The 141,228-nt window shown below is 49.9% G+C and overlaps 2 protein-coding genes across 2 annotated transcripts; both read left to right on the top strand.

Moving 5' to 3' along the window:
- The first annotated feature begins 58,022 nt into the window (after positions 1-58,022).
- On the top strand, positions 58,023-82,667 carry LAPTM5 (lysosomal protein transmembrane 5). Its single transcript, XM_009910618.2, has 8 exons — positions 58,023-58,239; positions 66,619-66,712; positions 72,521-72,597; positions 73,491-73,619; positions 74,135-74,260; positions 75,710-75,805; positions 80,559-80,651; positions 82,070-82,667. The coding sequence occupies exons 1-8, from the start codon at positions 58,153-58,155 to the stop codon at positions 82,142-82,144; spliced, it is 777 nt and encodes a 258-aa protein (XP_009908920.1). The 5' UTR covers positions 58,023-58,152; the 3' UTR covers positions 82,145-82,667.
- A 13,254-nt stretch (positions 82,668-95,921) lies between these two features.
- MATN1 (matrilin 1) lies at positions 95,922-123,757 on the top strand. The gene is made up of 8 exons (XM_054170901.1): positions 95,922-96,024; positions 101,790-102,136; positions 112,966-113,188; positions 116,179-116,304; positions 116,525-116,938; positions 119,225-119,377; positions 122,635-122,733; positions 123,720-123,757. Exons 1-8 carry the CDS (start codon positions 95,937-95,939, stop codon positions 123,755-123,757), a joined length of 1,488 nt encoding a protein of 495 aa, XP_054026876.1. The 5' UTR covers positions 95,922-95,936.
- Positions 123,758-141,228: the final 17,471 nt, after the last annotated feature.

The raw sequence follows: 141,228 nt of genomic DNA, 5'->3' as shown, positions 1-141,228 counted from the left end.
GCGAGCACACAAAGAGAGGAACAGCTTTAGCTGATCAGCTTCAGGTTGAATGTTTGACAACAGAATCAGAAACCTGAAGCTGTAGCCCTGGAAACTGCCTTTGACGTAGGACTTTGGGGTGGTTTGCCTTGGAGTCCAGGAAAGATTACATTGGGGTTTATTTTTTCCTGCCAGGATTTTCCCCCCACAAGGAGAAAAATCTCTCATCCTCTGCTCCATTAACCTCCTTAGTCAATAATTTATTTCTTCTTCTTCTTCTTTTCTTGCCATGACATTTGAGGGAAACATATGCAGCACTTCTCACAGGATGCATGTGCAGCCATGAGCTATTTAGCCTTGATCTAACTCAGCAGATGCAGCCCCATGCTCTCCTCACTGTGCAAATTGCACCTCCAGAAACATTTTCAAGGGTTTTTTTCTCTCTCTCCCTCTCTCCAGCTCTGAGATCTCAAGCGTGATGCTCGTGGAGGCAAGTCTCGGGAGACCAGATGCTGCAAAGTTTATAATTGGAAATAGAGAGAGCCTGCCATGGCCCTCAGGTTGCAGGGGTGGGGGGAGCCGAGCCCACAAAAAGCTGTGAGGCTGTAGAAAGGACTTCAGAGTGCTGCCTGGAGGCATTTCCTTCCTCCCCAAAGGTCTTAGGGAAGGGGAGACTGGAATCCGGCTCCTCGGCTAGAAAGCTGTTGCCGTGGGGGCAGAGATTGAAGGGCACAAGAAAATGTCCATCTAGAGAGGGGGGTGAAGAGAATCAGCTTACCACATGGGACTCATTTGCTTGACAAGATTGATCTGGGGATTAAGGTGATTTAATGTGCACGGCTCCATATGTGCTGCCTGCCCGGCTTCCCAGCAGGGTCAATGGAGATCCTGGGCACAATTCAATTACTTAAGCATTTGTTTCACTTGGAACCCCCTGAGGGCACCCAAGACACGTTACAGTGGCCTGGAAAATGTGACAGCATCTCAGGAGAAGAGTTGTCTTCCAGAGGGACATTAGGAGGCCATGTGAGGGCAATTAAGTTGCACCAGATGCCCATACATGAGCAACCCCACGCTGAGCTTCTCACCAGCGGAGGTCTGGAGACTTTCCTGGTCGCTAAAGTGTACCCTGGGACTTTGCTTTGCCTGTGACCTGGACATGAGCTTGAGTGCAAAACACTGGATCTGAGAGTGGAGGTGAGCTTGGATGTGGTCTTGGAGACAGACCGGATCAAAGCAGGAGTGTCCTGCGGAGCAGCAGCAGCAGCAGCAGCAGCAGCAGCAGGGCTTGCGGGCTGGCCACCTCGCCAGACCGGTCCTAACGACGGCCGCTGGGTGGCTCCTGCTCTTTGCGCAGAGGAGCGCAGTGCCCTCGGGATGCATCTCGCAGGGCTTGCCTGGCCGGACCACCTGCAGCACACAGCAGCCTGCTGAGTCACAGAACCACAGAATGCTTGCAGTTGGAAGGGACCTGAAGAGATCATCTAGTTCTGACCCCCTGCCATGGACAGGGACACTTTCCACTAGAGCAGGCTACCCAAAGCCTGACCTTCAACGTTTTCAGGGATGGGGCATCCACAGCTTCTCTGGGCAAGCTCTTCCAGTGTTTCAGCACCATCACAGTGAAGAATTTCTTCTTAATATCTGGTCTAAGTCTCTCCTCTTTCTGTTTGAACATTACCCCTCAGCCTGTTACTACACTCCCTGATAAAAGTCCCTCTCCAGCTTCCTGGTGGGGCCCTTGAAGCACTGAAAGCCTTCTGGCTTCCTGAAGCCTTTTCTTCTCCAGGCTGAACAAACCCGACTCAGCCTGGTCTCACAGCAGAGGGCTTCCAGGCCTCCCATCACTGTTGTGGCCTCCTCTGGCCCTGCTCCAACAGGTCCCTGTCAGTGCTTGGAACTCCAGAGCTGCCCCAGCACTGCAGAGCACAGCAGAGGGGCAGAATCTCCTCCCTGCCCCTGCTCCCCATACTGCTGGGGATCAGCCTGGGACAGGCTGGCTCTGGGCTGGGCAGTGCTCAGTGCTGGCTCCTGTCTGACTTTGCACCCCCCAGCACCCCCAAGTCCTTCTCCACAGGGCTGCTCTCAATATACACCACTGTGATTTCCAGCTTAACTCTTTCTTTCTCCTCTCTCATATTTTCCACAACATGAAGCCATGTTTCCAGCAGAGCTCCTGAGAGCATGGCACAGAAAGGACCACCTTTCTCTCTCTGCCACCAGACATGTTATCCCTTAGGAAACTCTCTCCTTTTCCCTGCCTTTCTCATGCTGCTGCTGCCTCCTACTTCCCACCATACAGTGCAGAACACTTCTAACCCAGAGCCCCCGGGAATTCTCACAGATCAGTGCCTCTCCAGCCCACCTCTGGAGCTACCCCTGCTGGGCTGAGCCAGTTCAATGATGCAAACATCTCGAGCAGCAAAACGATTTGCAGCTTCCCAGGGCAGTGCTGCTCACCAGATGCTGCTCTGGGCTGCAGCTTGCTTCAGCCCCAGGCCAGTTGCTGGTCAATAAGGTCTGCAAAGCTGGAGCTTGAACTATGTGCAAAACAAGCTCTTTGTGTCTTTGGAGAGGAGGAAGCTGTCTGAAGACAATTCTTGAGTTTTGGGGCTCTCTCTGGTTTTCAGCAGCAGAGCAGACATCCTTCCAGCATTTCCAGAAAGCTTTAGGAGCAGCTGCAGTTATTGGTTGCAAATAGGAAGTTGTTGTTTTTTTCACTCATCCTTATCTGAGGGTCTCAGTGGATCTCAAATATCTTCCAGCCTAGGTGTCAGGGCACTCTTTAGGCTTTATGAAGATTTGGAGTTCTTCTCAGTGCAAAACCATAGCAGAATGAACTCCTTAACCCATATGAGAAGCTCAACAGCTGCTTGTGACCAGCTTGGAGTCATTTATCCAGTGTCAGATAAGGAACCTTTCCTCCAAAAGATGTGGAGATTGAAATCAGACATAACTCCTTCTGAAGTGACAAACCACAGCACCACCTACCTCCTGCATCTTCTCAGACCATTGCACTGTGCCACAGGAAATAAAATCACAGCATCATTTTGGCTGGAAGAGACCTTTAAGTGCATCCAGTCCAGCCATTACCCCAGCACTGCCAGGTCACCACCAAACCGTAGCCCTCAGCACTACATCTCCACAGCTTAGAGACCCCTCCAGGGCTGGGGACTCAGCCACTGCCAGGGCTTGATAACCCACAAGGGGAAGAAATTGTTCCTCATGTCCAACTTAAACTTCCCCTGGCACAACCAGAACCTGTTTCACCTCATCCTGTCACTTGTTGCTTGGGAGATACTAGGAAAGGGACAAGCTCTCCAAGAATGAGATGAGAGAGGGGGCCTGGGATGGGGGCCTGGGATGGGGTGTCATGTCCAAGCTAAACCTGGCATGAGTACACTTGGGGCCATTTCCATGTGTCTTGTCACTTGCTACTTAGGAGACCAACTCTCACCTCAGTCCAGCCTCCTTTCAGAGAGCTGTAGAGAGGCAGAAGGTCTCTCCTCAGGCTCCTTCTCTCCAGGTTGAACAACCCCAGTTCCTTTGCTCTAGATTTGTGCTCTAGACCCTTCCACTGCCCTGCTTTCGAAATGCTCCAGCACAGCCCCAAACCTGAGAGGAGTTTGGCTTTTCATAATCCAGACACAGCTGGAACCAAAACCCCCAGCCTGGGTGCAGCACAGAGAGAACAAGAGAGGCTTTCTTTCAAGGGTGACCTTTGCATTCCTTACCTCACAGGGATGCTTCATTTAGGACTTTGGGGTTTTTCACTCTGTGATGGCAAGACAAGACGTGTCCCACAACTGTCACACATCTCCACCTTCCCCCTCCACCAAGCCTCATGAAAGCACAGACTTTGGGGCTTTGGGGGGGGGGTGGTGGGATGGGGGCCTGCCAGTGCTCTTCCTCCTGAAGATGTTGCTTCAGTCATGGAAAAAAAACCACAACCAAAACAAAACCCAAACCCACACTGGAAATCAAAATCCCAGAGACAGTTTGTTCTCCTGAGCAGGATCCAGGTGCCATATTTACATTTTGTCTGAAATTAATTCAGTCAGATCTTTCAAATGCAAATATAGCCAGGAAAGAAATAACCCTGGATTTTGGGGGTTTTTGGAGGGAAAGTGTGTATATATATATGTGTGTGTGTGTGTATTTATTTATTTCATTTACTTTTGTCCTCTTAATGAAATAATTCAGGCAATTGCTTGTGACAGAGAGCAGCTGCTTCTCACCTGTGGAAAAGTTGACATTCCCAGGGATGAGGGATGGAGAAATGTTCTTCCTTCTCATCTTTAATGAATATTGACATCAAAAAACCCTAATAAAAATGAGACATTCACCAAACTCACTAATTCTGCTATCAGAAGCAGGTGCTCACTCTCAGCTCTGTTTTTCTTCTTTAGGTTCTCATTAAATAAGAGTAAATAAACAGGCCCAGGGCAGAATTAATCAGACAGCGGCGGCGGGTTTGCAAACCGTGCCCCCAAACAAGGCAGAAATCTGCTTGTTGGTGCTTTAAACCCAGCCCTGCGAGTCAGCACTTGGCTGTGCTTGGCTCTCCCTCTCGAAGCTCACCTGGGATCACGGAATCACAGAATGGGAGAGGTTGGAAGGGATCTCTGAAGATCATTGAGCCTGACCCTCCCTGCCAAAGCAGCCTCACCCAGGGCAGGAACACATCCAGGCAGGACTGGAAAGTCTCCAGAGAAGAAGACTCCACAACCACTCTGGGCAGCCTGCTCCAAAGCTCTGCTACCTCCCTCAAAGTAAAGAAGATCCTTCTCACGTTCAGATGGAACTTCTTATGCTCAAGTTTATGCAGGTACCTCTTGTCCTGTCACTGGAGACCACTGGGAAGAGCCTGGTCCCATCTTCCTGACACTCACCCTTCAGATAGCTGTAAGCATTGATAAAATCCTCCCTCAGCCTCCTCTTCTCCAAGCTAAACACCACCAAGGATACTTGGAGGCACAACAGGATCTTTCCTTTTCACTTGGATGTGGTGTTCTCTGATAGCCACACATCCACCCAGAGCTCTGGGAAGGAAACCATCAGCGTTTTGTGGGAACTGAGGAAGAAGAAAGGGAAATGACCTGCTGCTGGTGTGAGGTTGGGAAGCATCACTGCTGGTGGCTCTCCTGCCCTCTGCCTCCTGCTGCCTCTTTCCAGAAGGATCATTTTTGTGCCATCAATCCCCTCAGAGGTCCAGGAGCACAGCAAGCTGTTTCTGCCTGGATGTGCTTTGCTAAGCAGATGCCTTTTAACCCACCACACCTGCAGTCTTTGGCAACCAAACCAGCCCCATGTTCCTCAGCCTAGCTGGCTCATTAGTGGGGACAGGTGCCTTGTACCTGGCTGCTTTGGGGACATTTCAGGTCATGTAAAGTTCCTTGTACTTGGGAATATGTGGTTCATTTGGCAGAGAAACAAACATATCCCACCTTGTGATGACAGGGAAATGTGGCAGCCAGCAGTGTTCTGCTGCCTGGAGATGGCATCAGAGGGGAAAAGTGGTGAAAATACAGTGGGTTTGGCTCCTGGATTGCCTCAGATGTTCACAGGGCTGCAAAGCAGCAACCAACAGTATTGGTATGGTGGCATCAGAGCTTAGCATAGCAGCCTGCCAGTACCTGCAGGGAGCCTACAAGAAAGGCTGAGGAGGGACTTTTCACAAGGGCTTCTAGTAACAGGGTGAGGGGCAATGGATTGAAGCCTGAGGAGGGAAGACTGAGGCTGGAGATTAGGAAGAAATTCTTTCCAGTGAGGGTGGGGAGACACTGGAACAGGTTGCCCAGGGAGGTTGTGGATGTCCCCTCCCTGGAGGTGCTCAAGGCCAGGTTGGATGAGGCCTGGGCTGGTGGGAGGTGTCCCAGCCCATGGCAGGGGAGTTGGAACTGAGTGATCTTCAAGGTCTTTTCCAACCCAAACCATTCTGTGAAGTTATGGATTGAATTTCTCTCCCATTTGTCTATTCTGACCTGAGCTGTTTGCTGAATGCAGCTCAAGCTGGCAAATGTTTCCTGTCAGCCAATAGGCCATTTTCAGTAGCAAATAAATTCATTACAGGAGCTAATTTGCCAGATCATGGAATGGGGTGGGTTGGAAAGGTCTTTTAAAGCCCATCTACTCCAACCTCCCTGCAGTCATCAGCAGCTAGAGCAGGTTGCTCAGAGCTCCAACCAACCTGACCTGGAATGGTTCCAGGGATGGGGCAGCTCCCACCTCTCTGGGCAGCCTGTGGCAGGCTCTCACCACCCTCAGTATTAAAAATCTCTTCTGCCCTGCTGGCTAGTAGCAGCCATGTGCTTGTGCCCTCAGTCCCAGGGAAGAGGCCAGAGGTTTTTAACATCACCACAGCTTAAGGCGTAACCAATGCAGTTCATTTTTCTTGGAACAGGGCTGGAAAGGAAAGGGAAAACTCTGAATCCCGCCAGGGACTTTGTGCCTCTGTGCCAGCACGGACCTGAATTCCTCAGAGTGTCACTCACCAGGCAACCCTCATCATTAATAGCTGGGGCTGGTCCCAGGAGGGCAGGATTATTCTCCTAAATTAAGGTTTCTGTGGAGGAGGTTGGCAAACGCAGAGCATTGGCTGCCTCAGTCCTGCAGGTTCACGGAGGTGCTGGGGGAGTGAGGCTGGCCAAACAGATGGACTTTAAGCAAGGTATTAAAACTAACTAACTAAATAAGTTGAGTGAGTTTAGTTGGTAGACAAGAAATAACCACTTTGGCGTGGCCAGAGGCTCAGTGATGTCCCTATCAGATCTGCCCTAGACTGGGAATCTTTGAGGGGGATGGGATCTTCCTCCACAGCACATTAGCAGTAATTTGATACTTGCCTTTGTTTTCAGATGAAGAACATAGAATCAGAGAATTGTTAGGGCTGGAAGGGAACTTAAGGAGCATCCAGTTCCAACCCCCCTGCCATGGGCAGGGACACCTCACACTACAGCAGGTTGCTCACAGCCACCTCCAGCCTGGCTGCAAACACCTCCAGGCATGAGGCTTCCACCACTTCCCTGGGCAACCTGTGCCAGGCTCTCACCACCCTCATAGGGAAGAACTTCTTCCTAACATCCAATCTGAATCTACCCACTTCTAGTTTTATTCCTTTCCCATGATGCCCCCTTCCATTCCTCCACATGAAGGGTTGTGTCTTCTCTCACCCAGGAAGCCCTCAGGACGTCAGTGACTTTCTTTGTGTTAGCAGAGAGACAAAACCACCCCAAAGCCTTTCCTTGGAAGGGGGTGGGAGACACTCTACAGATTCCAGCCTGCTAAAAACCAGTGGATATTGTACAACCTCTAAGTTGATTAGAAGAGGTGAGGAGAAAGGTCTTCACAGAGAGAGTTGTTAGGCATTGGAATGGGCTGCCCAGGGAGGTAGTGGAGTCACCATCCCTGGAGGTGTTCAAGAGGGGATTGGATGTGGCAGTTGGTGCCATGGTTTAGTAGTCATGAGGTGCTGGGTGACAGGTTGGACTTGATGATCTTTGAGGTCTTTTCCAACCTTATGGATTCTATGATTCTAAATGCCTCACAGAGCAGACCAATGGCCCATGAGGGCCAGGGCTGTCTGATGGTGGCAGCAGGACATTCACCCACTTGAAGCCATGCAAAAGGAGGCAATGTTTAGAGTGGATGTTAGAAAGAATTTCTTTCCTGCAAGGGTTCTCAGGCATTGGAACAGGCTGCCCAGGGAGGTGGTGGAGTCACCACCCCTGGAGGTAGTTAAGAGTTGTGTAGATGTAACCCTGAAGGACATGGTTTAGAGGAGGACTTGTCAGTGTTAGGTTGATGACCAGCCTGACAGATATTAAAGGTCTTCTCCCATCTAGGCAATTCTGTCCCTTTCTCTGCTGAGCGCTGCTTTCCTCTGCAACTCCTTCAAAAGACTTTGGGCTGCAGGAGTGGTTCTTCCTCCTCCACCCCAAGGACACAGGTTCCCAAACACTTCAGCTGCTCACAGGGTGAGCTGAGGTGAAGAATGCTTGAGCTGAGCTGACCCTGGCATGAGTGATTTGACCAACACAAAGAAATAGAACTCAGTCTAGCGGTGGGAAGGAAAAAAAAGTGCTGGGAGAGGAGCCAGGAGCTTTTTACTGCAGAGGGATCACTGAGAACAGGCTTTCTTCTTGTGCTGTTGTGTGTAACACCTGCCCTTGGAACCTGAGCACCAGAATGTTGAATAATATTATTTTTTCTGCTGCAAGGAGGACAGGCAGTGCCATTTCTCTTCCAAGGCCTTTTGCTGGGTTATGATGCATGCCAAAAAGCTTCTGAGCGGCTTGTAAAACTCCTAGGCTCTGCTCTGCTTTGTGGTGTTGGTGTAGAAGTCTGAAACCAGTGCCTTACCACTGGGCTCGCAGTGGTGTGAATGGGAGAAGTAGTTTTTAGTGAGTTAGGCTCAAATCTTTTGCAGGAAGGTTGCTGTTCTGCGTGTCCAGGATGTGACACCTGCCTTAGAGCAAGCACCAAACTTTTAGACAGGTGAAATTGTGGATGCCTCCTCCCTGGAGGTGCTCAAAGCCAGGTTGGATGAAGCCTTGAGTAACCCTGGGCTAGTTGAGAGGCATCCTTGACCATGGCAGGGAGATTGAAGTAGAGGATCTCAGAGGTCCCTCCCAGCCTGAGCTGTTCTGTGATTCTGTGAAATAAGGTGAGATGAATCCTGTCCCTGATGTTTCTTAATGGGATACTTTGGGATCAAGACAGGAGACTTTCTGATCTCATTAAGGCTGTTACTCCCTTTCCAGTATCATTTTGGTGTCTTTGACTTCTGCCAGCAGTTTGTGCCTGCAAAAATCTTCTCATTCCTGGATCATTTTATAGATATTGGGAGTGTGTGGCCCCACGCCATGTCTCAACCTTTACAGCAAGATATACTTCACTGACTTCAAAGGAAAATCAAGCACCCTGCTAATTTCCTAATGACTGTGAGATAGCTGAGTGGTGTAGGGCCCTTTCTGCTGTCAGGGCTAATTAGGAAGGGACTGGACTGTGTCAGGTCTGCAATTGCAGTGAAAAGCTTGAGGTTTCCTAACCTGAGCTATGTTGCAATATTCAGTGTAATCATCTAAATTTAACCAGTGCTGAGGCTCTTGCACAGACAGAAGAGGCAGCTTGAAACCTAAAAATGCTAAAATCACAGAATTCCAGAATGGTGATGGTTGGGAAGGACCTCTGGAAATCATCCAGTCCAACCTCCTTGCTAAAGCAGGACACACACAGCAGCTTACCCAGGATCACAGTGGCCATGGGAGGTTGGAATCTCTGCAGAGAAGGAAACTCCACAACCTCTCTGGGCAGCCTGCCCCAGGCCTCCAGCACCCTCACACCAAACAAGTTTCTCCTTTTGTTCAGATGAAGCCTTCTGGGTTCCAATTTGTGCCCATTGCCCCTTGTGCTCTCTCTGGGCACCACTGACAAGAGTCTGGCCTCATCCTCTTGCCCCCCACCCTTTAGCTCTTGCTGAGCATTGCTCAGATCCCCTCTGGAGCTGCTTTTCTCTGGGCTCTACACTCCAGGGCTCTCCACACAAAGGTGCTTTACAGCCCTACTATGTAATCCAGGAATTTCAAGTTAATTTGATATGGTGCTGATGTAAGTCTGGTTCTTTGCAAAATAACCAGAAAGGAAAAAGAAAATAAAAGGGAAAAAAAAAAGGAAAAGAAAAAAAAAAAAAGAAGGAAAAGAAAAGGACAAAGGAAAAGATAAAGGAAAAGGATAAGAAAAGAAAAAGAAAAAGAAAAGAAAAAGAAAAAGATACAGAAGAAAAAGAAAATAAAGATAAAAAAGAAGAAAAAATAAATAAAAATAAAAAAGAAAAAGGAAAAGAGAAAAGGAAAAAGAAAAATAAGAAAAAAAAAGGAAAAAAAACAGAAACAGAAAAAGAAAATAAAGATAAAAAAGAAGAAGAAAAACTAAGTAAAAAGAAAAGAATAAGAGAAAAGGAAAAAAAAGGAAAAAAGAAGAAAAGAAAAAGAAACAAGCAGAAGCAAAAGAAAAGGAAAAAGAAAAGGAAAAAGAAAAGGAAAAAGAAAAGGAAAAAGAAAAAGAAGAAAAAGAAAAAGAAAAAGAAAAAGAAAAAGAAAAAGAAAAAGAAAAAGAAAAAGAAAAAGAAAAAGAAAAAGAAAAAGAAAAAGAAAAAGAAAAAGAAAATAAAGCTAAAAAATAAAAAAAGAAGAAAAAATAAGTAAAAAGAAAAAGAAAAGAAAAAAGAAAAAAAAAATAAAATAAAGATTTAAAAAAGAAGAAAAAATATGTAAAAGAAAAAGAGAAAAGGAAAAATAAAAATAAGGAAAAAAGAAAAAAGAAAAAGAAAAAGAAAATAAAAAGAAAAAAGAAAGAAAAAGAAAGAAAAGAAAGAAAAAGAAAATAAAGAAGAAGAAGGAAAACCAAATAAAAATAAAAAAAGAAAAAGAAAAAAGGGAAAAGAGAAAGCAAAACCCCAAGCACGTTCAGACACTGTCTGGCAGCTTCAGACTGGATCTTCAGCACCCTTCCCACATTTGGGGTTGGGTCTGATCTTCAAAGCTTGCTCTGCCCCCAGGGGAGCTGCCTGCACTCCTCACCTTGGTCTAAAGCAGACCCTGATGGCCTTGCTGTGGTAGTCAGCTGCACGGAGGGTGCTTGGATTTGTTTCAGCATTCAGTTCCAAACTGTGATGTGAGGAGGAGGCTGCAGCTGAAGCAGACCCAAGCACGTACCAAAATATTCCTGTAAACTCGGGGGAAAAGAAACCACCAAGTTGCTCTTCTTCTGAGGACAGAGCTAAAACACAGCAGAGTGCTTAAAATACCTCTGTGCCTGCTCTGTGTCTTGTTCCTTCTCTCCAGTCAAGTCCATTAAAGGGAAATGCAGCAAAAAGAGCCTCTGTCTGAGGACAGCTCAAGGGAAGAGCTCCAGATGTGCCCTGAACTTCTCTCTGCTGTGGTAATCAAGGCAAATTTCATGTAGGTTGAAGGCTTTGTGCACAGTCATCATAGGAATTTCAGCCCCCTGCTTGGATCCTGTCTTTGCACTACAGGACTTGATCCTTACAGTTCATTAAGTCTCCAAGGACAATTTAATAGGGGAAGGACTTCCTCTGACCAAGAAATGGGCATCTCCAGGGGTACTGAGGAGCTCCACTGGAGAAAGAGTGACAGGTACCTTGGGATGCATTGTCATGCAATTAAACTATTGCTCATTATGTCCTGTTGGCTACCTGCAGGCTTCTTCTGTGGTGTCTCCTGCTCCATCACCACTATCTGACTCCTTTAGCAGCCATCCAGTGGATGTGTGTAGAGGAGAACAGAAAATCAGATGTAGGAGAGCAGGAAGTGGTTGCCCATGGAGGTTGTGGGTGCCCCCTCCCTGGAGGTGTTCAAGGCCAGGTTGGATGAGGCCTTGAGCAACCTGGGGTAGTGGAAGGTGTCCCTGCCCAGTGCAGGGGGTTGGAACTGGATGAGCTTTCAGGTCCCTTCCAACCCAACCTGTTCTATGTGCCTGTGAATCTCTGGCTCCCACTTTGGATTAAGCACTGAATGATCAACTCTTGTACAGCTTCTCCTTGCACCTCATGGATCCTTCCTGGACATCACAATCATAGAATCACAAAGGTTGGAAATGACCTTTAAGATCATTGAGTCCAACCATAGAGCCCAGCTACCATGACCACTAAACCACCTCCTGAAGTACCACATCTACAGCTGCTTGAACACCTCTAGGGATGGCAACTCCACCACCTCCAGTTGTGTTTGAGCTGCCCCTGATGTAAAAGAGGTGTCTGATGCGTGCCAGTGATGTGTCTGGGCAATGCCAGACAGTTCTGTGAGGTTTTAGGGATCATCATGGATTCAGAGAGAATCAGGGTTTGCAGAGCCCCTGAGACTTCATATAATAGATTCAGCTGTGGCCAGAGCAGCAAGACTGTGTTCCTCTGACATGCAGGCAGGTGTGAGGAGGTGTTAATTCTTTCTGTAAACAGGTCTGTTATGGTAACAAGATGTCCAAAAGGCCCTTCCAAGCATGCACAGAGACTGCTACAAATTCCCCTTTGTATGGCTGGGGGTTGCTCTGCAAAAACATCTTCCCCCGTGCACACCAGGTGACCATGGCCCCAGGAGATGTGTGTTCCTGGACCTAGGTTTGCAGTTCTAGGGAGGCTTTTTTTCCTAGCCCCACAAATCCCTCCGGGGGGCACAGATGGGATCTGTTGGGATCCACACAGCCTAGAGTGTGAGAGGCACCAGTCCTAGGGAGGCACAACCAAACGGCCCCTCTCTGAGGTTTCATTCATCCTGCTCCAAGCTGCTGTGAATGTGCAGGAAGGGCTGGGGAAGGGCTCTTGTGTTCCTCTGAGGGAGCCCAGCGAGGCTGTTGATAAACATTGGCAGCTTCTCCCCAGCTCTGAGCCAGCAAACAGTTTGTACCTATGGTCAAGATGCATCCAGCCTTTGGGATTTGAAGGCAAAGGCTTACAGGAGAGCACAGCCAGCATTTCTCAGGTGCCTGACATGCCAGGGTGACCACCAAACTCTGCTCACTCTCATGCAGCACCAAAAAGCCTGGGAGGTGTTAGGGCTCAGCCTCTTGGTGCTTTGGGTTTGCATCACTGTAAGAGTCTAAACTCCTGGTGTGACTCAACAAAGATAAAATCACTTGCTGCTTGCCCAGACAGTACCAATCCTGGATGCAAATCACCTTGCGATTGCTTCCTGATAACACTGGACTGCAGCTGGCCTATAACAATGACCCAAGGACCCAGCCATCACGCCTTCAAGACAGCTATCAGATACCCCCAGGAAGGGAGGGTGATGAGTCAGTGGACTCTCCACCTGTCTCCTGATGTGTGATAAGTGGGTAGGCAGGGAGATGGAGAGGAAGGAGGCGGAGGCCCCCCCCCACTCCATCCAGACCACTGTCCAAACTCACATGAATACACAGAAAGACTTCCTGGGGAACGATATCTGGATACTTATGATTTCCTGGCTCCTGAATTCCTGAGGGACAATGCTCGGACACATACCTAAGGACTAAAAACTGTATAAAAGACTTGACCACTACTGGCTCAGTTGGAAAGAAAACCACAGAGGAAGAAAACCGCAATGAAGGGAAGAAAAACGCAGAGAGAAAAACGCTGAAGGAGGACCATGCCGCTGAGAAGGAAGGAAGCAGACTGAACCCTCTCTCCGTGTCCTCTACTCATGGAGCTGACCCATGCTGCCCAGAGGGACCTCATCTGTTCTCCAGCCAAAGCCTCAGCACCCTTTCTCTACAGACCCAGGCTGCCCAGAGGGATCACATCACATCTCCAGCCAAAGCCTCAGCATAAACCCAGCACCTCATGCAGCACCTTTCCTCCACAGACTCAAACTGTCTTGGGGTGGGTGAGGGGTGTGGTAATATAACTCCTTTCCTCTTCTCTCTCTCTCTCTTCTCTCTCTCCCTTTCTATCTTCTCCCTCTCCCCTTCTTATTTCCATTTTATTTATGTAATAAATAGTCTAGCTGTTGATATTTTGGCCTCGTTTGTGCCGATTAATTTCACAGCACGGGAATATTCAAAAGAACTAGTCTCCTTCCCTCTCCGGACCGAGACATTTAATTGGCGTAGTCGGCAGGATTCCCGTGCAGTGAAAGTATCACAGCAAAACTCCTGTATTTCTGAGAACCCCGAGATGTGTGTGTGTGTCTGAGACGTACTCTGAGTACGAAGTGAGTGCGGAGTCCAGATTCGCGTTTTCACTCTCCCGCGAGGGAAGTGGCCGGAGAAGGACGAAGCGAAATTTTCAGAGAGACTGTGTGGGAGTTCTCAAAAGCTTTCTATGTGTGTGCTTTCTCGAGGAAGATTATCTGGGGTACAAATGTTGAATTTATAGTGTGACCTCCTTGAGAATCCTCTGTACCCTGCTTTACATGTGTGTGCTTTCCCGGGGAAGATTAACTGGGGTACAATCGTTGATTTTATAGTGTGGCCTCCCCGAGGATTCTCAGTACCCTGTTTTGGGAAACCCAGTTTTGGTGATATTTGTAAAGTGTGTGTTCTCTCAGGGAAACAGAGTGACTCTTCCCTGAGAAACATAGGGTTTCTTGTCCCGGTGTAACAGAAAATTTGAGGTACAAAAGCCGAGAAGCTTTTGCAAGTGTGGGTTCTCTCAGGGAAATCGTGTTACCTCCTTGAGAAGCCCAGATTGGTTGTTTTTTCTTGTGTGTGACCTCTCCTGAAAAATCTATTGTGCATTTTTCCTGGAGAAGATTAGTTTGGAGTAAGCTTTTTAAAAGTGTACGTTTTCCAGGGAAGATTTTGTTGGTACAAACAGTGTTTTGATCCGACTCCCTGTGAAACTTAGTGCCCTATTAAGAAATGCCTTGTGAAACAAAAGAGATGGCCCGGAGTGAGAGGCTTTTTAACCTTTTAGAAGCTCACGGTGCCCGCCCATCTGTACAGGTACTTGACTGGGCCCGTGAAAATTGGCATAATTTCCAGAGTGTGGCTGATAGAATTGTGGCCCTGCAGAAAGATGCAAGAGCAAAAGCCGGAAAAGGCAAAGGTTTTATTTGTGCGGTTTTAGGCGCCTGTTTAGCTGCTTCAGTGAAGGAGAAAGAGGAATGGCATGAGCGAGACAATACAACTATTTCCTCTTTGCAGGACTTAGTTTCGTCACTACAAAGCCATGTTGCCACTTTGAAAGACGTAGTGGCAGACCTTAAAATTCGATTGGAAAAGGAGAGGAGGCAAAATTCGTATTTGGACTCAAAACAGGGTGTGAATTACCTGGAGTCTGCCCCTGTGTACCCTCGGGCAGAATTGGCAACTGCTAAGGAAGCTGCTGTGCATGTGAGACCTCTCATTAAAACTGAAGTATTATATGAGGATGGGGAAACTACCCCCACTGTCACAACTAAAGATGCACCTTTCTCCTACACTGTGCTGGCCAAAATTCGTAAAGAATTTGCACGCTCTGCTGTGGAATCTGAGGTGGAATATGTGTGGCGAGTTTCACAAACTGGAGGTGATCAGATTATGTTAACAGAAGCTGAAGCCATGGGCTATTGGGGTGATAATGTTTTTCTAACCACGAAAAACAGGAGTGGACCCTGGAGCCTTACCCAGCGAGCTGCCTATTGGGCAGGGGGGTTTGATCCAAAGGAGAGAGGAGAACCTGTAGTTCTGCAGGGAGGGATGAATCAGATAATGGAAAATGTGCAAAAGGCTGCATGCCTGCAAATGATCTATGAAAGAGAACTAAAACATCATTTTGAATCCCCCCTTTCTCTTCTGGTGGATGCAAACAGAATGACTCCTTTGATCAGGGGTCTCCCTGACTCGCTTAAAATAAGAGGTATCGAGCTCCAAAAGGAAATAGCTAATACCCCACTTTCTTCCAGGACATGGGAAGATTTGGGAAGGGAGTTATTAGATTATGCCAGGCAGTATGATATTCCTGAGGAAAGTAAAAAACCTCAAACTAGAGGCTTGAGACATGTGAAAATGATTCACCCACCAAGCCCCCAGGGCCAGTCGCGCCGTATTCCTAGTAGGCACCTGGCCAGGGGCAGGGAACACTTGAATACCCGGCAATATTGGTGGGGGGTGGGTCAGACGAAAGGTATTCCAAAAGAAGTGGTTGATGGGGTACCCACGAGGCAATTAGAAATCATTGTGAAATGCTGGCCTGAGCCTAAAAAGAGGGCTGAGGCCACTGCTCCTCTCTTTGTGAAACCATTTGGTGAGGGGAGGGGTATGCCCCTCAGGGCAACTAAGGGCTTCACTTCTCAGTGGTGAGTGGGGGGTGAAGCATGAGTCAGAAGATCACCAAATGAAAATTGTACGTGGCTCGGGACAAAGCTTTTGTTTGTGTTTTTGTTTGTGTTTAACTTGGCTTTGAGAGAACCTGAAACAATCAACGATACTTCCAGGCCCATTCAAAGTAATTAAGCAAACTCTTTCAAGGGACATCACCTGAGAGGGTGACTGTATGGGAACCTGGAAATACCAGTTTTGTATGTTTTAAGGTTGAGTTTCTTATTTAAGTCTAATGCTAAAATTACCTGTTGATTAAGTTATAATGCTGAATTCTACTTGATGTATTGTCAGAAGGACTTATTACAATATAGAAGACCTCTCAAGTTTTGCATCGCAGAAGACATCTCTTCAAGGACTGTACTTTCCATAGCCCCGTAGACATTCAGATCTGGATGGAAGCTCTCACTTCAATTCCAAACTGAAGGACTGACGGGGTGGGGGGGGTATGGGTTTGTTCTCTTGGCTTCCAGGAGGAACAAGGATGCTTTCACCTTGTGTAATTACCTGTTTTGTCCTATTTTGCTAGTATTGTTAATCTTTCACCTTGTGTAGTGTCCAATATGCAATTTGTGTCTAATGATGGTGTACAACAGATTTGTGCCATTAGCCAACCAAAACTTATGTCTATTGAAAAAATTGTTTAAAACTTCTTTCCTTTCCTTTCTTTTCTTTCTTTCTTTCTTGCTTTTATCTTTGATTGACGGGGTGGTGTAAGAGTCTAAACTCCTGGTGTGACTCAACAAAGATAAAATCACTTGCTGCTTGCCCAGACAGTACCAATCCTGGATGCAAATCACCTTGCGATTGCTTCCTGATAACACTGGACTGCAGCTGGCCTATAACAATGACCCAAGGACCCAGCCATCACGCCTTCAAGACAGCTATCAGATACCCCCAGGAAGGGAGGGTGATGAGTCAGTGGACTCTCCACCTGTCTCCTGATGTGTGATAAGTGGGTAGGCAGGGAGATGGAGAGGAAGGAGGCGGAGGCCCCCCCCCACTCCATCCAGACCACTGTCCAAACTCACATGAATACACAGAAAGACTTCCTGGGGAACGATATCTGGATACTTATGATTTCCTGGCTCCTGAATTCCTGAGGGACAATGCTCGGACACATACCTAAGGACTAAAAACTGTATAAAAGACTTGACCACTACTGGCTCAGTTGGAAAGAAAACCACAGAGGAAGAAAACCGCAATGAAGGGAAGAAAAACGCAGAGAGAAAAACGCTGAAGGAGGACCATGCCGCTGAGAAGGAAGGAAGCAGACTGAACCCTCTCTCCGTGTCCTCTACTCATGGAGCTGACCCATGCTGCCCAGAGGGACCTCATCTGTTCTCCAGCCAAAGCCTCAGCACCCTTTCTCTACAGACCCAGGCTGCCCAGAGGGATCACATCACATCTCCAGCCAAAGCCTCAGCATAAACCCAGCACCTCATGCAGCACCTTTCCTCCACAGACTCAAACTGTCTTGGGGTGGGTGAGGGGTGTGGTAATATAACTCCTTTCCTCTTCTCTCTCTCTCTCTTCTCTCTCTCCCTTTCTATCTTCTCCCTCTCCCCTTCTTATTTCCATTTTATTTATGTAATAAATAGTCTAGCTGTTGATATTTTGGCCTCGTTTGTGCCGATTAATTTCACAGCACGGGAATATTCAAAAGAACTAGTCTCCTTCCCTCTCCGGACCGAGACAATCACACAATGTACTTCAATGCAAGGAGCAGACAGGGAAAAACGTGGCATGTCTAATGAGCTTGTAGGAGTCTGGGCTCCTCAGTTCAGGAAGGACAGGGAACTACTGGAGAGAGTCCAGTGGAGAGCCACTAAGATGCTGAAGGGCCTGGAGCATTTCTATGAGGAGGAAAGGCTGAGAGCCCTGGGGCTGTTGAGCCTGGAGAAGAGCAGCCCCAGAGGGGATCTGAGCAATGCTCAGCAAGAATGAAAGGCTGGGGGACAAGAGGATGGGGCCTGACTCTTGTCAGTGAAGCCCAGAGACAGGACAAAGGGCAATGGGCACAAACTGGAGCCCAGGAAGTTCCACATAAACATAAAGAAAATCTTTACTTGAGAGTGCCAGAGCCCTGCTGGAACAGGCTGCCCAGAGAGATTGAGGAGTGTCCTCGTCTGGAGTCATTCAAAGCCTGCCTGGATGTGTTTCTGTGTGATTTACTCCAGGTGGTCCTGCTCTAGCAGAGGGGTTGGACTCGATGATCCTCAGAGGTCCCTTCCAACCCCTAGCATGCTGTGATTCTGTGAGTAGAGTTATTTAGCCCATGTATGGTTACACAAAACCTGTGGAGACGTTGGAGCAGTTTAAGATGGTCCTACCTTGATAGTTGCTGCTGACACCTCCTCTCCTGAGGGTCACCACTTCCATGGATGAAGTGGTGGAAGTGGCTGTGTCATTGCCCCCCAATCATTGTGCTACAAAGTCATCTGTGGTGGCTTTTGAAGATACTTTAAGCCACGTGGGCAGTCTCTGCCTTGAGGCAGTTAATGAACCTCTGCAAGATCCTCCCAGCGGGGTTGATTTCATTTTCATCTCCAAATGCTTCGGTGCCCAGGACAGCACAGTGTAGGGTCAGGCACACCAAGCCTCTTTGATCTGACCTGGCAACAATCATCTCAAAATCAGTGGGAAAAAGGTCCCCTAAGACAAGAATAGGCATGTCCAGGAGGAAAAGAACAGAAACCTTCTACCCAGCTTTGGAGCTCTGGGGCAGGAAGTTATTTTTCCTCATGTTGGCTCTTTTGCCTTGGACTTCTGATCTTGGCCAGCCATTTGCTGTCAGAGGAGATGCTGCTGGAGACAGATACATCTCAATATTTACTCAGAGCTACCAAACCTGTATTCAGGACACCTGCCTGGAGTTATTTTCAGCACATAACCCAGGAAGTCCTTGAAGAATGAATGATTGTGGGAGCTCAGTCCCTCGCTTGAGCTCATCTACCACATTTTCTTGATTGTAGGTGATCTGCAGCTGCTGACACTCTGCAGTTTATGCTGACTCTTTCTCCTTAATGAAAAGAGTCAAGACATAAGACCTGGTGTCACTTCATGGATATTGGCTGCTAAAACACAGCAATTTCTAAGCCATAAAGTCAAACATTAATGCAGAAAGACAGCTGAGAAAATGTGTTCGTTGTCACACTGATCTAGGTGGTTGGAGAACAAGTCTGGAGAGGAGCAGTTGAGGGAGCTGGGGTTTAGCCTGGAGAAAAGGGGGATGGAGAGAGGCCTCATTGCTCTCTACAACGCCCTGAAAGGAGGTTACAGGGAGGTGGGGGTTGGGCTCTTCTCCTTAGTGATAGAAGGAGAGGAAAAGGCCTGAAATTGTGCCAGGGGAGGGTTAGGTTGGCAAGTAAGAAAGATCCTGCAAGAATGGTCAGGCACTGGAACAGGCTGCCCAGGGAGGTGGTGGAGTCTCCATCTCTGGAGGTGCTTAAGAAATGGCACTTTGCAACCTGTATGAACTGACATGGTGGTGGTGGGTGGATGGTTGGACTGGATGATCTTGTAGGGCTTCTTCCAATCCAAACAATTCTATGATTGCACCTGGAGAATAATAGCTATCAAAATTCTATCTAATTATTGTAACTAAAGTCTTTGCAGGCTCTGATTTCTTATTTCAACACACCAAAAGGAAGAGTCCAGGCAGCTGAAAAGGAAGACAAAAGTGCAGTTTCTAGTGCTCCATAAGAAAACCTCTAAATGCAGCATGAAGCAGGAGGAGAGAATTTCTGTGCTCAGTGGTGTGTGCATAGCCTGGAGGAATCATCCTGAGCCTAACAACCTAGGCTCTAAACCTAACAAAAATGATGATTCTACACCTACAAAACCATTCAGAAGAACACACCAGAGCCTAAACACTGATTGGTGAGGCAGAAGTCTTCATTAGCAACATCCATGATGTGTACAATAATTGAGAGCCATGTCCTACCTTACAGGGGCATGACACAGTGAAGGGAGGAAGGAGTCTCTGAGGTGTTTCTGGTTTCAAAGTGGGTTAAAGAGCACTTGAAAAGCTGTCTGTCCCTTCTGGTGTCTTCTACAAAGAGTGGAGCTGGTGTAGACTGGCCAGGTCCTTTCTCCTTGCAAGTCTGCTTGGTGGAGCTCAGGCTGTGCCATGTAACTTCTCTTTCATGCAGGTACTGAATCATAGAATTGTCAGGGTTGGGTGGGACCTCAAGGATCAGCCAGCTCCAACCCCCTGCCATGGCCAGGGACACCTCACACTACAGCAGGTTGCTCACAGCCACATCCAGCCTGGCTGCAAAAACCTCCAGGCATGAGGCTTCCACCACCTCCCTGGGCAGCCTGTGCCAGTCTCTCACCACCCTCAGGGGGAACAACTTCTTCCTAACATCCAATCTCAATCTCCCCATTTCTAGTTTTGCTCCATCCCCCCCAGTCCTATCACTCCCTGACACCCTCAAAAGTCCCTCCCCAGCTTTCTTGTAGCCCCTTTCAGATACTGGAAGGCCACAATTAGGTCTCCTTGGAGTCTTCTCCAGACTGCACAACCCCAACTCCCTCAGTCTGTCCTCATAGCAGAGCTGCTCTAGCCTTATGCTCATCATTGTGGCCCTTCTCTGGACACCTTCCAGCACCTCCAGATCCTTCCTGTAACACAGGCTCCAGAACTGGACACAGTGCTCCAGGTGGGGTCTCACCGGAGCAGAGCAGAGAGAGAAAATCACCTCCCTTGACCTGCTGGCTATGCTTCTTTTGATGCAGCCCAGGATGTGATTGGCTTTCTGGGCTGCAAGTGCTGAATGACCTTCATAAATGTGCTGCCCATGGGGCTAGCAACCAAGCTTTGTGCATTGCCTGAAGCATTTGAGTTGAAGCCTTTAGTCTCTTTGGGGATTCACTGAAGTGCATGAGCAGGTCTCCATCTCTTCAAACTGGCACTAAAAGCATAAATAATTAACAGGCTGGCAGAAAGGCACAGCCTGCACAGAGACAAAAGTGGGCAACAGAAGTGGAAAACAAAATGAATCAGAGAATGTTAGGGGCTGGAAGGGACCTCAAAAGCTCATCTGGTTCAACCCCTCCGCCAGAGCAGGATCACCTAGAGCAGGTCACACTGGAATGCATCCAGGCTGGTCTTGAACATCTCCAGAGAGGATGAGATATGAAAGCCCTTTTGCTTTACAGCAGCTAATCCATGTTCATTTATTTTAAGGAAGCTTAAATATCTCCCTGATAAACACATTTGCTGGCTGAGGTGCCTGGTGACATCATAGAATTGTGTCAGCTGGAAAAGACCTTTAAGGTCAAGTCCAACGACCAACCCAACACCACCATGGCCATTAAACCATGCCCTTAAGTGCCATGGCCACATGGTTCTTGAACACCTCTAGGGATGGGGACTCCACCACCTCCCTGGGTGGAGCCTGTGCCAATCCCTGACCACTCTTGCAAGAAAATCCAACCTAAGCCTCCCCTGGCACAATTTCAGGCCATTTCCCCTCCTTCTGTCACCTGACACTTGGGAGAGTCTATGGTTGCTTTATCTGTGTCATTGTGATACCTGATAGTCTCCACTGCACTCACAGGTTGTCATTCTGTCTGGCACCAAGCTCAATCACTCTGACATGCTTAATGAAAAAGCTGATGCATCACAGCTCTATGTAATTTACAGCCTGACCACACCTTTGATTTGAGGACAATTCCTGACTCCTTGCCTCATGCTTCCAGCTTTCTCTGGAACACTTTTGCTTCTCTAATCCATTCTACTTGGTCACCTTACAGCCTAGCTCTCTAGTATGTCCCTATGTTATTCTCCTCTGTATTTGATGCTCAGGAGAGGAAAGAATTAAAGAAGAAAATTCAGTCCCCCCCCCAACTATTTCCATCCCTATTACACAGTAAAATTATATCCTGTGAGAGAACTCAATTCACAGATAGGTTTTCTTTTAAATCCTAGTGGGCTTGAAAACAAACCTATGAGGACAGGGGACAATGGTTTGAATTAGAGAAGAGAAGATTTGGATTGCATGTGAGGAACAAGTTCTGCACTAGGAAGGTGCTGGAACGCTGGAACAGGTTGCCCAGGGTGGTGGTTGAGGCCCCATCCCTGGAGGTATTCAAGGGCAGGCTTGACAGGGCTCTGGGCAACCTGATCTAGTGGAGGGTGTCCCTGCTGACCTTTGGAGGTCCCTTCCAACCCAACCCATTCTGTGATGCTGTGATTCTATGTAAGCCAATTCAAGTTTATTCCAAAGGCCCAAACAAACCTTGAAGTCTTTCTGGATAGGATAGGATAGGATAGGATAGGATAGGATAGGATAGGATAGGATAGGATAGGGTAGGATAGGATAGCGTAGCATAGCATAGCATAGCATAGAATAGCATAGCATAGAATAGCATAGCATAGGATAGCATAGGATACCACAGAATACAAATAATGGAATGGAATGGAATGGAATGGAATGGAATGGAATGGAATGGAATGGAATGGAATAGAATAGAATAGAATAGAATAGAATAGAATAGAATAGAATAGAATAGAATAGAATAGAATAGAATAGAATAGACCAGACCAGGCTGGGGAAGACCTTCGAAGTACAGAAACATCCTTTTGTGGCCACAGATGGTGTTTCAGGGGCTCAAGAAAAGCAAAGAAAGAAACTCTGGTTCAGAATCCATCTGGAAGCCATCATATTTGAAACATGCATGAGTGGCCTGGGCATGAATCAATAATCTCTGCTTTGCATCACAGGAGATGGTAGAACTTGTAACAGCCCGTAGCTTGCCAGAAGCTACAGGCCCCTCCTGGAAGGACTGTTGGGAATGTGGCTGTTGAAGCCAGTGGGATTGCTCCAGCACAAATAACATCTGAATATTTCCATGCCAGCCTAACATGTTATTTGCACAGAGCCCTGTTTGGATCAGTGGTGTTAGTGTTAGTGGAATGAATCACAGTTGTAGAATCATTTTGGCTGGAAGAGACCTTTAAGAGCACCAAGGGAAATCATGAAGCCGGCGCTGCCAGGTCACCACCAGCCCATCGCCCTTGGTACCACATCTACATGGGTCTGAAACCCCTCCAGGGATGGGGACTCCACCACTACTCTGGGCAGCTTGTTCCAGGTCTTGACTATCCTTTTGGGGAAGAAATTGTTCCTCATGTCCAACCTAAACCTCCCCTGGTGCAACTTGAGGCTGTTTCTTCTCATCCTGTTGCTTTTTCCTTGGGAGAATGTGGCTCCAACTTCATTGTAGAGAGCTGTAAAGAGCAACGAGGTCTCCCTTCAGCCTCCTTTTCTCCAGGAGAACAACCCCAGCTCCCTTAGCTGCTCCTCACATGACTTGTGCTCTAGAATCACAAAGTAAGCCAAAGTGAGTGAGATTGGAATTGAAAAGCAAGGCAAACACACATACTGAGACCTTCTTGTGGCCTTCCAGTATCTGAAGGGGGCTACAGGAAAGCTGGGGAGGGACTTCTGAGGGTGTCAGGGAGTGATAGGACTGGGGAGGATGGAGCAAAACTAGAAATGGGTAGATTGAGATTGGATGTTAGGAAGAAGTTGTTCCCCATGAGGGTGGTGAGAGACTGGCACAGGGAGGTGGTGGAAGCCTCATCCCAGGCTGGATGCGGCTCTGAGCAACCTGCTGTAGTGTGAGGTGTCCCTGCCCTCTGCAGGAGGGTTGGGGCTGGCTGATCCTTGAGGTCCCTTCCAACCCTGACAATTCTATGATTCTATGACTGAGGACCTTCAGCCTCATTTCTGATGGTGTTCAGCCCCCAGACCACAGCAAGATGGTTGTTCAGTCAGTGATGTCTCTGTGCACACAGAGTTAGCTCTCAGGTTTTCATCTCTTTGTTGCAGTCTGGGAATAGGAGATGGATTTTCAGCTAGAGATGCAGCAGTAATAAAAGCTGTGAGAATTCAAGGAAAGGCCAAGAGCTAATTTCAGAGCCTCATTACTTCAACTCCTGTCAGTCACTCAGCAGAGCCTGCAGCCAGGGTTCTCACCTCACCTACTTGCAAAACATAATTTAGGCAGGAAAATTAGATGGCTTTTGGTGAAATGTCTAAGAGTGTTCTGTAAACCTGCAACCTGCACTGCAAATTAAGTGCTTTGCTGCTCTCTCTCTTGTGCATTTATCAGAGGCTTTTCCCAGCATGGGGGTGTTGGATGCCCATGGGATGCCAAGTCACAAGAACACGGGAGGAGTGAGGGAAGGGAAGGTGAGGGGGAGACTCACAGCAATGGGCATTTTACTGTGCTGGTTGCTCTCTCCCATCCTGGGACCTCAGAAACCCAGAATCCCAGCATGATGAGGGTTTGAAGGGACCTCTGGAGATCATCCATTCCAACCCCACTGCTGAGGCAGCTTGCCCAGGATCACAATGGCCAGGGGGGGTTGGAATCTCTGCAGAGGAGACACCACAACCTCTCTGCACAGGTCTCCAGTACCCTCACAACAAAGAATTTTCCCCTCCTGTTCAGGTGGAACCTCCTGAGTTCCAGTTTATGCCCATTGCTCCTCATCCTGTCACTGGGCATCACTGACAAGAGTCTGGCCACAGCCTACTTCCCCTTACAGGTCCTTTAGCTCTTGGTGAGCATTGCTCAGATCCCTTCTGGGGCTGCTCTTCTCCAGGCTCTACAGATGTCAAATGCAGCTGGTGAGCAACCTGAAAACTTGGGCCTGCCATGTTTAGATGTTTAACTGGAGCTGCATTTGGAAACAGACCATGGAAAGAATGGACCAAAAGCTTCATTTGCTGCCGGACCCCTGTCCTGGGAGCCAGCCCCTGAATTGCTCTAAGTCAGTTTCTGACTCCAGTGAGACACAGATGAAGTAAAGAAGTGCTGGTTAAACCAAGGAGGACATGGACTTAGCAGCCCTGAAAAATGGAAGGAGACAACAGCCTGGAAATGGATGAGGAAGGAGCCCTTGGGAGCAATGTCTATAGAGCTTTAATCTCTGCATGAATAAATGGGGAAAGCTTTTAACTAGCCTCAGAAAATGGAAGGAAGGAGAAAAACTGGCCACAGTTGGTGACAGCTGTACCAAAGATGTGAAAAGCAATGGAAAGAATGGAGATCACTGAACTGTAGAATGGTTTGGGTTGGAAGGCACCTTGAAGATCATCCAGTTCCAATCCCCCTACCATGGGCAGGGGCACCTCCCACTAGCCCAGGTTGCTCAAGACCTCATCCAGCCTGACCTTGAACACCTTCAGGGAGGGGACAATGACACAGAGATGCCATCACTTAGGCATGACAATGACACAACATAGGTTCTGGCATCACTGATTGATAGCCAGGGAGAAGTGACAAAGGGATCTGGAGACCTTACCAGATCTGCTCTCATATCATCTCTGCTTCTGTCCACAGGTGGAACAACACTCTGGACTTCTACTGTATTATTTCCAAGACTGAGAACCTGAAGAAACCCAGACAATGCCCCCTAAACTAGGGCAAAACAGACACAAAGGTCACATTATTGGACCCAATGATCTCTGGAGGTCCCTTCCAACCTCTAATGTTCTGTGATTATTCCTACTGCTTCACACTCTGGTGTGATCCTACACCTGAGTTCCAGCAGGAACTTGACATGTTACCCAGCTGAAAGAATTTCGGACTGGTTTATGAGTAGCTTTGAGGAGTCTGACAAACCCATCCCAAATGGATCCAAATCTGGGGTGCCTGAATGCCTTGAAGTTGCCAACTTCCTCCAAATCACCACACCAGGCCACTGTCCTGCATCAGTCCTGGTTTCCATGCCTGGCTCCTCTAAAGTGGTGACCTTGGAAGTTTGCTTTCAGTGCATTGCCCTCCTAAAATCTCATTAAACTCTCTCCATGCCTTCCTCTGCCAAAAATGCTTCACCTGCCTTGCTGTACATGAGCTCCCATTTGTGAATCCTGTTCTCTCTAATTAAATCAAAACTTACTAGGGTGATTTCCACCCCCCCTCAACCCCCCCTCATCTGTCCCTCATCCTTGTTCCCTTGAATCTTCCCCTTTGGCAATGTCAATCTTTACAGGCCCGTGGTTGTGCTCTGCAGTTCCCTACAGCATTTTCCTCTGGCAGCTGTTGAGCTCCCATCACTTCTGTCCACTGGTCACTTTTCATTTGCCAAAGAAGTTCTGTTTGCTGCACCATCTCTCTAGTTGCAGTCTCCCTTAGCTCCTTTGCCACTTTGCTTGGAGTTTGGAGGTTTGCCCATCTGGTCTCTTTTGATCCCAAATTCTGACTGCTCGCTGCTCTCGACCAGCTCTGGGGCACAGATTTCTGCCTTTAGAAATTTGTGTCACCATTTTTGTGTTTCCTTTTCCTTTTCTGCTCCCTTCTCTTCATCTTCATGGGAAATTTCTGTCACTTCAGACTGACAGTACCCTGGTGTGGGAGGTTTGAGAAGAGACAGTGCTGTGGGGAAGAGACAGCACTCTGGGGAAGAGAGACAGCACTGTGGGGAAGAGACTGCAGTGTGGGTCAGACACAGTCCAGGTTTCAGTATGAATTTGGTGAGAGTCTGAAGATGAGGAAGAAACTCTTTCCAGTGAGGGTGGGGAGACACTGGAACAGGTTGCCCAAGGAGGCTGTGGATGTCTTCTCGCTGGAGGTGTTCAAGGCCAGGTTGGATGAGCCCTTGAGCAACCTGGGCTGGCTGAGAGGTGTCCCTGCCCGTGGCAGGGAGGTTGGAGTAGATGATCTCTGAGGTCCCTTCCAACCTAAGCCCTTCTCTGATTCTATTCTTTTCCTGGCCCTTTAGAACTAACCAGTCCTGATGTAGGCTATCCCTAAGGATAAAATGATGATTTAGTTGGAGGTGTCCCTGCTCATTGCAGGGGGGGTTGGATGAGATGAGCTTTGAGGGTCCCTTCCATCCTGATGTGAATCTATGGTAATTATACTCATGGACTTGAAACAATCTTTAATGTTTTAACTGACCTTGATACCACCCAAATAAAAGTTTTAGGTGGACTGTAACTGTTATCACACCACAATATTCACAGGCCCCATTATCACCTGACAGCTCATTTGGCTTGTTCAGCCCTGGAGAAGAGAAGGCTCCAAAGAGCCCTTCTGGTGTCCTTTCAGTGCTTGAAGGGGCTGAGCAGACAGCTGGGGACAGACCTCAGCTTGCCTCATGCATGTTGTAATAGGTTTGTTCCTGACTCTTTGGAACACATCTGATCCTGTACACCACTTCTGATGAAGTGAAGCAGCAGAAGACAACTTAACCACAGCTACAAAAGTAGACAACCTGCCTTTGCAGTGTTTGTTTTGATTCCATGAAGCATTTGCCAAAGTCATCATAGGTGGCTGGCTTTGAAGAGGGAGCTGGGCAGGATCAAGCATCTGTTAGTTGTCCTCATCTCAACTGGTTGAGATTCTGAACACATAAATATGTAAACACCAGAGAGGAGAGAGCTGGCTGGTCCCATGCTAGCTCAAACACTATTTGTTGGGTTTGATGCATTTCTGCTCTCTTCCCTCCACCCTCCTCAGCCACAGCAAAACATCGCTAAACAAATATTGACACTCGCAGGAAGGTGTTCAGGGAATACAGAACTGGGACACCTGATCAGAGAGATGTTTTCTTACTCTGAAACTTTATTCTTACAAGGCCAGAACTTTGGTGACCTTGAGGTACAGATCTGAATCCTGCTTCTTTAAAGTGGCTGCTGACAAAGCAGCTTGGAATCATAGAATCAGCTGGGTTGGAAAAGATCTTTGAGATCATGGAGTTCAACCATTCTCCAGCTCCACCAAGGCTGGGGCTAAACCATGGCACCCAGCACCATGTCTCTGCCTCTTTTAAACACCTCCAGGGGTGAGGATTCAGTCACCTCCATGGGGATCCTCTTCTAGTCTTTCAGTGAAGAAGTTTCTTCTGATGCTCAACCTAAATCTCCCCTGCAGTAAGCGAGGCCATTTCCTTTCATCCCATCACTTGTTACTAGAGGGAACAGACCAGTCCCCACCTGGCTCCAGTCTTCTTTCAGGGAGATGTCAAGAGCAATGAGGTCTCCTCTCAGCCTCCTGTTCTCCAGGCTGAACACCCCCAGTTCCCTCAGCTGCTTCTCCCCAGCCCTGCTCTCCAGATGTTTCCCCAGCTTAGTTGTCCTTCTCAGGACCTTCTCCAACCCCTCAATGTCCTTCTTGGAGTGAGAAGCTATGGCCCAAGCACAGAGAGCCCCTACACCCAGCTACTGGCTGTGCTGGCATTATCAGAACCACCACCTTTTTCATAGAATCACAGAACTGTCAGGGTTGGAAGGCACCTCAAGGATCAGCCAGTTCCAACCCCCCTGCCATGGGCAGGGACACCGCACACTAGATCAGGCTGCTCAGAGCCACATCATATTTTAATGTGCCTCCCTCACTGACTAATCTCTACTCCAGAAGGCATGTGTCATTATAAAACCCATTGATCTGGAGAAAAGCCTTGTTTCCAAGCACCAGGTTCTGCAGTTTGTGATTTGGCATTCCAAGAGAGGACATTTTGTTAGGTGCTTGGCAGAGAGGGGATGAGAAGCAGCTCTAATCTCCAGGCATGTCTGATTCAGAGGCAGTGAATGATGAGTAGTCACTGAAGGAAGCAGGGAGGGAATCCACCCTCCCAGTGCTGAGATGCAGACAGACAGCCCTGAAACTCAGCTCATCTCTTCCAAAATCTGATATTGTCATAGGTTGGATTGCCAGGAGGTATCTGTTCCTCTCCACTGCTGATGAAGAGAGACAACAGTAATCAGCTCAGACTTTTACATTTAACTCACAGCCACCTCAATGTTTGACTCCACAGCAAGACACCTGAATAGAGGTGTCTGCACATAGCCTAGGGTTTGAAGGCCTTTTTAGAGCTGGTGAGGAACCAGGGCTTCATTCAGTGGGTGGCAAAGAGTTGTTTGCCACAAATTCAGATGCCCCGAGGCATCCAAGGCATCTACATGGGACTGACAGTTTGGTTTCAGGGCCGATGGGGGATGTGGCTTTTCTGAAGCAGCAGTTGGAGAGCAAATGTGATTTCCTCAGGAGTGACAGGGTAGCTATGCCAATGGGGAGCTGCATAGGAGCAGCTCCATCAAGCCCAGCAGAGAAACCTACAGTTTGTGTAAGGGAAGAGGCTCAGGGGAGACCTTCTGGCTCTCTACAGCTCCCTGAAAAGAGGTTGCAGTGAGGCAGGGGTTGGTATCTTCTCCCCAGTATCAGGTGATAGAAGGAGAGGAAATGGCCTGACATTGTGCCAGGGGAGGGTTAGGTTCAAGATGAGGAAAAACTTCTTTGCTGCAAGAGTGGTCAGGGATTGGCACAGGCTGCCCAGGGAGGTGATGGAGTCCCCATCCCTGGAGGTGTTCAAGAAACCTGTGGCTATGGCACTTTGTGACATGGTTTAGTGGCCATGGTGGGGTTGGCTTGTCAGTTGGATGACCTTAGAGGTCTTTTCCAACTGAAACAAGTCTGTGATTCTGTGCTGAGGGACATGGTTTAGTGGCTTAGAAGTAGTGGTGGGATAGTGAGCTCTAGGCAAGCAGTTGGAGTTGATGATCACAGTATCACCAAGGCTGGAAGAGACCACAAAGATCACCAAGTCCAACCTGTCACCATAGACCTCATGACTAGACCATGGCACATGGCACATGGCACATCCAATCCCCTCCTGAACCCCTCCAGGGACGGTGACTCCACCACCTCCCTGGGCAGCACATTCCAATGGCTAACAACTCTCTCAGTGAAGAACTTTCTCCTCACCTCCAGCCTAAACCTCCCCTGGTGATCTCAAAGGTTTCTTCCAACCTCAACAGCTCTATGGTTTTATATGGTTTTATACCTTTCATTCTAACTCCTGCAGCCTCATCTCAAGAGCAGGCTCTTTGCAGCATCTTCTCAGCCACTGCAGCACCGAACACAGCCCCAAGGGCTGCAGACTGGCAGCGTTATGGGGCTGCTATTTGTGGCGTAGGTGCAGTTTGGCTCTCTGAGCAGATAAAAGCCCTTTTGTGCCCCTGCTGACGGTTCTGGGTCCGTGATCCAGAGAGCAAAAGCTTCTGTAGGGTATTTTCAATGCTGGTTCCTTTAGACAAGCGGATACCCACATGGTGGGGTGTGAAGGTTTAAGTGATTAGAATCTCCTGAATAGTCATGAAAGCTATATCCAGCCCCAGCAGCTCCTCAGAGTGCAAATTGCATGAATATAGATGAAGTGACTTATTTAAAGCCACTCTCCTTCAGTGCCACGTCTTTCACTTTGCTTTGCACAGAAATAGAAGTGGGTTTAAGCTGGAGGAAAAGAAAAAAAAACCCATCCATCCCCTTTCTGCACTGCCATAAATCAAGGTAGGCAATTCATGAAACAAAAAGCAACCAATGCCAAAGCCAGGCCCTTGGGGTTGTGACTCACCTGCTGCAAAGCAGGAAAGGAAGAGGGAGAACAAAAGGAGGGGGAAAAGCAAAGAGGCAGGACCTTGGGATTTAAGAATCAGGTGGTTCTGCTCCATGGGAAAATGCAACCAGAGAGCTCCATTTGCAGCAGGAGTTGGGCAATGTGGAAGGGCAGAAGCTCCACCTCTGGAGATGGGGAGAGAGAGGCAGATTAGCCTGGATATTCTCTCTGACAGGAGAGTTTACTTTTCCCCTCCTCCAGACATGCACCAGTATAGATTAGGGGCTGACCTGCTGGAAAGCAGCTCCATGGAGAAGGACCTTGGAGTCCTGGTATCCATGGGCCAACAATGTGCCCTTGTGGCCAAGAGGGACAACGGTGTCCTGGGGTGCATTAGGAAAAGTGTGGCCAGCAGGTCCAAGGAGATTCTCCTCCCCCTCTACTGTGCTCTGGTGAGGCCACATCTGGGGGATTGTGTCCAGTTCTGGGCTGTCCCCAGTTCAAGAGAGGCAGGGAACTACTGCAGAGCATAACAGAGGCAACATCTGTGTGATGGGGCTGGTTAGTCTGGAGAAGAGGAGTCTGAGAGGGGACCTTATCAATGTCTGTCAGTATCTGAAGAGTGGATGTCAAGCAGAAGGGACCAGGCTCTCATCAGTGGTGTCCTGTGTCAAGGACACTTCACGACCTCTCTGGGCAGCTCGCTCCAGGGCTCCAGCACCCACACACCAAACAAGTGTTTATCTCCTTCCTGTCCTGCCATCACCCCGTGCATAGATAACTATGTGAAGGCACTGTGGGATGTACAAACAGCTGCCTGGGATCCTGCCCAAACCACCAAACACATTTTCTAGCTGGAGCTTCAGCAAGGTATGAAATCTGCTCCCTGAGAGGGGAAATGGGAGCATGGACCAAGCTGCCTTCTTGCCACAGTCAGTTGGAAAATGTTTCATGGGTATTATTCTTTCCAGCAGAGAAATTACCATGCTTGCTGTGGTGGGAATCTATAGACATAGACACACACATGTATGTGTTTAGGTAGATTTAAGTTAACATCCTTAAAGAGCACCTGGAACAGGAGTAGAATAAGGGCTTGAGAAAGGAGGGCTTGAGAAAGGAGAGACAGCCTGGAGAATCACAGAGTCATAGAATCAATAAGGTTGGAAAAGACCTCAGAGATCATCAGGTCCAACCTATGACCCAGCACCTCATGACTAACTAAACCATGGCTTCAAGTGCCATGTCCAATCAATGCTCAGCAAGAGAGCTACTGGTAAGAGTCCAGCAGAGCCTATGAGGATGCTGAGGGGCCTGGAGCATCTCTGTGAGGAACAAAGGCTGAAAGCCCTGGGGGTGTTGAGCCTGGAGAAGAGCAGCTCCAGAGGGGATCTGAGCAATGCTCAGCAAGAGATAAAGTTTTGGGGACAAGAGGCTGGGACCAGACTCTCCTTGGTAGTGCCTAGGGACAGCACAAGGAGCAATGGGCACAAACTGGAACCCAGGAGGTTCCATCTGAACAAAAGGAGAAAGTTCTTTGTTGTGAGGGTGCTGGAGGCCTGGAGCAGGCTGCCCAGAGAGGTTGTGGAGTCTCCTTGTCTGCAGAGACTCCAAACCCAGCTTGCACCTTGTAGAAGATCCATGCCTGGCAAAGACCTCTGCAAAGAAAAGAAAGACTGAAATTGAGAAAGGGAGGTACAGAGGGAACTGGACACTCCTCACTCATCAGAGACCTGAGAAATCAATCAGGATTTGAGGTAGACCTTCACAACCTGTCCATCACAGGGGGTGGGGGGTGCTGAATCAGATGATCTTCAAGCTCCCTTCCAGCCTAAACCATTCCTAGCCCAGGGCAGAAGTCCCATGGTGCTTCTGGATGATCTCTGCTCCAGGAGTAGAATCAGAATAAATCATCACCAGTAAGATTTTCTGTATTAGTCTCATTCTCAAAACTTTTCTCTTCCTTTCCCTGGCTAGAGAAGAATTATCCAGTCATTGATCTAGCAGGGAAGGGGTGGGGGGTGGGGTGGGGGGAAGGCAAAAAAATGAATGAAAAGCCTTGAGATGCAGGCAGAGCACAAACAGGCCTTATAAGGGAGTCTTTGTAAGTGGATGGAGTAAGGGAGTTGGAATTACTTTCTGAGGATGAAGATTTCCCTGGAGAGTCTGCTGTGAAGGCTCATGATGGTCCCCAGCACAAGGTCTGAGTCTATCCTGCCCAGCCCCTGGGAGCCCCTCAGAAAACCTCATCTGTTTTCAATGAGGTGTGGGGTGGGATTTCTGGCATTCCAGCAGCTATGCCACAGAAAATGTGCACATTTAATGGGATTAAAAGAAATAGTGGGAATTAGTCTGTTGAAGAGGAGGAGAAGGAGGAGGAGATAAAGGCTTTAAAATGATCAAAAAGCTGGGAGAAAAGGAATGTAAAATGCCAGGAAAAAATAGTACCCTTTGCATTAGCCTACAGCTTGTTACACATCACAGAGTGGTTTGGAATGGAAGGGACCTCCAAAGGGCATTCAGTCCAACCCCTCTGCAGTCAGCAGGGACATCCCCAGCTAGATCAGGTTGCTTAGAGCCTTCTTGAGCCTCACCTTGACTATCTCCAGGGATGAGGCCTCAACCACATCTCTGGACAAACTGTTCCAGTGTTCCACCACCCTCATGGTGCAGAGCTTGTTCCTAACACCCAGTCTAAATCTGCTTTTCTCTCATTTCCCTTTGTCCTGTGGGAACAATCCCTCTGCAGCCTTCTTGTAGCCCCCTTCAGGTACTGGAAGGTCTCCTGGAATCCTTCTCTTCTCCAGGCTGAACAGCCCTGATTATCTCATCCTGCCCCATAGGGGAGGTGCTGCAGCCCTCTGATCATCTTTGTGGCCTCCTCTGGACCCACTCCATCAGGTCCTTGTCTTACCTGTGTTGAGGGCTCCAGAGCTGGACACAGTGCTGCAGGTAGGGTCTCACCAGAGCAGAGTAGAGGGGCAGAATCCCCTCCTGGCCACACTGCTTTGGATGCAGCCCAGGTGGCTCTTTGGGCTGTCAGCACACATTGCCAGCTTGTGTTAAGTGCCTCATCAACCAGCATCCCCAAGTCCTTCTCTACAGGGCTGCTCTTCCCTCTCCTTTCATTGCATCCTCACTATGACCAACCACTCCTTCTCTCCACATTGCCACCAAGCCCAGGTGAGGTCTTAGCAGAGCAAAGTGGCAGAACAGATTCACAGAATGGCTTTTGGTTCTCCACCACATCTCTGGCAATGGCCTGCTCCAAAGTGTAATCCAAGGCACAGCCCAGTGAAGAGGTGTGCAGCAGAACAGTGGTGGCATTCTCCAAGCCCAGGATTTAGACCTTGCATCACAGAATCACAGAATCACTGAGGCTGGAAGAGACCTCAAAGATCATCAAGTCCAACCTGTCATCACAGACCTCATGACTAAACCATGGCACCAAGTGTCACATCCAATCCCCTCTTGAACACCTCCAGGGATGGGGACTCCACCACCTCCCTGGGCAGCACAGCCCAATGGCTAACAACTCTCTCTGGGAAGAACTTTCTCCTCACCTCCAGCCTAAACCTCCCCTGGTGCAGCTTGAGACTGTGTCCTCTTGTTCTGGTGCTGGTTGCCTGGGAGAAGAGACCAACTCCCACCTGGCTACAACCTCCCTTCAGGTAGTTGTAGAGAGCAAGAAGGTCTCCCCTGAGCCTCCTCTTCTCCAGGCTAAGCAACCCCAGCTCCCTCAGCCTCTCCTCACAGGGCTGTGCTCCAGACCCCTCCCCAGCCTCCTTGCCCTTCTCTGGACACATTCAAGAGTCTCAATGCCCTTCTTAAACTGAGGGGCCCAGCATCACCCCCACTTCTCACCAAAACAGGTAAAAACCAGAAGAACTTCTTTATCTCTGCAAACAATGAAGTTTTGCAGGTGTGTGGTTTTTTTTTTCCTATGTGTTAGGAACAAGTAAATAAATAAATCCTGATGAGTAGGCTGGGGACATCCAGGCCAAGCTTCCAACAGTTCTGTAGCACAGCTGATAAAGTTCTTGCTCATGCAGTTATAATTTTGGCTTCGAGAGAAACGTGCCCACCCCCCACCCTGACCTCCATCCCACCACTTCATCTGCATACCCCCCCACCCCCCCACCCCGTTATTTAGTGGTACCTGAGACACTTTGATCAATTCCTTCTGCTTTCATCTTGGTTTTTAATTCTCAGGGGCACCCTGTGCTGGGAGCAGACCAGCTCTGAGCTGTTCCCTGCTTTCCTCCCCAGTGGCTCCTTTCCAAACACAGGTGGGATGAAGGAGGCTCAGCAGACCTGTGGGGAGGGTTGCCAGGACCAGCCCTAGCAGGATGGCTGAAAGCTTTACTGAGCTGGACTGATTTTTGAGCGTGGTTAGAGATAAATTAGAGCAAATGAGAGAGCAGGACCATGAGGTGATTCTCTCTTTTTTTCAGTCAGATCCTTGATTTCCTCAGTCTCCAAAGCAAAGAATCTCTTCTCACCCACACGTGGCAGCTTGCTCACCCACACAGTGTCTGTCTCCAGGGCCTGACTGAGGTACATGTAAAGGGGCTGGCAGCTTGGCAGTGCCTCCAGGCAGGAGACAATGAAGTTAATGGAAATCAGCACCCCTCAAATACTCTGATTTTCATTTGCACTGCAAAGATTGTGCACATCACCCTGCAGAAACTCAGGGTCCCTCCATGGAAGTAAATGTGCAAAGCCAGAAGCAACACCTACTGCTCAGTGCCCTCCTTCATCCATTGCTGGATGTATTGGATCAAGCATTGGCACAGAGTTTCTCTCCAGCAATGCTGATCTACAACCAGGTGCAGCATCCCTGCTGCTACAGCTCCTCATTCACAGATTCACAGAATGGGTTGGGTTGGAAGGGACCTTAAAGATCAGACAGTTCCAACCCCTTGCCATGGGCAGGGACCCCTCTCACCAGCCCAGGTTGCTCAGGGCCTCATCCAGCCTGGCCTTGAACACGTCCAAGGAGGAGGCATCCACAACCTTCCTGGGCAATCTGTTCCAGTTCTTCATTCTAAAGAATTTCTTCCTCATCTTCAGCCTAAATCTCACCTTCTCCAGCTTGAATCCATCCCCTCTTGTCCTATCACATTCCTAACTCCCCCCATGGAATCAGAGTACTGCAGTCAGCTCAGAAGTATTTACTGAGTGGGACAATGCACAGGTTGGAGGAGAGGTTGCTTGGGCTTATGCTGCTGGGTTCAGTGTGTCCAGCTCATCCATCCCGAGCAGCACCATGACCACTGGGGCTGCAGATCCAAGTTCAGAGCTGAAAATTGGCACCAGGACACAGGAATGACAGTGATTCTCACCTTTGCTTGGTGGAGACCTGAAAATGAGTACAAGAGCAGGAGGGATGAAACAGATTGAGAGATGAAACAGATTGAGAGATGGTGGGGAGCAGAGGGGGAGGAAAGAGCTGTTGGGCAGCTGGCTGCCTCCTACCTTTACAGTTAAAGGAACTTTGAGTTAAAGCTCTACACCTTTCCTCTGGGACCTGGATTTTGGGCAGCAGACTCTGCCTGGAGTCACAGTGGTGTTTATGGGACATATCCCCAAAGACAGCAGAATCATGATTCACAGAATCAAAGAATCCTTTTGGTTGGAAAAGCCCTTGAAGATCAGTGAGCTCAGCCACATTCTAACTCAACCAATTCTGCTGCTAAACCATGGCCCTCAGCACCAAAGCTCTGTGGCTATGAAACACCTCCAGGGATGGAGATTCAACCACTTCCCTGGGCAGCCTGGGCCAGTCTTTGAGAACACTTTCAGTGAAGAAGCTTCTAACACTCAGCCTAAATCTCCCCTGGTGCAGCTTGAGGCCATTTCTTCTTGTCCTGTCACTCCTTGGTACAAGAGACCAATCCCTGCCTGGCTCCAATCTCCTTTGAGAGAGATGTAGAGAGCCAGGAGGTCTCCCCTCAGCCTCCTTTTCTCCAGGCTGAACACCCCCGGGTCCCTCAGCTGCTCCTCACCAGCCCTCTTCTCCAGACTCTTCCCCAGCTTTGCACATTCTGGGCTAGCCATTAAACATGGAAAATCTTCAGTGACCTCCCCAGGCCATTAACTGAATTCCTTAGGAGATGGTGCACTGTACATAGAATAGAAATTAGTGTTTCATGTTTACTGTAACAGAAAAAAAACACCCAAACCAACCCTGAATACAGTGGAGTAATGAAAGCAATTAATCTTGTATTATACCAGCTAGGAAATGTAGAGGGTGCAGAAAGGAGATAATACCCAATTTTAGCACCAAGTGTCCTTCTGAGACGTGAGTGAAGGGAGGCTGGGATGAACCAAGCCCTTAGTGAACCTGTTTGGGGATTCTGAAAGCGATGCCCTGGGTGGGCTGAACGCTGCTGGCAAGGTCGATGGGATACCAGCACAATCTTCAGCAGGAGAATGAGGTCTCACTGAGTGTGTTGTGCAGGATGCAAGACTGCATAGGTAATAAATTAGTATGCAAATGGGGGGAGCTGGAGGAGCTAAAAGGGCACATTCCAGGGGTGTACTCAGGGAGCTGTTCTCCCAAGATAAGGTCACCGACATCCGCCACGGTCCTTTGGCTGTCAAATCAGCCTGCAACAGAAGTTACCAAAGGTTTTGCTCTGTTTGCATACTCATGTGCTCCAGAGTACAGCAGGGACTGCTCTTCTGCCCTGCCTGCACTTCTTTGATTGCTTTTATTCTGATAGCTCTGGTAATTCCATGGGGCTGTTGAGGTACATGTGGTGTTTACCTGGCCTGTGGCTTCTGTCAGCCGCCAAGGAGCAGGTTGCACTGCAGAACTGCTGCATGGTCAAGGATTCAGGGATTTTCATAGAACCACAGGATTTGAGGGGTTGGAAAAAAGGCATCTAATATTTTTGAGTCCAGCCATCAACCCAACACCACCAGAGCCACTGAACTATGTCCCAAAGTGCCATGGCCACAGGTTTCTTGCACAGCTCCAGGGATGGAGACTCCACCACCTCCCTGGGCAACCTGTGCCAGGCTCTCACCTCCCTCATGGGGAAGATCTTCTTCCCAACATCCAATCTCAATCTACCCATTTCTAGTTTTGCTCCCTTCCCTCCAGTCCTATCACTCCCTGACACCCTCAAAAGTCCCTCCCCAGCTTTCTTGGAGCCCCCTTCAGATACTGGAAGCCACAAGAAGGTCTCCTGGGAGCCTTCTCTTCTCCAGATTGAACATCCCCAATTCCCTCAGTCTGTCCTCATAGGAGAGGAGCTCCATCCCTCTGCTCATGCTTGTGGCCCTTCTCTGGACACATTCCAGCACCTCCAGATCCTTCCTGTAACACAGGCTCCAGAACTGGACACAGTGCTCCAGGTGTGGTCTCACCAGAGTGGAGCAGAGTAGAGGGGGAGAATCCCCTCCCTCGACTTGCTGGCTATGCTGGCTATGATGAGATTTCCATCTCTGGGCAGTCAAGGGGAACAGATCTCATTTGCAGGCTGTCAGTTAGAAAGCCCAAATCTCTTTAAGGCTTCACAGCAGTGCTAACAAGTGGAGGAGGCCAGACCAGGGAAGCCAGAGTTTTCTTGTGGAAAAGGATTCCCAGATACCTGCCTATATAAAGCAACTTGGGCCAAAGCTCCCAGGGCAGGGAACCTATTTAGGACCTCTCCCCAAAGCATTTCTTCTTGCCTTTGATCATTTCTGTGCCTAGCTATATGTAGAAAGTGCTACTAATATAGAAGCAAGAGAAAGATGAAAATTAATCACTAAAGAAGCTAAGGAAAGTCAGGGAGGGGTGGTAGCAATTAGATCTTTTTCCATCTTCCTTGAGGTCTAAACTATGGCACTTAACCTCATCCCTGGTAAAAAGGGAGCTCTGTGCTGCTGGGAACAGAGCACATCCTGGCAACACCTCCACCCCTTCTCTGCCTTTCCCTAGTGCTTAGGTGGCTGCCAGTTCTGAGCTAGTTAGGACAGGTGAGTGGCATTCTCTGCATCTGTTCTTGATCTTCCACATCTTCTGGATCTTCTGATCTTCTACATCTTCTAGATCTTCTGATCTTCTTCCACATCTTCTAGTCTTCTAGATCTTCTTCCACCTCTTCTACATCTTCTGATCTTCCACATGTTCTAATCTCCTAGATATTCTTCTAGATCTTCCAATCTTCTTCTACTTCTTCTCATCTTCTACATCCTCTCATCCTCTTCCACATCTTCTGAACTCCTAGATATTCTTCTAGATCTTCTAATCTTCTACATCTTCTGATCTTCTAGACATTCTGATCTACTTCTAGACCTTTTCACCTCCTAAATTCACATCTAGATTTTCTCACCCTCTGTACCTTCTGATCCTCTTCTTCATCATCTGATCTTCTAGACATTCTTTTGGATATTCTATTCTATTCTATTCTATTCTATTCTATTCTATTCTATTCTATTCTATTCTATTCTATTCTATTCTATTCTATTCTATTCTGTTCTGTTCTGTTCTTCTAGCTCTTCTGATCTTCATCTAGATCTTACCATCTTTTCAATCTTCTTCTTGGCCTTCTCATCTTCTTCTACACCTTCTGACCATCCTCTAGATCTTCTAGAATCTCAAACCATCTTTACATGGTAATATTGCATTCATTAACTGTTGGGGGGTTTCCCCACCCCCACCACATCTGCTACATGAGGAAAGGGAAACACCAGCAATTCTGCAAGCCACCAAGGATTTAGCACAGCAAAATGACTCTTTATGGCTTCATTATGGGATTTTCTGTTCAGAGCTCTACCTGCAGCCAAGAAGCCTGCCTGGAAACAAATCCTGTTTCATTTTGCTTTACATGGGCAAATGAGCCAAATTTATTTCCCAACTTTGTAACAGGCTAATTCAGTTTTGGAGCCAGTTCAGGCTGTTCCTTTATGTTATTCTAAGGAAGAGAGCCAGTCTTTTAATTTCTTCATTCTGAAATCTACCACCAGGTTGCCAATATCATTGCTACCCTGGTGTAGGTTTCTCTGTTATTCCCCACAGCTGCAAGAAAACATTATAGATATGAAATTGTTCTGGGCAGGAGCAGGGGAAGGAAAGCTGGCCAGGAATATAAATGACTTTTTTACACACCCCCCTTTCATTCATGTTGAGTTTGCAGTTACTCTGGCATAAAACTAGAGTGAAACCGCTCTAGTAGGGGATTTGCACCCCTGAGTTAAGGGAGGTTGCTTCATGTTCACAGTTCTGGATTCAGCTGAGACAGAAGAACATCAATAAAGCACCAGGAGGACACCAATATAACAAAAATAAGCAGAATCTCTCCCCTCAGAAGCATCTTTTGGACAAGTTGGAACCCTAAGTCATGGCTCTGTGCAGCAAACAAGGTAAACCTGAGGCCGGCAAGGAGAGCAGAAGCAGTTGTGTCTTCCTTGGTAGGAGCTACTGCTTATGGGCCTGTGATGGTGGGAAACCACTGCTCCAGGTGAGGCCAAGGCTTCTTTCTGAATGCATGTAATGTGGTTTTCTAACCCTCCCTCTGAGGTGTCAGTGGAGACTTTCCAGGAGTGTCCTCTTTGGGGGTTTTGGAGAACAGCTTCTAGATGGGTGGTCCCTTGAGGAGGAAGAGGTCAAGGCTTCTGCAGTGACTCTGACTTGGCAGAGGTAGCTGAGCTGATGCTCCTGACTCACACAGGTGTAATAAGGCTCTCCTCCAAAGAAAGTAGCACATCACACCTACCAGCCTTGCTGGAGCTGGTGGAGTCGCTGCTGATCCACACTGGGGAAATTTGGCTCCATGACCCCAGCCACTGGACCACACAGCTCCCTCCCTTCCCCTCGCCACAACTCATACACAGTACCACACTTGTAAGGATGATAGATGCTTTCAACAGAGCTTCTCCACACTGGTATGGTGAATACACATCCAAGGTATTGCACTACACAACCAGTGCCAGCAGAGAAATGGTCTGGTGGGTTCAGATCTCCAGGGGGTTGATCCATGCAAGCAGCAAAAAGCCCTTCCCCAGGCGTTGTCCCAAAACAGATGGCTGCAGGAGAACAATTTTAGGGAGTTTCCTCTCAAGTCTAATACTGTTAAACATGCAAAAATAAAAATGAAGGCTGTCCATTAGCCATGGCACAGCTGGTTCAGAGGAAAGAAAGATTTTTCCTCACCAGACCTTTTACCCAAAATTTGAAGAGGAATTTGCCAAACTTTGCTTTCCACATCAATCAGCACATCCAGCAGGGAAGGGAGCAGAGGTAAAGGCTGGATTGTGATGCCAAGTGGTTAAATCCAGACACTTCCCATCTCCAAAGGGCACTGTATTGCCAGAAGGTCAAGGGAGGTGATTCTCCCTCTCTACTCTGCTCTGCTGAGACCCCACCTGGAACACTGTGTCCAGTTCTGGAGCCTGTGTTACAGGAAGGATCTGGAAAGTGTCCAGAGAAGGGCCACGAGGATTAGCAGAGGGCTGGAGCTGCTCTGCTATGAGGACAGACTGAGGGAGTTGGGGCTGTTCAGTCTGGAGAAAAGAAGACTCCCAGGAGACCTCATTGGGGCCTTCCAGTATCTGAAGGGGGCTACAAAAAAGCTGGGGAGGGACTTTTGAGGGTGTCAGGGAGTGATAGGACTGGGGGGGGATGGAGCAAAACTAGAAATGGGTAGATTCAGATTGGATGTGAGGAAGAAGTTGTTCCCCATGAGGGTGGTGAGAGCCTGGCACAGGCTGCCCAGGGAGGTGGTGGAAGCCTCCTGCCTGGAGGTTTTTGCAGCCAGGCTGGATGTGGCTGTGAGCAACCTGCTGTAGTGTGAGGTGTCCCTGGCCATGGCAGGGGTGTTGGAGCTGGCTGATCCTTGAGGTCCCTTTCAATCCCGTGATTCTCTGATTCAAAGAGGATGCATTGCCAGAACACAACTCTGCTGAGACTCCTGGGCTGAATTGCAAAGGCACAGAAGGAAAAGTAGGAAAGAAATGGAACCATTTAGATAGCTACCAGGATCAAAAGCAACTCCCAGCTGATTGGGTTCCTCTGTATCTGCTATTAAACACACCTAGCTGCTACCCACATAGAGCCTTTAAAATCCATGGGAAGAGCAAATGGCTATGTGAAGAATGTCTCTTTGTGTGTGTGGTGGCAATTTCCCATTGAAGCCTGTCACTAGGCCATCCCAACTGTATCCCTATAAAACAGATGAATTTCATGGAATTTCTGCTCTTTTTCTCCTCCTGGGCTATATAAAACTCTGCTTAGATCATTTGGTTTGGAGTGTAGAAAGGAGAGGAAGTGGCTGCTTTGTATTTTGTTCTGTTCCTCGGCTGTGTTGCTAGAGAAGAATGATGCAGTAATTGCTGAATGTTTTCAGCTCTTTTACCCATTTCCTTCACTGAGATCTTGAAAAATATCCAATCAACCCCATAGTTCAATGACTACATTGGTGAACTACCACAGACATTTCTTTTGTGGCTTTTACAGGAATGTTGATCAAAATGCTGACATTTTTGCGTGGCCCTCTCATGGGGGTGAAACTCCCTGTGGGCTGGGCTTTTAACTCAAGGTTTGCTCCAGTGGAGTGTTGCTCATACTCCTGTTTCTGCTTCTCTTTATTCTATTCTATTCTATTCTATTCTATTCTATTCTATTCTATTCTATTCTATTCTATTCTATTCTATTCTATTCTATTCTATTCTATTCTATTCTATTCTATTCTATTCTATTCCATTCCATTCCATTCTTCCCTAGCTGAGATTTGTATCTAAGCTCTGCTTGGATTCAGATGCAGCTTGCCCCCTTCACCTGAACATGTTCAGCTCGTGTTCACACCTGTCCCAAGACTCACCAAATTACCACAGAATGCTAGGGGTTGGAAGGGACCTGTGGAGATCTTTGAGTCCAATGCTCCTGAGAAGGAGCATCCCCCAAGGCAGGTCACACAGGAACACATCACAGAACCACAGAAACATTCAGGTTGGAAAAGCTCCTCAGGATCACCAAGTCCAACCCAGAACCCTACTCTACAAGGGTCACCCCTAAACCATATCCCCAAGCACCACATCCAAATCACCTTCAAACACATCCAGGATTGGTGGCTCAATCACCTCCCTGGGCAGCACATTCCAATCTCTGACCACTCTTTTCCTAATGTCCAGTCTAGGTGAGTTTTGAATATCTTCAGAGAAGGAGACTCCACAACCACTCTGGGCAGCCTGTTCCAGTGCTCTGTGACCCTTAGAGTAAAGAAGTTCCCTCTTGTGTTGAGGGGGAAGCTCCTGTGCTGCACCTGACATCCATTGCTCCTTGTCCTATCCCAGGGCACAAGTGAGCAGAGCCTGTCCCCTCCCTCCTGACCCCCAGCCCTCACATATTTCTAAACCCTAAAACTGAGTTTCTTTGCAGGACTCTGCAGTTGGGCATTGATGTCAAGAGTCACAGGATGACAGGAGGGTGCAACTCGAGGTGAGGGTCTTCAGCAGGGAGAACAAAGAAGGCTTCTTTTTGCCAACCACAGAGCTCCAACCACTCTATTCAAAAGCAATTCAAAATCCAATTCCAAGTCCTCATTAACTCAGTTGGAGCCTGGTCTGACCAAGAGTTTTAAGCTTAGACCCTTAATAAGGGCAGTCACAAGGGGACAGAGCCAGCAGGATGTATTCCATTTGTTTCTAACCAGGATGAAATTAATCTCGATGCAGAAAATCAGCTTAAGGACTCTACCCTACTTAAATTCCTATGAGGTCCCTGTAGTCCACTTGAGTAATCATTGATTGGATTCTTAAGAGATAGAGAGAAGCTCCAGCTAATTACAGCACATCTGTGAATAACTGCAGCTTTGGTCCTGAGGCACTTTTGAAATTGGGAAGAAGGGGGAAAGAAAATAAAAGAAAAGAGAAAAGAGAAGGGGAGAGGAGAGGAGAGGAGAGGAGAGGAGAGGAGAGGAGAGGAGAGGAGAGGAGAGGAGAGGAGAGGAGAGGAGAGGAGAGGAGAGGAGAGGAGAGGAGAGGAGAGGAGAGGAGAGGAGAGGAGAGGAGAGGAGAGGAGAGGAGAGGAGAGGAGAGGGGAAGGGAGGGGAGGGGAGGGGAGGGGAGGGGAGGGGAGGGGAGGGGAGGGGAGGAGAGGAGAGGGGAGGAGAGGAGAGGAGAGGAGAGGAGAGGAGAGGAGAGGAGAGGAGAGGAGAGGAGAGGAGAGGAGAGGAGAGGAGAGGAGAGGAGAGGAGAGGAGAGGAGAGGAGAGGAGAGGAGAGGAGAGGAGAGGAGAGGAGAGGAGAGGAGAGGAGAGGAGAGGGGAGGGGAGGGGAGGGGAGGGGAGGGGAGGAGAGGGGAAGAGGGAAAAGGGAAAAGGGAAAAGAAAAGGAGGAAAAGAGAAAAGAAAGAAAAAAATAAAGTAAAATAAATAAAATTAGTAAAATAAAATCATAAAATAAAATCCTAAGATAAAATCAAATCAAATACAATTCATCCTGAAAGGAAATGAGTGCAGAAATGTGGTGCCTTGAAAAAGAAAGGCTGTCAAAATCTGGTCAAGTGAAACATTTTGATTTGAGTGCTGCGGGGTTGGGAGGTTGGTGGTGGTTTGTGTTTTTATTTCATTCTATTTTTTATTGCCATATGTGAGACTGAGACATGTTTTGAGGTCAAATATTTTCTCAACCTGAGAAGGTGAAGATGGCAAAACAAAATGTTCCCATTTCTGTCTTCTAATTGGTGGGTGGAGGAACTGCTTAAGAAACCTCTGCAAAGTTGTAATGAATTCTGCAGCCTGCTCTAGGTGCCTCTGCTTCAGCAGAGGGCTTGGAGTGGCTGATCTCCAGAGGTCCCTTCCAACCCCACCATGGGGTTCTGAGATTTGGGTAGGGTTCCATCTCTGGAGCCCTCAACACAGGAAGGACATGGACCTGTGGAGTGTGTCAGGAGGAGGGCCACGAAAATGATCAGGGGCTGGAGCACTTCTCCTATGAAGACAAGGCTGAGGGAGCTGGGGGTGTGCAGCCTGGAGAAGAGAAGGCTCCAGGGAGACCTAGTGGCGACCTTCCAGTACCTGAAGTGAAGGGAAACTCCAAAAAGGCTGCAGAGGGACTGTTTACAAAGGCCTGTAGTGATAGGACAAGGGACAATGATTTGAAATTAGAGAAGAGTAGATTTAGATTGGATGTTAGGAACAAGTTCTGCACCATGAGGGTGGTGGAACTCTGGAACAGGTTGCCCAGGGATGTGGTTGAGGCCCCATCCCCACAGGTATTCAAGGTGAGGCTCAAGAAGGCTCTGAGCAACCTGATCTGCTGTTGGAATGTGCTGCCCAGGGAGGTGGTGGAGTCCCCATCCCTGGAGGTGTTCAAGAGGGGATTGGATGTGGCACTTGGTGCCATGGTTTAGTAGTCATGAGGTGTTAGGTGACAGGTTGGACTTGATGATCTTTGGGGTCTCTTCCAACCTTATTGATTCTATGATTCTATTGTCCTGTTGGGGATGTCCCTGCTTGCTACAGAGTGGTTGGACTAGGTGACCTTTGGAGGTCCCTTCCACCCCAGACCATTCTATGATTCTGTGATTCCAGCTGATCCTCATCTGAGTTTTGGGCTTCAAATCTTTGGCTCTGACTTCAGCCTTCTGTACCCACAGCCCAAGAGTCCTTTTTGTTGTGCTGAAGCTGCAGAAGGAGCACCTGCACCAGAGGCTCTGTAGACAGGTAGCAGTGGTCATAGATAGAGAAAATGGATTGTTCTCATTTGGGCAGAAAAGATGAATGTTTGTGTGATCTATGCACACAAACTGCAGCAATATTTTAAGATCAATGGTACTGAGGACAGTCTCAAGAAAAGACCATTTGCAACCCTGTAAGATTGATGCTCCCTTTCAGGAATGGGTGCAAAACGCTGCAAAGATCTCATTTCTCTCTGCTGCCTTCCCAGTGCTTCCAGCCCCAGCCAAAGCCAGGGGAGCCAAGCCATCAGCTGGATTATGGTGACATCAAGAGGCCACTGCTGTGCTGGAAACACAACTGCTCTGCACAGCTCATGGGCTCCCTGGAGCAGGCAGGGGGTTGAGAAAAGAAGGAGCTTGCTGAAGGACGTCTCTGTGGCTAAGGCACAGCTGAGATATGACCTAGAAATGCCAGACTGAGAGCTCTGGGACTTGTTCAGTCTTGAGAAGAGAAGGCTGAGAGGAGATCTTATCAACATCTACAAACATCTGAGGGGTGGGATGCCAGGCTCTTCTCAGTGGTGCCCAGAGATAGGACAATGAACAACAGGTACAAGCTGGAACCCAGGAAGATTCCACCTCAGCATGAGGAGAAACTTCTTTGCTCTGAGGATGCTGGAGCCCTGGAACAGGCTGCCCTGTGGAGTTCCCTTCTCTGGAGACTTTCAAACCCAGCTGGACGCTTTCCTGGGTGACCTGCCCTGGGAGACCTTGCTTAGGAAGGAGGAGTTGGACTAGAGATGATCTCCAGATGTCCCTTCCAACCCCTACCATTCTGTGATTCTGTCATAGTGCAGGGACCAAGTGGCAACATCTCCTCCTTCCCTGCCAAACAAAATCCTCCCACCCACTGTCCCTGGACAGCCTTTCTATGGACTTCCAAAGGTGCAGGTTGCTGTAGGCAGCAGCCCCTCAGGCTGGAAGCACAAGCAGTGAAATTGTACTAAGATGCTCAGCAGTTGCTGCTTTCCAGCCGAGACAATGGGAGCCTTACAGTCCACATTTGATCTCATTCCCTACAACTCCCTCACCCCTGCAACTCTCTTTTCCTTACAACTCCTTCTTCCTCACAACTCCACTCCTTCCTTACAACTGCTTTTTCCCTACAACTCCTTCATCTCTACAACTCTTTGATCCCTACATCTCTTCAATCCCTACATCTCTTCAATCCCTACAACTTCTCCATCCCTATAAATCCTTCTTCCCTGCAACTCATTCCTCACAGCTCCTTCATCTCTAGAACTCTTTGATCTCTGCAAGTCCTTCTTCCCTACAACTCTTTGATCCCTACAGCTCCTCCTCTACAACCCATCTCCACAACTCCTTTTTCCCTACAACTCCTTCATCCCTACAACTCTTTTATCCCTATAACTCCTTCTTCCTTACAACTCCTTCATCTCTACAACTCTTTGATCCCTACAGCTCCTCCTCTACAACTCCATCTCTACAACTCCTTCTTCCCACAACTCCTTCATCCCTACAACTCTTTTATCCCTATGACTCCTTCCTTACAACTCCATCTCTACAACTCTTTGATCCCTACAGCTCCTCCTCTACAACTCCATCTCTATAACTCCTTCTTCCCTGTAACTCTTTTATCCCTACAACTCCTTCTTCCTTACAGCTCCTTCCCTACACCTCCTTCTTCCCTACAACTCCTTCATCAGCATGGCCACCTCCTAGGAGCTCTCTGCTTTCCTGAGCTCACTTTAGGCTGCAGCTGACTTTCAGAGCGCTGAAGAGGCTTCACTTTCCCTCTGCTGTGCAAATCCTCCCCTGTTTTCCTCCGTGTCTTGACTATTGTTGTTGGCCGTGGCTGGTTTGTTACACAAACACATTCAGCATTTCTCTATCTGCTGCAAGCCCAAGTGGGTGGAAAGCTTGAGAGTAGGTGAAGGAGCAGCAGCAGCCTCCTATGTACGTGTAAATACTTGAAAGGTCACTCAGTTATTCATACAGCATGTTCTGCCAAGCTTTGTGCTGCAAGAGCTCACCTATTTATTTTTGGTGCCTCCTGATAAATCTTTGGGGGTTTGCAAACTGAGCAGCAGGCAGGCAGCCTTCTTCCCCTTCCCAGCTAAATGTTCCATTGTTTGCTCGTTTCCTGACCACAACAGGCCTGGAGACAAAAATATCCTTGAGGAGAGGCAATGGCAGATGCTCCCAGAGAGCAAGGAGGGCAGGGTCTGAACAAACCTGGGGATGGAAAATGCAAAAGGGAGAAGATCCTGGTGAGTAAGTCCCAGCAATGTGTTGGGTTTCTCTTGTGGCAAGCAGTGACCTACTAATTGGGCAAATCTCCTGTGGTCTGCAGTGGGCAGAGCCCAGGTCTGAGCTGTGGAACAGGGCTCTCCTTTGCCCTCAAATAAGGTGAATTTGGCTCTGGATGTGAACTGCCCTTGTGGTGTCTCTCTCTCCTGGCCTGACCTGATCCTGGGTTGGCCTCAGTGCTGGAAGGGGAGCAGCACTTGCCAGCACCCTCAGTGCTCTGGACATTCATGAATCCGTGTGCTGATGCTGCAGGTGTTTGGAAACATGATGTTCCAGCAGCACACTGCTGCTGCCTGTGCCTGCACGTAAGTAGGTCCCCGTGTCTCAGCCACCTCTCAAGCAGAGCCTCCCAAAGCTGCAGGTGCTCTTAAGGCAGAGGTGCTGCAGAACACAGCTCAAAGTCCTTGTGTGCCTCAGACGTCCTTTCCACTTTGGAGGTGACCTGGGTCATCGTTTCCTCAGTGGAGGAAGCTCCAGCTGCCATTGCAAAAGGATTCTACTCTGCTAACAAGCAAGGTATCTAGTCCAGGTTGCTCCTTCAGGTTCATTCAGGAGAGGGAATCATCCCCTGGAACTCAGATTGGGCTCCCAGGGTGGGATTTTGCTCCCCAGGGTGAGGAGAAGCATTTTGGTGTTAGAAGGAAATATCTCTGTGTGCTGTGGGTGGAGAATCAATGGAGACATGGACCTTAAAAACATGAGGGGGATGGAGCTGGTCCCTTGTGAGTGCCTGCTCTAAGGTGAGCTAAACAGCTTCCAGATCTTCACAAAATGTGTTGACAACTTGGATACTTGTCACACAAGCAGACACTAACATTTAAGTTGAAGTCCAGATTTCATTTTAGAAGGCTAGGTGAAGGTGTGAGAATGTCACCATTAATTCTTCGCTCTCAGCAAGTTCACCAGTGATAGGAAACTGGGAGGGGTGGCTGTGCTCTCCTCCAGGACAGGCTGAGAGCTGGGTGAAGGGGAACCTCATGAATAGAGTAGAGTAGAGTAGAGTAGAGTAGAGTAGAATAGAATAGAATAGAATAGAATAGAATAGAATAGAATAGAATAGAATAGAATAGAATAGAATAGAATAGAATAGAGGTAGAGTAGAATAGGATAGGATAGGATAGGATAGAATAGAATAGAATAGAATTAACCAGGTTGGAAAATACTTTGGAGATCCTCAAGTCCAACCTGCCACCCAACACTATCTAATCAAATAAATCATGGCACCAAGCACCCCATCCAGTCTCTTCCTAAACACCTCCAGTGATGGTGACTCCACCACCTCCCTGGGCAGCACATTCCAATGGCCAATCTCTCTTTCTATGAAGAACTTCTTCCTATCATCCAGCCTAAACCTCCCTCCTAAACTCAAGATTGCTATTTTTTTATGTCAGGCAGAAGGCAACTAAAGTCATGTCAAAAATAGAAGTGAGGACTATCTAGAGGGAGGCTTGCATGGACATCCAGCGTAGCAAACCTGGTATAAAATATAATGCAGGAAGGAAGCAGGCAGCAGGGCAGGTATAAATCCTGCTGCAATGAATAAAGCATGTCACAGAATCACAGAGTCACAGAATTTCAGGGGCTGGAAAGCTCATGCAGTCCAATCCCCCCCTTGCCAGAGCAGGAGTACCCAGAGCAGATCACACAGGAACACATCCAGGAGAGTTTTGAATATCTCCAGAGAGGGAGATCCCACAACCCCCCTGGGCAGCCTGTTCCAGGGCTCTGTCACCCTCACAGCAAAAAAACTTTTCCTCACATTTATATGAAACTTCCTGTGCCTCAGCTTCCAGCACTGCCCCTTGTGCTGGCACTGGGCACCACCCAGCAGAGCCTGGCTCCAGCCTCTGGGCACTCACCCTGCACAGCTTTATAAACATTGATGAGGTCACTTCTCAGTCTCCTCTCCTCTAAGCTGAAGACCCTCAGCTCCCTCAGTCTCCCCTTGTACAGAAGATGTTCCACTCCCTCAATCATCCTCATAGCTCTGTGCTGGACTCCCTCAAGCAGCTCTCTGTCTTGAACTGAGGGGCCCAGACCTGGCCACAATATTCCAGATGCAGCCTCATCAGTGCAGAGTAGAGGGGGAGGAGAACCTCTCTCGACCTACTGGTCACAGCCCTTCTGATCCACCCCAGAATGGCATTGGCCTTCCTGGCCACAAGAGCACACTGCTGGCTCATGGTCATCCTTCTATCCACCAGGACCCCCAGGTCCCTTTCCCCTTCACTGCTCTCCAGCAGGTCAGCCCCCAGCCTATCCCGGTGCCTGCAGTTGTTCCTTCCCAGGTGCAAGACTCTACACTTGCCCTTGTTGAACTTCATCAAATTTCTCCCTGCCCAGCTCCCAGCCTGTCCAAGTCTGGCTGGATGGAAGCACAACCCTCTGGTGATAAAAAAGGAAAGGAGCAAGTGGCAAAACACACATCAGCATAGGCAGCAAAGCAGAATGAGCTGATGGAGGAAAGGCAGGTTAATGAATACATTGCTCTTGTCACTCAGCCTGAGCAAAATGAGCAGTTTGAGCTGAGCCCTTAGAGAGCTTCCAGCTACACAGGGCTGTGGGGAGGGTTTTCCAGTTTTCTTAGGAACCAATAACATCTGACACGTGCAGATTCCTTCCACTGAGTGTTATGGTCAGGGCCAGCGAGCTGGCAGGTGGGAAGCATCTTGTGCCTGGGCTGAAGGAGGGCTTGTGTGAAGCAGGCATGGGCTGGAGAGCTGGGAGAGACAGGTCAGCATGGTTGGCAGGTCTGCTCTGCTCCCATGAGACCTCACCTGGAGTACTGAGTCTGGTTCTGGGACCCCCAACACAAGAAGGACATGGGACAGCTGGGTAGGGTCCAGAGCAGGTCAGGAAGATGATCAGAAAGCTGGAGAGCTTCTCCTATGGGAACTGGCTGTAAGAGTTGGGGCTGTTCAGTCTGGAGAAAAGAAGGCTCCAGGGAGACCTTAGAGCAGCCTCCCAGTACCTGAAGAGGCCACAGGAGAGCTGGGGACAGACTTTTGAGCAGAGCCTGCTCTGATTGGACCAGGGGTGATAGGATTTTGTAGTGCTCCCAGCCCTGCTCCCCAAGATCAGAGAATCACAGAATGGGTTGGGTGGGGACAGACCTTAAAGATCATCCAGTTCCAACCCCCTGCCATGACCAGGGACACCTCCAAGAAGGCCTGGAACACCTTCAGGGCGGGGACATCCACAACCTCCCTGGACAACCTATTCCAGTCTCTTACCACCCTCCCTGGAAAGAATTTCTTCCTCATCTTCCCTCTCAATCTCCTCTCTCCCAGCTCAAAGCCATTGTACCTCATCCTGTCACTCCCAGCCCTTGTCCAAAGTCCCTCCCCAGCTCTCCTGGTACTGGAAGGCCGCTCTGAGGTCTCCCTGGAGCCTTCTCTTCTCCAGGCTGAACAGCCCCAAGTCTCTCATCCTGCCCCCATAGCAGAGGAGCTCCAGCCCTCTGATCATCTTCATGGCCTCCTCAGTACCTGCTGCAACAGTTCCACATCCTCCTAGCTGCATTTTTTCAAACCTCCTTTTGGAAACAGCTTTGAAAGGGATGTGCCTTCAGCTTAATTAGCAGACTCCACCAGCAGAAGCCATTTGTCAGCCACTTAACCAATCTTCCTCTTCCCTGGCAGCAGCAGATGCCTGAGCCCAACTGGTTTGCAGCAGGAATTTGTGGCAGCAGACCCAGTGCCAGCCTCTGCTGGAGATTGATTGCTCTGCTGGCATGCCTCTCATTAAGGCTCTCACATTGTTGTTTGGCTGCTTCTGAAGTGCAAATACATGAAGCAATGCTTTGGAAAAGGCCAATTAGGAAGGACCAGAAGAAACCTTTCCAACCTGCCCGGGCCAGACTCAGGGCTAAGTGGGCTGAGGGCTGCATGGAAAGTAGGAAGGTGGTGGAGGTTTGTGTGCAGGAAGCCTGAGTACAAGTCAGGTCTGTTGCAGGCTGGTTGCTCCTCTGGGAAAAGCTTCTGAATTGCCTTGTACTTGGTTTCCTCCTCTGTGAGGTCAGCACAGGCTTTTTAGACTAAAAGCTTTGTCCTCCTAACCTGGCCTCTCACTTTCAGGATTCTCACTTCTTCCCTCATGGTCCTTATGCAGAACAGTGCCTGTGGGTCACAAGGTCTGAGCTGAGGCAGGGGCTGCGTGGCTGCGTTCACAGCCTCTGAGCAGCGCAGGACGGTGGGCAGCCCTGAGTTAATTGTCCTACAGTCCAGTGTGACGCTGGTACAAGGACATGGAGGGGCTGGAGCAGGTCCAGAGGAGGGCAGCAAAGCTGGGGAAGGGGCTGGAGAGCAGGGCTGGTGAGGAGCAGCTGAGAGAGTTGGGGTTATTCAGCCTGGAGAAGAGAAGGCTCTGAGGAGACCTAATTGTGGCCTTCCAGGATCTGAAGATGACTACAAGAAAGCTGGGGAGGGACTTCTTAGGGTGTCAGGGAGTGATAGGACTGGGGGGGATAGAGCAAAACTAGAAATGGGTAGATTCATATTGGATGTCAGGAAGAAGTTGTTGCCCATGAGGGTGGTGAGAGACTGGCACAGGTTGCCCAGGGAGGTGGTGGAAGCCTCCTGCCTGGAGGTGTTTGCAGCCAGGCTGGATGTGGCTGTGAGCAACCTGCTGTAGTGTGAGGTGTCCCTGCCCATGGCAGGGGGGTTGGAACTGGCTGATCCTTGAGGTCCCTTCCAATCCCTGACAATTCTATGATTCTCTGATTCTAAGATACCTTGATGGGAGATGCTTTCTAACAGCAGCAGGCTGGGAACTGAACTGAAGGACCAAGATCCTTCCCATGAGAGGGTGCAGCCATGGCGCTTCAGGACATGGTTTAGTGGCCATGGTGGTGTTGGGTTGATGCTTGGACTGCATGATCTTAGAGGCCTTTTCCAACCTTAATGATTCCAGGATTCTATGAGAGGTCCCACCTGGGATTGCTTCCAGGCAGGAATCAGGGGCAAGGCTCTGCAAAGCACAGAAAAGCCACAGCCACAGCCCCTCGGAACATACAAGGCTGTGTTCCTGTGAGCAGACTGACTTCCTGCAACACTGCTCCTCCAGCAATGGCCTGGGTGTCTGCAGAGCCTGGTATGCAGCTCACTGAAAGGGGCCACTCAGGATAATGCTGTCAGCCAGCTATGCAGTGGCAGTCAGGACTATCTGCAGCCAATGGCCCAGCCTGGGCCACACTTTCTGTTTGTTTTTACACGTTGGGAGCTAAGTTTGGGTTCGGTATGCTCCCAACGCACAAGCAAGCCTCTGTCTGCCTCTAAAAGGAGAGGGGTGGGGGGGTATTGCAGAGGCAAGAAGTAGACTTTTCAAGCAAAGTCAGGTTCAGATTATGAACCAGCTTTTCATTTTAGCAGGAAATGCTTGATCCTCCTGCCCCTTCGCTCAGCTGGACCCACAAACTGGCACTGAGGGGAGGCAGCCCCCAAAGAAAATAGGTTTCATGTGGAGAAGGGAAAGCAAAGGCTGTGCTTGCAACTGGGCTGGGCAATGAAAGAGGCTTAAACAGCTCAATTTTCAGAAGAAAATATTATCTTTAACCCTCTTCCCCCAATGATGCTCCAGATATTCTTGTGGTTTGGTGTAGCCCTGGCTGCCCCCGGGGCTGCTGAGAGACGCAGGGCTTGCCACTTGTGCTGCCTTCACTCCCTTTGTGCTTTACCTGTGAGTGAAGAGAGTCCCATTTCATGCCATGCTGCAGAGCCACCAGAGAGTCTTTGAACCTGCACTATGGTTTTTAATGGCAGTTAGAGGCTATGCTGAAAATTGGGCTAAAAGAAGCTCATTTTTAGGCTAAAATCACTCTGCCTAATGGTCACGGCCAGCACTGCTGTCAGAATATTACCAATCATTCATCTCAAGTGATTTGGTTCAAAAGTGACCCCCAAAGTGGTAGGATTTAGTCTAAACCTAGCCTGAGGTTCATTAGCACCCCTGGCATCATTTGTATCTCATTCCTTCCATTCTCCACCTGATCTCAGAATCACAGAATGTTAGGGGTTGGAAGGGACCTCTGGAGATCATCCAGTCCCACCCCCTGTCAAAGCAGGATCACCCAGGGCAGGCCATGCAGGAGCACACCCAGATGGGTCTTGAAAGTCTGCAGAGAAGGAGACTCCACAACCTCTCTGGGCAGCCTGCTCCAGGCCTCCAGCACCCTCACAACAAAGATATTTTGTGTTCTTCCTGTTGAGGTTGAACTTCCTGGGTTCCAGTTTGTACTTATTGCTCCTTAACCTATCACAGGACACCACTGCAAAGAGCCTGGCCCCTTCTTCTTGCCCCCTACCCTTCAGGTGTTTGTAACCATGGATCAGATCCCCTCTGGGGCTGCTCTTCTCCAGGCTCAACAGTCCCAGGGCTCTCAGCCTTTCCTCCTCACTCAGATCTTCCAGGCCCTTCATCATGCTCATAGCCTCCATTGAACTCTCTCTAGTAGATCCCTGTCCCCCTTGATCTGGGGAGCCCAGAATTGGACACAATAGTCCATATGTGGCCTCACTAGGGCAGAGTGGAGGGAGAGGAGAATCTTCCTAGACCTTCTGACCACACTCTTCCTAATGCACCCCAGGAGACTGTTGTCCCTTTGACCCATGGATAACTTACTATCTACCAGGACTCCAAGGTCCTCCTCCATGGAGCTGCTTTCCAGCAGGTCAGCCCCTAATCTGTACTGGTGCATGTCTGGAGGAGGAAAAAAGGAAACACTCCTGTCAGAGAGAATATTTAGGCTAATCTGCCTCTCTCTCCCCATCTCCAGAGGTGGAGTTTCTGCCCTTCCAGAGATGCTTTGCTCTTTTGGGTGATGTTGATTAGGGAAGCAGAGCTGTGTCACCTGAAGAGCTGATGCTGCTAGTAGAAACTGGATCTCCAGCAGAGCTTTCTTGCTGCATCCTGCTGGACCAGACTTAAAGTAGTGGTGCCGTAGGTGTCTGCTGCCTCAGCATTGAGCATCTCTGGAGCCCTGGAGGGTTGGTGGCCATCTGGTGCTGTGCTCAGTGCAGGCTGTCACTGTGCAGATGCACATGCCATAGAGCTGTCACCCCTGGGGAATGCAGTTTTTAGGCTTGGGGACTAATATTAGGGCTTTTGCACTCATTCAACTGGAGGCATGACCACAGGAAGGCAAAGTTTTCTCAGAGCTATGAATATCCCTGAGGCTGTAGGCAGGGCGTGGGCTGCAAAGCAGAAGTAGAGAGCAGAGCGTGGTCCTGCTCTGAGCTACTCATGACACAGGGCAGGTGAGGGGGAAGGCAGCAGCAATGTCTCTGTCCTAGGTAATGGGGAGGTCAGTGCACAGTTCAGACTAGACAGAAAGGTCCTGACCCCTGGACAAGTCTTACTCTCACCTAAAACTGGGGGCTGTAGACTGGACATTAGAAAGAAGTCCTTTACTTGGAGGGTAGTGGAACACTGCAACAGGTTGCTCAGGGAGGTGGTGGAGGCTCCATCCTCGGAGACATTCAAGCTCAGGGCTCCATCCTTGGAGACATTCAAGCTCAGACCTGATGGGGCTCTAAGCAACCTGCTCAAGTTGGGGGTGTCCCTGCTGACTGCAGAGGACCAAATGACCTCTGAGGGTCCCTTCCAAGCCAGTGCACTCTACGGCTCTCTGATTCCATGGAATGAAAGCACCAGGGGAGACCGATGGTGCACTGAATCTCTCACAGTCATATTCACCCACCAAAGGCTGTCCAGCAGATGTGGCCATTCTTATGCTTTGCTTTAAAAGGCAAAACCCACAAAACCTCCCAAAACAGCAACCCCTGCAGCAACGCCACTCGAAGCAGAGGAGGAAGAACCTCCTCAGCGGGTAAAGAGCTCTGAAAATATTTCCTGTCACATGTAAAGAGAGGTTGATCGAAAGATAAGGCTGTAAAGCAGAGAGGAGAGCATATCTGGGGGTGGGGGGTGTGTGTCAGCCCAAACCCTTCAGCACTGTGATAATCCATAACAACATCTTTACCTCTGCAAATAACAAAAGAATCATAGAATCAATAAGGTTGGAAGAGACCTCAAAGATCACCAAGTCGGACCTGTCACACAACACCTCCTGACTACTAAACCATGGCACCAAGTGCCACGTCCAATCCCCTCTTGAACACCTCCAGGGATGGGGACTCCACCACCTCCCTGGGCAGCACATTCCAATGGCTAACAATTCTCTCTGGGAAGAACTTTGTCCTCACCTCCAGCCTAAACTTCCCCTGGTGCAGCTTGAGACTGTGTCCTCTTGTTCTGGTGCTGGGTGCCTGGGAGAAGAGACCAACCCCTACCTGGCTACAACCTCCCTTCAGGTAGTTGTAGAGAGCAAGAAGGTCTGCCCTGAGCCTCCTGTTCTCCAGGCTAAGCAACCCCAGCTCCCTCAGCCTCTCCTCACAGGGCTGTGCTTGAGGCCTCTCCCCAGCCTCGTTGCCCTTCTCTGGACACATTCAAGAGTCTCAATGTTCTTCTTAAACTGAGGAGCCCAGAAGTGGACACAATACTCAAGGTGTGGCCTCACCAGTGCAGCTCCATCCCTCTGCTCATCCTTGTGGCCCTTCTCTGGACACCTTCCAGCACCTCCAGATCCTTCCTGGCACAGAGGCTCCAGAACTGGACACAGTGCTCCAGGTGTGGTCTCAGCAGAGTGGAGAGGAGGGGGAGAATCCCCTCCCTGGCCCTGCTGGCCACACTTCTCTTGCTGCAGCCCAGGATGTGATTTGCTTTCTGGGCTTCAAGAGTCTCCCCTCCCCCCCAAAAAAAGAAGAAAGAGACAACCATGTGACTTCAAAACCTGGGACTGAAGTCCTAAGCTGTCAGATTTGGTGAGATCCCAAAGAAAACCATGGGAATATGCACACAACCCAACAGCACTGCCCCTGCAATGCCTTTGTGCTGCAGAGATCCCTGGCTCTGGAGGGGAACCCTGAGCATAAAGACCTTGGCCAAGCTTTTCTGGGCCATGTGATTGGAGTGTGAAGCTGACCCTGTCTCAGACACAGTGTCTCCAGGGCCATTCAGCTACTTCTATTTCATAATATCACTGCCCAGAATTCCTGACTCTCTCTAAAACTCAGGTCACATGGAGCTTCCATGGCATTTGGGAGCAGCCACTCAGCCAGGCTGAAGCTTTCCAGGACACCTCCCCTGACACAGCAGGAGGTGCAGCCCTCTGTACAGCTTTGGAGGGCAGCAGGGCAGCTGTTTCCTGGCTTTGAGCTGGAATTTGTGCACTTAGTTGCGTAAGAACAATCAAGAAAAGCCTCTGCCTGAGAGCTGTAGGGCCCTGAGGTGATGCTGGCTTAGGAATGCTCCTGGAAGCACAAACCCACAAACTCAGTAGGTGCAGTGGATCAGGGATAGTGTGGCCAGCAGGAGCAGGGCAGGGATTGTGCTCTTGTACTCAGCACTGGTGAGGCCACAGCTCAAATCCTGGATTCAGTTTTGGGCTCCTCACTCCAAGAAGGACATTGAGAGGCTGGAGCAGGTCTGGAGAAGGACAACAAATCTGGGGAAGGGTCTGGAGAACAGGGCTGGGGAGGAACAGTTGAGGGAGCTGGAGGTGTTCAGCCTGGAGAAGAGGAGGCTGAGGGAGAACTCATTGCTCTCTACAGCTCCCTGAGAGAAGGCTGCAGTGAGGTGGGGGTTTGGCTCTTCTCCCATGGAACAAGTGGAAATGGCCTTAAGTTGCATCAGAGGATGACATGAGGAACAATTTCTTCCCCCAAGGGGTTGTCAAGGCCTGGCTCAGGCTGCCAAGGGCAGTGGTGGAGTCCCCATCCCTGGAGGGATTTCAAAGCTGTGGAGATGTGGTGTTGAGGGCCATGGTTTAGCAGTGACCTGGCAGTGTTGGGTTAAGGGTAGGACTGGATGACCTTAAAGGTCTTTTCCAACCAAAATGATTCTGTGCCTTTCTGATTTGGGATGCTGAAGCCAGGCTTGCTGGCACTGAAGTGCCCTGTGAATCTGAGTGTGCCCAACTCTCTCCTTCCATTGACCTGCACTTACCTGCTGGAGAGCTGTCACCCTGCTGTGGTGAACCAGACCTTTCCCAAGAAGCCAGCAACTCAGGTCAGTCTGCTCCACAGAAGGTCTAAAGCATCATTTAATTGTCCTTCAGGGGAAATGAAAAGAAAAAAATAATGTTTTGTATGGGGATGGCCATAAATCAATTCATAGAGTCACAGAGTGGGTTGGGTTGGAAGGGACCTTAAAGATCATCCAGTTCCAACCCCCTGCCACGGGCAGGAACACCTCCCACCACCTCAGGTTGCTCAAGGCCTCATCCAGCCTGGCCCTGAACACCTCCAAAACCTTCCTGGGCAACCTGTGCCAGTGTCTGAAGAGCACAATGTCCTAAGTTCAGGCAGGAGCAGATCATCTGGGGTCCTGCACAGTGGCTCAGTCACCAGGTTCAGATATCTCTGCTGCTTCTCCTCTCCAGAAGCTCTCTAATATGAATCCCATCAGCTGTCCCAGCAACTTGGAGCAAATATGCAGATCTCTCAGCCAACAACCCTGACCCTTTGACTTCCCTCCATCCCTCTGGTCCCAGAGCCCAGGGCTGCTGAAGCATCAGCTCCCAGAGGCACTTCCAAAGGCAGGGTGACTTTGCTGGCAAGGAGCAAGCTGCTTCAAACTGAGGAACTTGGCTGCTTCGCTGCAAAAACAGCAGAGCAAGTGAAAGGTGAAATTCTTGGCCCCCTGCTTGTGTTTCTGATGACTTTGTGTGTGTGTGTGTGTGTGTAGGACAAAGCAGCACCCTGCTTCAGATCCTTCTCTCTCCCAGCACCCGTCATTTGCTGGCCACCACCTGCCCACAGCAGCAGCCCTTGTGCTTGGCATTCTCCATCTGGGATGTGCAAGCAGTTAAAGATCTCTAAGAAAAGCACCACAATCTTTTTTCCCTCCCTTTCCTAGCTTTATTATTGAGAAATCAAAGACCTCATGTGACTTTGTAGATGACTTAACACATTTAGAGACCAGGAAGGAAGTGGAGCTGCACTGCTCGCTTGGCTCTGCAGTGGGGCGGTTGCTGCTGCAAACTCGACCTCCTTAACTCCAGGCGGTGCAGGGGGAGCAGAAAAATGACTGCCCAGGCCCCCACCGAGCCCCCCAGGTGTTGCTTCTTCAACCTCAAGACAGCCACTATTGCTTTAGGGATCTTCCACATGGTAAGTGCCAGGATTGGAAGCGGGGACAGGGAGAGGGAGCCGAGGGAAGTGGAGGAGGTTTGCAAAAGGGGTCGTCGGTGCTGGTCAGAAGGTGTCCTGACTGGTGGCTTCTTTGTGTTCCCAAAAGGGACAATCCAGTGATGTAAGAGAGATGGAGAAGAGAGAGATGGGGAAAAGAGGAGAAGGTGGCAGAGGAAGAAGGGAGGGAGATGGGGGACAAGGGAGAGGGGGCAGGCAGGAAGAAATTTATTGTACTGAGAGGGGTTTTTAACTATTTTTTTCCCCTGGTTTTGCCAACTGAACCTCATGGACATTCACTCTGCTTCCTGTTTTCCCTCTGCAGCTTAGTGCAGGAGCTTTTACCAGTGCAGAACTCTGTAGCTTGGACAGGGCTCAGCAGAGCTACCTGGACCTGCTGGTTAGGAACCAGGCAACACACTGGCAGTGGAAACTGTGGGAGAACTGTGGGTCACTGGAGGAAAGAGGCACCTGAGCTCCAGGAGAGCAAAGGGTGGGTGGGCAAAGCTGCCTTGTTTCTCCTTCTGCACCCAGCTGGACACTAGATGCAGTGTTCTGGTTTCTGTTAGGCTCAGTGGTTGTGGTCAGCTGCCATGCAGCTGGGGTCACTGCTCAGGGGTGGGCACAGATGGCAGCGAGCAGAGGTGGCAGAGCCTGGAGGGATGTTTCTTCCATGCCATCAGGTTGTACAGAGGTGCTTTCAGCTGCCTTTAGGTCACTGTGAGGATGTGGTTTCTTGCATGGCAGAGGCATTTGAAACCCTCCCATCCGTGGCACTGAGTGTGCACAGTCACGGGTTGGGAGCCTGCAGGGTGATAACGGTTAATGGGGGCTCTCAACCTGCTCCTGGCATAGAAGTGAAGTGAGAGGAGCTGCCACCTGCAAATACATGCTGAGGATGGCAGCTGTGCCACGGGAAAGGTTTGCCATGGTCCTCCTGCAGCACCAGCCTGCTTTCCTGGAGCAGCAGGAGCAATCCAAGCTGCCTGAGCAAATCCCTACTGCACACAAAATACTCCCTCACACAAAGCCAAGAGAGCAGGGCATGGCTTAAAGGGTTTGACTTCCATCAGGTCATGCCTGCATACATTGTGGAGGATTCAACTCAGGAGTGAAAGGCAAGGCAGTCTGGAGATCAGCTTAGATACCTTCTTGGCTGGGGAAGTAAAGAGAAAGCACCCAGCAGTCAGCAGCACCATGGGTTGGGAGAGGCAATGAGTGAGAGGAGTGGCTGCTCTTGGGCACAGCCCAGCACCTCTGTACCTCCCTGTGCCCCTCCTGTGCCAGCCCAGAGCAGGACAGCAGAGAAACTTGAATCTACTCTGTATAACCCAACCAGAAATCTGCTGAGGTTGGAAGAGACCTCTGAGGTCATCCAGTCCAACCACTCGCCCAGAGCTCCCAATCTGTTGCTAAGCCACTACCACAAAACCGCGTCCCTCAGCACCACATCTCTGCCTCTTTTCAGCGCCTCCAGGGATGCTGACTCCACCACCTCCCTGGGCAGCACATTCCAGTGCCTGAGAACCCTTGCTGGGAAGAAAACTTTCCTAACATCCAACCTGAACCTCTCCTCTGGGAGAGAAGGTTCACGCACTGCAACTGGCAACATCTTTCCCCTGGCACTACTTGAGAGCCAGGTGCTGTAGTGGCATTTCCATGCCATATTTCACTCATTTGAGGACCTCAAAACCATTCTGGGGTTGGTTAAAGGAATTATGCCATTTTCTAGCTTTTTTTTTCCCCCTTTTCCCTTCTGTTTTTGACCATCTAGATGATACCCTGAGCAGGCTACTCCTTTTTTCACAGTACCACCAAGGTTTGAAGAGACCTCAAAGAGTTTTGCCCCAAGTTCAAAGGTTATAATCTCACTGCTTTAAAGAAGCAGAAAACTCTCTCTTTCTTGTGAATTCTTTTAACCCCTAGACAGGAAAAAAAAGAAAAGAAGTAATTCAAAATTGAAGCATATCCAAGCTGAGAGTTTGCAGCAGAACTCAAGCAACTTCTGACAACCAATTACACCTGCAGGCATCCAAGAAGGATGGCCACAGACTGCTTAGAAATGAGGCCCTGGTAGGAAGAATAGAATCACAGAATTGTTAGGGTTGGAAGGGAACTCAAGGAGCATTCAGTTCCAAGCCCCCTGCCATGGCCAGGGACACCTTACACTACAGCAGGTTGCTCACAGCCACATCCAGCCTGGCTGCAAAAACCTCCAGGCAGGAGGCTTCCACCACCTCCCTGGGCAACCTGTGCCAGTCTCTCACCACCCTCATGGGGAACAACTTCTTCCTAACATCCAGTCTGAATTTTCCCTCTTCTAGTTGTGCTCCATCCCTCCCAGTCCTGTCACTCCCTGACAGCCTACAAAGTCCCTCCCTGAGATTTGAAGAGGAGCCAGGACCTAAAGAGGAGCTGGCAAAAAACAAAGGCCTGTGCAAGGGTGGCAAACACCAGGCAGAGAGCCACAAGACATTTTCTGCAGAGAGCTGGGGGCACAGCATGTCACATGAGCTGGCTCTTATCAGTGGTGAAACAGATGTACAGAAAAGAGATTATTATTTTTTCCTCTAGCTGGGAGAGTGAATCATACTTCTCCCCCCCCACCCCCCAAAAAAAAAGCCTCTTTTGTCTTTCTCAGAAGTCAGCAAAGGCTTTGAACTGAGGTTCATTTTTCTCAGAAGCCTTTCACAGTGGTGCCACAAACAACACATCCCTGATTGGCACTGGTGTGTGGTGGGGGAGAGAGAGAGAGAGACATCACCTTTTGGTGCTGCTGACTGACAGGGAGAGCTTCATTCCCACTGCAAGGTGAGGGTTGGGCTGTTCTCCCAAGTAGCAAGTGAAAGGATGAGAGGAAATGGCCTCAAATTGCACCAGGGGAGGTTTAGGTTGGACATGAGGAGCAATTTCTTTCCCAGAAGGGTTGTCAAGTCCTGGAACAAACTGCTCAGGGCAGTGCTGGAGTCTCCATCCCTGGAGGGGTTTCAAAGCTGTGCAAATGTGGTGCTGAGGAACACAGGAGTGGACTTGGGGATCTTAAAGGTCTTTAGCAGCCTAAATATTTCTGTGATTCTGTGACCATGTGAAATCATAGAATCACAGAATTGTCAGGGTTGGAAGGGACCTCAAGGATCAGCCAGTTCCAACCCCCCTGCCATGGGGGGTGGAATACCACCAGAGCCTGCAGGTACCTCTGTGCCTTCTGTGGCAGGGGGGTTGGGCTGGATAATCTTTGAAGGTCCCTTCCAGCCCTGACCATTGTGTGATTCTGTGCCTGTACCTACTCTATTACCTCAGTGGATTTCTTCTACACAGAACCCTTTGGGAAAGAGTTTGATTCTCAGAGCTTGTCTGGTTTTTAAGAGCCAACACAGAACAGCAACCAGATTTTTTTCCCTACCTCTTCTCCACCTTTTTGATCATGTAGCTCCAGCTGGGCAGAGGGAGGGGAGCAGAAGAGGGCATTTATAACTCAGCAGTGCCTTGGATGATTTGCTGCATCAATGCTCAGTGTAAATCATTGCTGTGGGTCCCAGTGATGAATCATAGTGATGCTGGGTGATGGTGATGCCATCAAAGACAAGCACTCAGGCTTTGTGGTGGTGTCTTGTCCTCCTATAAATTAGATCTGTCTCACTGCTGATCTGTCCATAGGCAGTTGAAATAAATCATGGGAATTCTCAGACAAACAGGGAAGGAGATGAGGGGAATGAGGAGGGGACAGAGCTGGTGAGGGCCTTTTTAGGGTGTTGGGTAGTGACAGGACTAGGGGGAATGGATCCAAGCTAGAGGAGCGGAGATGTAGATTGGCCCATCCAGTGCCAACCCACCTGCCATGAGCAGGGACACCTCTCAACCAGCCCAGGTTGCTCAAGGCCTCATCCAACCTGGCCTTGAACACCTCCAAGGGAGGAGGCAGCCACAGCCTCCCTGGGCAAGCTGTGCCAGTGTCTCCCCACCCTCACTGGAAAGAATTTCTTCCTAATCTCCAGTCTCAATCTCCTGTCCTCAGGCTTCAATCCATCACATCCATTCTATCACAAGCAGCTTGTCAATTCAGAAGGGCTGGTGGAGGCTTTGGGAGACTGCAGCACACTGAGCAAGCTGTGAATTGAGTTTCTTGTCTCTCCTGTTGTTTCAGAGCAGTAAGAAAGGGAACTGGGTGCTCGGCTGAGCAGTCCTCTCTGGCTCAAAGAGGAACCTTTTGGTTTCTTCTGGAGAGGAAGTGGCACCAGGGGAGGTTTTGGTGGGACATTAAAAGAAACTTTTTCACTGAGAGGGTTCTCAAAGCCTGGCACAGGCTGCCCAGGAAGGTGGTTGGATCCCCATCCCTGGAGGGGTTTCAGAGAGGCAGAGATGTGGTGCTGAGGAACGTGGTTTAGCACCAGCCTCGGCAGAGTTAGAGTATGGTTGGACTCAATGATCTTAAAAGGTCTTTTCCAACCCGAATGATTCTGTGATTCTCTGAAGGGTGAATCTGGAGGGAGGATGCAGCTATCCCTGTGCAGCAAGGAGTTGCTGGGCAGTCTCCACAGCAATCTTCCTCTGCCTTCTTCTCCAGTCGAGGTGAGCAGCCCCCTGCAGGGGCTCCATCACCTTGCAGGTCTGTTTTCTCTGTGCATAAAAGAGATGACTGTCACAGGGCAGGCAGCAGCGTGCCAAAGCCAAAGCTAAGTGCTGGGGAGATAGCCTGGGCCTCACAGGGCACTGGTGATGGAGAGCCAAGGAGAAGAGCCACAGATCCTTGTCTGCTTTATCTCACTGCAGCTCAGTGGCTCAGTCATGGAAAGTTTAAACCAACTTTCCCTTTAAAATCTTCTCCCTGATCTTTCAGGCTGGGCTTGGGTTTTCTATCTGATGTGTGCTGCTTTTGTGTGACTGCAGTTGGTCTGGCTGTGTGACTCACTTCTCCACCAGAAAGGAAACCAGGGCCTCTTCTTCTCTGCTGTGCCCCTCTCTGATAGATACTAGAGATGGTTCTTCACACTGAGGTTTAGCCTCTGGCTCTGCTCTGCTTGTAAGCCCAGCTTTTATAGGAGTATTTGGGATTTGATGTCCTGCTTTCACTGACTTGTTTTTCAGGAATGAAATTGGTTATTTGGTTATTTAGGGCTCAGGTCACCCATTTGGCTCAGGCCTTCATTTAACAGACCCCTTTTAAGCTGGAGCCTTCTCTTTTCCAGGCTGGACAGCCCCAGCTCCCTCAGCTTGTCCCCGTAGTGGAGGTTCTGCAGCCCTCTGATCATCTCCATGTCCTCCTCTGGACCTGCTCCAATAGTTCCAGGTCCTTCTTGTGCTGGGGGCATCAGAACTGGATGCAGGACTCCAGGTGGGGTGTCATGAGAGCTGAGCAGAGGGGCAGAATCCCCTCCCTGACCTACTGCTATCACTGCTTTGGATGCAGCCCAGCTGGAGTACTCTAGTACTGCAAATTTAAAGGGAAGGCTCATGGTGGGAGACAGAGTGCCAGGCCCCACCACGGAAAGACCATGGCTTGGTGGACATTCAGACCAGCAGCAAAGGGCTGTGGGGGATGTGCTACAGCTCTTCTGGAAGTTGCACTTGCAGCTCATGGCACAGGAGTTGGTGAATTTGGTTTTGAAACCAGTTTCTGTGTCTTCAGCAGCTAACACAGTGACAGTTGGAGAATCTGGGTTCAGTTCCTGTCCCTGCTGCAGGCCATCCCTCCCAACCACACTTCCCCATTCCTGGGGCAGGGCAAAGCCTTTCCTCCCATGCCTCCTCGATTTGTTTGCTTGCAGTGTCAGCCCTAGCACTTCTGACTCCACATTACTCTGCCTGGGCTCTGTCTGAATCCCATCTGGCCTTTGCAAAAGACACCAAATACTCTCTCCTCTGCTCACTACCAGGTTTGCCTCAGCTCCTGCAGCTGCTGGCTTGGCTTGCAGAGCCTGGTGTGGTGTGCTTGCAGACATGAGCACAGACCACACCAGAGCCGGTTCCTCCTTGCCTGCATCACTCTGGAAGTGGCTGTTGCAGTGCAAGGCTGCTGCAGCTCCTGTGGAGCCAGCTCTGCCCCAGCTGGTGTTAATCTTGGTGACAGATACAGACTTGCTTTCTCCATCAGCCTGGGGTTCAGATGACTCACAGCCAGAGGCTGAGCAGTCCAGATAAAACAGCTTCTCTCATTCCCCCCTGCATGCCAACATCTTCCTTGTTGGTGGCACTTTTGTTGGTGGCTCCTGTCCCTGGCAGCCTGGACCGGATGATCTCTGGAGGTCCCATCCAACCCCTAACATTCAGTGATTCCTTTGACAGGGATAAAGCTCAGACAGAGAAGCTGCAGCAGCTGTTTGCACAGCAGCAGAGAGGTCAGAGAGCTTCCTGCATCCTCAGGGAATGTGGCAGCAGGGTCCTCCTCCAGTCACCCACCCTGCAGCTCACTTTAGCACGCACCAGGCTGCTCTCAGAATGTGCAGCTGCAGGTCCAGGCCTGGCAGCCCATGCTCTGCTCCAGCCTGCTACAACCTTAAAGTGCAGAGGGAACTAAACACATGCCAAGGAGGAGGGAGAACAGCAACAGCTGGAGAAGAGGAGGAGGAAGAAAGTGCTGAGCAAGATGAGGGGCCTGGTGCAGTCAGAATGGTGCTGAGACTGTCAGTAAGGTCCAGAAGGAGCAATAAAGGGCATCAGGGAGTCCTTTAGCCCAAGAGGTGTTCTGTGCTCTGACAGCAGTGTGGGCAGGGACTGATGCTCTCTTGTGGCCTTGGACTTCTTGTCCTCAGATCCACAGGAGGTTTGGTTCCCTTGGCATGAGCTGCCTACAGCTCACACACTAGCAGGGGGAGGCTTGTCCCCAGCAGGGATGTGGCATGGGGTCTTGTGGCCACTCTTGTGGCCTGGAGACAGGTGGGGGTTGGTCTCTTCTCCCAGGCAGCCAGCACCAGAACAAGAGGACACAGTCTCAAGCTGCACCAGGGGAGGTTTAGGCTGGGGGTTAGGAAGAAATTCTACACAGAGACAGTGATTGGCCATTGGAATGTGCTGCCCAGGGAGGTGGTGGAGTCATCATCATTGGAGGTGTTTAGGAGGAGACTTGATAGGGTGCTTGGTGCCATGGTTTAGTTGATTAGGTGGTGTTGGGTGATAGGTTGGACTTGATGATTTCAAAAGTCTCTTCCAACCTGGTTAATTCTATTCTATTCTATTCTATTCTATTCTATTCTATTCTATTCTACTCTATTCTATTCTATTCTACTCTATTTTATTCTACTCTATTCTATTCTACTCTATTCTGTTCTATTCTACTCTATTCTATTCTATTCTACTCTACTCTATTTTATTCTACTCTATTCTATTCTATTCTATTCTACTCTATTCTATTCTACTCTATTCTATTCTATATCCTGGCTTCACTTGCAGGGCAATGCCCTGGCCCTGCTGTTTGACATCTCCAGCTTTACAGAGGCCTTCTGCAGCGCCTGACTGCCCAGTGTCCCACATCCAACAGAGCTTTTCCCTCAGCTTAGGGGCTAGAGATTGATTTATTTTCTTTTCACTGCAGATCATCACTGTTTGGATACAGAAGTTCAGCACCACACATCTAGCCCTCGCTCCAGCTCAGGAAGGAATGGACCCTGGAGCCTGGGGGCGGGAGGCGGCGGGGGTTACTAGTTCAACTCAGAAACTTGAAGAAGGAAATCATTTTGCTTCAATGGGAAAAAAGGCACATTTGGAGATTAGTTTCTTTTTTATCTCCAGTACATTGAGAGAAGGAACTGATGTCTTTTTTGCCAATGAAGTTGGATAACCAGGCCTGCAGAGCAACCTTTATTCTCTGTGTGTTTCCCTTCGTGCTGCAAAATACCAGTGTTGCATTTAGCTCAATTGCAAAGCAAAAGGCAATTTCCAAACATAAAGCCAGGGCTTTCTGGCTCCACAAAAAAAAATAGTAGCATTGCAGTGGAACTCATTAACTTTTGTCACTTCCCCATCCTCCTTCAGAAGCCAGCAGAAAAACAAAAAGCCAGTTTAAACCCAAGCCATCAAGAAACTGATAACTTTTGCCTCCAAATTTCCTTCTATGTGGCACAGGCTGCCCAGGGAGGTGGTGGAAGCCTCATCCCTGGAGGTTTTTGCAGCCAGGCTGGATGTGAGCAACCTGCTGTAGTGTGAGGTGTCCCTTCCCATGGCAGGGGGGTTAGAGCTGGCTGAGCCTTGAGGTCCCTTCCAATCCCTAACAATTCTGTGATTCACTGACTGTCTCAGTCATAGAAGACCCATAGGAGACCCATCCTGCAGTTAGGGCTGTGGCCATTGCATGGCTCCCTGGAAGCAGATCAGCTGATAAGAAGCTGGCCCAGGACCCCTGAATTGTGCCTTTTGCTTTTGTTCTAGGTTATGAGCATCCTGCTGCTGATTGAGTACTCCCTGGAGGTGGCAGGTGGGAAAGGCTTTTGCAAAGACCTGGACAAGGATTACTACAGAATTGGTAAGTCACTGGAATGCTGGAAAAGCAGCAAGGGTCTGGGATTCGAGATGGAGCCCAAGGTCTTGCATTGACCCCTAGAGAAAACTGGAAAGTGATATTCATAGAATCATAGAATCAACCAGGTTGCAAAAGACCTCAGAGATCATCAAGTCCAACCTAATACCTAACACCTCCTGACAACTAAACCATGGCGCCAAGTGCCACATCCAAGCCTTTGATGAACAGCTGCAGGGATGAGGACTCCACCACCTCCCTGGGCAGCACATTCCAATGGCCAATTACTTATTCAGAGCATATGGGCCAAAAGCTCAGACTCACAGACTGTGCAGGCTCCAAAGGTTTGGATTTGAGGTTAGGCCATGGCTGGTTTGGCTTTTTGGAGACCAGTGTGGTGCCCACAGCATTTGTCTTTATTTCAGTGGCTCAGGCCCTCAGCCCAGGCTCTCCTGTACCTCATGCTCCTTCAGCCTTCCCATTCCCTCTGCAATTCACTTTGCATTAATCTGACAGTCCTGGTTTCCCTTGCTCTTCCCTTTCACCAGCTGTAGCTCATCTCAGCCTCACACACACTGTTGACACCTTTCACAGGTAGGGCATTTTCCAGGGAAGCATTGAAGTGTCTGACCAGCTCCTCAATGGACCTAGAGCAGTGACCCTGGGCACTGGGGAGAAATCACAGCCCCACACTACATCCCATGAGCATGTGGGCTACCTGACATTGCCACCAATACCCTGCCCTCTATGCCACGGACTCATCCTCTTCTCTTCATCCAGGGGTCTCCTAGCTCACAGGTGAAGGCAATTCAGAGAGCCACACCAGCTTTTGTCCCTTTCCCCTGTCCCTTTGGCTCCCCATCCCCAGAATTTCCCAACCCTTGGTGGTTTTGGCAGAACATTGATTGTCTGGGAGAAGCAGCCAGGCTGGTCCCTAGCCCACAAACATCACATTCATCATGGTTGATTGAATTCCTACAGCCTGAGCTTGGAAGGATGCAGCTTAGCTTTCAGAGACCTGGCAGAGATCTTGGGGGGGGGGGGGGGTGCATTTAAAAGAAAAGAACTCCCCAAACCTCAAATATTACTTAACCAGACAACTTCTGCATGAAGCTCTTTGGAAGCAACAGCAGCAGGGTGCTTTTCCCTTCTCTTAGTCACTGCTCAGTCTAAAACCACAAGCTGAGATAACCCTGCTCTGCTATGTGCAGAGGGATGGAAACCAGGCTCCCCTGCCCTGTCTCTCCTGAAGGAGAAGGCTCAGTCAGAGAACAATGCAGCTCACAGCAGCATGGACTTGCCTGTTCCCTGCTTTCCCAGTGTGTCCTTCCCCAGGCTGCCAGCAGACACAGACTGATCTGTGGAAGTGGAGGGAGAGGAAACCAAGTGCAGCAGATTCCTGCACCCCCCAAACTCCCTTGATGATCGTGAAAGACTTTGCCAACCATAGCAGTTCTCAAGTTGTCTCCAGGGTAGGAGTCAGACGCAGTGGAAAGCACCAGAGCAGGCACAGTCTCTGTCTGGGTGAAGCTATGGCTAACAGTTGGCTTTTCAAAGAGCTCAGCTGGCTTTTAGGGGGCACCACTGTGACCCACCAAGGAAAGGAATCAACAGGGAGCAGAAGATGGGAATTTGGGGGAGTCTTGCTAAAAAGACACCGAGCAAAGTCTGCTGGCATGGGTCACAGCTCTCACATGGGGCATTGCTTCCAGAGGAGTCCAGTCTGGGTGGGTTAGAGGCTGCTTTGCTTAGCCTCCAGCACAGAGGTTCCTCTGCAGCTGTGACTCAACCCAATACCCAGTGTGCATCATGACTGCTCTGGAAAATGCTCTCTGCAGAGCTTTCCCTTTAGGGCAACATGGAAGGCACCAAACTCCCTCTCAACCCCAGCTGTTTCCAGGCTGGCTGGGACCAGCACAACACAGGTAGGAGAATCCAGGTTTCCATTTCTGCAAGGCAGAGCTCTAGTTGGAATTTTACAGATGAAACCCTGAAGAACAGGATGGAAGAGTGACCCTGAGGTCTTCTTCCCTTTGGGGGAGGGGGGTTTGTGGGTTTTTCTGTTGTCTTGTCTTGTCTTGTTTTGATTCATGTTGTTTGCTTTCGATTCATTTTGTTTGGTTTTTTTTCATTTGGGCTGGTTTTGATTTGTTTGGGTTGGGTTTGATTCGTTGGATTGGGTTTTGTTATGTCTCCCTGTGTCTTGTTTGGATGTCCCTCAACTTGGGCAGGGACAATAGATGGAAATATTTACATTGTTGGTTTTTTTTCCCCCTGATGGTTTAGAATGCTGTGATCTGAGCTGCTGAAAACTGAGCGTGACGTTTGCAGATCCCCACGGATAGTCATGGGCTTGCAAAGCCCGGTACAGGGCTGCCCAGGGAAGTGTTCTGAATCCCCATCCCTGGAGGTGTTTCCAAGAGGCAGAGATGTGGTGCTGAGGGCCATGGCTTAGCCCCAGCCTTGGTAGAGATAGAGAATGGTTGGACTGGATGAGCTGGAAGGGCTTTTCCAGCCCAAATGACTCTGTGATTGAGTGATCCTGTGTAAAAATGACAGCTGTTTTTCACCCTTTTTTTTATGCAGGAAGAGGCTCCAAGGCCAAGCATTTTCACTTTGCTTCAAACACCTCAGTAAAATGTTCTTGCAAGACAAAGACACAAAGCCTTGAGACAGTTGTTGGGGCTTTTCAGCTCATTTCCATATGAATCCATCCCTGTGCTTTCTAAGCAAGCCCTGCACGCTCCTCACAACTCCAAAGGGTTTTCTTTAAGGACAGAACCGTTCCGAGTGAAATTGGCCCCGTTTTCACCCGCACCCCCCATCCCATATCCCCTTCTCACACGATGCAAAGTCTTCCCCCTCTCCCTCCTTCTCCCACTGCCTCCTACACAAGGAGGAGCGTTTTCTAATGAAATCCCCAGCACTTCCACTTGGCTTCTCTTCCCAAGCATTTCAAAGGGCTCTGCCTGGGAGATTGTGTTTGCTGATTCTGGCTGGAATAAACACAGTGCAGCCTTTCTATTTTCAGCAGCTAGCAAGGAAGCAACGCAGCAGAGCAGCACAGAAAGTTCAATTTGACTTCAGAACCCAGATGGAAGAGTTGGAGGACAGTTTGGGGAGAGGTTCTCTCGATGCCCTCAGCATCTGCTGCTCTATTTGTAGGTCCTGCCAGCTTAAAGCACATCTCAGAATATGTAATGCTAAAGCTCTAGTCATGGCCCAAGAATATAAACAAGGTTTAGGGGGAAATGCTTCTCACATGATGCAGTAGGGGAGAAAATATCCAGACAGGAGTCCTTTGCAAGGAAGCAGAACTCCCTCAAGATTTCATAGAGTCAAAGAATTATTTTGGTTGGAAATGCCCTCTAAGATCATCCAGTCCAACCTTCAGCCCAACACCACCATGGGCCATCAAACCCTGTCCCCAAGTGCCACGACCTTTCTTGAACCCCTCCAGGGATGGGGACTCCACCACCTCCCTGGGCAGCCTGTGCCAATCCCTGACCACTCTTGCAGCAGAGACATTTTTCCTCATCTCCAACCTAAGCCTCCCCTGGCACAGCTTCAGGCCATCTCCTCTTGTCCTATCACTTTATTGAAGTCAAATCTCCAGTATTGGTCCTAAACCCCCACTTGGCACAGAGCTGCCAGCAGAAAGCATGGCAGTGACCAAGCAGCAGGCAGCCAGGGCCTGGAAAGTTGTTTTCTCTTGATTTCTCTTCTGTTTCCCCACCCCTTTGTGTCTGTAGGGTTGTGGCTTTTTGTTTCTTTGTTATTTGCTTCTTTTTGTCCCTTTTGTTCGGTTTGGGGTTTTTTTGATGTAGGTTCCACTTGGATTATTCAGCTGGGTTCTGCCGGCAATTAGCCCGCAGAGGCAACAAGTTGCCCAATTAATTAGTGAGCCTGGGAGAGCTGGAGCATGAGAGCATGTAGAAAGAGGCAGGCGAAGGCAGCTGTCTTGAATCTGAGGAGGCACCGTGCTGAAGAGATGAATCCTCTCCGGGGCAAGCTTGTGATGGTCGGATCCGGGAGGCAGAGCAGGGGAAATGGCTTCAGGCAGTGCTGGCTTCAGCGGCGCTGGGGCTGCCTCCTTTTGTGGCTGCTCCTACAAAGGCTGAGCCTGGTCTTTGTTGAGCTCTGGGTCTGTATCGAGTTTTATGCTGTCCTCATGTTCATCTTTGGTTCTTGGTGCACCTGATCACAGCCTGGTCTCTGCTCTTCTGCTTCTGGGCTTGGTTTTCTGCCCTGAAGCTCAGGTTCTTCCCATGACCTTTGTGAGCTGCAGAGCTGTGAGCAGCCTCTTCTGCAGGGAGGCTCTTTCTCCATTGCCCTCTTTGGGTTTGCTGGATTTGGCCTTTCTGGTTTGTTGGTTTTTTTCCTCTTTACTATTTCCTAAGACTTCTTCCTCTTCTGTGTTTCAATTCTCTTTACTTGGTGGTAAACAGAGCCTTCATTTCATGGTGTCATCAGGTCATGAGTGAAAGCTCTTTCCTTGCTTTGTGCCCTCAAAACTCTGTTCTCCTGATGTAGGTTAGGGAGGGGTTGGATTCTTTTGATCACTCCCTTAGGTCTGACACCTCCATGTGCAGCAGCAGCTCCTGTGGTGCTGCTCCCTCTCTTGAGAGAAGCTATTTCTGCCTCTTTGAGGGATGCAGCCTCCTCAAAGGTTTTTCCCCTTCGAGCCTCAGAAAGCAAGAAGCTTCTCATTCTCAGGCAAGAAAGTGCTGGCCAGAGCTCCTTCTCAGACTGAAGATTCCTCATCAACAAGTCTCCTTTCTAGAGGAGACTCACTTGAGTTGCTAATTCTTGACAAGAGAGTAAGGGAAGCTAAACCATCTTTTGTATAAGGCATGGGAATTAAATCAAGTGCACTCTCTGCTAGCAGAGTCAGAGCTGCCACTGGAGCCACCAGAATCATTTTGGTTGGAAAAGCCCTCAAAGACCACCCAATCCAACCATGAACCCAACACAGGTTGCACAGAACAATGTCCAGGCAGGTTTTGAATAACCCCTGAATGACTCCACCACCTCTCTCAGCAGCCTGGTCCAGTGCTCTACCCACCTCAACATGAAGAAGTTCCTCCTCGTGTTTAGATGGAACTTCTTCTGTTCAAGATCACAGTATCACAGTACCATGGTACATAAGAGGTTGGAAGGGACCTCCAGAGATCATCCACTCCACCCCCTGCCAGAGCAGGGTCTCTTAGGGTAGTCTGCACAAGAATACATCCAGGTGGGATTTGAAAGTCTCCAGAGGAGACTCCACAACCTCTCTGGGCAGCCTGCTCCAGGGCTCTGGCACCCTCACTATAAAGAACTTTCTCCTCATGTTGAGGTGAAACCTTCTCTGTTCAAGCTTGTACCTGTTGTTCCTTGTCCTATTATTGTGCAGCACCAAAAAAGAGCCTGGTCCCCTCCACTTGACACCCACACCCCAGATATTGATAGACATTGATCAGATCCCCTCTCAGTCTTCTCAAGACAAAAGAGCCCCATGTTTCTCAGTCTCTCTTCACAAGGCCCCATGCTCAAGGTCCCTAAGCATCCTCCTGGCTCTCCCTTGGACTCTCTCCAGCAGGTCTCTGTCTCTCCTGACCTGGGGAGCCCCAAACTGGACACAGTATTCCAGGTGTGATCTCCCCAGGGCCCATTTGCAGTTTGTGCCCATTGCCTCTTGTCCTCTCACTGGGCACCACATACACAATTCTTTCTGTAGGGTATCACTCCTGAACTCCCCCTTAGAGGGACCATTAAACTGGGACATCAGGCTCCAGCCTCCAGCACTGTGGTAACTTCTTTTCTTCCTTTCAGCTGATGTCATCACCAGTTTCCTGTTGATCATCATGCTCTTTGCCATCAGCTTCAACCTCCTCCTCGGCGTGGTCAAGGTATGTTCTGCTGCTGGCTGAGGCCTCTCTGAGTTTGGAGGCATTAGAGGAGGGGACTAGGGGATGGCAGTGAAAATGCTGAGCTGTGTTAACAGCAGCAGATAAATCTCTCTGCTCTCTCATGAGGGGGGAAGGCAGCTGGTTTGCAGTCTTGGGCTCATCTGCAAGGCTGCTCACTGCCAGGTTTACCAACCCTGGCTGACATTTCCACCAAGGCTATTTTTGGTTTAAGGAATGGAAATGTTATCATCTGGAAGTGTTGGTTTACTGCCTCTTTTCTTTGCTCTTTTGCAAGTCAGATCCTGGGGGGTGAGGGGGAACTGCAACTCCCCTGTTACACTGGGGCTTCGTTTCCTGTTTCAGGAGAAGAAATGAGCAGGCACTGGTGTGGGAACTCAGCTTTCTCTGTGGTGGTAAACTCTGGGGACAGCTGAATGACAGCTCTGATGGGATCAGGTTCCAAAGGCACAGTGAGAATTCAGAGAAGCTTCCCAAGGGAAATGGAATCATAGAATGTTAGGGTTGGAAGAGACCTCTGGAGATCATTGAGCAGGGGCACCCAGGGCAGGTCACAGAGGAACACATCCAAATGGGTGTTCTGGAGAGAAAGAGACTCCACAACCTCTCTGGGCAGCCTGCTGCAGGGCTCCAGCACCCTCACACCAAAGAAGTTTTTCCTCTTGTTGAGGTGGAACTTCCTGGGTTCCAGTTTGTGCTGATGCCCTTCATTGTTTGTGAATGGATTGTCACCACAGCATATGGAATGAGATGCTGATATTCCAGGGGGGTCTTTATTCTTGGAGCACCTTCAATAGCCATGATTTCAGGTGTTGATAGCTGGTCTCATTCTGCCCTTCAGAACAGCAGTAACTGGCATTGCTTTTCTTTTGCAGAAGAGGGAACGTCTCCTGATCCCTTTCCTTGCTCTGCAAGTCATGGACTTCCTCCTCAGCCTCTTAACAATGTTCAGCTCCTACATACAAGTCCCAGCAATCATTTCTGTGTCCTCCCTTAGCCACGTGGTAGGTAGCAGCTCACTTCTGGGGTAGCCTTCTCTGCTCTCTATGAAATGAAGACCAATACCTGGGGTAGGAATGGAGGATCACTACCCTGGGCCATGGCTCTTCATGGCAAGGTAGTTGGGGGACTAGTGGGTAATGGCAGCTGGGACATTGTTTAGTTTCCTGTGCCTGGGAATCTCCCTGTTGACTTTATTTTCCATCTCATGGCTTTGGAGAGGTGCCTTTGGGTGTGCCCATGCAAGGAAAGGTTTGCTGGAGAGAAGCTAAGAGGATCACTGCTGCAGCTGCTAAGTAAGAGGATCACTGCTGCAGCTAGAGGGGATTCTTCTGTGGGGCTTGTATCAATCAGCCCAGCAAGATGGTTTGCTCCTCTTTTGGGCTGGTGTAAGGGAACTAAACCACTGAGGTTCTCAGTGTGAGCAGGCCACAGGCCCTGTGGAAAACATGGCAAATCTACCCAGGTGCCACAGTCTTGTCAACAGTAACCAAATGCTTGTTCCTTGCCCTTCTGGCAGCAGGGACACTCGAAGATCCCATTCCTGGCTCTGCAGCTGCTGGACTTCTGCCTGAGTATTCTGACTCTCTGCAGCTCTTGTGTGGAGGTCCCTACCTATTTCAGCCTCAAGTCTTCAGACAAGGAGGTAGGTGATTCACAGCTTGCATTGGGTTGGAAGGGACACTCAAAGGTCACCTTGTCCAACACCCCTGAGGGCAGCAGGGACACCTCCAAGTAAAGCAGGCTGCCCAGGGACACATCAAGTCTGATCCTGAATATCTCCAGGGATGGAGCCTCAACCACCTCTCTGGGCAACCTGTCCCAATGTCTCACCAGCCTTTGTGCAGAACATGCTCTTGATGTCCAACCTGACTCTGCCCTGCTCCAGTCTCAAACCATTGCCTCTCATCCTATCCCCATAGGCCCTTCTGAACAGTCCCTCCCCAGCCTGCCTGTAGGTCCCTCTAAGATATCCCTGGAGCCTTCTCTTCTCCAGGCTGAACAGCCCTATTCTTTCAGCCTGTGCCCATAGCAGAGCTGCTCTAACCCTCTGATCATCTTTGTGGCCTCCTCTGAACCCACCCTACCAGGTCCATGTCTCTCTTTTGTTAGGGGCCCCATGACTGTACACAGCCCTTCCTGTGAGGTCTCACCAGAGCAGAGGAGAGAGGCACAATCACCTCTCCTGACCTGCTGGTCACACTCCTTTTAATGCAGCCCAGGGTGCAATTTGAGCAAGCTCAGCTGATTTTTCTTGCTGTGAAGTTTCCTTCCTCCTAGGAAGTGGCTGTTAACACAGAGCACACTTTCTCTGATCCCTGTGCTACAGCCAGAGCTGCTCTGTGAAGACAAAAGAGGAGGATTTTCCACACCTTCCCACCAACAGGGTGCTCTTGACTGGCAGCTTGCCTTTGGATGTGTTTCTCCCCAGTACTCCTTGGTGTTGGTGGTTGTTTTTTTTCTTGTGAGAGTCTGATGGATGCAAATTGCAGAGCAAAATGATTTGGATGGAGCCTGCCTGCACACATTGAAAATGCATCAACTTTTCATCTTTATTAAACAGTCACACTTAGAGTCCTCATTTAAATAGTCCTCTGAAAATCTTTGCCAGAAGAGTGTAAAGAGTAGGGGGGTGGGGAGGAGGGGGCATGCTGTGTGTGGGGAAATTCCCTGTGCTCATTCTGATGAGCAAAAGAAGGTGGTGGTCTTGTCCTATGGTTCTGAGAAGCAGGATGAGAAACTGGTTGGGATCTCCACCACTTTGTGTGACCCTGGGTAGAAGGACCAAGAGTTTATGGCTGAGACCCTCTCCCTCTTTTCTTCTTATGGCTGAGACCCTTTCCCTCTTTTCATGGCAGAGACCCCCTCCCCCTCTTCTTTTTATGGCTGAGACCCTCTCCCTCTTTTCTTTTTATGGCTGAGACCCTCTCTCTCTTTTCCTCTTTTTATGGCTGAGACCCTTTCTCTCTTTTCCTCTTTTTATGGCTGAGACCCTTTCTCTCTTTTCCTCTTTATGGCTGAGACCCTCTCCCTCTTTTCCTCTTTTTTTTTTTTTTATGGCTGAGACCTTCACCTTCTTTTCCTCTTTTCACAGAGCTTTTTGCCAACCCTGGAGAAGTTACCCACAGAGGAATATGCCAAAGTGATGATCACCTTCACCATTGCATTCATTGCTGTCCTCTTCCTGAAGGTAAATGGCTGCTGGGTCGGGGTGGGGGGATGATGAAAAGAATCTCTCTAGCCTGGAGAAAAGGTGGAACAGGTTATGCTTCTCTCTCAAATCTCCAGGGCACTGGAAAGCCTCATTGAGCTCTCCTTGGGCATAACAGGAGCTATGTGTGAGGCAGGTCTCCTGTTCACATCACTGGGTTTGTGCTTCTGCAGGTGTGGGCTGCAAAGCAAAAACCTCCCTTACATCCAGAAAGCTCTCACTGCCCATTCATCTTCAGAAGGACAAGATGCTTGAAACAGAGGGAACTCTCCTGTGCTTGTGTGCCAAAATAAATGCAGTCATTAAGCAGCAGGTGAGATCTTCCACTCAGACTGCTGGGAGTGGAGCTGTGCACACTGATACCCTGAAATTTAATTAAAACCCCTGAGCTGTTCAAATCCTGCTTACATCTCAGAAACCTCACCGCGAGCTGCTTTCTATTCTTGCTTCGGTGGATCAGAGGAGAGGTTTCTCACTCAGGGGTTTCAGACCAGCTAAGAAAACCTGATTCTTTTTTCCAGGTGCTTGAGCAGATTCTGTCACAGTGACAAAAAAAGGTGCTGCTTCTGTTGGAAAGCACTTTTGCTTCAGACCCTTCCCAGGTGCCCAGACAAGGCAGTGTGGAGTGGCGTGTCTCATGTGACTGCACTGCAGACTTGGCTTCAGAATAGCTTTGAATATTTCCAGAAGCTGAGCAGTAGGAATGGAGATAACCCTGAAACCCAGCTGCAATCTCAGCAGCCTGGCAAACTGCTGGATTTGAATTTTGCACAGGGTCAGCTCCCAGGCTGCTTAACTTGCAGTGACTTCTTGTGCTGGAGATTTGTAGGAGCAAGGATTTGGGGGGGGGGGAGCGGGATAAATAGAATCAATAAGGTTGGAAAAGACCTCAAAGATCATCAAGTCCAACCTGTCACCCAACACCTCATGACTACCAAACCATGGCACTAAGTGCCACGTCCAGTCCCCTCTTGAACACCTTCAGGGATGGAGACTCCACCACCTCCCTGGGCAGCACATTCCAATGGCTAACAACTCTCTCTGGGAAGAACTTTGTCCTCACCTCCAGCCTAAACTTCCCCTGGCACAGCTTGAGACTGTGTCCTCTTGTTCTGGTGCTGGTTGCCTGGGAGAAGAGAGCAACCCTCTCCTGGCTACAACCTCCCTTCAGGGAGTTGTAGAGAGCAATAAGGTCTGCCCTGAGCCTCCTCCTCTCCAGGCTAAGCAACCCCAGCTCAGTCTCTCCTCGCAGGGCTGTGCTCTAGGCCTCTCCCCAGCCTCACTTGCCTTCTCTGGACACATTCAAGAGTCTCAGTGTCCTTAAATTGAGGGCCCCAGAACTGGACACAGAACTCAAGGTGTGGCCTAACCAGTGCTGAGTACAGGAGCACAATGTCTTCCCTGCTCCTGCTGGCCACACTATTCTTAATGCAGGCCAAGATGCCATTAAATAAAGCAATGAGCAGGCAGAAGTGTTCCTTGGTCTGCTAAACTCCTCCAAACAAGTCATTAGGAGCCCTCCTCCACTCCCCCCTGCTCCTTTAAACTTAGTGACAATCCCTCCCCTCTTCCCTGGGCAGCAAAACCATTTTCATGAGAGGCTTTGTCCCAAGTGATAAAGATCTGATGAGGAAAGTGGCAGCAACAGAAAACATTTCAGACCCGAAAAGACCATTTGGCCAATTTAGGGCACATCAGTTTCAATTCACTGAATGCCTGCACCAAGGTACTATCTAAATATGTTGGACTAGCTCAGGATCTTTCTGCACAATTTGCCTTGCTCAATGACCCATCACAAGCATTTTATTGCTCCTAGACTGAAATGTTTCTGTGTATCTGGTGCTGCTTGCCTGCCAGCTTGCAATTACTGTCCCCAAATAGTTATGTGCTTCCCACACCACAGCATCACTCAGCCAAAGAGGGGTTTGTCAGATGGAGATGGGGCACCTGCTCCACTAAACATCCCCTGCCAGTGACCTCATAGGAGACCTGCAAAGCATTGCTCATCCTTATAGCAGGGAAGAGCTCTCTGACAACGCTGAGGGGAGGGATGCAATGTTCCTGTCTCTCCAGGCAACCATCAGCAGAACAAGAGGACACAGTCTCAAGCTGCACCAGGGGAGGTTTAGGCTGGATGTAAGGAAGATGTTCTTCACAAAAAGAGAGACTGGCCATTGGAATGTGCTGCCCAGGGAGGTGGTGGAGTCACCATCACTGGAGGTGTTCAAGATGAGACTGGATGGGATGCTTGGTGCCATGATTTAGTTGATTAGATGGTGTTGGGTAATGGTAATTGATTGAATGGTAATTGGGTAATGGTGTTGGACTCGATCTCAAAAGTATTTTCCAACCTGGTTAATTCTATTCTATTCTATTCTATTCTATTCTTCTATTCTATTCTATTCTATTCTATTCTATTCTATTCTATTCCTTTCTCTCCTTTAACACCACCCCTTGCAGGGAGCATAGAATCACAGATTCATAGAATTGTTAGGGTTGGAAGGGACCTCAAGGGTCAGCCAGTTCCAACCCCCCTGCCATGACCAGGGACACCTCACACTACAGCAGGTTGCTCACAGCCACATCCAGCCTGGCTGCAAAAACCTCCAGGGATGAGGCTTCCACCACCTCCCTGGGCAACCTGTGCCAGTCTCTCACCACCCTCATAGGGAAGAATTTTTTCCTAACAACCAATCTGAACCTATTAATTTCTAGTTGTGCTCCATTCCCCCCAGTCCTATCGTTACCTGTCCTGCTGCAAAGCGCAAGGCTCTCCATGCAGCTTCCCAGCTCCTCACCAGTGTGGTCCCTGCCACATTTCCTTGTAGAGCCCCAGAGGTGAGATCATCAGCTGCTCAACTCCTTGGAGTTAAGTCTAAGTTCTTTCAAAGGGCAGAGTGAGTGAAGGGGAGATGCTTACCCCGCAGCTCCCAGAGCAGGCTCCCCTGCTTGTCTGTGCATCCACAAGTAATCTTTATCTCACCTCAGTGTCACAAAGCCATCCCCCTCCACCGGCATGGTGATAAGAATGTAGGAACCAAGGGGAATAAACCATTCCTGATGGGAAATGAGAGGAGGGCTTTAACATCATTACTTCAGAAGTAGCTCACTTCCTGACCTCCAGGACAAGCTTCCCACCCACCTGGCATGTCAACAGCTGCAAGAGGAGTTTTTCCTCTCCAGTTCAGTGTGGACAAGGGTATCCTACAGTGTCTTCTGAGTTAGCCAGGTCACTGCCTGCCTCGACATTGTCTGTGGGCACTTCCACACTCAACTCGAGTCTGCTCCTGCTTGCACCAGCCCTAACTGAAGGCAACTTTGTTCAATTTGGTGTAGGAACTGAGTTGGCACTGGGGACAAAAAAGCCTCTTCCAGAACCAAGCCAAAGAAAGAATCTTTTGTTGTATGACTTCCATTTAAGTTTTTTGAGCTCTCTCTCACAGATGAGTAAAAGGTTTGTGCAGTTTATATGGTGGCTTCAGTGCCTTGCATGGTCTCTCCCTGTCTCAAGAAGCTTTTGGAAGGGGGAAAGGCTTTTTGCAGTACTCCCTGAGGGCGCCCAAAGTTTGCATTTAACTCCTCATCTCCGGGAGTTTGCTTGTGAGACTGAATTCCTCCAGCTCAGATACTTCATTCCTTGTTCCCCTTCTTTGTCTTGGCTTTGTGTCAAGGCAAACAGCCCTCATTGTTGTAGGAAAAGCCAAGCTCGATGGCTTGCTCTCAGGGCGTACAACTCCCAATGTTCCTTTGCAGATGCCAACTGTTTTTAAAGGAGGCTCTTCTGCCAATAAAAACAAGAGGCACACGACTTGGCCTGGCTCTGCAGGGCAGGGAAAATATTGATTTAATATGGTATGTTTCACAGCCTTGGCTTATTTTCTTCTGCCACAATCCATCAATCAATCCATTTTTCTCAGCAAAGCTCCCTTGATTGCCTCTTCTACCTCAGGGAGGTGCAAGGTGGTCTCCTCAGAAAGGTGTAGCTCCTGCACACCTAATTGTGGCCTTCCAGTGTCTGAAGGGGGCTCCAAGAAAGCTGGGGAGGGACTTCTGAAGGTGTCAGGTAGTGATAGGATTAGGGGGAATGGAGCAAAACCAAAAATGGGTAGATTGAGATTGGATGTTAGGAAGAAGTTGTTGCCCATGAGGGTGGTGAGACACTGGCACAGGTTGCCCAGGGAGGTGGTGGAAGCCTCCTGCCTGGAGGTTTTTGCAGCCAGGTTGGATGTGGCTGTGAGCAACCTGCTGTAGTGTGAGGTGTCCCTGGCCATGGCAGGGGGGTTGGAACTGGCTGATCCTTGAGGTCCCTTCCAACCCTGACAATTCTATGATTTTGCTGGCTGAGCTGAACTTTCAGGTCAGTTCTGGCTGACCAGAGAGCCTTGGATCTCTGAGAGGTGGCTGTTGTGCCCCAGGTACTTTTCTGAGACACTCAGACTTTGTAGCTTGCTCAGAACCCTACCACGGAGGACACACTCTCCTTTCCTACCTGATGGCATTGTGCTCTCAGAGGTCTTGCTTGTATTTAATGGTGTTGATGGTCCTATTGAACAGATGGAAGCTGCACAGAGGGAATCCTCACTTTTCTGGTGGAGGATCAGGAGGGGCTGACACATGGTCTTTCTTTACCTCCAGAGAAGAAAGCAGGAGAACAGCAGGCTGATGGCCAAATGGAAGTGCTCTTGTCGACTTGCAATGCAGTGGCAAACTTCCCTCTCCTTCTCCTTTCCAGGCCTACATGTTCAAGTGTGTCCTGAGCTGCTTTAAGTATATTAAAGCCAGCAAGAGGGAGGAGGTGAAAGTCGACCCACAAGCAGTTGAAAAGGTGAGTAAAAACTGCTTCAGTTTTACACCATGAGAAGGCATAGTTTAGACTGATGAGGTGCAGGGTGGTCTTAACTTTGGGGTTTTTGATGGTCTGAGAGACAGTTTAACCCCTTAGAAGTGCTCCAACAGCTCCAGATAATCAATATCCAATTATGTTACATTCCTTTAAATTTCTATAAAGCCTGGAGAAAAGAAGGCTCTGGGGAGACCTTTAAGCAGCCTTCCAGTGGTTGAAGTGGGCTGCTGGAGAGCTGGGGAGGGACTTTATCCAGAGGCATGGAGTGACAGGACAAGGGGCAATGGCTTCAATCTGGAAGAAGCTGGATTTAGAGGACACATTAGGAAGACATTCTTCCCCATGAGGGTGTTGAAACCCTGGAACAAGTTGCTCAGAGTTGTGGAGACTCCAAGCCTCAGAATCACAGAATGTTAGAGGTTGGAAGAGACCTCCAGAGATTATCATCAGGTCCAACCCCTCTGCCAAAGCAGTATCACCTAGGGCAGGCTCCACAGGAACATATCCAGGTTGGCTTTGAAAGTCTCCAGAGAAGGAACCAGGTTGAGTGGGGCCTTGAGCAACATGGTCTGGTATGAGGTGTCCTTGCCTGTGGCAAGGGAGTTGAAACTGGATGATCTTGAAGGTCTTTTCCAACTCAAACTATTCTATGATTCTACTTTTGTATAGAATATTTCAAAGTCAACAGAGTCTGCAGGGAACCTGAAACTCAGGCTCCAGGCACATCCCTTGAGTTCTCTGATCCACAGATGTGCTTTTAATTTGAGCTGAACTTTGGTTTCTGAGGCATGATAGTGCTCCCCTTGTTTAAAATGAAGGTGGCCTTCACCTTTCAGTGGGTCAGTGTCTGAGAGACTTGGTGCATTGCACTGCATCTTAACAGCCTGCTAAATACTGAATATCAGTGTCCCTCCCTAGGTGATCTCTTTAAAGAGCAGCATCCAGCTGCTCTGACACAATGGAAAGATACTGAAGCCCTTCCAAAACCAAAAGGTGCTCTATAGATGGATGAGAAGAGGAGGATTACAGAATGCTAAGTGTAGGCATTTGTCTCCTTGAAAGCTGGCAGATAGGATGAGCCTTGTCTTGCCAGCAGCCTGTGCCCTGCTGTGCCTGCGTCATGGCCCTCTGCAATGATCTGAGCTTGGGCAATGAGGCTTCTTTTCTGGCCATTAAAGAGCCTTGGTCCATTTGTTGCAGCCATGCTTTGGGAGAAGGAGGTGGGACTGGCAGCAAAGTGGTTAGAAAGTGTTGCTGACCTCTACCTCTCCTGGATTTCTGTCCTTCACGGCTTACAGCCCATGTGGGTCTTTTACCCTACTTTGAACTAGGTAGAAAAAGAGCCAGGATCAAATCCTTTGTGTGGTCCCTAGAGCATAACTAATGGTCTTCTCTTTCAGGCTGTGCTGCCATCCTATGAGGAAGCCTTAGAGTTGCCTTCCAAGGAATCCCCACCACCCTATGCAGCAATCTAAGCTGCCCTCATGGCGAGAAGACAACATCTGCATTGCTGTTGGTGCCTCCTACCCCTGCTGCCAGATAGCCAGCCTCACTGAGAAGTCCTTATCATGCTTATTTCAACCCAGCTCACCTTATGAGCCTACAGAGAGTGGTGGTGAACCACTGGAGTTGGTGCCTTGTAGGGTAGCACTGGCACTTTCGACTTGGTACTACCCAGCTGCAGTGCTAATTTTCATCAGCTTGGCACCAGGCCCCTCAGAGGTCCCCATCACTGGCCTCTGCCATCTGGCTGATGTGAAGTGTAGGCACTGGCCTGAATCCCTTGTCAGGCTTGCTTTTTGCCAGCAAGATGCTGTTTCTCATCTGTCTCACATCTAACTCACCAGCTGAGACATTCAGGAAGTGGAATGTGGGGAAAAGGGCGAGAACCTTTCTGCTGAGACAGCCCAGCGCTGAAGCTCTGCCAACCAGCACCTTTGACCAGGACCCTAAGGGAAAGGGAGCAGCAAAAGAAGGAAGATTTCAAATGTCTATGATGCAGACTTCATCCTGTCTGCTTCTGATGATCATAGAATCATAGAATTGTGAGGGATTGGAAAGGACCTCAAGGATCATCCAGTTCCAACACCTCACACTACAGCAGGTTGCTCAGAGCCACATCCAGCCTGGCTGCAAAACACCTCCAGGCATGAGGCTTCCACCACCTCCCTGGGCAACCTGTGCCAGTCTCTCACCACCCTCATGGGGAAGAACTTCTTCCTCACATCCAATCTCAATCTACCCATTTCTATTTCTTTTCTATCCCCCCCAGGCCTATCACTCCCTGACACCCTCAAAATGATGATTGGTTGTGTGTGCAACGTGCTGGAACTGTCACTGTATTGCTCTGCCATGTCATGCCTGAGTGTCTGTACTTTGGGGTTTGTGCTTTTAGAGTGACTTGAAAGAGGAGTTTCAATTAAATAATAACATTTTTAAAAGGAAAAAAAAAATAATAACCTGTCAATGGCTTCAACACTTTGCTGCCTGGTTTCTGAAGGATGCTGTCCTTGCTGTCCCAGCTATGCTGCAAGGAAGCAATAGGATCGGTCATAGAGTGGTGGGAGTTGGAAAGGACACCTGGAGATCATCCAGTCCAAGACCCCTGCCAGAGCAGCATCACCCAGGGCAGGTCACACAGGAGCACATCCAGACTGGTTTTGAAAGTCTCCAGAGAAGGAGACCCCACAACCTCTCTGGGCAGCCTCCCCCAGGGCTCCAGCACCCTCACAGCAAAGACCTTTCTCCTCAAGTTGAGGTGGAGCTTCCTGGGTTCCAGCTTGTGTGTTGCCCCTTGTTGTATCAGTGGAAAGAGTCTGGCCCCTTCTTCTTGACCCCCACTCTTCAGATATTTGTAAACATTCATCAGGTCTCCTCTCAGCCTTCTCTTCTCCAGCCTACAGAGCCCCAGGGCTCTCAGCCTTTCCTCATCACACAAAGGTTTCAGTCCCTTTATCATCCTTGTAGCCTCCGTTACACTCTCTCTGGTATTTCCCTGTCCCTCTTGAACTGGGAAGCCCAGAACTGGCCACAAACTCCAGATGAGGCCTCACTAGGACAGAGCAGGGGGGGAGGAGAACCTCCCTCAGCCTGCTGGCCACAGTCTTCTTAATAGTTTGCTTTCTGAAAAAAAATTGCTAGCAAAAATGGTCCTTTGGCCCTAAGCTGATGTGATCTAGTGGGTCCTTGCTCACAAAGGACAAGATGGTGTCTGCAACAGCCAGCCTGACAATTTCATCTGACACCCCAGCTTGTTCCTTCCTGTTGTACACTATCACCAGGGACAGCACTGGGACACCTTCACCAGGCTGCCTTCCACTGGCCAGGACTGACCAAACCCCAATTAACTGTCTATCCAAATTACCATTAGGAGAAATGGAAGGTTCCTTGGTGTGATCCAACTGAAGAGTGTGAAAAATCCTCTTCCATCATTAAATGGTTCAAATTCCACCTCTAATTGAATTCCCATTAAGGATGGAGTGGAGTGGAGTGGAGTGGAGTGGAATGGAATGGAATGGAATGGAATGGAATGGAATGGAATGGAATGGAATAGGATAGGAGAGAAGAGAAGAGAAGAGAAGAGAAGAGAAGAGAAAAGAAGAGAAGAGAAGAGAAGAGAAGAGAAGAGAAGAGAAGAGAAGAGAAGAGAAGAGAAGAGAAGAGAAGAGAAGAGAAGAGAAGAGAAGAGAATTAACCAGGTTGGAAAAGACCTTTGAGACCATCAGGTCCAAACTATCACTGCTTAGTTCCTGCAGCAGGGTTAAACAGTCCCTCAGCCTCTTGGTTTAATTGACTCTGCTGACACAGCTAAAGCAGCTAGAGAACAAGCAACACACAGTTTGAGCCTTCTGCTACACACCTGATCCTCTAAATGAGCCTGATGTTCACAGGATGACAGATCACAGGATGTTAGGGGTTGGAAGGGACCTCAGGAGATCATTGAGTCCAAGCCCTGCCAGAACAGGACCATAGAATCCAGCACAGGTCGCACAGGAGCACATCCAGATGGGGCTGGAAAGTCTCCAGAGAAGGAGACTCCACAACCCCTCTAGGCAGCCTGCTCCAGGGCTCTGTGACCCTCACAGTAAAGAAATTCCTCCTCATGTTGAGGTGGAACCTCCTGTGCTGTAATTTCTATCCATTGCCCCTTGTCCTATTCCAGGGTGCAAGTGAGCAGAGCCTGTGCCCTCCCTCCTGAGCCCCAGCCCTCAGATATTTGTAAACATTTATTAAATCCCCTCTCAGTCTTCTCTTCCCCAGGCTGAACAGCCCCAGGGCTCTCAGCCTCTCCTCACAGGGCAGTGCTGCAGTCCCTTCAGCATCCTGGTGCCTCTCTGTTGGACTCTCTCCAGCAGATCCCTGTTCCCCTTGAACTGGGGAGCCCAGAGCTGGATGCAGCATTCCAAGTGTGGCCTCACCAGGTCAGAGTAAAAGGGGAGGAGGAACTCCCTGGATCTGCTGGACACACTCCATGCACTCCCATGTTCCATGGCTCTTAGCAAGCCAGACCATCCCGCTGCTCCATGCAGGGCTCAGAAGAGTTCCCCATGAAAGCCTGGCTCAAGAAACCCCCAACCCCAGCCCTGCAATGTGATAAACTGTATAGATTGATTGTGAGCTTCCAGGCTGAGCTCTAGACAGGAAGTGGCTTTGGTTTTCTGCAACGTCAGAGGGTTTGGCCAACACAAACTGACCCAAAGCTGTGATTTAGTCAGAGGATGGAGCTATCAATGCTGGGTTTGAGACTGATAAAAGGCTCTTTTTAACATGCTGCTGTTCCCCTGTTTTTCCTTCTCCAAACTGATTTACTGATGTGAGTCTCAGGACCCGATTCACACAGGCTTAAGGCTGCTCCACACACTGCTTTTGAGTTATATTTTCCCAGTGCAGAGGAGAAATGAGCAGCAAACCTTTGATGCAAAGAGAAGACTGAGCTGATGGTCTCAGTGCTGTCACAACAGATATGTTAGAGGGACCTGACCGCTTTTAGAATCTCAAGGAGGTGCAGATGCTCCAGGACCTTGGAGATGTTCTAAGTGCTGGGTTCTACACAGTGGCCACAACAACCCCATGCAGTGCTACAGGCTGGGGTCAGAGTGGCTGGAGAGCAGCCTGGCAGAGAGGGACCTGGGGGTACTGGTTGATAATAGGCTGAACATGAGCCAGAAGTGTGCCCAGGTGGCCAAGAAGGCCAAGGGCATCCTGGCCTGCATCAGGAATAGTGTGGCCAGCAGGAGCAGGGAAGTCATTCTGCCCTCTGCTCAGCACTGGTTAGGGCACACATTGAGTCCTGTGTCCAGTTCTGGGCTCCTCAGTTTAGGAAAGATGTTGAGATGCTGGAAGGTGTCCAGAGAAGGGCAACAAAGCTGGGGAGGGGTCTGGAACACAGCCCTGTGAGGAGAGGCTGAGGGAGCTGGGGTTGCTTAGCCTGGAGAAGAGGAGGCTCAGGGGAGACCTTCTTGCTCTCTACAACTTCCTGAAGGGAGGATGTAGACAGGTAGGGACTGGTCTCTTCTCCCAGGCAATCAGCACCAGAACAAGAGGACACAGTCTCAAGCTGCACCAGGGGAGATTTAGGCTGGGTGTTAGGAAGAAGTTCCTCACTGAAAGAAAGATTGGCCACTGGAATGTGCTGCCCAGGGAGGTGGTGGAGTCACCATCCCTGGAGGTGTTTAGGAAGAGCCTGGATGGGGCACTTGGTGCCATGGTTGATAGATGGTGTTGGGTGATAGGTTGGACTCGATGACCTCTGAGTTCCTTTCCTACCTGGTTAATTCTATTCTATTCTATTCAGTAGATTAACCTGACTACACTGGAACTGGTAGTGTTCAAGGCCAGGGTGGACAGGGCCTGAGCAACCTGGGCTAGTGGAAGGTGTCCCTGGCTATGGGAGGTGGAGCTGGAACTGGATGATCTTAGAGGTCCCTTCTGACCTACAGCATTCTGTGATTCTATGATTCCTATCATGAGGAAAGGCTGAGAGCCCTGAGCCTGAGAGGGGCTCAGCAAGAGCTGAATGGTGGAGATCCTGAGGATGGGGCTGGGCTCCTTTCAGTGGTGGCCACTGAAAGGAAAAGGACCAACAGGTACAAACTAGAGCACAGGAGGTTCCACTTGAAATTGAGGAGAGGTTTTTAAGGCCAGGCTGGATGTGGCTCTGAGCAATCTGATCTAGTGTGAGGGGTCCCTGCCCATGGCAGGGGGGTTGGAACTGGCTGATCCTTGAGGTCCCTTCCAACCCTAACAATTCTATGATTCTAAATTTAACTTTCAGGTGCAGGAGCCCTGGAGCAGGCTGCCCAGAGAGGTCTTGGAGTCTCCTTCTGTGGAAAGATTCCAACCCCCCCTGGCCATTGTGATGCTGGACAAGCTGCTGTGGGTGCCCTGCTGGCGCAGGGGGGTTGGATTGGATGATCTCCAGAGATCCCTTCCAAACACTAACATGCTGGGACTCTGGAATTCTGTGATAAGTAAATGCTGTGGGTAGTCCTCATGGCTGGGTGAGAAACACCATTGCAGAGGTGTTTCATTTATTGACCCAGGACAGCCCTCCTTGAGGCTCCTTCTTTCAGCCCACTTGGGGTGGTCCCAGTGAGACACTGCTGCCAACCAGTTCCATGCTGGAAGTGCTCCCATACACCATTCACAGACTTTGGGATATGTGGAAGCTCAACCTGGCCACTGAGGGACCTGTGCTTTCTGGTGAAGGCAACCAGGCTGCTCCAGCAACCCAGCCCACTGCCTTTTGTAAGCCTTTGGCAAAGAAACTCATCAAACCTTCTGATTCTCCAAATCCTCCTGGATGTTAAACAGCACCAGAGCTGGCAGGAAACACAGAGTCAGTGAAGGCTGGGGAGGATCAGAAGCATTTTTCCAGTGCTGGCTTCTACCAGCCTTTGAAATGGCATCAGGAAACACGGCGGAGCTGCTGGCAACTGGCACAAATAGAGCCTAATGCAACAGGAGCAGCTGTGCTCAGAACCAGGCAGACTGAGAGATGATGGAAAGGTCTCTCACATCCCAAGGATATTCTGGTGTCCACGAGTGGGTATAAATAGAGCTTGAAGAGGGCAAAGACAGCAGCTTGGCAGCGTTCCCTGGCATCTCCTCCAGCTGACGTAAGGCAGTGTGCTGCCTGGCCCTGGAGCAAGGAGGGAATCCCGGGTGATGGATGTGTGGCATTGCTCCAGGAGCCTGTCACTGCAGCCTCTCCTGCCCCACATGGCTCCTGCTGCCTTGCCTGGGTTTTCTTGCTGCCTTGGTTCCTGCTGCTTTGAACGACACCTCCCAGCCTTGCAGGACTCAGAGCCTGGAGCCTGGGCTAGGCACTGTTACAGCTGCATAAATCAAAAGCTGGGCTCTGCTTTAGCTCTCCTGCAGACAATTCATTAAGATAATTACTCACTTGCATCAGTCCAAGCAAGTTACTGCCACTGCTGTCCCCAGTGGTGGGTCCAGAATGACAGCAATTGGCAGCATGCTCACGCATCAGCCCAGATCCTTTGGCTGCCATTTGCTTTCAGTCTGCTCTCTCTTCCATCAAGCCAGAAGCCTTCCTGGACTCCAGCTGAGGATCTGTCTTAGCCCTGTGTCTGCCCACAGGCTTTCTGGAACATTTCTGCTGGTGAAAGTCAGTTTACAAAGCTGTCCTTCTTCTTAGAATACCACAGAGTCTTTATTGGTCCTTTTCATGGAATCCTAGAATGGTTTGGGGGGGGAAGGGATCTTAAAGCTTCTCTAGTCCAACCCTCCTGCAGTCAGCAGAGACATCTTCAACCAGAGCAGGTTGCTTAGAGCCTCAAACAGCCTGACCAAGAATGGTTCTTCTAAGCATGGTTTAATGACCATGGTTTAATGACCATGGTTGGACTCCATGAACTTAGACATCTTTTCCAACCTAAACAATTCTATCATTCCATGATTCTAGCAACCATCTGGGCTGCCTGAGCCAGTGTCTCACCACTGTTTGCCTTGATCCAGCTGCTGTGTTGGCAGGAAAAGAGCTGCCTGCACTGTGACCTTCATCTTTGCAAATCATGACTTCTACTGCTTTTTACCCAGATACAACCCAGGCCAGGCTGCTGCTGGCACCATGCAAGTGGAGGAAGTCAAGGCATACAGGGAGGACAGAGGGCAGCAAAGCTGGTGAAGGGTTTGGAGAACAGAGTTGGTGAAGAGCAGCTGGGAGGTGGGGTTGTTCAGTCTGGAGAAGAAGAGGCTGAGGGGAGACCTTCTGACTCTCCACAACTCCCTGAAAGGAGATTGCAGTGAGATGGGGGTTGATCTCTTCTCCCTAGTCTCAGGTGATAGAAGGAGAGGAAAGGGCCTGAAATTGTGCCAGGGGAGGGTTAGGCTGGAGATTAGGAACAATTTCTTTGCTGCAAGAGTGGTCAGGGATTGGCACAGGCTGCCCAGGGAGGTGATGGAGTCCCCAGCCCTGGAGATGTTCATGAAATGTGTGGCCATGGCATGTAGGGACATGGTTTAGTGGCCATGATGGACTGGATGATCACAGACATCTCTTCCAACCAAAACAACTCCATGATTCTATGATTCTATGACATGAGCTCCACAGGGTTTTGCAGGTGGTCAAAACAGTGCCTAGGAGGCAACTTAGTCTGTGGGGGAATGCAGGATCAGAGGATGTTAGAGCCTGTAGGAAGGGACCTCTGGAGATCATCGAGTCCAACCCTCTGCCAGAGCAGGATCTCTAGCAGGAAGACATGGGCCAGGTTAAGATGGCAGATAGAAAATAATCCCTCTGAAAGAAATGTGACCCATAAAATACACAAACACTGCCTGCCCACAGCCAGCATTTACAACTTCCAGCAGCAGAGCAGAAGGACATTTGCCAGCCCTTTGCATCTTGAAGGATAAACAGCAGCTCTTTGATCCTGAGCTGGTGGAAGGGCTGGGGGTAAAGCCATCACTTCTCCCCACTCCTTCACCCTTTATATCATTTGGTTTATGCTTTGCACTGAGCCCACTGCTGTAAATATCACTCTCCCAGTCCAGTGCTGGGGCAGTAAATAGCTTCCTGGTGATGAAGAAGTCAGAGGTGGTCTTCATCACCCCCCAACCCCCACTAACACACAGAAATAGAAACACACTGGGGGTAAAGGACCAGAATTGCAGCTTTGACTGAAGCTTTTGTCACCATTTCTCTGAGTACTGGGGAAGTGGAGGCTGTGAATCCACCTCAGAAACACTCATATGGGAAGACCAAAAGAAGCCAGAGAAAGGTAAAATGAAAATTGCTGGGCATTTTGCTCCACCTTGGAGTTTTCTCTGGGGCTGGAGGGCCAGAAAGTTGTGTTTACTACAGCTACCAGGTTTGTTTACAATGCAATCAAAATCAACAGAAAGCTACTCAGGATTTGGCTGTTTGTCCCTTCCCAGCCCTCTTCTGGCTCAAGCAGTGTGACCAGAAGGAGTGGCTGACAGCCTGTCAGGCTGTGCTGCCATTCAGGCAGGCTTGGACAGGCTGGAGAGCTGGGCAGAGGAACCTCCTGAAGTTCAGCAGGGGTGAGAGTAAGGTCCTGCCCCTGGGGAGGAGCAGCCTCCTGCAGCAGCACAGGGGAGGGCTGACCTGCTGAGAAGCAGCTCTGTGGAGAAGGAACTGGGAGTGCTGGGGGACAACAAGTTCCCCATGCTCCAGCAATGTGCCTTTGTGGTCAAGAAGGCCAATGGTGTCCTGGGGTATATTAAGAAGAGTGTGGCCAGCAGGTCAAGGGAGGTTCTCCTTTCCCTCTACTCTGCCCCAGAGAGGTCAGGTCTGGTATTCTAGGTCCAGTTCTGGGCTCCCCAGTTCAACAGAGTCAGGGAACTACCGGAGGCAATCCAGCAGAGTCTATGAAGATGCTGAGGGGCCTGAAGCATCTCTGTGAGGAGGAAAGGCTGAGAGCCTTGGGGGTGTTGAGCCTGGATAAGAGCAGCAATGTTCAGCAAGAGCTAAAGGATGAGGGGCAAGAGGCTGGGGGCAGACTCTTGTCAGTGGTGCCCAGGGAGAGGACAAGGGGCAATGGGCACGATCTGGAACCCCTGGAAATGAGGAGAAACCTCTTTGGTGTGAGGGTGCTGGAGGCCTGGAGCAGGCTGCCCAGAGAGGTTGTGGAGTCTCCTCTGCAGAGATTGCCTTTCTGCCTGGCTGCTCTCCAGCCACTCTGACCCCAGCCATGTCTGTGCCACTGGAACAAAAAATGTCATTTGCCTTGGCTTTTCCTGTTTGATCTTCCTTCCCCTGAAATGTTTTGCATATAGTGAGAGAAAAAGAACCTACATTTATATAGCTTATGGCAGCAGACTCACTCTCACTTGTCCTGTGGCAAATGAGGAGTTACCACCTCTGCCAGCTGCAGTACTGCCCAGATGTATGTGGTTCATAGAACCACAGAATGGTCTGGCTTGGAAGGGACCTCCACAGCTCATCCAGCCCAACCCCCCTGCAGTCAGCAGGGACCTCCTCAACTAGATCAGGTTGCCCAGAGCCCTGTCGAGTCTCACCTTGAATATCTCCAGGGATGGGACTTCAACCTCCTCCCTGGGCAACCTCTTCCAGGGTTCCACCAGCCTCATGGTGCAGAACTTGTTCCTAACAGCCAATCTAAATCTGCTCTTCTCTAGATGGAAGCCATTGACCTCATCCTGTCCTTGCAGGCCTTTGCAAACAGTCTCTCTCCAGCCTTGTCATTCCCCTTCAGGTACTGAAAAGCTGTTATTAGGTCTCCCTGGAGCCTTCTGGTCTCCAGGCTGAACACCCCCAGCTCCCTCAGCCTGTCCTTCTAGCAGAGGTGCTCCAATCCCCTGATCATTTTCATGGCCTCCTCTGGACCTGTTCCTTCAGCTCCATGTTGGACTTGATGATCTTTGAGGTCTTTTCCAACCTTATTGATTCTATGATTCTATGTCCTTTCAGTGTTGAAGGCTCCGGAGATGGTTGCAGCACTCCAGGTGGTTGAATCCTCATCCCTGGAGCTGTTTCAAAGAGGCAGAGATGTGGTGCTGAGGGCCATGGTTTAGCAGCAGCCTTGGCAGAGCGGTTGGACTGGATGCTCTTAAAGGCCTTTTCCAACTAAAACTCTTCGATGATTCCAGCAGGAGCGAGGTGGAACCAGGACCTTCTGCAGTGTGAAGAAAGGCTTGCTGTTGGATTTTTTCAGTCTGAGGATTTATCACAGTTCATCTGGCTGGAAGAGGCTCTGGCCAGCCTGATCTAGTGTGGGGTGTCCCTGCCCATGGCAGGGGGGTTGGAACTAGATGATCCTTGCGGTCCCTTCCAACCCTGACTGATGCTATGAAAGAGAGGACCTGGTAGCTAAAACAAGCACTTTTTTTTCAGGAAGGAGACATGGAGGTGAATGTTTTGGGAGGAGATGGCGAGCCCTTCCCTGTGCCAGGACACATGAAGCCTACCACAGGAGCTCTGCTCTTAAAGGCCTTTTCCAACCAAAACTCATCGATGATTCCAGCAGGAGCGAGGTGGAACCAGGATCTTCTGCAGTGTGAAGAAAGAGAGGACCTGGTAGCTAAAACAAGCACTTTTTTTTCAGGAAGGAGACCTGGAGGTGAATGTTTTGGGAGGAGGTGGAGAGCCCTTCCCTGTGCCTGGACACATGAAGCCTACCACAGGAGCTCTGCTCTTAAAGGCCTTTTCCAACCAAAACTCATCGATGATTCCAGCAGGAGCGAGGTGGAACCAGGATCTTCTGCAGTGTGAAGAAAGAGAGGACCTGGTAGCTAAAACAAGCACTTTTTTTTCAGGAAGGAGACCTGGAGGTGAATGTTTTGGGAGGAGGTGGAGAGCCCTTCCCTGTGCCAGGACACACGAAGCCTACCACAGGAGCTGTGCAGAAGGGCCAGGCGGGCTCTGGGGCCGGCGCAAGCCGTTAGCGGTTTGCCGTTTGAGGCCGCAAGCGAAGCTGGGGAAGAGCTTTAAATGCATATTTTCCTCTAGAAAGATTGCCCCCACTGTTTGCATTTTCAGGAGGCCTGGGGGGGGGGGGAGGGGGGGAAAAAAAAAAGTTATGTTTCATATGTTACAAATAAACACTCTTTTTACAGAGCTGGAGGCTCAGAGCTGCAGCTCCCAGCGAACCCTTCGCCTCTCGCCCTGTTTTCCAAGCTTTAATGTTGCTCGCCTGCCACAAGCCCTGCTAGAGAAAATATTCACCTGAAAATGTATTTATCTTCCTTTGCTAATTAGCAGCTAAATGGCACAGAGAAACTTTATGTTTTCCTCGGCAAGAGCAGCCATAGAGAGCTCATTTACGGAGGGCTCTGAATGATCCCCATTCATGGCCGGCAAGAAGTGTCTTGCACCAAGAAATCCTTGTGTGCATGGCAGAGGGCAGGAGAAACCTCATCAGAGACAGGGCTGGAGGCAAACAAAAAATCTCCCAGATTGGAGGCTTTTATGTTACTTTATTGCCTAATAATCACAAATGTCTGGGTGAGGCTGCCCTATGTACTTGGGGAGCAAAGGTAGTTTTGTGCACACAAGCAGCGGAGGACATCACTGAGTGGTATTTATAGGTGTTAGCACTCATCTGGATCCATGAACAAATAAACAGATCCATGAAAAGCATGGATGGAGGAGAGGGAAGTGTCTGCATGGATGTGCAGACAGCTGGATGTACAGACATGGTCTCCCAACCCAAACCAGCCTGTCTGGGGACTCGGTCTAGCGGTCATAGACGTGTGGAGTAGAAGGTTGGACTTGGTGATCCGTTCCAAGCCTGACTGATACTGTGATACTATGATCTTAGAGGTCTTTTCCAGCCTTGATGTTTCTATGAGTCAATAAATGTGAACAGCAGGATGAGGGAAGGGATTGTCCCCCTCTGCTCTGCTTTCACGAGACCCAACATAGAATCATAGCACCAGCCAGGTTGGAAAAGACCTCAGAGATCATCAAGTCCAACCTATTATCTAATAGCTAACACCTCCTGACTAACTAAACATGGAGCACTGCACAAGAAGGACCTGGAACTGCTGGAACAGGTCCAAAGGAGACCAAAAAGATGATCAGACGATTGGAGAGCCTCCCCTGTGGGCACAGGCTGAGAGAGTTGGGGCTGCTCAGCCTGGAGAAGAGAGAAAGCTCCAGGAAGACCTCAGAGCAGCCTTCCAGTACCTGAAAGGGCTCCAGGAGAGCTGGGGAGGGACTTCTTAACAAGGGCTGGGAGTGATAGGATGAGGGACAATGGTTTTGAGCTGGAAGAAGGAAGATTGAGACTGGAGATTAGGAAGAAATTCTTGACAGTGAGGGTGGGGAGACACTGGCACAGGTTGCCCAGGGAGGCTGTGGATATCTCCTCCCTGGAGGTGTTCCAGACCAGGTTGGATGAGGCCTTGAGCAGTGTGGGCTGGTGGGAGGTGTCCCTGCCCATGGGAAGGGGGTTGGAAGTTTTTATACCATGCACATGTATACATCAAGCTCTGCATGACTCTTCTATACTACTCCACGAAGATAATCTCCAATTTTCACCTCCTGAACGTTAGCCACCAAGGTCTCAATGACAGAAAGAGGGGAAATGGGTTCAGGAAAAACCAAAGCAAAGCAAAGCAAAGCAAAGCAAAGCAAAACACCAAAACAAAAGAAAACTCACATGGGATCCCCAAACCCCCTCAGATGGGAGGGAAACAAAAGCAAAGGGGAGGAAAAAAAGCCCTCAAATGGGAGCAAATAAAAATCATCTGGAGCATCTGCTCCATCTGGCTGAAAATTTCCAGCTAGCTCCAAAGATGGTGGAAAGGCTGCAGCTGCTGATGTGCACCTGGGAGACAGCACCAGGACAAACCCACTCTGGCTTGGCATGAGAACACAGCCACCTTTCAAGATTCCAATTACCACTTTGAATGCCGAAAGAGTTAAGAGTGGCCTGGCAGCTTCACTGAGGACAGGTCCTTTCTTCCCTAATCAAAAAGCCTTTCTCCACAGGAGCTCTCAGGCTCTGTTGAAGCACTTTTGGAGTAAAAAAAAAGAGAAAAAAAAATTAGAAAGAAAGAAAAGGGGGGGGGGAAAAGTGGCAGTGGCTAAGGGAAGCAAAAGTGAGCTTTGAATTAAAGGGAGTTTGCGACAGCACTGCACTAACAGAATGCAGATTAAATGGCCCAGGGCTCCAAGGGGTGTGTGGCTGGAAAGGTGAGCAAAGACTAAGCCATCAGAGGTGAAGGGCTCTAACCAGCTGACTCGAGTGGAATGCAGTAGTTAAAAGGAGATCAAACAAACAGGAAAGAAAACAGATGCGCTGCTTTGTGATGAAGCCGGCGTTAAATTCATCTTCCCCTGGTAGCAAATCTTCCTGCAGCTCTTCCAGAGAGAGCACGTTGGGTTTGTGCTCGCTGGCAGCAGCAGCAGCATCGGCCTCGTTTGTTGATGTGGGTGATTGGGGTTTGGTGGCAGGGGCTGCATCTCCCTCGTGTGTACAGAGCCGAACGCTGCACCGGGAGGCATCAATCCAACTCCCAGTCTGCCTGGCTAGCTCCCGTTCCAGGCTACGGGGTGCATCCTTTCCCTCCCTGCTCCCCTGCACGGGGGGCACAGCCTCATAGAGGACTAACTGTTTCCTGCAGGAAGAAATTTGTTCTGCATCCTGCTCTTCCTCCTGTGCCTCCCCAGGCTTTGCTCTCCTCTTCCTCTCCTCCAGCCAAGCATTTGCCTGCAAATGAAGCCAAGCAAGCAAAGCCTTTGGATCTCACAGGCTGGTTGCCAGCCCTGCGCTTGGCAGACGTGGGGACTGAGAGGTGATTTGTGTGACGCTGTTCCCGTTCCCCCCCACCACCCTTTCTCCCACCACCACCCCTCCCTGGGCTCTGCTGGAGGAAGGACACAAGGCTGACACACCGCAGAAGGTTTGCTTACTGTGGCCAAGGCCAGGATTTGCTGCTGATTGGCAGGTCAAGCCCAGTTCCCCGGGGCTGGTTTCACTGGTGCCACTGTTAGGCTCCCAGATTCCCCACATACCACAGCAGTTTGGGGCTCTTTATAGCTTCCCATCCCCTTAGCCCAGCAATGAAGCCATTGTGGAAGGGATGGGGGCCGGCAAGGCTGGACATCCTCCTCCTCCTCCCCACCTTCCTGCAATATTTTCTCCTGGTCCTTCTTGCTTGTCCCTCTCCCCTCGGTGCCCCCCCTCCACACACCCCCCAACACTTCACACGTGTCAGGGGCTGGCCCCATGCCTCCCCGAGGAAGGGCAGGTTAATACCTCTGGGCCAAGGCTTTTGCTGGCCACTCTGCATCCAGCTTCCAGCTCCTCTGCAGCCATGGACAGGATTTTCTCTGCCTTGCTGCTCTCTTTGCTGCTTCTCCTCCAGAGCTATGGAGCTTGTGGGGCACCTCCACAGCAGAGAGGTAAGTGTGGAGCTCAGCAGTGGGATGCACACTCTTGGTCCTCCGCTTTCTTGACACCAAACAGCTTGGGGACTGGGAAGAAGATGGCAGAAGAAGAAATACCCAACAACAGTCAGGGAAGCAAAGGAGCTTTCTGAAATGTTTTCCCAGGGCTGCAGCACCTGGAGGTTGTGTTTGTTTCTGCCTCTTACACTGCATTAGAGAATGGTAGGAGGGCTGGACAGAGGCACAGCTAGGGTGCCATCAGGTCAATGATAGCTTCCAGCATAGCAACAGCCTTGCTGCTTCTTCCCTTCTCAGCTCTTCAGAGGGCTGGTTTTGCCTGGAGCTCAAGGAGGAGCTGGCCAGGCACTTTATGCTCTGGTTAACCTCACTGAGACCTTCCAGGTGTGGGTCAGGCTGCTGAGGATGGACCCTTCTAAGGTTTTACTTCATCCATTCTTGAGCAAAATCCTGTTCTGTTTCCCTTTCCAAGTGGGATGTAGAGCAGCCAGATGGGAGATGAGCTCCCTCCTCTTTGGTCTCTCACTCCTGGTTGGCAATGCAAAGGGAAAGGCTGGAGGATATGGTAGCAGGCAGCATCTCTCCTATGCCAAGGGCAGGATGATGCCAAGGGCTCCATCCAACCTGAGAAACTCACTGCAGGAGAGGTAGCCAAGGCAAATAGTCCTGCTGGGCTTTAAAACTGTTGGAATGATCTTCTGATGATGCATAATGCATCTACCTGGGCAGGCTGACAGCTGTCAAACAGGCGTGACAGCGACTGCAGCGTTCACTCTCCTCACCAAGGAGGCTTTGCTGCTGGACTGAGCAGCTTCTCCTTAGCCATTTGGAAAGGGTTAGAGTTGTCTTTGCTGCAGAACCACTGAGAGCTACCAAAGTCAGGAAGCTGAACAGAGCAGTTGTTCAACCCAGCCCTGCTGTGAGCAGTCACTGCTTCTAAAATAAACACCTTTGAATTCTGAGTTCCCAGGCAGGTCTCCTGATCCTCTAATGGCCGTGGCAGAGACGCCCTCAGAGATACCAAAGCCATGCATGGAGTTCAGCTGCTCCTGAATAACCTCAAGTGTGGACATATTTTTTGTTTGCTTGCTTTTAAACAGAGAAGGATTTCCTTTCTGGGTCAGTTCACCTTGCAAATAAACTCTCCTGAGCCAAGGTCTTTATGCTCAGGGTTCCCCTCCAGAGCCAGGGATCTCTGCAGCACAAAGGCATTGCAGGGGCAGTGCTGTTGGGTTGTGTGCATATTCCCATGGTTTTCTTTGGGATCTCACCAAATCTGACAGCTTAGGACTTCAGTCCCAGGTTTTGAAGTCACATGGTTGTCTCTTCTTTATCTTTTTTTTTTGGGGGGGTGGAATCTTGAAGCAAATCACACCCTGGGCTGCAGCAAGGGAAGCATAGCCAGCAGGGAGAGGGAGGTGATTCTCCCCTTCTCCACTTGTCTGAGACCACACCCGGAGCACTGTGTCCAGTTCTGGAGCCTCTGTTCCAGGAAGGATCTGGAGGTGCTGGAAGGTGTCCAGAGAAGGGCCACGAGGATGAGCAGAGGGCTGGCGCTGCTCTGCCATGAGGACAGACTGAGGAAGTAGGGGCTGTTCAGTCTGGAGAAGAGAAGGCTCTGAGGACACCTTCTTGAGGCCTTCCAGTATCTGAAGGGGGCTCCAAGAAAGCTGGGGAGGGACTTCTGAGGGAGTCAGGGGGGATGGAGCAAAACTAGAAATGGATAGATTGAGATTGGATGTTAGGAAGAAGTTCTTCCCCATGAGGTGGGCACAGGTTGCCCAGAGAGGTGGTGGCAGCCTCATCCCCAGGCTGGATGGGGCTGTGAGCAACCTGCTGTAGTGTGAGGTGTCCCTGGCCATGGCAGGGGGGCTGGAACTGGCTGATCCTTGAGGTCCCTTCCAACCCTGACAATTCTGTGATTCTAAGGTGGCATTCAGATCAAGCAAGCCTGACTGTCACCTCCTGTCCTGCAGACCCTGACGTGTGCACGGTGGCTGTGACCAGGCAGGCTGAAATCCTACAGCTCCCACCTGAGGTCTTTTCTCTTCATTTACTTAGAATATACTTCACACTCATAAAAAAAAAAAAACCCAGAGGTTAAAAATGCTATTCAGGGCAAAAATCACACAGCTTCCAGGCAAAAGAAAAGAAAAGAAGATATACTTCAAAATGTCTATTGGATCCCACTCTTCCTAGGGTAAAATAAAAAGAGTCAAATCACTTTTTTTCCCCCTTGGTTTGTCACTCAATACAGAGATGATTCATTAGCTGCAGTGGCAAAGGGGAAATCTGCTTTAGTTCTGGAGGAACTGATTGCAGGACTTTGAGCTTTTCTCTGTACCTTCATTTCTCACCTGCAAAATGGGCAGAACCAGCTGCTGGTAAAGGGATTTGCAGTTCTGTAGGTGGCTTCCCAACTGAGTTTTTCCTTCCTCTGCAATGAATTATGGTGATAAAACGAACCACCCCTATGGGGAAAGGTTACCACAGAAATGTAGCCATTGGAAGGGGCCTCTGAGGAGGTCCAACCCACTTGCTAAAGCAGGGCACCCACCACAGCAGCTTGCCCAGCGTCACAAAGTCCAAAGGGTCTTGAAAGTCTCTAGAGAAGGAGACTCCACAACCTCTTTGGGCAGCCTGCTCCAGGGCTCCAGCACCCTCACACCAAGGAAGTTTCTCCTGTTAAGATGGAACCCCTTGTCCCTTGCCCTGTCCCTGGGCACCACTGACAAGAGTCTGGCCTCAGCTACTTGTCCCCTACCCTTTAGCTCTTGCTGAGCATTGACCAGATCTTCTCTGGGGCTGCTCTTCTCCAGCCCCAGGGTTCTCAGCCTGTCCTCCTCACAGAGATGCCCTCAGCATTTTGGTAGCTTCTGCTGGACTCTCTCCAGTAGTTCATGAACTGGGGAGCCCAGAACTGGACCCAGGACTCCAGATGTGTCCTCACCACGGCATAGTAGAGGGGGAGGAGAACCTCCCTGGACCTGCTGCCCACACTCTCTCTTTCATATGCCCCAGGACACCATTGGCCTTCCTGGCCACAAGAGCACATTGCTGGCTCATGGGGAACTCATAGTCCCCCAACACTCCCAGGGCCTTCTCCCCAGAGCTGAGTTGTTTTGGTGGAAAGCAGAGCACCTGACAAGGCATCCGGTGCCTGCTTCCCTTCTGCCCATCGTTTAGAGAGCCCTTTCTGGGAGCCAAAAGCAGATTCAACATTAGCATCTCTCAGGAAACCAACCTGATTATATTCTTTATGGATCTATCACAGGGTATTTATTTTCATCTGCCTGAAAGACTGAAAGCTCCATTAGATTTCACACTGAGGACCAGCTATAATATTTATGTCATAATTTGGAACAGATTTGTTGGCCCAAAAGCTCCCATTTAAAAAGAAATCTCCTTTATGATCTAACCTACATCATCCCTCTCCCTGGAAATCAGATATTAACAGAGCCCTTGGTGCCCTTACAGAGACAAGCTAAATGATAGGGGAAAAAATGAGAGAACAGAGCACTCTGGATCTGAGGTGTGTGTGGGGGGGTAGGAAATAGGACAATTCATTTAGGAAGCCATAAAAAAATATCAGCCCTTTTTATGTCTCACCCTGGTTGAAAATGAAGATGGAAACCAGCATGAAAATGGGAAATTAAACCCCAAATCACTCTGCTCTTTGCATTGTTAATGCTTCCTGTTTACAGCATTTGCTTTCTGCAGTGGCTATTCATGTCTCACTATGGGCTGGTAGAGATTAACTATCAATTACATGGGTCTACATCTCTCCATTGTCCTCTCCCCCAGCAGCTCACACAAATAAAGCAGAGCTGCTCTTTGCTGCTGACAGTATTTCACCATTAGTGGCACTGGCTGGCAAACATGAGAGCAGTTGTGTGAGTAAGTTCAGTTGGGTATCTGGATGCAAAACTGATTGCAGCAGGTTGGAAGGGACCCTCAAAAGGCAGCTTGTCCACCCCCTCCTGCAGGCAGCAGGGACACCTCCACCTAGGGCAGGCTGCCCAGGGTCACATCAGTTCTCATCTTGAATGCCTCCAGGGATGGGGCCTCAACCACATCCCTGGGCAGCCTGTTCCAGTATTTCCCCACTCTCACCATGCAGAACTTCCTCCTGATGTCCAACCTGACTCTGCCCTGCTCCAGTTTCAAACCATTGCCTCTCATCCTATCACTACAGGCCCTTCTGAACAGTCCCTCTCCAGTCTTCCTGTAGGTCCCTTGCAGATATTGCAATGCAGCTCTAAGGTTCCCCCTGAGCCTTCTCTTCTCCAGGCTGAACAGCCCCAGCTCTCAGCCTGACCCATAGGGGAGATTCTCCAGCCCTCTGATCATCTTCCAACCACTGAGCTTCCTACCTGCTGCTGGTCGTGCATGACCAAGGCATCATCTCATTAATTAACATCCATGTGGGTTGCTTATCCATATCCAAAGTGAGCTAACTCCTTTTGAGCCTTTGTTGATGCAGAAGTGCATGCACAGGCTTCAGTTCACAGCTTGATGCCTCCTCCATGCTGCCCTAAGTGACTTCAGTTTCGTGTAGACATTAGCAATAGCCTGGGGTGACAAGTGGGGAGCCTGCTGCCCCAAGTGCAGGCTGCTCTCTCAGCAGCTTGCTCCCTCACAAGTACAAGTTGTCATCCCATCACTGTGCTTTTCTTACACATGCTCTCCCAGGAAAGGAAAGAGAACATTTAGAAATGTTAGGTTAAAGTGTTCTCACAGGGCCTCTCTGAGGCAGGCAGAGAAAGGCTTGAAGCTTGCAAGTCCTTTACCCTCAGCTGCTGCTCTTAGAAGACTATTCCACAACCTCCCTGGAACAGGTTGCCCAGGGAGACTGGGGATGCCTCCTCCTTGGAGTGTTCAGGGCCACGTTGGATGAGGCCTTGAGCGACCTGGGATGGTGAAGGTGTCCTTGCCCATGACAGGGTGGCTGTAAGTGGATGATCTTCAAGCTCCCTTCAAATCACAGAAGCACAGAATTACCCAGCTTGGAAAAGACCTTTGAGATCATCAAGACCAACCTATCACCCAACACCATCTAATCAACTAAACCATGGCACCAAACACCCCATCCAGTCTCTTCCTAAACACCTCCAGTGATGGTGACTCCACCACCTCCCTGGGCAGCACAGCCCAATGGCCAATCTCTCTATGAAGAACTTCTTCCTAACATCCAGACTAAACCTCCCCTGGAACATCTTGAGACTGTGTCCTCTAAAGGGTCAGGTCAGGAAAGATTAGAAAAAAAATTCCTAATGGTAGGAGAAATTTCTTCCCAGAAAGGGTCCAGAGTGGCCTTTGGGACTTGAGAGCCCAAAGTTGTTACTGGAGTGGAGCTCTTCCCCAAGCTCCATCCCTTCTACCCTCATAGGTCCAGAAGAGTCCTGTGTCTGGTTCTGGGCTCCTCAATTTCAGAAGGACATTGAGACACTTGAAAGTGTCGACAGAAGGGCACCCCATCCAGTCTCTTCCTAAACACCTCCAGTGATGGTGACTCCACCACCTCCCTGGGCAGCACATCCCAATGGACAATCACTCTGTGAAGAATTCCTTCCTACCATCCAGCCTAAACCTCCCCTGGCACAGCTTGAGACTGTGTCCTCTCATTCCATCCCTGGTTGCCTGGGAGAAGAGACCCACCCCCACCTGGCTGCAAGCCAAACCGTTCTATGATTCTTTCCTTCCTAGGATACTCTTCTCTTCTTTGTCTGTCATTTTTCTCCTCCTTCCCTTCCCTTCCCCAGGCACCCTGTGCAGAACCAAACCCACGGACCTGGTGTTCATCATCGACAGCTCCCGCAGCGTGCGCCCGCAGGAGTTTGAGAAGGTCAAGGTCTTCCTGTCCAAGGTGATCGAGGGGCTGGACGTGGGCCCCAACTCCACCCGGGTGGGTGTCATCAACTATGCCAGTGCTGTCAAGAACGAGTTCTCCCTCAAGACCCACCAAACCAAAGCTGGGCTGCTGCAAGCCGTCCGAAGGATAGAGCCACTCTCCACCGGGACTATGACCGGCCTGGCCATCCAGTTTGCCATCAGCCGAGCCTTCAGCGACTCTGAAGGGGCCAGGGTGAGGTCTCCCAATTTTAACAAGGTAAGAAAATGATCTCTTCCTTGGACACACCTTCTTCCTTGTGACTCATCGTGGAGTGGTTGGAAAGATCAGCCAAGGAGGAATCTCCCTCCCTGGCGGTATTCAGGGTGGGGATCGACGGGGCTCTGGGTGACCTGATCCAGTTGAGGATGGAGATTGGATATCAGGAAGAAGTTCTTCATAGGAGGGTGGTGGAACACTGGAACAGGTTGTCCAGGGAGGTGGTTGAGGCCCCATCCCTGGAGACATTCAAGATGAAGCTTGATGAGGCCCTGGGTAACTTGATCTAGTTGGGGAGGTCCCTGCTGACTGTGGGGAGATCAGACTGGATGAGCTTTGGAGGTCCCTTCCAGGCTGCACTGTTCTATGATTCTATGATTATCCTGCTCAATGCAGGAGGGCTGTACCAGTTGACCTATGGAGGTCCCTTCCAAGCCAGGTGATTCTATGCAAGGTTATTTTCTCAGTGGTTTGGGTGTGTGGGGACATGTGGGGGTTAATTGTGAAACGTGACAAACCTTTGACAGGTGGAAAACTTCCACCTCTCTTTGTTCTTGAGAACAAAGCTCAGCTTGGGGAAGAGCTGACCAAAAGTTGTCAGGGTGAATTAAACCTGCAGCTCTTCCTCTCTGCCTGGAGTGTTTGTCCTTTGGGGCACAGCTGCCTGCTTCCAGGGCTCCTGCAACAGCATGGCACCGTGAGATGAAGCTTTCAGCCAGGCGTGCTGGGTGTAAACTATGCTGATCTTCCCAGAACAAGTGATGAAGGTGCTTCAGAACCCACCACAGCAAAACACAAGGCAACCTTCTGAAGGTCTGCTTTGGCATGGCCCTTTTCATTTGCAGGTATAAAGCAAAGTGCTGTTTCAGGCCCTCCTCTGCTCTTCCAGTGTTGCAGGGGTTGGCTGATGGTGGTGTTCTCCATTTGGGTGTTGTCCTATGTGCACAGACTTGATTTGGCCATCTAGCATTTAAGACTGTGGTATAAAATCAGATGAACCATGTGGTTGCCAAGGGCCTTGCTGTTCCTGACCCATATTCATTGTTAGTCCTAAAAAATGATTCCCCAGAGAGCTCATTCCTGTTGGATTTGACCATGACCAAACCTCAGCCCAGTGACCATCATCAGGAAAACTCTCTCCTGAGCATGCAGAGAATACACATTCTTGCCAAGCTGTGCATTCTTGCCATCAGGACCTCATCATTACTCAAGCTTAGGTGGGACCTGGAGCAAAATAACAGAACAGGTTGCCCAGGGAGGTTGTGGATGTCTCCTCCCTAGAGGTGTTCAAAGCCAGGCTGGATGAGGCCTTGAGCAACCTGGGCTGGTGAGAGGTGTCCCTTCCCATGGCAGGGGGCTTGGAACTGCATGATCTTGAAGGTCCCTTCCAACCCAACCCATTCTCTGAGTCTATGAAGAGCACAGCTGTGGCATGGGAAGCCCAAGACCTAGCTGCAGTGGGCTGTGTTCCACAGGAGTAAGTTTGGTTGGGTGTCAGATTCTTTGAGGCTCACTGAAAGAAATCATTGCCCAACTGCTAGGTGTTTCTGACACACTGTTATTATCAGCAGTGTTTAGCAAAGAGCTTGAAGCTCCTGTAGGTGCAAGACTCATGTAGTAGTAGTTCTCTGAACAACTCCACAGAGATTAAATGTGAATTCAGCCTTCAGCTCACATTTGCTGTGCTATGAAGGTTCAAGCACCTGCCTGTTGCTGCCAAGGTGGGTTTTGCTTTCCCTCCCTTTCCCAGCAGCAGCAGCAAGTCTGCTTAGGGTCACAGGAGGGGCAGCAGCAGAGATCCACACTGCCTGCTCCCACCAGGCTTTGGAAAAGACTCCTGGCTCAGAGAGCTGAGGGCTGCCCACTCCCTCCAGGGATGACTTCACTGAAGAACTGTTTCAGATGTTGCATGGGAAGAGATGTTTCCTCCAGTGAAACTGTCCCAGGGAAGCTGGTGGGAATCACAGGATGACAGAATGTTAGGGCTTGGAATGGACCTCAAATGAATCACCCAGTCCAACACCCCTGCCAGAGCAGGGGCACCCGGGGCAGGTCACACAGGGACACATCCAGGGAGGGGTTTGATGGTTCCAGAGAAGGAGACTCCACAAGCTCTCTGGGCAGCCTGCTCCAAGGCTCCAGCACCTTCACAGTGACAAAGTTTTCCCTTCTGTTCCTTTGGCACCTCCTCTGCTCCAGCTTGCCCCCAGTGCCCCTTGAACTGCCCTTGGACATCCCTGAGCAGAGCCTGGCTCCAGCCCTGCACATCTTGATCCCCAGCAATGAGGGCAGCCCTCAGGCTCCTCTGCTCCAAGCTCCAAGCCCCAGCTCCCTCAGCCTGGCCTTACAGGGAGATGTTCCACAGCCTGCAGCAGCTCTGTGGCTCTGTGCTGGAGTCTCTCAAGAGGTTCCCCGAGGTCCTTCTTGAACCAAAGTGCCCAGAAGGTGACAGGGAAGGCAGCGGGTCTCCAGCAGAGCTCTTCTGCCATCTCAGCCTGGCCAGAACACCCCACAGGGGAAAACCCTGAGCTGAGTGGGAGCTGCAGGTGTCCTGCTAGCAGGCTCATTCCCAGCCACACACAAAGAGGCCATTTCTGCCCAGAAGGAAAACCACAAAAAGTAATGGGAAACGTCTGGTTGTGATGAGTATTGTTTAGCACAAAACCAGACAGCTGAACTGCAACCAATAACAGAATAATTAAGTGGATGATAATATCTGTCTCTGCTTTGCAGACATTTTTATGCTGATTGAAGTGCAAGAAAAAAAATTGTTTAATAAGAAAGAAAATGCCAGCAAAAAAAAATTGCCAACAGCTTGGATGACAGACAGCAGAAAGATTTCAGTTCTTGAGCACTGACAGGGGGAAAGGGGGGGGGAAAGGACAATTTTATTTCCAAGCACTTTCAATATGCCCTTGCAAAAGAAGTTGGTTTCTCATCTCACTCCAGAAATTGTGGGGCCAGAAGCTCCAAGAAGGAAAGAGGTTCACATGCAACAAGTGACAGGGAGAGAGGAAACAGCCTCAAGCTGCAAGGAAGAATAGGATAGGATAGGATAGGATAGGATAGGATAGGATAGGATAGGATAGGATAGGATAGGGTAGAATGGAATGGAATGGAATGGAGTGGACTGGAGTGGAATAGAATAGAATAGAATAGAATAGAATAGAATAGAATAGAATAGAATAGAATTAACCAGGTTGGAAAAGACCTCTGAGATGATCAAGTCCAACCTGTCATCCATCACCATCTAATCAACTAAACCATGGCACCAAACACTCCATCCAGTCTCTTCCTAAACACCTCCAGTGATGGTGACTCCACCACCTCCCTGGGCAGCACAGCCCAATGGCCAATCTCTCTATGAAGAACTTCTTCCTAACATCCAGCCTAAACCTCCCCTGGAGCATCTTGAGACTGTGTCCTCTAAAGGGTCAGGTCAGGAAAGATTAGAAAAAAAAATCCTAATGTTAGGAGAAATTTCTTCCCAGAAAGGGTCCAAGTCCTTTGGGACTTGAGAGCCCAAAGTTGTTACTGGAGTGGAGCTGTTCCCCAAGCTCCATTCCTTCTACCCTCATAGGTCCAGAAGAGTCCTGTGTCCAGTTCCAGGCTCCTCAGTTTCAGAAGGACATTGAGACATGTCCAGAGAAGGGCAACAAGCCTGGGGAGAGGTCAGGAGCACAGCCCTGTGAGGAGAGGCTGAGGGAGCTGGGGTTGTTTAGCCTGGAGAAGAGGAGGCTCAGAGGAGACCTTATTGCTCTCTACAACTCCCTGAAGGGAGGTTGCAGACAGGCAACCAGCAGCAGAACAAGAGGACACAGTCTCAAGCTGTGCCAGGGGAAGTTTAGGCTGGAGGTGAGGAGAAAGTTCTTCACAAAATGAGTAATTGGCCCTTGGGATATGCTGCCCAGGGAGGTGGTGGAGTCACCATCCCTGGAGTTGTTCAAGAAAGGCTTGGATGTGGCACTTGGAGCCATGGTTCAGTTGTCAGGAGGTGTTAGGCATTAGGTAATAGGTTGGACTTGGTGATCTCTGAGGTCTTTTCCAACCTGGCTGATTCTATGATTAAAGATTTACTTGCAGAGAAAAAGAGTCAGGGGCACCAAGGTGGCTGAAGAGGTTCTTCTCTCTCTGACATTTGTCCTGTCAGCAGAGGAGGGTGGCAGAAGAGCAGCAAAGGAAGTCCACACAGCTCCAGGTGTCTGCCACTTTCCACATGAGGAGCTCACTGATGGAAGAGTAATTTTTGCATCTCCATGGCACCAGTAGTCCCACACTGAGCACAACTCTGACACAGCTCCAGCCCCAGCCCCAGAGTCCTCAGGTCCCTGAGCTGGGCAGAAGTCTCCACCCAACAGAGGGGGGAAAGCAAGAAACAGGAAACCTGCATCTATTCCTTGCCCCTGGAATGGTACTTGGGTTATGGCTATGGATCCTAGGGGAGGGCTCTGATATCCAGTCTCATTGCATCTCCCTGGGTTTCTGATTACTCACCTCTCAAATGGAACAAATGATGAGCTCTTTTAGACCCACTTTCCTCCAGGCCAGCAACCCAAGCCATTTTCAGCCCTCAGGCACCTCACTCTATTACTTTATTTTCTCCAGTCTTCACCTAAATCCCCTAGAGCCTATTTTGAGACAAGGTGACCATGTCTAGGTCAGGGCTGGGACACAGCCCTGATTTGTACAACACTGTTATCATTACTCCCAGCATTACTCTCTGGTTTTTCAGCCTAACACAGCCTGACACCTTGCATGCAGCACTGCCCAGTGCTGCAGATTGAAGAGACATTTTCACTGAGCTGTCTGTGGAAATGCTGGATCCTTAGCTAACAAATCCCTTCCACACCATTTAAGTCACCTCTTTGCCCGTGCTCTGGTTTCTTGCTCGTGTCTGCTCTGCAGCTGGGCTGCCAGACAACTCGCTCAACGTTGCTCCTGCAGTCCTCGTGGCTTCCTGTCATAGCAGCACACATAAGAGCTGCTGTGTCCTTCTAGTCCACCTAACAACCCCTCAGCTTGGAAAAGAGATGCAGTTGATTGATGCAGTAACATGGCTGAAGCAGCAATGTGTCCTATGGACAGCGGTAGAAAGAAATCCCTGAATCAGGGTGGTTTGGGTTGGAAGGGACCTTTAAGGGTTGGCAAGTCCAATCAACCTGCAGCCAGCAGGGAGCTCTTCAATAGATCAGGCTGCTCAGAGCCCCAGACAACCTGACCTGGAATGGTTTCAGGGATGGGGCATCTTCCACCCCCCTGAGCAACCTGGGACAGGATCTCACCACCCTCAGTGTCTTCCTTCCATCTACTCCAAATCTCTCTTAGTTAGTCTGAAGTTTCTTTGCCTTCCTGAATTGTTATTTCCTGGACATCCAGAAAAGCAGAACCTTACTGGTCCTCTTCATTCTTTATCTTAGGCATTGAAAAAGAAGAAAAGAAAAATCACTGCAGGCTTTTCCTTCTTTCCTTCCACTTTGGAGCTGGTCAAAGAGGCAGACTCACAGACAGGTTAAGGTTGGAAGGGAGCTTTGGAGGTCATTTTGCACAGGGAGGTTGTGGATGTGCCCTCTCTGGAGGTGTTCGGGGCCAGGCTGGAGCAACCTGGGATGGTGTGAGGTGTCCCTGCCCATGGCAGGGGGGTTGGAACTGGATGATCTTTGAGGTCCCTTCCAACCCAACCCAGTCCATGGTTCTGTGGTTGCTCAGGACCATGTCCATACAGCTTTTTAATATCTCCAAGGTGGGAGATGCTAAAACCATTTTTATTCCTTGGTTCCCTGATCATTTTTTACTCTCTTTTTTTGGCCTTGAAATCCAACAAACCTTTCCCTTCTGTGTCCCTCCAGCTGCTCAGGGTGGCCTCTTCACCTGCCTGGGAGGATGAATAGGTCACACAGCAACTTAAGAGAGATGAAGCTTCCACAAATACTGGACAAAGTCCTTGCTCCTTCACACAAGAGAAGTCCAGCAAGCCCTTGTGCCATGCTTGGCAGTGATGTGGGACACTGCTCAAAACATCACAAGATCATTTGGTCTTGCTGAGCTCTCTGCTGCAAAAGCCACCCCAGGACAGGGGAAAATCACTGTTTGTAGCTGTAGGAGCTGAGAGCAGAGTCTGTTTACACCTTTATCAAAACCTACAGGGGTGCCCAATTACTTTTATCTTTCTTTGGGAGGAACAACAAATAGACTGTCAAGTTGCTGAGAAAATCAAGGGCTGATTCAGCTTCCAGCCCAATTCCCCTTTCAGTGCTGTTACAACACTCGTGTCACACGCTGCATAATGAGACACCACTGCCTCATTAGCTGCTGGGTTGCCTTACACATGGCAGCCCTGGAATCCAAGCACCTAGGGATGCCCATGAATCCTCTGGTGTCTCAGTTAACCAAGAATAACTTGTGCCATGAGAACATGGGGGGATTTGAATGTGAGAGGAGCGACACAAAGAAGGATGCAGAAAGGAATTCACAGGGAACATGAAAGGTGATAGTGGTGGTGGTGGTGGTTAAAAGTGAGTCAAAGTTTTGACTGATCTGGACAGGCTGAGAGCTGGGTGCAGGCAAACCTCATGAAGCTCAATAAGGACAAGTGCACAGTCCTGCATCCTGGGAGGAATAACAGCAGGCACCAGAGCAGGTTAGGGGCTGCCCTGCTGGAAAGCAGCTCCACAGAGAAAGACCTTGGAGTGCTGGTGGGCAGCAAGTTCTGCATGGGACAGCAATGTGCCCTTGTGGTGCATCAAGAAAAGTGTGGCCCGCAGGTCTATGGAGGCTCTTCTCCTCCTCTGCTCTGCCCTGGTGAGGCCACACCTGCAATACTGTGTCCAGGTTTGGGGCTCCCCAGCTCAAGAGAGACAGAGACCTGCTGGAGAGAGTCCCATGGAGAGGCAGGAGGATGATTAGGGGACTTGAGCATCTCCCCTAAGAGAGACAGAGAGCCCTGGGGCTGTTTAGTCTGGAGAAGAGAAGTGAGAGGGATCTGATCAATGTGTATAAATATCTGAGGGGTGGGTGTCGAGTGGAGAGGGCCAAGGGGGGTTGAACTCAATGATCTCTTGCGGTCCCTTCCAACCTCTAATGTACTGTGATACTGTGACCTTGAGAAACAGAAAGTTTCTGAGTTCTCTAGACTCTGTTCAGCTGTTTGAGAGCAGCAGCAATCCTCAGCCCTTCTTCATTCTCTCCACATGGCTACCTGCCGAGCCCAGCACAAGCCCTCCACAGCAGAGCCCTGCCAGCCTCTCCAGGAGGCAGAGGCTGCTCCTTTCCCCAGACCTGTCTCTTGCTCTTTACCAAACGAGGCACACACCAGGGCTCTCAGCTTTTTAAATGAGACAAGGTCACAGCACAGAGATCCTGGACTGCAAAATATCTGGAGGTAGGTTTAAATAAATACATTAAATTAAAGAAAGAAAGAAAGAACAAGGACTTCTTTTCACTCAGGCTGGCAGGAAGGAGAAATGTCTAGAGGGAGAATCCTGGGGCGGGGGGAAATAGGATTTAGTGATTATCAAGATAACTTCATATGCTAGCAGGATCACTTTGTACTTGTTCTTTTTCTGTGAGCTCCTGTTCCTGCTCATGGTCACAGAGAGGTTTCTGTGCTGGGTCTGACTCACTGCTATGTTCATTTCGTCCATGGGTTCCCTGATTCACTCCTGACGTCTGATCCAGACTCCTTGTCCCCAGGAGTTTTGTTCTCTCCAGCAGCAGGTCAGCAGCAGCGCGACTTTTGAGTGCTCTGGAGTAAGATTTTCACACAGCTCTCTTATGAAGATCTTTCCTGTCAGATCCAGATGTGGATGCTGCTACCAAACACCTCCCTGGTCGTGTTCATAGATTCCTGTCTGGGGCTCAGGCCCGTGTGAAGGTGCCACCGCTATGTGAAGAACAAAAGGAGTTGAGGAAAGGTGGAGAATCACTTCTCTGAGACAGAGAAATGCCAGGAGAACACTCAGCACCTCCATCTTGTGCCAAGCACTGCAAGAGCTGCAGGCTGCTGCTGACAGAAGCCTGCTCACGGGGTGGTGTTGCTCACAGAAGCTACTTGATCATACATCTTGTTTCCTGACAGCTTGGCTTTTGAGAAGCCTTAATTGTCAGCCCCCATCTGAGAGCTCCTGGCTGTGTGCAGAGCTGAGCCAAGGGCTCTCTCTCCTGGCAGAAAGCTTCATTGCATGGCTGGCTCTGCTCGCTGCCTGAGCTCTGCTCCCTGCCTCAGCTCTGCTCCAGCAGCACCAACCCAGAGCGCTCCTTTTGGGCCAGCTTCCACCGTCCTTTTTGTTCCCCTTTACAGCACACACTGCCAGCAGCCACAGGTGATACTTTTCCTTATCTTGGACACAAGCAGAAGAGAAATATTTTGATTTTTATTGTATTTTTAGCTTTTTCAGCAGCCAGGTTCAGATGGGTGATGGTGATGTGCTGGAAGGTGTCCAGAGAAGGGCCATGAGGATGAGCAGAGGGCTGGAGCTGCTCTGCTGTGAGGACAGACTGAGGGAGTTGGGGTTGTTCAGTCTGGAGAAGAGAAGGCTCCAAGGGGACCTTCTTGTGGCCTTCCAGGATCTGAAGGGGGCTACTGGAAAGCTGGGGAGGGACTTCTGAGGGTGTCAGGGAGTGATAGGACTGGGGGGGGGGGGGTGAATGAAAAAAATGTAGAAATGGCTGTTAGGAAGAATTTGTTCCCCATGAGGGTGGTGAGACACTGGTGCAGGTTGCCCAGGGAGGTGGTGAAAGCCTCATCCCTGGAGGTGTTTGCAGCCAGGCTGGCTGTGGCTGTGAGCAACCTGCTGCAGTGTGAGGTGTCCCTGGCCATGGCAGGGGGTTTGGAACTGGCTGAGCCTTGAGGTCCCTTCCAACCCTGACAATTCTGTGATTCTGCCTTTTTTGGTTTGGTGTTTCTTTTCCTTTCTGTATCACTGAGGGTGTCTGAGTGCATTGTGGAGGTTTCTTGGCAGTATGACAAAATGGCAGGGGTTGGAAGGGACCTCTGGATGTCATCAAGGCCAACCCCCCTGCCAAGGCAGGTCCACATAGAGGAGGTCACACAGGAACACATCTAGGAAGGTTTTGAATATCTCCAGAGATGGAAACTCCACCACCTCCCTGGGCAGCCTGCTCCAGGACTGTGTCACCCTTAAATTAATGAAGTTCCTCCTCATGTTTCAATTGAACTTCTTATGTTCAAGTTTGTGCTCCTTACCCCTTGTCCTGTCCCTGGGTACCACTGAAAGACGCCTGGTCCCATCCTCCTGACACCTACCCTTCAAGTATTGAGCAGCATTGATGAGATGCTCCTCAGTCTTCTTTTCTCTCAGTCTTTCCTCATCAGAAGTGTTCCAGGCCCCTCAGAATCTTCTTCTTTTTTTTCCTGCTCAGCTACTCCTTCTGATTCTATTTCTCCACACTGCATTACCCCCCAGGCAGCTGCTCTGGAGCTGACACTGGTGTCACAATAGAAGAGTTGTAAGGAAAAGTGGCAGGAGCAGACAAATTGGTAAAGAACAAAGATTTGAGATTTGTGCCAATGTCACTTACCTGAAGGAAAGTAAAAAGGGAAATGGACAAAGTAGCAACAGGAGCAGGACCCATGGAGGCTTTCCACTGGTTTAAGGCACCTTCTAATCCAAGATGAAATCCAGTTCCCACTTAAGCCAGCTCTCATTTTAAGGCTGATGTCAGAAGGAAGAGGATTGAATCTCTGCTACTTTTGGTGGAACAGGGGCTCAGCAATCATGGCAGACACTGACAGAGTGTGACCTCAGGCAGACCTCATCCCTTCTCCTTGCTTCAGCTTCTCCAGCTGTAAAATGGGGAAAGGTTTCCATCTCCTGATGTTTCCCAAGACTCTTCAAAGTCCTATACTGAGTTAGAGCTGTCCTGAGTGTCAGCTGGGGGTTCATGAAGGTAGTTAAGAGTTTGGTTTGAGCATCAGCTTGCATATGAAGAATGTAACCCTTACATTGGTTCCCTCAAAGACAAGGTGCACCACTTGTGTCTTAATTAAATCAATCTAGTCCCTGGCAGTTTAACTTTTCCAGCTCAGCAAGAAACAAACACTGACAGGCAGCTGAATAGGAGCCAGCTTGTGCCCAGGTGGCCACCAGCACCCTGGCTTGAGTCAGCCACAATGTGGCCAGCAGGACCAGGGCAGAGATTTCCCTCCCTGTACTTGGCACTTGTGAGGCCACACCTTGACTACTGAGTTCAATTTTGGGCCACTCAGTCCAAGAAGAATATTGAGGAGCTGAAGCTGGTCCAGAGAAAGGCAACAAAGATGGGGAAGGGTCTGGAGAACAGGGCTAATGAGAAGTAGCTGAGGGACCTGGGGTTGTGCAGCCTGGAGAAAAAGAGGCTGAGGGGAGACCTTCTGGCTCTCTACAGCTCCCTGCAAGGAGCTTGGAGCCAGGTGGGGATTGGTCTCTTCTTACCAGTAACAAGTAACAAAATAAACGGAAATGGCCTCAAGTTGCCCCAGGGGAAGTTTAGGTTGGCCATTAGAAGAAACTTCTTCACTGCAAGGGTTCTCAAAGCCTGGCACAGGCTGCCCAGGGAGGAGATTGAATCCCCATCCCTGGAGGTGTTTCACAGAGGCAGAGCTGTGGTGCTGAGGGCCATGGCATAGCCCCAGCCTTGGCAGCGTTAGAGGATGGTTGGGCTGGATGAGCTGAAAGGTCTTTTCCAGCCAAAGTGATTCCGTGATAAACCCCCCACAAAAGAACGGCTCAGGCGGCAGAAGGGGAGGGAATGAAACCACCTTCACTCCCCCGGCAGCGGTGATGCCCTGGGCCGCTGCAGCTCACCCCTTGCCTCTGCTCTGCCGCCTGCAGGTGGCGATCGTCGTGACCGACGGACGTCCGCAGGACGGAGTGCAGGACGTGTCGGCGAGGGCCAGGGCCGCTGGCATCGAGATCTTCGCCATTGGGGTGGGCAGGGTGGACATGCACACGCTGAGGCAGATAGCCAGCCAGCCCCTGGATGACCATGTGGACTATGTGGAGAGCTACAGCGTCATAGAGAAGCTGACCCACAAGTTTCAAGAGGCTTTCTGCGGTAAGTCCTGGCCACCACGCCTGGCTTCCTAGCCACGGGCGGCAAGTGGCTGCCAGCAAGCTTCTCACCTGGAGGCTGCAGGTGTGATCATCCTTCATCCATCTGCTCCCTTGTGCCAAGTGTCTTCACTGTCAAGAATTTCTTCCTAATCTCCAGTCTAAATCTGCTCTCCCCAAGCTTCAATCCATTCCCTCTCACTCTGTCACTCCAAGCTCTTGTCAGAATCCCTCCCCAGCTCTTCTAGAGCTCCCTTCAGGTACTGGAAGGTTGTTCTAAGGTCTCCCTGAAGCCTTCTCCTCTCCAGGCTGAACAGCCCCAACTCTCCCAGCCTGTCTCCACAGGGGAGGTTCTCCAGCCCTCTGACCATCTTGATGGCCTGCTCTGGACCCACTCCAACAGTTCCAGGTCCTTCTTATGCTGTGGGCACCAGTACTGGATGCAGTGCTGCAGGTGGAGTCTCACCAGAGCAGAGCAGGCAGAGGGCAGAACTCCCCCCCCCCCCCCCAGCCTGCCTGTCCTACTGCCATGTCCCCTCCTACACGAAGGACTGAATGAAGTGAGAAAGCTTTATTGCTTTCCTCCACCAGACTGCAGGAGGTGGCCTATAAATACCCACTTCATGTGTCAGCAGGAGGGGCTTGGGGGTTTCACACCCCCATCCCATGCAAGCACAGACGTGTGGCAACACCTCTGAGAAGCTGTGAGCAAGCAGGGTGCCTGCAGCAGGGCACTGCAAACACACACACACACAGGGACCTGTGAAACTCCCCGAGACCAATTTCTCCAGGAGGTGTAAAATTTCCTGATTCAGCTCTCAGGTTGGAAATGATGGGAGGTGAGCAGCTTTTTGTCAGGGCAACTGTCCTCCTCTGTAGGAAGAAGGCAAATGTTGAATATAAAGTGAGTCATTGATTGTAATCAGGTGTCACCACGCTCAAAGCTCATGGGAGAAGGGAACAAATACTTCAGGGAGGCATAGAGGCAAAATTGGAGAAGCCATGAATATTTGTGGGTGTTTGTATTGGCTGCCCTGGAGTCAGGAGGCAGCCAAAGATGGAGAGGCCTGACAGTGTTTTGGAAGTTCTGGCATGGGTGTCATTCAAAAAGATAAGGAGGAAGGTGGGGGAAATCCTTTCCTGTGCCTTGCCTTTCAAGTTCACAACATGCAGATGACAAAGCCCTCCCCATGGCAGAGCTGCATGCAAAGGAAACACTGTGCTAAGGATTGTGAGCAGAGGACAGCACCACACCAACTGCCAAGTGAGCTGCTGCTGCTCTCTGCAAGCAGCTGCACAAAACCCTCCTTGGAGCTGTAGCCAGACACCACCTGCTCTGGCTCAGCTTGCTTTGTGGCTACTGACAGCAGTGGGACCTCTGCAGCACTGGCCAAGCTGTTCCCCATCATGCTCTAACACACACACATGGGAAGAAAGAGAGACCCTTGGCCATCCAGCCACTAGTTAGACTCATGAGAGCTCTGCAGGCTTTGGAGAGCTCAACCTGAGAGCCCATCTGCATGGTTAGTGATACCCAAGGGCTACAGGCACGCTGGAAAGATCTACCAGTGCTGGCAAAACACACAGACACATCAACTGGGGAGAGGCCTTGGGCAGCCTGGGCAACAGGGAGGTGTCCCTGCCCATGGCAGGGGGTTGGAACTGGATGATCTTGAAGGTCCCTTCCCACCCAACCCATTCTGTGAATCTGTGAAGTTCAAAGTATACAGAGCAGAGCACAAATGACTTGAAATCATGCACAGAAACTTCTCAACTCCAGTGCCTGAAGGAGGCTACAGGGAGTCTGCAGGGGGACTGTTTGCAAGGGCTTGTAGCACTAGGACAAGGGGCAAGGGTTTGAAATTAGAGCAGAGGAGATTTAGATTGCATGTTAGGAACAAGTTCTGCACCATGAGGGTGGTGGAACTCTAAAACAGGTTACCCAGGGAGGTAGTTGAGGCTCCATCCTTGGAGATATTCAAGGTTAGGCTTGCTGGGACTCTGAGCAGCCTGATCTAGCTGGGAAAGTCCCTGCTGACTGCAGAGGGGTTGGACTGGCTGTGCATTGTGTGATTTTATTCTCTGATTCTACCTTTGAAAGACTTTGCCTCACCTCCCATTGCTGTGCTAGAACTCAGTGCTCACTTCTCTGCACAGCTTTCCCTGGTATTTGTAAGTGGATTTGCTTCAGTTACTTCTGTTCACTGCTGAGTTTCTTCTCCACCATCATTGCTGTGGCTGTGATAGTGCTGTCAGTCACTGAATGCTGCTGGCTTGGGTGGCTGCAACTCAGCTTCTGTTTGCTCAGCAGCCCACAGGTCAGATCCAGGTTCAGATCAGCAGGCAGAAATGTTTGTAGAGAGCCAGTCTGAAAGCTGCAAGTGCCAGGGTACCTCTGAAGTGAATTCCAAGCCTGTTTGCACATGAATGCCATCCAGGGAAGACAACTCCACGTGGAGCTGAGCTTAATAATCATAATTGGGGATTAGGAGCCACACATCATCCACAGATCTCCATAGCTGGAAAAAAAAGGGCATTGGCCAGCCCAGATGGTGTGTTGGAAAGTAAATCTCATGCAGTGGCTTTGAAGAGTGAAGTATATTGTGATGCTCAACAGACAGAAGGGTTTTGCCCTCAGTATGGAGAATACTTCTAGTCCTGGCTGTGCCATGGAGTCAGGAGATGTGAACATTTCTCCTTGTGCCTCAGTCACAATCCAAGAGTAAGGACCAAGAGTGAAGCCTGGATGAGACACTTAGTGCCGTGGTTTTGTTGATTAGATGGTGTTGGTTGAACTTGATGAGCTTGAAGATCTTCTCCAACCTGGTTAATTCTGTGACTCTGTGGCCTCTGCTGCTTTGTCTTACTGCAGGGTGGATTTAGCTGTCACTGAGTGCCTGTGACAAATGTCATGCTTTGTGCAGGGGCTGAGCAGGGGCTGGGTTGGGGAGCTGTGCCACGGTCTCTGATTTTCATCTGCACCTTCCTTTGCAGTGGTTTCAGACCTGTGTGCCACTGGAGACCACGACTGTGAGCAGATCTGCATCAGCAGCCCAGGAGCCTACAAGTGTGGGTGCAAGGAGGGCTTCACGCTGAACAGCGATGGGAAGACCTGCAGTGGTATGTCAGGGTCTGCATCTGCAGTGGTGTGGTGGGGATAGGACTGAGACAGGGTAGACAGAACCAGGAGTCATGGGGAAAACATCAGTGTGAACTGTGGCTGAGTTTTGATGGATTAAACCTTTTGCATTGGGCATAAAATGGGCAATGCTTTCCCACCTAATTAGCTGGGGGCTTAAGTGGATGTCCTCTGCTGCCCTCTTCTCACCTTTTGCTTCAGCCTGCAGTGGTGGCTTAGGATCCGCCCTGGATCTCGTGTTCCTGATCGATGGCTCCAAGAGCGTGAGGCCTGAGAACTTCGAGCTGGTGAAGAAATTCATCAACCAAATTGTGGACTCGCTGGAGGTGTCAGAGAAGCAAGCCCAAGTTGGCCTGGTGCAGTACTCCAGCTCTGTCAGACAGGAGTTCCCACTGGGGCAGTTCAAGAACAAGAAGGACATCAAAGCAGCAGTCAAGAAAATGTCCTACATGGAGAAAGGGACAATGACAGGCCAGGCTCTGAAGTACCTCGTTGACAGCTCCTTTTCTGTCGTCAATGGAGCTAGGCCTGGGGTCCCCAAGGTGGGAATAGTCTTCACTGATGGGCGCTCACAAGATTACATCACTGATGCTGCTAAGAAAGCCAAAGATCTAGGTAGGTCTCCTGAATTCCCCCTTGGAGAAGATACAGCATCTACTGTCAGCCTAGGTGTGACTCTTTCCCTGGAGATGTCTCTTAGGAACAGGTTGCTCTAGAGAGGCTTTGTGGAGATTTGGCTGGAGCACAAGCCTTACGAGGAGAGGCTGAGGGAGCTGGGGTTGCTTAGCCTGGAGAAGAGGAGGCTCAGAGGAGACTCTCTCATGGGGAACAACTTCTTCCTAACATCCAATCTGAATCTACCTATTTCTAGTTTTATTCCATCCCCCCTAGCCCTATCATTACCTGACACTCTCAAAAGTCCCTCCCTGGCTTGGGTGGAGGCAGCCCGTGTGACTGCTCAGAAATTGCTGAATCCTTCATTCCTAACTTCCCTCTCCACCACTAGATGGGACTAAGGGCTAGCACATAACAATAAAGGTCAGGAAGCAGCTCATCAGAGGCTGATCTTCACAGAGTGAGCTGCCACTTCTGTGTGGATGCTCAGCTCTTCTAAAACAAAAGGTCTTTATAAACTGCAGCTATAGGATTTATTCCTCTGTGAGGATTAAAACTTTCTGCCTTGTTCCTTTCTCCTCTTTTGTCCCTCCACAGAGATCTCCAACACCTACTCCTAAGTAGTTTCAGAAGGATAAGTAATAAGATGCTTGTAAGTCGACTCCAGAAATGTTCCTGGAGTTGAACTTTGGAAACAACAAATATTGGATCATAGAATTGTTTTAGTTGGAGGGGAAATTTAGACTGGAGATTAGGAAGAAATTCTTGACAGTGAGGGTGGGGAGACACTGGCACAGGTTGCCCAGGGGAGGCTGTGGATGTCCCCTCCCTGGAGGTGGTCCAGGCCAGGCTGGATGAGGCCATGAGCAACCTGGGCTGGTGGGAAGTGTCTGGCACTGGATGATCTTTAAGGTCCCTTCCAACCCAGCCCATTCTATGAGCCTATGAATCATCAACTCCAGCTGTCAACCCAGCCCCACCACAGCCACTAAACCATGCCCCAAGGTGCCATGTCCACAGGTTTTGTGAACAGCTCCAGGGATGGGGACTCCACCGCTTCCCTGAGCAACCTGTTCCAGAGGTGGAAAGACAAGGCAGAAAGGGAAGAAGGAGAAAGCATTACCAGTGTGTAGCCATGGACAAGCCCTGACAGACACTGGGAAGCAGGAGTTAACTGGTGCCCCCATTCCAGCCAACAGGAAAATGTCAGTTCAGCTCAACAGGAGCAGGCTGAAGCCAGAGGTGGGCAATCAATCTCTTGGCAGTGAAGCACAGTACCTGGTCACGTCCTTAGCTCACAGCATGGCCTTGCTCTTGACAGATTGTGTGAGTTGCAGTTTCAGAAAGAGATTCAGCTACAGTTTTGCTGAACCACAGGTCTCCATGGCACTGGGGCTCTGTCACCACATGGGCTGATGAATGCTGGCTCCAGGCTGCTGTGAAGCTTCCACCATTTGCTTTTGCTGGTTCTTGCTCTCCTCTTAGTGGGCTGCATGCTCCTGTCAGGGGATCATGATGATCTGCCCTTTCTTGTGTACCTAAACCACTCTTGTGCTGGTAGTGGTCACAGTCTGGATAATTCTAGTAAGTCTTCACCAGCAAAAATATTTTTGCCCCCTGTTTGAGCTAGCTGAAAGAAGTCTATAACAGTAGAGGGTCTGGGGATTCATTTCCCTGTGAACACAGAATCATAGAATGGTTTGAGTTGGAATGGACCTTAAAGATCATCCACTTCCAACTCCCCTGTCAAGGGTAGGGATGCTTCCTGCTAGACCAGGTTGCTGATGGATCCCTGGATGGGATCCATTCCACTTTCTTAGCCAGTCTGGGCTTAGGAGCTTGGTTTTTGCAGACTGGACCCAGACCCACAAAATCCTTGCAGAGACACCTTCCACTAGCCCAGGTTGCTCTAAGCCTCATCTAACCAGGTTGGCGTTCAACACTTCCAGGCTTGAAGTCATAGAATCATAGAATTGTCAGGGGTGGAAGGGACCTCAAGGATCAGCCAGTTCCAACCCCCCAGCCATGGCCAGGGACACCTCACACTACAGCAGGCTGCTCACAGCCACATCCAGCCTGGCCTTAAACACCTGCAGGGATGAGGCTTCCACCACCTCCCTGCATCTCCTCAACTTCTCTGTGCAGCCTGTTCCAACATCTGCAGAGTTGGGGGGAGATGGGGAGGGTCCAGAAGATGAGGAAGGATGGGCAAATTGTTGGGGGGTTGGTATCAGGGCAGCAAAATGCTTCGTGGCTGTCCAGCTGACAGACTCCTGTTGCTCACAGGCTTTAAGATGTTTGCTGTGGGAGTTGGCAACGCAGTTGAGGATGAGCTGAGGGAAATTGCTTCAGAACCAGTAGCTGAGCACTACTTCTACACAGCTGACTTCAGAACCATCAGCAAGATCGGGAAGAAGCTGCAAATGAAAATCTGCATTGGTGAGAGTGGGGACTGGGCAGGGGTGGGGGGAGGAGTTGGTCACTGCATCTGAAAGCTGGAAGCTGAAGGACAAAAATATCCCTTCAGATGGATGTCACAAAAAGCTTTCTGTTCTCAGTGGATTGGGCTGGCAGAGCACATGGAAGGAGTATGAGACATCAACATTTTGGGTGGTTACCTGATCTGCCCCCTCAGCCATCTCCCCCTCTCGTAAACGGCCTTCTCCTTCCCTTTTTCCTCCGCCTTTCTCCCCTTCTCTACCTTCCTCTTCCAACGTTATTGTATCAGGCCTAGTCAAAAGTGCCATAAGGAAAGAAGAGATGCTCCAGAAAGGAGCTAAGGGTTGATTCATTTGGCTTAATTTGACGACCATCCCAAAACTGTAGAGCTGACTTGAAGCTCACTAACCACTGGCTGCCTGCACAGCCAAAAAGGCAGCAGAGAGGAGGCACATTTCAAGTGGAAATGAGCATCTGGTATCTTCTGCAGGACTTGTAGGTGTCTCAATTTGTGCAACAGGAAAGCTGAATTGCTCATGTGTTGGTAGCCTAGTGAAGGAAAGGCCTCAGTGGGAGGCAGGCATGACAAGAAGAGGTAAAGAATAAGCCAAAATGTAAAGAATATTGATCTGTAAATAACCTGAGTCTGAAAGTGATTGCAAATAGAACTACCACAGTCAATTCAGATTTTTGTTTGGGAGGAATCATATCCCTCCTGTGAAATATTGGCCCATCTGCTTGATCAGGCTGATCACAGTGAATCCCAAACTCTCAGGCTTCATTTAAGGCACTGAATACCTTGCAGCGCTTCTGAGCGCTTCACTGCCAGGCTCATCAGGAACCTGGCACTCTCTTGGCAAGTCCAGGTGCTCAGGCTCCTTCATCCTGCCAGGCAAATATTACTTTCCAGCTCCCAGTAAGAGCACACAGCTCTGATGGGACTCATTTAGTTCCCAAGAGAGCTCTGCCAAGCTCAGTTCTACTTCCCATGAGGGTGTAGACCAGCTCTTGAGTGTCCCACAGCCCCACAGGATGCTCTCATGGCATGTGGAGATGCTCCAAAGCATCAGCTGGATGAACTAACACACACTGGCAAATGTTAATCTCCTTCTTCCCTTCCTTTGCAATTTCTGACATTGTTATTTATGCCAAACCCAAGTGGCAGCTGGTTTTTCTCCTTGAGTCTAAATTCATAGACTCACAGAATGGTTTGGGTTGGAAAGGACCTTCAAAACATCTTCTATTTCCAACCCCCCTGCCATAGCCAGGAACACCTTCTACCAGCCCAGGTTGCTCAAGGCCTCATCCAGCCTGGTCTTGAACACCTCCATCAAGGGGACATCCACAACCTCCCTGGGCAACCTGTTCCATTATTCATATTAGAAGTACTTGGGAAGTTAGAGACCTTGCCTCAGGCAAATCAGATTCAGTTCCTTGCATGATCTCCTGGGTCATGCTGGGTTAAGTGCCCTTGTTCTCCAGCTTGCTAAAGATGGGACCTCCCTATCTTCCTGAGGAAAACTCAGAGGGACAACACCATCCAGGGTCCCATGTCTGCAGAGCTGAGTAGCCAGGAGTGGGGGACAGAGCCTCTCTCTGCCATGGATACCTTAAAATGCAGGAGATGATGGGAACAGGGTGATGGGAGCTGGATGAAACCCACCCCCCACACCCCCCACCATATTGTGCTTAAATATCTCTCAAGAATGCACACACAACTAAAGCAAAAACCCAAAGCAAGAAAACACAAAGCAAGTCAAAAACACATCTTGCAACAATTATCTTGCTTGCAAAATGATCAATTTGGGGTTAATAGCTTAATATCTGAGTTGACCAAAAACAAATTGGAAAGGAATTATTTGTATTTGATTTCCAGTGCCAGCTTGTATTGATCAACAGATGGCTAAAAATCATCTCATTAGATCCAGCTTTAGCTTACTCATGACTGGTCTAATCCCCTTGTGGTTTTGTGCAAGTGATGTCCTCTCCCTTAAAGCCTTTGCTCCTTTGACTTGCCTGGCAGCTGAGCTGACTCAGTGGGGTCTCGTGAACATCTCCTTTCTTTTCCCAGCCTTCTCAGTGCCCTTTCTTTGCTCCTGCTCCACTTTCAGTTAATGTTTCTGGAGGAGCAAATGTAAATGGTTGACAGAGATCAGCAAACTGACTGATGCTCAACACTGGGCCTGCTCAGGAAATGGAACACTGAAGCCAAGGCCAAAGGGAGTCTTGACTCTCAGGTGGCAAACAGTGCCTCCAGTTTTTATTTAGAATAGAACAGAACGGAACGGAACGGAACAGAATAGAATAGAATAGAATAGAATAGAATAGAATAGAATAGAATAGAATAGAATAGAATAGAATAGAATAGAATAGAATAGAATAGAATAAGCCAGGTTGAAAAAGAACTCAGAGATCACCAAGTCCAACCTATCACCCAACACCATCTAATCAACTAAACCATGGCACCAAGCACCCCATCCAGTCTCCTCTTAAACACCTCCAGTGATGGTGACTCCACCACCTCTCTGAGCAGCCCATTCCAATGGCCAATCTCTCTCTCTTTGAAGAACTTCTTCCTAACACCCAGCCTAAACCTCCCCTGGTGCATCTTGAGACTGTGTACTCTTGTTCTGTTGGTGGTCGCCTGGGAGAAGAACCCAACCCCCTCCTGGCTACAACCTCCCTTCAGGGAGTTGGAGAGAGCAAGAAGGGCTCCCCTGAGCCTCCTCTTCTCCAGGCTAAGCAACCCCAGCTCCCTCAGCCTCTCCTCACAGGGCTGTGCTCCAGACCCCTCCCCAGCTTTGTTGCCCTTCTCTGGACACCTTCCAGCAACTCAACATCTTTCCTAAACTGAGGGCCCCAGAACTGGACACAGGACTCCAGGTGTTTTGCACAAGAGTGTGGCCCCCATGGGGGTGCTGTGTTTGAGCTCTGTGTTTGGTCAAGTGACAATTTTCTGGGTGCAAATTTTAAGCAGCAGTGGTGGAGCTCAGCAGGTTTTGTGGAGAGTGGAAAGCCAGGAAAGCCTTTTTGTGTGCACAGCCTGTGCAAGAAGGAAATGCGAGCTCCTCCAGTCATCCGAGGTTAGAGCCAGAAGTGATCAGTCAGCTAATTAGAAGCAGTGATATTTTTATTTCCTTCCTGTTTCTGATCAAGGAAATCAGAATTGCTTCGTTTCACTTGTCTCATTAGTTTTGATTTAATCCCCTTTCTTTTTGGTGCCACTTAACTCAGCTTCTTGATATCCTAATCCACAGAGGAAGATCCCTGCGAATGCAAATCTATCGTGAAGTTCCAGACGAAAGTGGAAGACCTCATAAATGCCTTGCAGAGGAAATATATCCTTTGGAAGCTGGGTTTGCTCAGAACCCCATGCCTTGGGTTGTGCTCTCTAAGGGGATCAGTGGGGAAAGTCTGCTGGTGGGTGAAAGAGGCAGCCCGTGAAGAAGGAGCTGAAAGAGAAACAAGGAAAGGAAAACACTTCTGAATGAGATTCAGAGTTCTGGTGGGGAGAGGAATCAGGGAAACCTGGGGTGGCTCACCCAGGGCTAGGGAGATTTCATTAACTAGCTGGAGTCTGGGTTGGAAAAGCCCTTTAAGAACATTCAGTCCAACCATTCCCTAACTCTGCCTGCTGCTAAACCATGGCCCTCAGCACCAAAACTCTGATGATTCCAGCAGGAGCTAGGTGGAACCAGGATCTTCTGCGGTGTGAAGAAAGAGAGGACCTGGTAGTTAAAAGCAGTGCCCTAATTTCTTCACACACCGCAGGGCCTTGCTATGCCCTGCAGCATGTTTGCGCAGCGTTTGTGTTCCCCTTCAAGTCAAATTGAGTGAAATCCGTGACTTCCATTAGGCAAAAGCTCCGAGCACATCAGCAGTTCTCACCCAGTGGGTTGCTGCTCCCAAGCACATCGGGAGAAGCAATTAGTGAAACGAGCAGAAAATTGCAACACACCACAATGCTCCGGGAAGAGCTCTTCAGGCAGCGCAGAGCGCTCCGGCTCAGGGAGGGCTGTCAGGCACTCAGAGCAGGCTCCAGTCGTGCCCACATCTTTGCCCCTGCCCTTTCCCAGCACAGGTAGAGGTGCGCAGCAGCCTGTGCTCAATGCCGGAGCGTTTGCTCCCTTCAGCAGAAGTGCATCAACCTGAACGGTTCTGCCAACGCCAGGGCAGAGGATGACAGCGCTCTGCTGCTCCCAGCAAGGTAGCTCCGTTCTGCGAGGCAGGGGAGGGCCTGAGCAGTGAATCACTGACTCGTTGCCATTTATTGTTCTGCACAAATGCTCTCTCATTGATTAATTCTTTTCCCTCCTTAACTCTTGCTCACTGGACGCCGTAGCGAAGAGGATCGAAGCCCTGGAGAACAAGATCATCTAATAGCCCAAACCAGCAGCAATTTCCCTCCTTCCTAAGAGAACCACAGCTCCTTCACTTCTAAGGGAGGGTGGCTGGGCCACGGTGCTGTGGGCCAGCTTCTATTTGTACAGAGTCTAATCTACCTGCATTTGTTTAAGAGAGAAGAAGTATAAAGTAGAGCAGGCATTGTAGAGAGGGCAGAGCGCTGTGTGTGTGACCAGCAGCTAGACCATGCTAATGTTTGTTGCATTGTGTAGAGTCCATGCAAGGAAAATGAAATAAGAAAAGGGGGAGGTGTGGGCTGGAAGATTTGGGGTTGATTTAAAGCTTAATATATATATGTGTATGTGTGAGAGTGTGTGAGAGTGTGTGTGTGTGTGTGTGTTAAGAAGTACTTGGTTACAAGTTCTGTGAATCCTTGCTGTGTTCTCTTGCATCTTTTGTTTCTGTGCCTGAGATAATTTAAGTTAAAAGTCAGAGTGACTTCAGATCAACTCAGCTGCTGAGTGGAACAACGTCAGAGCTACTGATCAGCTTCTGACTGGGAGCTATTCCTGTAAGCATGGAGCATTTGGCAGTAACTAGGTGAAGTAGAGCAATGATCTCCCAGACCAGATAGGATAGGGTGCTGCTGCTAGTTTATAGAATCATAGGGTTAGCTGGGTTGGAAAAGACCTTTAAAATCATCAAGTGCAACCATTCTCTAACTCTACCAAGCCTGGTGCTAAACCATGGCCCTCAGCACCACATCTCTGCCTTTTTGAAACACCTCCAGGGATGGGGATTCAACCACCTCCCTGTGCAGCCTGTGCCAGTGCTCCACCACCCTCATGGTGCAGAACTTGTCCCTCACATCCAATCTAAGTCTCCTCTTATTTCAAACCATTGTCCCTCATCCTATCCCTGCAGGCCTTTACAAACAGTCCCTCTGCAGCCTTCTTGTAGCCCCCTCCAGCTACTGGAAGGCTGCTCTAAGGTCTCTCTGGAGCCTTCTCTTCTCCAGTCTGACCAACCCCAGCTCCCTCAGCCTGTCTTTATTGCTGTGTCAACCAGAAGGTCACTAGCTCCTTCCTTATCCCACACCTGGAAGCACCTTCAAAAGCAGTCAGTCCATCTCAGCACCTTTCAGACAGCTCTTCTGTTCCTGGATTCCCAGCACCGGCAAGACCCCAGAGCAAGGCGGACTGGAAGCATCCAACGCTGCCTGTCTCCCACGGCTGTAGTCCGGCTGGGTGTGGAGGGAGAAGGCCACATGTGCTGATGCCAGCCTGGCCACCACCAGGTGTGAGCATGAGGGGTCAGGGGGAGGTGGTGGGGGGGTTTGGGGATTGTTACTTTTTTGTATCAAAATATTTATACTTGAGCCTCTGTGAAAAGCTTTCCAGAACAACCTGGCCTGGGCAGAAACGGCACCGGAGCAGACGTGGCTTTGGAGTGAATAATAAAAGTTTGCTGGAAGTTTTAGAAAGGAATGTCACTTTTTTTGGTTACCCCCTTTGTGGAAGCTTTGAGGGATTTGTCTGACAACACCACAGCCCCAGGGCTCTCAGCCTTTCTTCACAGCAGAGATGTTCCAGTCCCTTCATTGTCCTCGTAGCCTCTGTTGGACTCTCTCCAGCAGGTCCATCCATCCATCCATCTACTCATCTATTTATCCAACCATCTGTCTATTCATCCATCTGTCCATCCACCCATCCATCCATCCACTCATCCATCTATTCATCCATCTACTCATCCATCTGTTCATCCATCCATCCATCCATCCATGCATCCATCCATCCATCCATCTACTCATCTATTTATCCAACCATCTGTCCATCCACTCATCCATCCGTTCATCCATCCATCCATCCATCCATCCATCCATCCACCCATCCATCCATCCACCCATCCACCCATCCCACCAGTCAAGGAGCAACCTTCCTGTTTCTCTATACTATAGTCCTTACTCACTGAAACCCTCAATCCAGAGTAACCCTTTTGGTCTCACCGGACCTACCAGGCATGAACCCCCTCCCCAAGGAACACTGTAGAGCAGTGGGCCATAAAGAGCTGCAGATGCAGCAGGAGAAAATGCTGCTCCCCTGCTCCTCGATGGCAAGAGGGCCAACATCTATTAGCAGGCAGAGAATTGCTTCTGTAACTAATATTTTGTTTTGTTTTCCAGATAAAGCAGAACTAAACTAATTAACAATTATTTTTCCCTCCCTTCTCGCTTCCCCTGGCTTAAAACAACAAAAGAGCTCTTGCATCTCCAAAGTCAATTAGTCACTGGGCTAGAACACAGGCTTCTGACATTGTAATTAGACTTCATTAATGGATCGCCAATGGCAGCAAGATGGAAACCTGCTGGAGGAGTCTCCCTCTCCCTCCCTCCCTCTCTCTCTCTCTCTCTCCATTTTCTCTCAGCTAATTACATGCTTAGCTTGGAAACAAAAGATGCTGCAGACAATGGGAAGGAAAAAAAAACCAAACAGCCCACACTCATCCATCCCAAATTCTGGAGTGCTGAGCCAATAGTGACAACCTCCCTGCTGGAGCTTGGGAAATGAGCCTTCTGCAGACGTGGAGAGTCTCTTCATAGAGTGCCTTGAGTTGGAAGGCACCTTCAAGATCATCCAGTTCCAACCCCCTGCCATGGGCAGGGACACCTCCCACTAGAGCAGGTTGCTCAAGGCCTCATCCAGCTTGGTCTTAAAGACTTCCAGAGATGAGATGTCCACAGCTTCTCTGGCCAACCTGTTCCAGTGTTTTACCACCCTCAGAGTAAAGAACTAAAAGAACTACTTCCTAATGTCCAATCCAAACCTACCCTGCTCTAGTTCCAAACCATAGCCCCCAACCCTGTCACCACAAGCCCTTGTCCAAAGTCCCTCCCCAGGGCTGCTGTAGCCCCCTTCAGGTACTGGAAGGCTGCTCTAAGGTCTTCCTGGAGCCTTCTCTAGGCTGAACAACCCCAATGTCCTCATGCTGTTCCCATAGGGGAGGCGCTCCAGCCCTCTGATCATCTTTGTGGCCTCCTCTGGACCCTCTCCAACAGTTCCATGTCCTTCTTGTGCTGGGGACTCCAGAGCTGGACACAGTGCTGCAGGTAGGGTCTCACCAGAGCAGAGGGGCAGAATCCCCTCCTTTGACCTGCTGGCCACACTGCTTTGGATGCAGCCCAGGTGGCTCTTTGGGCTGCTGGCACCCATTGCCAGCTTGTGTTAAGTGCCTCATCAACCAGCATCCCCAAGTCCTCCTCTGCAGGGCTGCTCTTCCCCTTCCTTTCATTGCATCCTCCCTATGACCAACCACTCCTTCTCTCCACATTGCCACCAAGTTCTTTTAGATCCTAAAATAAACTACCAATTGCTGTCCTTTGGGTGTGGAAAAGAAACAAAATCCTTGACCACATTTTCCTTATCCTCCACTTACTTCCTTTTCCTCCACTTATTTTCCTTGAGTGCTGAGCCTGCCTTTGGAAACCTGAATCTCCACTGCTCCCAAAGGCAGGACGAAAGCTCAGCCTGCCAGCAGAGCTCCTTTGCCAACAAGATCCCCTCTGGGGAAGCAATTTTCTCACGCAGGTCATTGATATTATAACACAGGGCCATTAGTAATCAAATGAAAAAAGTGCTTTCAATTAAACTGAGGGCTTCTAGCTTGGTAACATCTTTCAATAGCAATTTGTAGCACTAATACAGAGTAATTGCTGCTAATGAATGGGTAGGTAGCAGAGCAGTTATGATGATGATATGAGGATGAGAAGAGGGCTGCAGCACCTCTTCTACGAGGACAGACTGAAGGAGTTGGGGGTGTTCAGTCTGGAGAAGAAAAGGCTCCCAGGAGTCCTTTTTGTGGCCTTCCAGTATCTGAAGGGTGCTACTGGAAAGCTGGGCAGGGACTTTTGAGGGTGTCAGGGAGTGATAGGACTGGGGGGGATGGAGCAAAACTAGAAATAGGTGGATTGAGATTGGATGTTAGAAAGAAGTTGCTCCCCAGGAGGGTGGTGAGAGACTGGCACAGGTTGCCCAGGGAGGTGGTGGAAGCCTCCTGCCTGGAGGTGTTTGCAGCCAGGCTGGCTGTGGCTGTGAGCAACCTGCTGTAGTGTGAGGTGTCCCTGGCCATGGCAGGGGGGCTTGGAACTGGCTGATCCTTGAGGTCCCTTCCAGCTCTGACAATTCTATGATGATTTTTTTTTTCCTCTAAGCAATATCAGGCTGCAAAACCTGTCCCAGGCTGTAGGAATTTAGTGTTCCTCAGGAAAAGAATGAATGAAAGAAAGAAAGAAAGAAAGAAAGAAAGAAAGAAAGAAAGAAAGAAAGAAAGAAAGAAAGAAAGGAAGGAGATAAAAGGGAGAAAAGAAAGAAAAGGAAGAAAAGGAAGAGAGAAAGAAAGGGAGAAAGAAAGGAAGAGAGAAAGAAAGGAAGAGAGAAAGAAAGGAAGAGAGAAAGGAAGAAAGAAAGGAAAAAAGGAAGAAAGGAAGATAGGAAGGAAGATAGGAAGATAGGAAGAAAGAAAGGAAGAAAGGAAGAAAGGAAGAAAGGAAGAAAGGAAGAAAGAAAGAAAGAAAGAAAGAAAGAAAGAAAGAAAGAAAGAAAGAAAGAAAGAAAGAAAGAAAGAAAGAAAGAAAGAAAGAAAGAAAGAAAGAAAGAAAGAAAGAAAGACAACCAGCAGTGAGCTTCTTCCTCCATCTCAGTCCTCTGAGGTAACTCAGGGAGCAGGCAGTTTGAGGTGCTAGGAAATTTATGTGGTGCAGATTATTGTTTGCTGGTTTATGTTCAATCTGGGAAGAGGCTTCAAGAGGCCAAGAGCACCACAGCCTTTAGCACACTCCTTGTGTGATTCCTTTAATGAGGAACTCGCTCAGGATCAGAGCTCTGGTGAGCAATCCTAACTGGCTTTTCTACTTCAGCTACTGCTTTAGGTTTATTTGGGTTTTTAATCACCAATCATGGCAGGAGCTGGTATTACAGCTGCTGTGGCATTTTACTGTCCCTTGGTCTATTCCCACTGTCATATGCTGTGCAGGTTAGACTAGACACAACAATGAGTGCTGAAGTTCTCTCTCCTCAGGTAACGCTCTCTTCCTGGGGGAAGATCAGACTACTATCTGGGCAGCCTGATCTAGCTGAGGATGTCTCTGTTTACTGCAGAGGGAGTTGGACTCAGTGGCCTTCAGAACTCACTTCCAACCCAGACCATTCTATGATTCTATGATTTTATGATTCCTCTCCTCTACATGGAGAAGGTGAACCTTAGGATGCAGAACAAAGGCATTTTAAAGGACTTGAGGCATCCCAGAAGGCACTGCAGGGATGGGGAGGAAGGCAGTCTTTCTCTTCAGGGCCATCCTAAGGCAGATGAAGGACATCTAAATTGCTGAGACAAAAGACATTGAGGGGCTGGGGCAGGTCCAGAGAATGGCAACAAAGCTGGGGAAGGGTCTGGAGAAGAGGGCTGGGGAGGAGCAGCTGGGGGAGCTGGGGTTGGTTTGTCCAGAGAAGAGGAGACAGAGGACAGACCTCATTGCTCTCTCTGATAGGAGGCTGCAGCATCAGGGGATAGGAGAGTAAATGGCCTGAGATTGTGCCAGGGGAGAGTTAGGCTGGAGATTAGGAAACATTTCTTTGCTACAGGAGTGGTCAGGGACTGGCACAGGCTGCCCAGGGAGGTGGTGGAGTCCCCATCCCTGGAGGTGTTTGTGAAATGTGTAGCCATGGCACTTGGGGACAGGGTTTAGTGGCCATGGTGCTGTTGGGTTCATAGTTGGACTGGATGATCTTAGAGGTCTCTTCCAACTGAAACAGTTCTGGGATTCTCTGACAAAGCACACAGAGAGTGTGAGAGCTGAGCAGTGAGGAGTATCTCTTCCCACACCTCTGAGTACACTCACCCCTCTCTGATTCTCCATCCTGGATGATGGAGACCTGCTCACAGCTGACAGACAGCAGCTCTTTGGCACAGCCTGGGGTGGAAGTGATGTCTCTGGGGTCACACAGGCTGTCCCCCACCCCCTGCCCTCACACTGTCCTGAACTGGTGTGGCCTTCTCTTGATGTAAGCCTCTTTGTTTTGGAGAGAGAGAAGGATCAAAGCCTGCTCCTGTTCACTGCAGGACAGAACACTGCAGGTTTGTTCCACAGTCAGCTCTTTCTTGGTGCCTTACCAGGGGGTACAGCAAGGGAAGAAACCCCAGATACCCCCAGAGGAAAGATTTCATCCTGTGAGGGTGCTGGAGACCTGAAACAGGCTGTCCAGAAAGTCTGTGGAGTCTCCTCTGCAATGATTCCAACCCCTCCTGGGCCAGCTGCTGTGGGTGCCCTGCTTTAGCAGGGGGTTGGACTGGATGAGCTCCAGGGGACCCTTCCAGCCCCTCCCATGCTGGGTGTGTGGGATTCAGAGAGTGTAGGGACTGGAAAGGGGCAACTTCCCCACATCCATCAGTCTGGACACTGGTGCAGGAGTTTTAAAAGGGCAACTTCTCCACACCTAGCCCTGAAAACAGGGACTTTGGCACCATGGCACCACCCTCCAGGGGTCAAGTTGCCAACAGGTATCAGGGAGCTGCTGGTGAATTGCTGCCTGCAGAGTTGTCTGTGCTCGGTGGGGAACACAGCGGAGTGGCTGTAGTCAGACTGTGTGGCAGAGCTCCCTGGGGGCTCAGGAACTCTGTTGCAAGACCTTTCAGAAAGACATAAAATTAACACAGCAGCTACATGGGGGAAATCATGTCCTGACCTTTCCTGCAGTAAAACTTTGGTGTAATCACCTGACACTTCTGGGGTTTTATCAGTGTACCCACAAATTAGCCACAGAGTCTCACCAGCTAATAGGAGGAAAGCAATTACTGGTGCCAGGGCTGGAGCTGATAGCAAGGGCTGCTCTGGGAAATAAAGGATTCATTTCAAATGGGTATGCAGGAGAGCCTGATAGCAGCCAGGTGTAAGGGGAAAAGAAAATTTAAGACAGACATAAATGTGAGAAGAGAGATATGGTAGTGAGAGGGGAAGTGTGTTAGGAAGAAAAGTGAATCATGGAATGGCTCAGGTTGGAAGGAACCTGAGAGGTCATCTACTACAACCTCCCCACCATGGCAGGGATACCTCTCAGCTAGAATCAGCTACCCAAGGCCTCATCCAGCCTGGCCTTGAACACCCCCAGGGATGAGGCAGCCACAGCCTCCCTACTCCAGAGTCTCACCACCCTTGTACTGGAGAAATTCATCCTAAGCTCCAGTCTAACCCTGCTCTCCCTCAGCTTCAAGCCATTCCCCCTTGCCCTGTCTCTAGACACCCTCATGGAAAGTCCCTCTGCAGCCTCCCTGTAGGATCCCTTCAGGTACTGAAATGCAGCTCTAAGGTCCCCCAGACTCTTCTCCTCTCCAGGCTGAACACCCCCAGCTCCCTCAGCTTGTCCTCACAGCAGAGCTGCTCCAGCCCTTGAATCATCTGCATGGCCTCCTTTAGACTCACTCCAACAGCTCTGTGACCATCCCATCCTGGGGGCACCAGAACTGGAGGCAGTATTGGAGGTGGGGTCTCACCAGAGCAGAATAGAGGGGCAGAATCCCCTCTCTTGCCCTGCTGCCCACACTTGATGCAGCCTGGGACATGATTTGCCTTCTAGTTTAAAGCACACAAGGCTGCTGGCTGGGGTGAGGCTGTCTGCTTGGAGCATGACTACAAGAAAAAAAGCTGTGCTGCTTGCTCTTCCCAGGTAAGTTTTCCTGAGCAGAGGACATTTGGGACAAGAGCTCTAACAGAGAAGGAGTTGGAGACACCCCCTCAGCAGAGCAGGTGGTGGGATCAGAGCTGCAAGTGTGCGGCCAGGTGGTGAGAAGCAGAGCAGCCCTGCAGGGATCCTGGCTCCAGGTGACCACACACGGCCTTGGCCATGCACTGAATGAAGAAACAGCTCTGCATGGAGGAGGCAGAGCAGGAGCCAGGCTTTCCTGGCAGTGTGTTGGACAATGGGATGCTTCCAGAAATGGCTGTACTGGGAGCAGCCACTGCCCAGTGCCACATGAACTGGGGCCCCACACCTTCTCCTGCCCCATGGGCACCACAGACCCCCTGGCAGACAGAGCCATCCCTGGTCACCAGCTTTGCCTGGGGATCTGATCAATGCTCAGCAAGAGCTAAAGGTGGGGGTCAAGAAGTTGGGGCCAGACTCTTGTCAGTGGTGCCCAGGGGCAGGACAAGGGGCACAAACTGGAACCCAGGAGGTTCCATCTGAACAGGAGGAGAAACTTCTTTGGTGAGAGGGTGCTGGAGCTCTGGGGCAGGCTGCCCAGAGAGGTTGTGTAGTCTCCTTCTCTGGCGAGTTTCCAACCCCCCCAGGCCATTGTGCTCCTGGGCAAGCTGCTGTGGGTGCCCTGCTTTATCAGGGGGCTGGGACTGGATGGTCTCCAGAGGTCCCTTCCAACCTACACCACACTGGGATTCTGTACATCCCTGGGAACTAAGAGGAGCCCAATGCTTGTGCCAAGCTCTGCTCACAGGACCCATCCCCTGCCCCACACAGCACTGCACAGAGCCCAGCACAGAACCCATGGTCCTGACTTGGGTTTGGGAAGACACAAAACACCCCAGAGGAGGCAGCAGGATCAGGCCAGTGGGATGCCCCCAGGGGCATCCCTGGGGACAACTTCTCTATGCAAACCTCAACATGAGGAGAAACTTCTTTAAGGTGAGGGTGACAGAGCCCTGGAGCAGGCTGCCCAGAGAGGTTGTGGAGCCTCCTTCTCTGGAGATTTTCAAACCCCACTTGGATGGATTCCTGTGCAGACTCCCCTGGGTGACCCTGCTCTGGCAGGAGGGTTGGACTGGATGATCTCTTGAGGTTCCTGTGACACTGTGATACCTGCTTTAGAAGGAGGCTGGGACTAGATGACCTCACAGAACGCATCAGGTTGGAAGGGACCCTCAAAGGTCATCCTGTCCAAACTCTGTGCAGTAAGCAGGAACATCTTCAACTAGTTTGACCTAGACTAGTTTTCCAGAGGTCCCTTCCAACCCCCACCAGTCTGTGATAGCTCTGAAGGGTGCCCTTTGCAGCAGCAGGTGAAGGTGAGGTGTGAGGAGCAGCCTCGGCAAGGCAAAAGCCGCTCGGAAGAGGGTGAGGAAGCTGCGAACCAGGTTTCCCGGCTCCTGCTGTATGTCACCACAGTCACTAGATGTCCTCATCCGAATGCGAATCACCACCTGCCACCTCCCCCCTCCCCGCAATAACCCTACCCAGCCCCAGACCTACAGCTCTTGCTTGTTCTCCTTGACACTGACAGTAATTAAAGCTAACACCACTTAGCCTCCTGTCATTTGCACTGAATCGCTAATGTTTGATTTGTTTAACCTTTGCATCACAAATAAAGCAGCCAAATAAATAAATAAGCATCCCCTCGGGGTGTGGGGCACCAAACATGGGATCCACAGCAGCCCTGGGCTTCAGGAAGAGGGCATTGAGGCTGTGCTGGTTGCATGGCCCCAGGCTGATGCAGCCTGTTTGAATCCTGCCTCTTCTGTGCACCACCAGGCTGAAGGGACTCGTCCTCAGTGCTGCCTTCTCATCCTTGTTCCTGGAGTGAACAGAAGGAAAAGGTGCTGGTTTCTTCCCCAAATGCTGCTGCACTGAGCCAGAACTGGCCATAAGGATGGCTCAGAGTCACAGAATCGTTCTGGCTGGAAAGGAACTTCAAGATCACCAAGTCCAGCTGGTGACCTGACACCCCCATGGCCATTAAGTCATGTCCCCAGGTGCCATGTCTACAGATTACTCAAATACCTCCAGGGATGGGGACTCCACCACCTCCCTGGGCAGCCTCTGACAATCCCTGACCACTCTTACAGGAAAAAAATTCTTCCCAAGATCCTCTGAGACAACTTGAGGCCATTTCCTCTTGTTCCATCACTTGTTACCTACACAGAAGAGACCAACTCCCACCTGGCTCCAACCTCCTTTCAAGGAGTTGAGAGCAATGAGGTCTCCCCTCAGCCTCCTCTTCTCCAGTCCTCTCAGCTGCTCCTCCCCAGCCCTGTTCTCCAGACCCTTCCCCAGCCTTGTTGCCCTTCTCTGGACCTGCTCCAGCTCCTCAATGCTCTTCTTGGAGTGAGGAACCTGAAACTGAACCCAGTAGTTGAGGTGTGACCTCAGTAGTACTGAGCACAGGGAGACAATCCCTTCCCTGCTCCTGCTGGCCACTATTCCTGACACAGGCTCAGATGCTGGTGGCCTTCTTGGCCACCTCATCACACAGCTGACTCAGTTGGCTGTCTGGATGGCCAGAGAGAGAATGAATCTGTCCTAGGGAAGGAGGGAGCTAAACTGAAGTGCATTGATTTGCCACAGGTAAAGGACAGAGGTGAAATTTTCAGTCCTTAGACTTTCAGCAGCAGGAGTCAAGGTAGGGACACCTCTGCTCAGAGCTCAGCTGGACACAACCTTGAACAACCTGCTCTGCATTTGCCAAGCTCTGATCAAACTGCATAACCAGAGACCTCCATAGGCCCCCACTCCCTCGTACAACTCTGTGTCCTAGCATCAATTCTGCAGCCCTCTTCCCTGGCTTCTGTTCACCTCAGCCTGTAGTCTGGCCATGACTGTTTGGCTCCTGATGTGCCCCAGCTGGCTGACACCACTCTGCACTGCTGCACAGAAGACCTCACAAGAAGATCCATGGCATGACAGCATGACTGCAACCACTGTGTCCTAACCTATAGCTTGAGCCAGCAGCGTTTCGGTCTCAGCTCTCACTCAAGAGGGCTCAGAAAGCTGCAATCTCCCCTTGCCTCCCTGCCTGCATCCCTCATTGCAGTGCAGGAGCAAAAAACCTCATGGGTAGAGGTTGGATGCTTTGCTGGACTCTTTTCTCCACAGGGACCACCTCCTCCCCTGCTCTGAGGCTGAGGGCAGTCAGAACATCTTTGCCCGTGCTGAGCCGGCTGCCAGACAAGGCTGCAGCGGCAGGAGGCTGGGCTGCTCCTCCAGCAGGACCTGCCTGTGGACAGTCCTCATGGCATGCCCACGCTGCTCTTTCCAGCTCCTCTGTCGTGTTTTACCTGCCTGCTTATCTCAGACTTAATATTTCCAGGTCATTTAAGCTGTTTTATTTCCTTAAGAAGAGGCAAGTGGAGCCGGTAACCACAGTTGATAAATCCTTAGACTCTGACCTCAACATTTATCTGCTTGGGCTGCTGCTCTCCACTTCTCCAGGCTGTGCAGAGGAGGACAAGAAGCTCTACTTCCCTTGGAGACAGGCTCTTGTTTAAAGGCAGAGGGTGACTCCACGGGAGAGCTCCCCACAGGCTCCTGCAGTGCCCTGCTTGGAGATGCTGATCTTTGAGCTCAGTTTATTCAGCCTGGGATCAGCTCTTTCCCTCTCGAGTGGGCTGATTTTTGTCATGCTGGCACACAACCATCCCAGGGGAACATTTTCCTTCTATCTTTCTCAAGATAAAAAAAAAAAAAAAGAAAGAGAGAAAGAGATCACAGAAGTGACTGGGCTGTGTGACAAGGCTGATCCCATAATATGTCCAGGAACTGCAAGACATTTCTCACATCAGAGGAAAATGGCCCACAGCCATCAGAAGGAGAGGGGAAAGGCGGGCGGGGGAAAAAAGGGGGGAGAAAAAAAAAAGAAGGGAAGAGAAAAGAGCTGCTCTAATAGCAGCCCATTATCTCATGACAATGGCTCTGTTAACACATGCTAACCCTTCCGATGTGCTTAGAAAGCTGAGACGTGCCATGAAAGGTGCTGTCGCTAAGGAGAGCTTGTATTTAGCCCGCTCCTGTCCAAGGGGAGAAACGGGAAGTGGAATTGGAGACAGCAGTCCTGCAGGCTTAAGGAAATAGATTGAACAAGGGGAGCGGGGGGGGGGGAAGGAATGATAATGCTAAAAATGCATTTAGGGCAGGGAAACAGCAGCAAGCATGTTGCAGGGGGGCTCATTTGGGATTCCAGGCAGCGAGGCCGGGCAGGATTTAGCTTGCCAATCAACATCTGATTTATTTCCTCTGAAGAGGAGATCTTCATTCTGTGCCCACCTCTGCCTCTGACGTCTGTGGAGATGGCAACACTCAAGCAGCTTGGCTGGTTTTGATCTGCTTGGTGCTGTGTTTTGGCCACTGCAGCACAAGAAGTAGGAAAACAGCAGCAGTGAGGAGAGAGCTCCTTGGCGCTGGGAGGTGTGTGCAGGCTCAGCTACCTCCGGGGCAGCCGGCTGTGGCTGGCTCATGTACAGGAGGGCCACGAAAATGAGCCCCCACTGCCCATGGGGAAGAGTTCTTGGCTGTCTGAGCCCAGCCCCTGCAAGGGGCCAGTGCGGTGAGAGAAGTGTCCCAGACTCCTCACTGCACCCTGGTGACCAGCAAGAAACAGCCTGCAGCCTGTTTCAGCTCAATTGCCACCAGCCCTTGCACCCCAGCACAGCCCCTGGGGATCTGCAGTGTGGCATCCTCTCAGCTGGTCCTTTTTAAGCAGGTGGCTTAAGGCCAGTCTCATCCCAGCCTGCCCTCCTTCCAGTTCTGGGTTTGGGGACAGGCCCTTGAGACATGGAAATGTTCATCTTTCTGTCACTCCCTTCTCTGAGTTTGCTGACTTTGCTCAGCCATTACCAGAAGGAAGTGGTCAGTGGGTTTAAGAAGCTTCTGTTGCCATCCTGCACGCTAAAAAGACTGCCCAGAAGGCAAATCACGTCCCAAGCTGCACCAAGTGTGGGCAGCAGGGCAAGAGAGGGGATTCTGCCCCTTTATTCTGCTCTGGTGAGACCCCACCTCCAATACTGCCTCCAGTTCTGGTGTCCCCAGGATGAGATGGTCACAGAACTGTTGGAATGAGTCCAGAGGAGGCCACAGAGATGATCCAAGGGCTGGAGCAGCTCTGCTGTGAGGACAGGCTGAGGGAGCTGGGGGTGTTCAGCCTGGAGAGGAGAAGAGTCTGGGGGGACCTTAGAGCTGCCTTTCAGTACCTGAAGGGATCCTACAGGGAGGCTGCAGAGGGACTTTCCATGAGGGTGTCTAGAGACAGGACTGTCCCAGGACTCTGGGCAACCAGGGGCTTGCTCTTGTTTCAAGGGAGAGAACAAAACCAACCCAACTGCCTTCAAAACAGAAACAGCTGGTTGGAGGTTAGCTCTTTGGGTTTTGTTTTGATTTAGGGGGTTGTGGCTTTGGTTTAGGCAGTTTTGTTTTGTCTTAGGGGTTTTTGCTTTGGTTTAGGGGTCTGTGTTTTGTTTTACAGCTTTCTGTTTTGGTTTAGGGGGTTGTGTTTTGTTTTAGGGGGTTGTGTTTTGGTTTAGGGGTTTGTGCTTTGCTTTAGGGGTTTGTGCTTTGCTTTAGGGGTTTGTGTTTTGTCTTAGGGGTTTGTGTTTTGGTTTAAGGCTTTCTGTTTGGCTTTCAGGGTTTGTGTTCTGGCTGGAAAGGAACTTCAAGATCACCAAGTCCAGCTGGTGACCTAACACCCCCATGGCCATTAAGTCATGTCCCCAGGTGCCATGTCTACAGCTTACTCAAACACCTCCAGGGATGGGGACTCCACTACCTCCCTGGGCAGCCTCTGCCAATCCCTGACCACTCTTACAGGAAAGAAATTCTTCCCAAGATCCAATCTAAACCTCCTCTGAGACAGCTTGAGGCCATTTCCTCTTGTTCCATCACTTATTACCTACACAGAAGAGACCAACTCCCACCTGGCTCCAACCTCCTTTGAAGGAGTTGAGAGCAATGAGGTCTCCCTTCAGCCTCCTCTTCTCCAGGATGAAAAATTCCAGTCCCTTCAGCTGCTCCTCCCCAGCCCTGTTCTCCAGACCCTTCCCCAGCCTTGTTGCCCTTCTCTGGAACTGCTCCAGCTCCTTAATGTTCTTGGAGTGAGGAACCTGAAACTGAACCCAGTAGTTGAGGTGTGGCCTCAGCAATACTGAGCACAGGGAGACAATCCCTTCCCTGCTCCTGCTGGCCACTATTCCTGACACAGGCTCGGATGCTGGTGGCCTTCTTGGCCACCTCATCACACAGCTGACTCAGTTGACTGCCTGGATGGCCAGAGGGAGAATGAAGCTGTCCTAGGGAAGGAGGGAGCCAAGCCAAAGGGCATGAATTTCCCACAGGTAAAGGATGGAGGTGGATTTGTCTTAAGGTTTTTTTTGGCTCTGTTTAGGGGTTTCTGTTTGGCTTTCAGGGTTTGTGTTTTGTTTTAGCTATGTTTTGTTGTTGTTTCTGTTTAGGGGATTTTCCAGTGCTCCCAGCATGGCAGCCAGCATTCAAATCCTCATTTTCATTCTGTTCAAGAAGGAAACTTTTTTCCTGCAGTTATTCCATCAAAAAATAAAAACCAAAACCTGATTTTATTCCCCTCCCCCCCCCCCCCACCTAACCCTCTCTGACTAAAATAAAGCAACCAGGGTCATTTAAATGAAAGCCAGAGCACAGGAGGTTTAATACAGTAAATTAGATGCAATGAAATAAAAGCACACTGAAAGTGTTTCTTCATTTGAAGAATGAAGATAAAAGATCTCCCTATTAAAAATGAATGTTTGCCACTGGTTTGGGGCTTTGTTTTTCCCCCCCTTGAAAATATCTGAGTTCTGCTACAAAAAGAAGGAGAAAAAAACCCAACCCCCCCCCACACCTTTCTAAAAAGCAGCAGCAGAATAACTCTGGATTCAAAATTCATGTCACATTAGCATGGAAGCATAAAATCATTTGGGTTGGAAAAGAGCCTCAAGAGCCTCTGGGTCCAACCACCACCATGGCTGGAGCGAAGCCATGCTTAGCTGGGGAGGGGTGGAACTGGGAAAACATGGATGAGGCTCTGGCCAGCCTGATCTAGTGTGGGGTGTCCCTACCCATAGCAGGGGGGTTGGAACTAGATGATCCTTGTGGTCCCTTCCAAGCCTGACTGATGCTATGATATTATCACAGTATCACAAAGGTTGGAAGAGACCTCAAAGATCATCAAGTCCAACCTGTCACCACAGACCTCATGACTAAACCATGGCACCAAGTGCCACATCCAATCCCCTCTTGAACACCTCCAGGGATGGTGACTCCACCACCTCCCTGGGCAGCACATTCCAATGACAAATGATTCTCTCCATGAAGAACTTTCTCCTCACCTCCAGCCTAAACTTCCCCTGGCACAGCTTGTGACTGTGTCCCCTTGTTCTGGTGCTGGTTGCTAGAGAGAAGAGACCAACCCCTTCCTGGCTATAACCTCCGATACTATGATACTATGAACTCTGCCAGCCAAACCCATTGACTCCTCTTCCACCCAGCAGGGTCCTGGCTTCACACAGCCTGCTCTCAGAAGCAAGTCCCCTCTCCCCCACACAATTGGGTGGGAAAACAACCCCCAAAAACCCCTCTGGGTTGAGACCAAGAGTTTGCTGAGATGATAGCACTGTACAGTTACCTCAGCAGAAGCTGTGTGGGGTTTTTGTTTATTGAACTTAATACTGGCCTGTCACAATCATGTTTGGGTTGATCAATAAATTACCTAATGCCCAAGAGGAGTGGAACCTCCTGAAGGCAGCCACATTAAGCATCCAGCAATCACTAAAAGTCAACAGTTCCTATTTGAATGTTATTTTATTATCCATTCTTTCTTAACAACACTGCTTTCACAGCCTGCCCCTTTTCAACCCCATTTTCTCCCTTTTCAACCCCATTTTCTCCCTTTTCAACCCCATTTTCTCCCTTTTCCTACCAAACCCAGAGCACCTGGGCTCTGTTGGGGGTCTCCTCCCACCCCAGGTGTGGTCACTTGGCCCTCCCCACCCACTGCTCTATTTAATCCCCCTCAGAAGAGGCAGAAGCCCTAAGCTGAGCCCATCTGGGCTGAGGATCCTCCTCTGATCTCTGGTGAGTGCCCTTGGTGCACACTGGGTGATGGTGGTGGTGACAACAAAGGCCGGGGGGCCTGGTGGCCCCCCGGTTGTTAGGGCAATGTTTGATGACTACTCCAATATCATCCACTGGTGCTGGCTGGGGCTCCTCACTGGGGCTGAGCTCCTCTGGGTGGTGTCTTGGTTGGTAAGGGTCTTGCCCTCAGCTCTGGGATGGGTGCAGAAATGGTGATGGTGGAGCAGGAGCTGTTTAGGCAGAGGGGAGGATGGTGTGGAGGGAACAGGAGCTGCTTTGGGAAGATGAAGGAGGGGGTGGAGACAGAGGGGCTAAGCTAGATGACCTTTAGAGGCCATTTCCAGCACTGGGGATTCCATGATTCTATGACTCTATGATCTGTCAGGGTTACAGCTTGTGTGCAGCAGTAATACCTCCTGCCTTGCCTTGCCTGTTGTCTCTTTGTTCCTTAGGAGGAAGGCATTCTCCCCGCTTGTCCTGGGTTTTGTTCAAAGTGTGCCAGCAAAGAGGGAAGGCTTTTTGCCACTTTCTTCAGAGTTATGCAAAGACCAGAAGCACTTCTGGACATCATTTTCTTAAGATATCTCTCATCTCATTTTCCCCAGGAGTCCTCTTGTCTGGCCACATACCAAATGAGGAAGAGGGTTGTCTGTGTTGGGTTCATTTTTTGATGTCTACCACAGCAGTGGTGAATATTCAAGCTGAGGCTTGACAGGGCTCTGGGCAACCTGATCCAGCTGAGGATGTCCCTGCTGACTGCAGAGGAGGTTGGACTGGATGAGCTTTGGAGGTCCTTTCCAACCCAACCCATTCTATGACCACAGTGATGTTGCCCAGCAGAGTGAGTATCTCTGCTCCACTGGAAGCTTCATTCATCTTCTCTGGCCCACCCAGAAGGGATTCATTTACTTGCTTTGTTTTCACTCATCCTTTGGGGGGAGGAGGGGAAACAATACAAAGCAAGCTAAAATATCAGTCCAAATTTAGTATGGGGCAGCAGGGAAGGAGGCTCATTGATAATGCCAAGTGCTGATGAAGAGGAAGCACATCTGCAGAGAATCCTTCCCAACAGTTCATTGCCTGCTGGGTGTCGCCAGCCCATTTCCTCCCAGCTGAGTTCTGCTGGTGAAAGCACTCCTGAGAGACAGCAACTTCACATCTGTAGCCAGCACCAGAGCCTGGAAGAAATGTGAATTAAATGCCAGTAGTGAGAGGAGAGTGGGGGAGTGAGGAGGGCTTCTTTTATTAACCACATTTTCCCCTCTCCTGGGAGCTTGTGCACAAGGGCCCTGTTCAGATGACAGAAAGTGACCAACACAGAAGTGCTGTGCAGCTTTTCTGTGTACTAACACCACCACCCCCCTCTGAAGAGGGCTCTGTGAGCTGTCTCCTGCACCCCTTGCTGTAAACAACTGCCTCAAAGGTCGGGAGGTGGCTCTCGACTCTGCGCTCATCAGTTCCCGTGTGGCAGGCAGGGACCTAAACTTCAAGTGAAGGACAACAAGGCACAAGGCCCTTGTGTCCTGCTTTTACAGAAAGAATAAACAACCACCCACTTGCAATTCAAAAGGTAAATGACTCACTCTAAATCTCACTCTCCAGCACAGCTCCAATCTACTGCAAGGCCCTCTTGAGACTGGGACGCTTCCTCACGCA

This window comes from Dryobates pubescens, chromosome 20 (assembly GCF_014839835.1).
Source record: "Dryobates pubescens isolate bDryPub1 chromosome 20, bDryPub1.pri, whole genome shotgun sequence".
Classification (NCBI taxonomy): Eukaryota; Metazoa; Chordata; class Aves; order Piciformes; family Picidae; genus Dryobates; species Dryobates pubescens.
This window is presented reverse-complemented; position numbering and strand designations above follow the sequence as displayed.

Bases quoted from the DNA above. Each gene is read 5' to 3' on its own strand.
- LAPTM5 (XM_009910618.2), top strand. From the start codon at position 58,153: ATGACTGCCCAGGCCCCCACCGAGCCCCCCAGGTGTTGCTTCTTCAAC. The intron at 72,598-73,490 runs GTATGTTCTGCT...TTTCTTTTGCAG, and splicing joins TCCTCCTCGGCGTGGTCAAG to AAGAGGGAACGTCTCCTGAT. The intron at 75,806-80,558 runs GTAAATGGCTGC...TCTCCTTTCCAG, and splicing joins TTGCTGTCCTCTTCCTGAAG to GCCTACATGTTCAAGTGTGT.
- MATN1 (XM_054170901.1), top strand. From the start codon at position 95,937: ATGGACAGGATTTTCTCTGCCTTGCTGCTCTCTTTGCTGCTTCTCCTC. The intron at 96,025-101,789 runs GTAAGTGTGGAG...TCCCTTCCCCAG, and splicing joins GGCACCTCCACAGCAGAGAG to GCACCCTGTGCAGAACCAAA. The intron at 116,939-119,224 runs GTAGGTCTCCTG...TGTTGCTCACAG, and splicing joins TAAGAAAGCCAAAGATCTAG to GCTTTAAGATGTTTGCTGTG.